The sequence below is a fragment of the Gopherus flavomarginatus genome, chromosome 1 (assembly GCF_025201925.1).
Source record: "Gopherus flavomarginatus isolate rGopFla2 chromosome 1, rGopFla2.mat.asm, whole genome shotgun sequence".
NCBI classification, from domain to species: domain Eukaryota; kingdom Metazoa; phylum Chordata; order Testudines; family Testudinidae; genus Gopherus; species Gopherus flavomarginatus.
The window spans coordinates 327,611,767-327,755,945 of record NC_066617.1 but is presented as its reverse complement, the minus strand read 5'-3'; the positions used below and the strand labels follow the sequence as shown (position 1 = coordinate 327,755,945).

The 144,179-nt window shown below is 42.9% G+C and overlaps 1 protein-coding gene across 1 annotated transcript; it reads right to left on the bottom strand.

The window, feature by feature from the left end:
- Positions 1–56,663: 56,663 nt before the first annotated feature.
- On the bottom strand, positions 56,664–136,214 carry USP12 (ubiquitin specific peptidase 12). Its single transcript, XM_050937296.1, has 9 exons — positions 135,976–136,214; positions 108,534–108,614; positions 105,327–105,540; positions 100,124–100,353; positions 75,391–75,467; positions 75,016–75,099; positions 62,974–63,171; positions 61,286–61,364; positions 56,664–59,420 (listed from the first exon to the last, which is right to left on the bottom strand). The coding sequence occupies exons 1-9, from the start codon at positions 136,021–136,023 to the stop codon at positions 59,319–59,321; spliced, it is 1,113 nt and encodes a 370-aa protein (XP_050793253.1). The 5' UTR covers positions 136,024–136,214; the 3' UTR covers positions 56,664–59,318.
- Between the last annotated feature and the right edge of the window lie 7,965 nt (positions 136,215–144,179).

Sequence of the window (144,179 nt, the reverse complement as noted above, 5' to 3'; positions counted from 1 at the left end):
CAAGTCAATTTAAGCATATCCATACAGCAGTTTTCTACTGCAATAAAATCAATTTTAAAATCAATTTTTAGGCAGACATGCAATTTTGCATATAAATAAGGGCTAAGATTTGGTTTTAAAATTGTGTTAGTAACTGACTTCATAATCCACTAGATGGCAATGTGAGACCATCAGAACACCATTTTCTGCACTGAGAATGCCAAGATGTTGGTAATGAGGAAGCAAAGATATTGCATGTTTAGATAAATCTATGAGCAAAACTCTAAGATTAAGTACGTGTGAGTATTAAAATGGCTGAAAAAAATTCTGCAATTTACAAAAACAGCAATCTAATTGTCCTGTCAATGCTGTAAGTATAGTGAATTGGGGCAAAATTCACTACAGGGCAAAAGATGCAGGCAAGGATCTGCAGAAAAGGACCTAGGCATTACAGTGGACGAGAAGCTGGATATGGGTCAACAGTGTGCCCTTCTTGCCAGAAGGCTAATGGCATTTTGGGCTGTATAAGAAGGGGCATTGCCAGAAGATTGAGGAACATGATCATTCCGCTCTATTCGACATTGGTGAGGCCTCATCTGGAGTACTATGTCCAGTTTTGGGCCCCACACTACAAGAAGGATGTGGAAAAATTGGAAAAAGTCTGGCGGAGGGCAACAAAAATGATTAGGAGAGGCTGAGGGACCTGGATTGTTTAGTCTGCAGAAGAGAAGAATGAGGGGGAATTTGGTAGCGGCCTTCAAGTACTTGAAAGGGGGTTCCAAAGAGGATGGATCTAGACTGTTCTCAGTGGGAGCAGATGACAGACCAAGGAGTAATGGTCTCAAGTTGCAGTGGGGAAGGTTTAGGTTGCATATTAGGAAAAACTTTTTCACAAGGAGGGTGGTGAAGCACTGGAATGGGAGGTGGTGGAATCTCCTTCCTTAGAGGTTTTTAGAGGTCAGGCTTGACAAAGCCCTGGCTGGGGTGATTTAGTTGGGGATTGGTCCTGCTTTGAGCAGGGGGTTGGACTAGATGACCTCCTGAGGTCCCTTCCAACCCTGATATTCTATGAATGATTATTTGAGACTTTAATTATTTTAATTGATCCATAGGAACTTGCCTTCTTGGGCCCTTCACATTGCAGGATAGCAGGAGGGAAATTTCTCCCTCTTTGGGGAGTTCTTATTGCTTTCTGCTATATTTGTCAGACCACTTACTAAATAGACTCATAATCTTAACTGTTATATTCATTAGTGGACATATTTGATGATGAATAGAAATAACTTGTCCTAGCTTTAGTCATTTGTTTGTTTTTTTGTGCTGGGGGTAAGAGGATAGAGAGACAAGTGAAAACATAACTGCGCTCTCATTTCATATTCCTGTCAACGTAAAGCAGCAAAGACTTCTTGTAATTTAATAAACGAAATCAAAAGATGTGCTAGGGAAAAATTGTTCTCTCAGTTCCACAGATATAACCTGTTAATTACAATAGCATTTGCACCTATGTAACTAAGTACTGGTCCCTACACAGATTTTGTAGTAGCATTGCTCTTTTGCTTAGGGGTGTAGGTTTTTTGTTGTTGTTGTTGTTGTTGTTGTTTTTAACCAAAATAGTTATACCACTACATGCACTCTACTGTAAATGCAGTTTTATACTGAAATAAGGGTGCTTTATATTAGGATAGCTTATTCTAGTATGACCAGACAGCAAATGTGAAAAATCAGGACGGGAGTAGGGGGTAATAGGAGCCTATATAAGAAGACTATCCAAAAATCAGGACTGTCCTTATAAAATCAGGACATCTGGTCACCCTAGTTTATTCCCTTTTCCAGTATAACTGTGTCCACACAGTAGGGGGTGGTACCACTTTAACTATGCGTATCATTAAAATCGTACAACTTTTGTGTATAGAAACAGAAAAGGTAAGACGAGCTGAATTTGGCTCCTTTAATTTAATATAGCGAGTAGATACAAAGTCACTTTCTGTGCTATTTTATTGTTGTGAAATCTAAACACAAATGTTCTGATGAGGAGTAGATTAGCTATAAAAGGCTCATGGCCTGATTCTCCTCTTGTCTACACTGGTTTTAAAATTGATTTGTTTGAGAGAACAGTGTTATTAGCCCTTTTAGTTTACACTGTCATCCAGATGTCTTACAATTTCAGCCTATTTCTCAACGCACTCACTGGATCAGATTTCATTTTCACAGGGCAAATAGTATACATCAAGAAACAAATGTGGAGCTTTGAAGAGAGGTTAAAGGAAATTTTTATAAGGGAAGATCTTTTAAATATTGACTTGTAAAAAGTTCCAGTATTTAACCATCATCTCTGGATACTGTATGGGGAACATGACATGACCCAGACACAACTCCTGGACAATGGACCTTGCCTGCACTCTAGCTCATAAAATAAGGGACCAGTTTTTAAAGAAATTCTGATGAGAAGCACTTTTATTCAAAATCACGGTGATTCAGATGATTTGATGTTGGCTATTTTACCATGAAAGGTGGGGAAAAGCCCAAGTAAGCGTGATTGAAGATTCTTGTATAAAGCAAGAATAATCAGTGTTACCAACTTTCATGATTTTAATATGAGACTCATGATGCTTAAGTGTTTTTTCCTTCCCAGCTGCTGGAATCAGCATGTTCCATGAGAATCTTGGTGTTCATTTAAAAAAGAAAGTGTCTAGACCTCAGGATTGCAAAGAGAATCATGAGAACATGAAGTAAGTTTGCCTTAAAGTCTTAAAAACCTGAAAGCAAAGTTCCACTCCCACACGCACAACCAGAAAGCAAAGACTCACCCTCACCCACATTTCTCCCTTTTCCCCCACTTCCCCAAAAAACCGCTTCACTATTTTTAAGTGTATGATATGGGGGACTGGGCTGGTGAGTTCTGAACAGTTGGGGCTGGCAATACTGAATTAGAAACAAATTAACAAATGATGAGACTCACTCCCACACAGATGACCAGTTTGAGGCCTTTGCGGCATGTAAATCCTCTGCACGGGGCTTAAGTGGGACTTAAGCAGTGCACAGACTTTGTGCTGAACCTTTGAAAGTGGGTGAATTTCACCCTCAAGGCTTGTCTGCATGGGGAAATTGACCAGCACAGCTATCAGATGAGTAATTAGATCTCTATAGCTATGCCAGTATCACTCCCCATGTGGACACTCTGTTGTGGAATACAGTCACTTTTATTCCAGGATATAAATACACTGACATAAATGCAGTTGCCCAGAAGTAAGTGGGTGCAGAATGTTGTCCTATATATTTTCTTTGAGATCTAAGAGAAGTTGTTCAAGGCTGGTTTTCCAATAACTGTCAGCTCAGCTGTATGGTAAGAACACTACTTACATGCTACTGACAGGCCAATTCTCTCTTTTAACAAGCAAAGCTGCGGGAGGAGAAAAAATCAGAGAAACTTGACTTTAAATCTCTGGAATTTTAAACAATTTTTTCTCTTGAGTTGGTGGGGTTTGAACCCCAGGGGAAGGGAAGAGGGGTAAGGATTCCAACTCTTATGGCTTCCAGCACCAACTTGTAGTGCATCAGCTCCATATATTACGCTACTTGGCTTCATTTCCTCATAGAGCCAGAGCGCCTTTAGGAGCCATTCAGCAACTGGCTCCTTTGCCCACATGCTATTCTCCACTTCCCAATGTGAAAGCATTGAGCAGAAATGAATGAGGTTCCTAGGCAGGCAAAACTCCCTTGAAGTTAATGGGAGCTTTGCCTGCCAAAGGACTGCAGATGGGGCCCATAACAGGCAAGTTTTGTGCAGCTACAAATCTGATGTCTTATGAAAATTATTTCATGAGCTACTTTGTGTGTTTTCCAATGATTTGCATCTGATCACAAAAAAAAAGTTTAGGGTCAATATTTTGTTGCCAATAGTAAAGGGAGGTGCACAGATCTTGGCAGTGAGGTGGCTGAGGAGGTGGGAAGCAGACTAGGGATGATGCGGTTCACGGAGGAGACTGCTCTGGCAGGTGTCTGGGATTGCTGAAGGTATGTGGTACTGGGGGCGTCTGTGGTAAGCTGAGAGGGACGGGTTGTCGCAGTGCTGCCTAGGTGGTAGCTGGTGCTGGGATGTCTGAGCTCTAGGGTAGCAGGGCAGGTACTGTCTGCCTAGGGCACCGGTAGCTGGTCACTGGCTTCTGGGGTCTCTGTGAAGGGCAAGGGTACAAAGAGAGTAAGGACGGGAGTGCAGCTCTCCCCCTTGGCCATAGATAGCAGAGGCAGCAGCTAGAAGTGGTGGCCCCTTGGCATTTACAAGCCCAGCTGCGTGCAGGGAGGGGAACTGGTAGCCAAGGTACATACCAGGGGGTCCCCCTGGGGCTCTGAATTTGGGTATAGTCACTGCAGGTCCCTCCAGCCCTCACCCAGGCAGCCAGGGCCTGAGCCACCCCATTCCAGGAATCAGGGTCCTGGGGCTCCCATGCCCCAGGAGCACCCAAGCTATTCAGGGCAGGGGGAACCAGTATGACCCCCCCCCACTTCACATCCTCCGGGGGAGGGGAAGCCCCAAAGCTATCATTCCTAGAGTTGAGCAGCTTTGGCCTTGGTGGGACGGGCTTGCTGCAGCCAGACTTGGGGCTATGCAAGCCATTTGTCTGGTTTTAAGCTGGCCAGTCCTGCTTCTCTAAGGTTTGTCCCCATTCAGAACTGAAACAAAACTGGGCATGGTTTTGACTAGTATCAGATGGGCCCACCATTCTGAAGAGTGTGCCACCCCACCCCTGCTGGAGTGCATGAGGTCACACTGGTGAGCGCAGGGCAGTGCCATTAGCACAAACACTGGACTGTCCAGTATTTTGGGGATATGTAAGTGGCCACCCCATTTAGACCTCCTGCCTGTATCTTGGTGGCCAGCCCCGGCTCAGACATGCCATTTCCAGCTGCTCCATCTGCTGTCTGTGCCATCTGTGGATCCAGGGCCTGGCAGCTGAAGCCCTGGCTGCCTGGGTGGGACCCATGGCAGCTGCAACTGGTCTTGAGGCCACAGGGGAGACCTCTTGCCCCACACTCTAGCAGCTAGACCTGCTGTCTGTGCTATGCCAAGCTCAGACATGCCTGGGACTGCCAGATCTGAGGTGGTGGTAGTGGCTAGTGCCCCCACAATGGAAATATGGGTGTGATTTATGTTTCTGCCTCTGCATGTCATTTCCTGTAAACTTGCACATGCATGGCAGGGGGCGGGGGGGGGGGGAGTGGGGAAAGACCAAGGGCAGGAACCAGAGTCTGGAGGCCATGGTGCCCAGGAACCCTTGACAGAACACTTGACATGAGTCCTCTCCTTAATAAAATTCTGGTTGTACCCTGGTGGAGGGCAGGGAACAGGGACATTACTGAGTCTGGAGGACAGGGATCTGGCTGGGAGGCAGGGACGCTGCCTGGGGTGTTGCTGGGAGGCCTTGTAGGGTGGATCTGCATCCTTTCTGGGGCTATCGAACTGGGGTTGGGCCTGGAGGACTCACTGGTTCCCAGGGGTAAGCTGGGTGGTCTCATTGAATGGGGCTGGGTTCCATTCTGGGATCAGGCAGTATGAGCCTGGCCTGGGGCTAGTACTGAGTCCCCTTAGCCTCCATCCTGACCAGCATCCACATTGCCATGTCAGTGCCACCTCTTGCTGTTGCTGGCAACTGCTCCTTCCCCGCTCAGACCCAGCAGAGGGAGCAGCTAAGGAGAGGCAGGCCGGCTGCCTTAACCCAGTCTCCATGGCGGCCTCTAGGCACACGTAGGGAGAACTACAGTTTCTGCCCAGACCTGAGCCAAATGCATGGAATTTAGGCTTCATTGTGGACAGACATGATGGGGCCTGTCAAGTGCATGACTGTCACATGAGATGCGTAGCACTTAGCAGCCCAGAGTGGGACTGCTGTATAAATGTTTGGGGAGAGCTGTTGCCAAATGCTCACAACCATGATATTTGTCTAACCCACTGGTTAGCCTGTGTTACGTCTACCTCTCTGTGCCCAATCTAGAGAGGACATGGCTCTGTGAGAGGCCCTGGCTACAGAGCCTGGCTCTTTAGTTCAAGACTCATGCATTCAGTTCCTGGTTCAATCTGTAGTATCATTACATTTGATTGTAATTTAAACTCCCTTGATAGATGAATAGATGTCGCTTGCTGAATGAGGTCAATAGCAATGACAACCTGCAACTGTAGTTGAGGAAGGAAGTCCACATGGTTAGCTCTCTCTTCAGCCTGCAGTTGCAGCGGAACAGCTGTCATCAGCTGTAACTTATGTACCCGTGCTAGCGAGTCTTACTGTCCCCTGCACAGGCTGCTCCCACACAAGATATTTGGAAACTCCACAGGTGGCCATTTCCAAGGCATTCTACTCTATGGGCATGTGGTCTGACAGCCTTCCCCCCAGCCTCCCTCAGAAACAGCAGGAATGTTATACCCAAACCCAGAGAATTTCAGATAACCTTCGGAGGCACAGTCTCCATCCTGTGCCTTCACATTGGCTTTGGGCTCTCCACAGCCTCCCTGGCACCTCATTCCAACTGGAACCCCACTTGGGAATTCAGCATGCAGAGATGGAAATTACCAGAGTCAGCATGAACGTGCTCATAAAGGCACATATAGGTGAAGACAATGATATGAGGGGAAGTAGCTGAACCAGCTAGGGAGACCAGTCCCCGCTGAGTTCCTGTGGAGCTACTCCGATACTGCTATATGATGGTGATGTGGATAGCTGTTACCATGGCAGGTGGTCAGCCATTTTCTGTATGAAATCTAACCGCCTGGGGTAACTGCTCTGGTACTTGGGCAGTAGTAGCTCGTTCTTTTGTAACTATTTCATGGGGAAAATATAATGAGACTGGAAAGGTTGGAGCCAGAGAGAATAGACTATAGCAGTCTTTGCACTGGTCTACCGAAGGTAGGGGGATCGATCTAAGATATGCAACTTCAGCTGTGCTACTCGCATAGCTGAATTTGAAGTATCTTAATTCAACTTACCTGGACGTCCTCATGGCAGCGAGTCGACTGCCACGGCTCCCCTGTCAATGCTGATTACTCCTCCAGCCGAGGTGGAGTATGGGCATCAATTTGCAGATCGATTTATTGTGTTTAGACGAGACACGATAAATCGATCCCTGATAGATCGATTACTACCTGCTGATCTGGTGGGTAGTTCAGACGTACCCTTTGAAGGGAGGTAGGAGAGACTGGGGACAGAGGGAGGTTGTGGGGAAAAAAGGAGAGACTGCAGGAAAGGATGGAAAACAAAGGCATTTGGTGGATAGAACGGAGTGAAAGGGATTTGGATAACATAGGCAGAGTAACAGAAGGGAAGAAAGGTAAAGGCAAGAGAATAGATGAGATTTTAGAATAGTGAGAAGAGACTGGGAGGGAGGAGGCTTCAGAGAGAGGTAGGAGAGTCTAGTAAATTTGATGGGAAAGGATGAGAGAAGAGAATGACAAGGTTTGGGGAGGGAGGGGAAAGAGGGCATTGAGTGTTTTGGGGAGTGGACAAAGTGAGAGAGGGTTTTGGCCGGGGAGTAGGAGAAAATTGGAGAAAGATGGAAAGGGAGGAGACTTGTGACCAAAGGCATCAGCTAAAGACAACTGCTGACAATGCCTGGAAGTGTACAGAACTGGGATGGGGGCAGAGGTGGGAGCCTCATGGAGGGCAGAGATTCATATCCTGGCCCCCTCCCAACTTTGTAAACAAACGTATTTAATGCTCTAAACTATTCTATCAACTTTGTGCCCAGTTTCCTTGGTAAAGCCTTTGTTTTCCAGACCAGTGGCTGTAGAGTAGGCAATGATGAGACACCAATTTTTATTATCAGGACTCTAGCCAGAGATGATTTCTCTCCAAGAATCATAGATGCTGGAGTAGGAAAAGGCCCATTAGATTTAATAGTCTATCTCCCTGCCAATGCAGAATTGTTCCTACAGCACATTTTCTAGTGCTTTGTTGAGTTAGGTTTTAAATGTCCCAAGTGGTTTCACTTACACCACCTCCCTCGCAAAACTAATCCACAGTCTAATCCATCTTTCTGCCAGGACACTTTTGCTGATATTCAGCTTAAATTTTCACTTTCATAGTTCTTACTAGTGTTGCTTGCCCACTTTGGAAACCTTTCGTCTTAAATGCAAGCAAGAAAAACTGACACATTAGTGGGCTCTCAGTCAGAGGAGGCTTTAAATAATGGTGACTTCTTGCTTTTTAAACTTATGTATGAATGGTTTCTGTATTACCATGGACCAGGGTCTGTATGCAGCTCTGGGGGAGGGTTATCACTGCTCTGTCAGGAACTAAGAACAGCAGGGGGTGCTTAAGGTAGATCACTCAGGTTGTAAATAGCTCCACAGAGCCACTCCCTGTGGACATTCACATGTCCTGGTTCAAACTGGGATTCCAGAGACCAATAGAAAAAGAAAGGGCTTTGGGCATAAAAAGGATGTGTTTAAACTGACTTAGGGCTTTCTTTCTGATCCAGTGACTGGAGAGGCCCTTCTGACCAGAAAGGATTGGAAAGACTTTGGCTTACTAAGTCCCCATAAGATTGATGGGTGACCTTGGTAAACTTTCAACATGTGTATAGGAGCTTTGGCATGTTTTCTCTGTAATGCTTTTTATCTTACAAATGTGCTTACTCAGACAGAACTGTGTGGTAACGTGTTACTGCTGGCAGTACATTGGTCATAGCCCTCAGAGAGCACAAAAAACACAGGTGCTGGCCCCTTTGGGCAGACTGGCTTGCTGGGGATATCATAGAATAAGGCAGGGAATTGTGAAGCCTTACTTCCCCACTCCCCTGGCCCTCCCATCCAAGGGTGGCTCCAGGCACCAGTGCAGCGTGTGCCTGGGGCGGCAAGCCAACACCATTCATATTTGGCCCAGCCTTCATGATAATGGGAGTCCGGGTAGACCAAATTTGCGTGGCACTGCAACCCCATGAGCCAGGTCACAACTCCACTCTCACAAATTTGGTCCTTTCGGGGGGGCCAGGACCAAACCTGAGTGGCACTGCAACCTCAGAGCTTGCAATGCCTGATACGGAGAGCCAAGCCCAGACAGCCCCACAGTACAGGAGCTATAGGAGTCACCACTGTGGGATGAGTGCCAGTCAGGACCCAACTCTCCTGGGGTGGGGGACAAGATCCTCCCCCAGACTATTTACTGGGTCATGATAGGCCATAAACATTTACAAATTGGTCCTGAGCCCAAAAAAGTTGGGAGCCACTGATTTAAAGGGACAGGATATCACATTCCTCCACCATACTTTAAAAAACTTTGCAAATATATATATAAAATACACACACACACACACACACTATCATTTACATTGCTAACATAAAACACTATATAGTCAAACTAAAAGTTGTGGGTGGACTACCACAGATTCCTAAATTGCAAGGGATTATTCTGCCCTGGAGTAGCAAATCACTAACTAAACTGTGTATAAATTCATGTGCACCACTGTGACTGGGAGTTGGTGGGGGAGGGGATTGGAAGATGGAGGAAGACTGACACTGTAAGATGGGGGAGACTTGGACTGGTTCGGTAAGGAGACTGGGACAGAGAGCAAGGAAAGTGGAGAGGAGGCTGGGACTATAAACCGGGGGTAGGTGGAGGCGAAGCTGTGACTGACTGGTCAAAGTGACTGGCATTGTTTGGGCAAGGAGATTGGGACTGGGAGCTGGTGAGGGAAACCAGGGGTGGGAACTGAGATCAGAAACTGGAACTGGGAAATAGTGGGATGAGGAACAGGGACAAGGGGAGACAGCTCTGCTTACAAGCTCGGATGCAGTGGGAGAACTTGGAATGGCTGGGCAAAGACACCAGAATTAGGAGCCGGGAGGCTACTAGCATATGTAGCCTTCATTCTGGCATTTCCGAACTTCTGAGTGCTTGACATTGAACCTTAATGTTTTTTTAACAAATTTTTTGTGTGTAATTTCTATATAAACATGTATAACAAATGTACCAAAATGTTATCTTGCAGTAGTTCCTGTAAGGCATTCTTGAGTGTACTGGTTTGAGTGCTCCTTAATGTTACCCAGGTTACACAGGGATAAGATGTACTCTTTACTAATGAAATGCATGCAGTAGTGCTTGGATTCCATATCTTCTCATTATAAATGCTTCAAGCTGTTACCAATGGGTAGGGAAGGAATACGAGTTGGAATTCTCAAAAAAGGCAGAGAATACTGTAAAGGTTATTAAAGTGTATTAAAATAACATTTGCGTGTACAAAAACTCCACTTTCTAGTTGATTTTATTTGTGTGAGCAGGTATTTTGTCTGTGCACATCAGCTTGTTGAAAAAACAGGATGTACTGAACTAATTTTTAAATCAGATCCTCAGTGCTAAGCTGTTCCCTGAATATTATGCAAATTGCTACATAGATTGTGGGATATTTGTAATTAGAAAATATGAGAGTGTTCTTCTAGCATCTGTGTGTGACTGAGAGTGTCCAGCAAAGGTTTTGCCCTTTTCCACACTATCAGATGTTTTGCTTCACATTTTCTTTCTCCAGGAAAAGAACATAAAGAGTCAATGCTCCAACTTTGTGAACATGTTGGGTTTTCTACTAGTCAAAACAAGTATATGGGAGTTAGGTGCCTATCTGCATCTTTAGGCAGCTAAACACCTTAAAAAATAATGCCCTTTTAGCACAAGTACAGTTTTATCTATATCAATTATTAGTATTATTGCTGTTCAAGAGGCCAGCATTTAATCTCTGTTGGCTGTTTTGCCATTGGATAAGAGTTCGTTTCAATACTTACTTGCTACCTGGCAGGTTTTTTTATTATTTTTATATTATTATTGTTTATTTATAGCATATTCTTATAATAGTGATTATAATACTTTGCAGAACTATAGCACCTTTCATCCAAAGAGTGCAGAGGACTTCATAAAATAATTAATCCTCACAACATAGATGAAGAGAGTGGAGAAAATTGGCAAATGACCTTAAGGTCACAAAGTAAGTCAGTAACATCACCTCCCCAACTGACAGTAGCTACGTCAATGGAAGCACACCACATTAATATGTATTATGCACACATTATTAATATGATATACATTATATATAATTGGGAAGTTATGTTAACTGAACATATTATGCTCTTCCCACAATTGTTCACCTTCATCAGGTATCCCACAACACTTAGCAAGCTGAAGTCAGCTTTGGCATTAGAAAATAGGAAGCCTGTCAAAAATAAGGTACGTGAAAGGAATGTCCTAGCACACATTGGGATATATCCATACTTCCAACTGGTTTGGAATGTAGTATCCAAAAAGAGAGCTAAGGAAAGAGACACTATGGCAGCAGAAAAACAAATTAAAAGGCTGATAGGTAAATTTTAGTCTTGGGTGATGTCCTGAGTGATTTCAGGTAGGTGTGAGAGTGTATTTCGATGCACACCTTCTGTGTAAAGTGAACATGCTGCAAGACTAATTGCTTCCTAAAAGGAGGGTATGTAGGGCTCCTTTTCATATTGTCCTGCTTTGTCTTTAGGCAATAAATTTTGCTAAGCTTGGTTATTTTTAATAACGAGCTACAAAGGTAGTCAATTGGCTATATATTGTTAGCAATGATTTAAAAATGTATTAAAGGGAGATGGAACACAGGATTCATTGAGACACAACAACAGTGACTCAAAAGTATGCAACTAATAAGGAAACCACCCATCTCACAGTATTATGAACAATTTCCCACCTTGCCTCAGTTTCTCACATGGCAGTGTGAAAGTCCAATAGCCAAACATCCCTTCAGTATGCCACTTCTCCTCAATCTTCTCTGCACCTCATTCAGTATTTGTTGTCTGAATCCACAAGTGCATTCAAGGGGGTTCACATCCAGCCCCTCAGGACAGTAATACATCCACCACCTCTGCTCTGCTGTATCCTTGGTCCAGTCCAGTCCTACAATGCCATGAACACTGAGCCCAGCTATTAGTAATCACAGCTCTAGGATTTCCTGGGTAGGAGGCACCTCTGCTACTGTCTCATTATGCTGCCTTTAGCCATGATGTCATGTTCTGAAGTATCACCCAGGTTAGTTCCTAGTGATTTCAGCTGGAGTGACATTAGGGCACTTCACTGCCACTGCTTTCTCCTTTACCTCTGCATTGTCTCCACTCTAAGTCTAGGCCAGTTTATCAGTGATTTCAGCTCTAGCGATTACTGAAAAGATATGACTTCTCTGCGTCTAATCAGCGCTATTTTTAGATATTGGAAGGGAAGGTTAAATACCATCTAAGACTCCTAAACAGCATTCTCGCCACCAGATGGATGTTTCTATCCTATCCTCTGTATTTCATAGCCTTGCATTTTTGTTTACTTAGTGATGTTGTATTTCACCACTGTGGGTTTGGTTGTAATGATTACAGTCTCAAGCTCAACAGAGTTGCCTCTGCCACTAGTTTCAGATCTAGAACACTTGAAGACCAAGGAAAATAACATGTACAATCATAAGGACAATGTCTAACACCTTTTATCAATTTTATTATAGTTACCAGCAAAGTTATGAGTATCCAAATGTATATAAATCCTAAATATATCCATGCACAAATTATAGCTACAGGCATACTCACATCCTCCTAGATAGTGTTAGGGTGGGTCTCTCATGGATTGCTTATCAGTAGAGGGATGATTCCTGTTGAAGTTTTCCTGTAGGAAGCTCAATTTTCCCAATCTGGACACCTTCTTTCATAATTTGAGTCTGACTAAACCTCATATCCTGCGCATGTGCTTGAAAGTGTCAATCCTTTTTTTCCTTATTTGTATTGTGTTCCCCAAGAATATTGGTGCACCCCAATATTAGGTTGTGTATAGTTCCTTTTATTCTTGTTGATGCACAGCCTGTATCTTGCCTCCAGAGCATTTTTGAAATCTAAAATTAATCTTACAGCTAATATTTCTCAATGCCATCTCTTGGCACATCTTTTCCCATAATCCCAGAGCATCAGGTTATTCTTTGGTCACTTAATTATGTCAAGCATTTCTTAACTCTGAAGCCTAAAATAGCTAAGCTAAAATCTAACAGGCCTTATCCTGTAGGCCTTGCGTTTCAGCCCTACTTACTCAGATACCGAAGACATATTTATCCCTTCTAAGTACTGATCAATCTTGTATGTCTATAATCCTAACCTTATACAATAAATGAATGACAAAATAAAATCATTGGCTACAGCTCTCTAACTTGCACTTGGGTTTCGATCACAACTCCAAGCTTAGTGGGTGAGGTTCATATTATGGTAACTCCTCAATTAGACGCAGTTCTGCTGCCCTCTCAGTACACAATAAGGATGATAGCAACATTTCATTACACCTGCATTAAGGATTTAAATGAATTTTAACCAAAAACATCCAAAATTAACCACTTTGACAAAGGAGGTAAATCTATGCAAATCAGATGGGCTCATGAGGTATTTTCCTCCAGTTGCTCAATAGATGGCAGCGGAGAGCCCACTCAGGCCACTGGTGTGTAAGTAAGGCTACATTTTAGTCACAGGTATTTTTAGTAAATCATGGACAGTTCAGAGGCCGAAAACAAAAATTCATGGCCCGTGACCTGACTAAATCTTGTGGGATGGGGAAGAAGAGTGCAACGGGTGCTCAGAGGGGTAGCTCGGGGGAGCACCACACTTGTGGCCTTGGGACCCCCTGCTGCTGCTGGGGGTAAGGGCTGGCAGCCTCCGTATCTGGCTCTATGCCTCCCCAGAAGCGGTGACATGCCCCTCCCTCAGCTCCTAGGCAGAGGCTAGGTGCAGCCTCCACCCCAAGCACAGCTCCCATCCACCAGGAACCACAGCCAATGGGAGCTGCAGGGGCGATACCTACAGGTGGAGACAGTGCACAGAGCTGCCTTGCCTCACCTCTGCCTAGGAGCTAAGGAAAGGGAATATCATGGCTTCCAGGGAGCCTTCTGAGGTAACTGAGGCTCAGAGTCCTCACCCCCAAAAGAAGGGGATTATGGCCACCACACCCAAGAGGAGGAGAGATAAGGTGGTCGTGATCAGAGACTCCCTCCTATGAGAGATAGAGGCATCAGTCTGCTGAGCTGACCTGACCTGATGTGCTAGGAGTTATGGTAACTGCCCAGAACTGAGACTTTATGGAAAGGTTGCCAAGTCTCATCCATCCCCTTGACCACTACCCCAAACTGTCCATCCACATGGGCACTAATGATACTGGGACTGAGGGTGAAGGAGTCAGCAGAGCAGGTTGTGTTCTTGTCCATCCTCCCAGTTGAGGATAAGGGCTCAGGGCAAGGACATATGAATCCTAGAGATGAACGCATGGCAGCACAAATGGTGTTGATGTGAGGCCTTTGGCTTCCTTAACCATGAGTTGCTCTTTCTGGGAAGGAGGAGTGCTGGGAAGAGATGTGGGTCCACCTGACCAAGGAAGGAAAGAGCATCTTTGGACACCTACTTGCCAATCTAAAGAGGAGGGCTTTAAACTGGATTCCAAGGGAACTGGTGACAAAAACCCACAGAGAGGTATAAAAAAGGTGACCTTAACAGAGGGCTAAATATTGGGGGTTGGGGGGAATTGAAAATTACAGTAGGGTCACAGAAGCAACAAGAGGGAAAACAGTGGGGGAATCTGATCAACAGCTTAGATGTCTGTGCAAAAATGCAAGGAGAATGGGGAATAAACAGGAAGAACTGGAAGTATTAGTATATGAGATAAATTGACTGACTTGGAATCACTGAGACTTGGTGGGATGAGGCATTGCATTTCATTCCTGGAATATTGGTCCAGAGGGGTCTAACTTGCTCAGAAAGGACAGGCAAGTGTGTGTGTGGGGGGGAGGTGTTGCATTAAACATCAAGAATATATACACTTGTTCTGAGGTGCAGAAGGTGAGGTCAGAGCGGTTGGAAGTCTCTGGGTGAAGATAAGAGGAAAAAGAGGAGTGATGTGACAGTAGGGATCGACTATAGATGACCAAATCAGGAGGAGGAGGGAGATGAGGCATTTCTAGAACAACTAACAAGACCTGGTACTAATGAAGGAGTTGAAGTATGCAGACATCTATTTGAAAAGTAATACATAAAATGCCCAATATGTTCTTGGAATGCACTGGGACAGCTTTCTGCATCAGAAGGTGAAGAAAATAACTAGAGGAACAGCCATTTTAGATTTAATTCTGACCACAGGGAGAAATTGGTAGCAACTGTGAAGGGTGAAGACAGTTTCGATAAAAGTGATCATGAAATTAGATTTCATGATTCTAAGGAAAGGAAGGAGAGAGAATGGCAGAATAAGGACAAAGAACTTCATAAAAGTAGAGTTTAAACAAACTCAGAGAACTAGTAGGGAAGGTCCCATGGGAAAAGAAAATTCAGGAAAACAGGGAATTTCTCAGGGAGATAATATTAAAGACACAACAGCAAACTATCCCAATGTGAAGGAAAGACAGGAAGAATAGTAACAGGCCAATATGGCTCAATCTGATGCTCTTTAATGACCTGAAGATCAAAAAGGAATCCTACAAAAAGTGGAAACATGGAAAAATTGCTAAGGAAGCATACAAAAGAATAGCACAAACATGTAAGGACAAAAGGCTAGGGACATAACAATAAGAAGAGGTTCTTTAAATACGTTAGGAGCAAGAGAAAGCTGAAGGAAAATGCAAGTCACCTACTTAGCAAGGAAGAAGAGCTGATAACAGATGACAGTAAAAAGACTGAGGTGTTTAATACATACTTTGCTACAGTCGTCTCTAAAAAAGTTAATTGTGACCAGACACATAACACAATTAACATTAACAATAAGGGGGAAGGAATATAAGCCTAGGTTATAGGTTGAAGGATATTTAGATTAGATGTATTCAAGTTGGCAGTGTCGGGTGAAATTCAATCTGCAGTACTTGAGGCTGTAACTGAAGCAATCTCAGAACTATCAACAATTATTTTCAGAACTCAGAGAGGACGTGTGAGGTCCTAGAGGACCGGAGAAGTGAAAACATAGTACGTATCTTTAAAAGGGAGAACAAAGAGGACCTGAGGAATTATAGCCTTGTCAGACTGACTTTGATACCCAGATAGATACTGCAACACATTATTAAATGATCAGTTTGTAAGCATCTGGAAGATAGATGGGGAGGTAATAAGTAATAGCCAGCACTGATATGTCAAGAACAAATCATGCCAAACCAACCCAATTTCCTTCTTTGACAGGTTTTACTACCCTAGTGGGTAGGAAGAGAAGCAATAGACATGAGATATCTTGATTTTGGAAAGACTTTTGACACAGTCCCACAGACATTCTCATAAGCAAACTAGGGAAATGTGGTCTAGATGGAATTACTACAAGGTGAATTCACAACTGGTTGAAAGGCTATACTCAAACAGTAGTTATCTGGTTTGCTGTCAAACTGGGAGGATATGTATCTAGTGGGGTTCCTCAGGGTCTGTAGTCAATTTCATTAATGACTTGGATAATGTAGTGGACAGTGTGTTTACAAAATTTGCAATGAAACCAAGCTGGAGGGGGAGAGGGCAAGCACTTTGGAAGACACAATTAAAATTCAAAACCACCTTGACAAATTGGAGAATTCAACAAGATGAAAATCAATAAAGATCAGTGCAAAGTACTGCACCTAGGAAGAAATGATCAAATGTGCTAATACAAAATGGGGAATAACTAGTTAGGTAGTAGTGGTGCTGAAAAAGGTCTGGGGGTTATAGTATAATTGAATACAAGTCAGCAATGTGATGACTGCAAAAAATGCTAATACCATTCTGGGGTGTATTAACAGACGTGTCATATGTAGGGTCCTACCAAATTCATGGTCTATTTTGGTCAATTTCATGGTCATGGAATTTTAAAAATAATAAATTTTAATGTTTTCAGATATGTGAATTTCAGATGTAAAATGTTGTAACTGTGGGGGTCCTGACCCCAAAGGCGGTTTTGGGGAGGGGGTCAAAAGGTTATTGTAGGGTGGTTGTGATATTGCCACTCTTACATCTGTGCTGTTGCTGGCGGTGGCACTGCCTTCAGAGTTGGGCAGCTCGAAAGCAATAGCTGCTGGCCAGGAGCCCAGCTCTGAAGGCAGCCCTACCACGAGCAGTGGCGCCACCATCTGCAACAGTGCCACCGCTGGCAGCAGCACAGAAGTAAGGTATTGCCACTCCTTACTTCTGTGCTGCTGCCTTCTGAGCTGGGCTCTTGGCCAGCAGCTGCCACTCTCTAGCTGCCCAGCTCTGAAAGTAGCAACGCAGAAGGGTGGCATTCTATGGTATTGCCAACCTTACTTCTGCAGTGCTGCTGGGTCTCTGCCTTCAGAGCTGGATGTTCGGCCACCAGCCACCATTCTTTAGCCACCCAAATATGAAGGCAGTGCAGAAATAAGGGTGACAACTCCCCTTCAATAACCTTGCAACCCTCCTACAACTCTTTTGGGATCCCAGTTTGAGAAATGCTGGTCTCCCCTGTGAAATCTGTATAGTGTAGGATAAAAGTACACAAAAGACCAGACTTCACGGTCTGTCAGTTTGGTAGGGCCCTAGTCATATGTAAGACAAGGGAGGTAATTACCTGCTCTACTTGGCACTTGTGAGTCCGCAACTGCAGTACTGTGTCCAATTCTGGATACCACACTTTAGGAAAGAGGTGGTCAGGTGGACAAATTGTAGATTCCAGAGGAGAGCAACAAAAATGATAAAAGGTTTAGAAAACCTGATCTATGAGGAAAGGTAAACAAAAACTTTGTATGTTTAGTCTTGATAAAAGAAGACTGAGGGTGGAACCTAATAATAGTCTTCAAATATGATCACAGAATCATTGAATATCAGGGTTGGAAGAGACCTCAAGACGTCGTCTAGTCCAACCCCCTGCTCAAAGCAGGACCAATCCAACTAAATCATCCCAGCTTTGTCAAACTGGGCCTTAAAAACCTCTAAGGATGGAGATTTCACCACCCTCCTAGTGAAACAGGTTCTTCCTAAAATCCAACCTAGACCTTCCCCACTGCAACTTGAAACCATTGCTCCTTGTTCTGTCATCTTCCACTGCTGAAAACAGCCAAGCTCCATCCTCTTTGGAACCTGCCTTTTAGGTAATTGAAGGCTGCTATCAAATCACCCTTCACTCTTCTTTTCTGCAGACTAAATAAGCTGAGTTCCCTCAGCCTCTCCTCATAATTCATGTGCCCCAGCCCCCTAATCATTTTTGTTGCCCTCCACTGGACTCTTTCCAATTTGTCCACATCTTTTCTGTAGTGGGGGGCCCAAAACTGGATGCAACACACCATATATGGCCTCACCAGTGCTGAATAGAGGGGAATAATCACTTCCCTCAATCTGCTGGCAACGCTCCTAATAATGCAGCCCAATATGCCATTAGCCTTGTTGGCAACAAGGGCACACTGTTGATTCATATCCAGCTTCTCATCCACTGTAATCCCCAGGTCCTTTTCTGCAGAACTGCCGCTTAGCCAGTCGGTCCCCCACCTGTAGCAGTGCATGGGATTCTTCCGTCCGAACTGCAGGACTCTGCACTTGTCCTTGTTGAACCACATAAGATTTATTTTGGCCCAATCTTCCAATTTGTCTAGGTCACTCTGGACCCTATCCCTACTCTCCAGCATATCTACCTCTCCCCCCAGCTTAGCATCATCCGCAAACTTGCTGAGGGTACAATACATCCCATCATCCAGATTGTTAATGAAGATGTTGAACAAAACTGGCCCTAGGATTGACCCCTGGGGTACTCTTCTTGATGCTGGCTGTCAACTAGATATTGAACCATTGATCACTACCCATTGAACCCAACGATCTAGCCAGCTTTCTATCCACATTTATAGTTCATTTATCCAATCCATACTTGTTTCATTTGCTGGCAAGAATACTGTGGGAGCTTTGCTAAAGTCAAGATGTATCACATCCAGCACTTTCCCAACATCCACAGACCCTTTTATCTTGTCATAGAAGGTAATCAAGTTGGTCAGGCATGACTTGCTCTCGGTGAATCCATGTTGACTGTTCCTGATCACTTTCTTCTCCTCCAAGTGTTTCAAAATAGTTTCCTTGAGGACCTTTTCCATGATTTTTCCACGGACTGAGCTGAGGCTGACTGGTCTGTAGTCCCCCAGATTCTCCTTCTTCTCTTTTTTAAAGATGGGCACTATATTTGCCTTTTTCCAGTTGTCCGGGAGCTCCCCCGATCACCATGAGTGTGTGTGACGGTGTACCCCAATGGCTCCACAGTCACATCAGCCAACTCCCTCAACACCCTCGGATGCATTGCATCCAGCCCCATCGATTTGTGCATGTCCAGCTTTTCTAAATAGTCCTTAACCTGTTCTTTCATCACTGAGAGCTGCTCACCTCTTCCCCATGCTGTGCTGTCCAGTGCAGCAGTCTGGAAGTTGACCTAGTCTGTGAAGACCAAGGCAAAAAAAAGCATTGAGTACTTCAGCATTTTCCACATTATCTGTCACTAGGTTGCCTCCCCCATTCAGTAAAGGCCCCACACTTTCCCTGACCTTCTTGTTGCTAATATACCTGTAGAAACCCTTCTTGTTACCCTTCACATCCCTCAGTAGTTGCAACTCCAATTGTGCTTTGGCCTTCCTGATTACACCCCTGCATTCTTGAGAATATTTTTATACTCCTCCCTAGTCATCTGTCCAAGTTTCCACTTCTTGTAAACTTCCTTTTTGTGTTTAAGTTCACCACAGATTTCTCTGTTAAGCCACGCTGGTCACCTGCCATAATTGCTATTCTTTCTGCACATTGGGATAGTTTGTTCCTGTGCTCTCAATGAGGCTTCTTTAAAATAAAACCAGCTTTCCTGGACTCCTTTCCCCCTCATATTAGCCTCCCAGGGGATCATGCCCATCAGTTCCCTGAGGGAGTCAAAGTCTGCTTTTCTGAAGTCCAGGGTCCGTATTCTGCGGCTCTCCTTTCTTCCTTTTGTCAGGATCCTGAACTTGACCATCTCATGGATCACTGCTGTCCAGGTTATCACCCACTTCTACTTCTCCTACCAATTCTTCCCTGTTTGTGAGCAGCAGGTCAAGAGGAACACAGCCCCTGGTTGATTCCTCCAGCACTTGTACCAGGAAATTGTTTCCAACACTCTCCAAAAATGTCCTGGATTGTCTGTGCAGTGCTATATTGCTCTCGCAGGAGATGTCAGGGTAATTGAAGTCTCCCATGAGAACCAGGGCTTGTGATCTGGAATCTTCTGTTAGTTGTCTGAAGAAAGCTTTGTCTACCTCATCCTCCTGGTCTGGTGGTCTGTAACAAATGCCCACCACAACATCACCCTTGTTGCTCTCACTTCTAAACTTAACCCAAAGACGCTCAACAGGCTTTTCTCCAGTTTCATACTGGAGCTCTGAGAAATCATACTGCTCTCTTACATAAAGTCCAGCTCCTCCACCCTTTCTCCCCATCCTGTCCTTCCTGAACAGTTTATATCCATCCATGAGAGTGCTCCAGTTATGTGAGTTACCCCACCAAGTCTCTGTTATTCCAATCACACCATTGTTCCTTGACTGTGCCAGGACTTCTAATTCTTCCTGCTTGTTTCCCAGGCTTCTTGAATTGTGTATTATATGTTATATTCCAAGAAGAGAGGAAAATATAACTTCACTGACACACAATCATCAGACACTTCGATGATAATGAAGGATCACTAATTGCTTCTAACGCTTATAGTTTAGATTTAGCCTCTTCCCTCCCCCACTCAGAGCCTATGAATTGTTTGCCTCTTGTATTAGTCAGACGTTCACATGAAGAATGACGTAAACCCAGGGTTACCAAACCTGCTGCTGTAGATCATGTCAAGAGGCATCCTCAAAAAATGGCAAGAAGACATTTACAATGGGAAATGCAGCAACTGCCTACATCAATGAAGCAGGCAGTTTGTGAAATGGTGGGTAATAAATACACAACACCAAATGGGAAGGCAGTCATGGAGTCAGTCATAGCGTCTTTCCATTTCTTCATCGTCTGCTCTTAAAATAAAGCGAAAGCATATTGAACTTTTATGCTGGACTGTAGCTGTAATACACCTCTACCCCGATATAATACGACCCGATACAACATGAATTCGGATATAAGGTGGTACAGCAGCGTTCTGGGTGGAAGGGGGCTGCACACTCCAGCAGATCAAAGCAAATAAACGCAGTAAGATTTTTTGGCTCCTGAGGACAGCATTATATCAGGGTAAGTGTGTATTTTCTGGGCATTGTGTATATATACATTTATCTTCAAAACAGGAAATGTGACCTTATCTGCTAGATGACTGTCTCGCAAAATCCCATCTAAAAATATTGCCAGATCCTCAACTGCAGTAGATGTCCGCTCAGCACAACTGAAGACTGGATTTAAGCCACCTGCACTCTTTTGTTTCCTAGGGCTGTGAGAGGTTGGTTCAGCCCCCAAATAATATTTTAAGGCAGCCTACAATGGCCCCTACAGAGCTGATGCAGCAGGTGGGGATAACCAGCCTGGCATGTGCTCCAGCCATGCCTTCTGCACCAGATGGCCAAGAGAGGTTGGCATAGAGCCCCCAACAGAAGTTTTAAATTACCCGAGGATTTTGCTGTGCCAAGGGTGTGACAGTGTACCCCATAAGGCTTCACGGGAATATGCTTATGAATGTATATATGACATAACTGGAATATGTTTTATGCTACATATGCCATGTAACAGATCTCTGTAAAGGTTATGATCTACTGAATCTATTAATCCTATTTGTATGCATGTGTCATTTTTGTATTCAAAGTTATGAATATTGGTTGGGCACTGGCTTGATTTTTAAGTAGCTTTTGTAAAGCATTTGGTCGGGTTTTTGAGAAAAGAATGTGCAAATTAAGTGCCCAGTCAAGAAACTCTTAAGGGACAATGGATCTTGGGAGGCTCCAGTCCATGTAAGAAGTTTACATGAGGACATTCAAGGGAGCAGGTAAGCAATGGCTTCTACCTGGAAAAGAAGCCCTTGAGGAATTCCACCATGATTTCAATAATTTCCATCCCACCATCAACCTCAGCCTGGATCAATCCACACAAGCGGTCCATTTCCTGGACACTACTGTGCTAATAAGCTATGGTCACATAAATACCACCCTATACCAGAAACCGACTGACCGCTATCCTTACCTACATGCCTCCAGCTTCCGTCCAGGACACACCACACAATCCATTGTCTACAGCCAAGATCTAAAATACAACCGCATTTGCTCCAATCCCTCAGACAGAGACAAGCACCTATAAGATCTCTATCAAGCATTCTTAAAACTACAATAACCATCTGCTGAAGTGAAAAAACAGATTGACAGAGCCAGACGAGTACCCAGAAGTCACCTCCTACAAGACAGGCCCAACAAAGAAAATAACAGAACACTACTAGCTGTCACTTTCGGCCCACAACTAAAACCTCTCCAGCACATCATCAAAGATCTACAACCTATCCTGAAAGATGATCCCTCACTCTCACAGATCTTGGGGGACAGACCTGTCCTCACTTACAGACAACCCCCCCAACCTGAAGCAAATACTCACCACCAACCAACACATCACTGAACAAAAACACTAACCCAGGAACCTATCCTTGCAACAAAGCCCAATGCCAACTCTGTCCACATATCTATTTAAGTGACATCATCATAGGACCTAATCACATCAGCCATACCATCAGGGGCTCATTCACCTGCTCATCTACCAATGTGATATATGCCATCATGTGCCAGCAATGCCCCTTTGCCATGTACATTGGCCAAACCGGACAGTCTCTATGCAAAAGAATTAACGGACACAAATGTGACATCAGGAATCATAACACTCAAAAACCAGTAGGAGAACACTTTAACCTGTCTGATCATTCAATGACAGACCTGCGGGTGGCAATTTTGCAACAGAAAAGCTTCAAAAACAGACTCCAGTGAGAAACTGCTGAGCTGGAATTGATATGCAAACTAGATACAATCAGCTTCGGTTTGAATAGGGACTGGGAATGGCTGAGTCATTACAAACATTGAATCTATCTCCCCTTGTAAGTATTCTCACACTTCTTATCAAACTGTCTGTACTGGGCTATCTTGATTATCACTTCAAAAGTTTTTTTCTTACTTTAATTGGCCTCTCAGAGTTGGTAAGGCAACTCCCACCTTTTCATGCTCTCTGTATGTGTATATATATCTCCTCAATATATGTTCCATTCTATGCAGCCGAAGAAGTGGGCTGTAGCCCACAAAAGCTTATGCTCAAGTAAATTTGTTAGTCTCTAAGGTGCCACAAGGACTCCTATTCTTTTTGCCTGTAAAAACTGAGTCATGTGACATGTGACTTGCCCAGGTGACTCCAAAACTCCATCTTGGAGCTGGTCTTTGCATAGCAAAGTGGAGGGGGTCTCCACCCATAAGAGAAGGTCTACTTAAACCCCTGGGAGACCCCCTCCATTTTGTCTTCAGCTGGCTAAAGAGAGAGCATCTTCACCCCCAAGGATACCTGAAAGAAACTGGAACAAAGGACAGTAACTACAGGGGGTGTGAGTGAGTACTGGACCCAGACTAGAAGGAGACTAGTCTGTAAAAGGAAGCTTACTGGAACTGGTGAGGTTTTATCCGTATTCAGTTTTCTTAGACATAGACTTGCCTGTTCTATTTTATTTTGCTTGGTAATTCACTTTGTTCTGTCTGCTATTACTTGGAGCCACTTAAATCCTACTTTCTGTATTTAATAAAATCACTTTTTACTTATTAATTAACCCAGAGTATGTATTAATACCTGGGGGGTGCAAATAGCTGTGCATCTCTGTCTATCAGTGTTATAGAGGGTGAACAATTTGAGTTTACCCTGTATAAGCTTTATACGGGGTCAAACGGATTTTTTTGGGGTTTAGACCCCATTGGGAGTTGGGCATTTGAGTGTTAAAGACAGGAACACTTCTGTAAGCTGCTTTCAGTTAAGTCTTCAGCTTTTGGGGCACGTGGTTCAGATCCTAGGTCTGTGTTGGAGCAGACTGGCAGGTCTGGCTCAACAAGACAGGGTGCTGGAGTCCCAGGCTGGCAGGGAAAGCAGGGGCAGAAGTAGTCTTGGTGTATCAGTTGGCAGTTCCCAAGGGCGTTTCTGTGATCCAACCCTTCACAGAGGGGATCCCCAGTGGCGTACTTAGGCAGTTTTAAGACTGTTTTGTGCTATCATGGCATTGCAGAGCAGCTTTATCAGACTGAGGATCTGGTCCATGGTTATCACCTTCACACATATAGAAAATATCTCACAAATATTATCGGTGCCTCCTTCTTTTATAACAGTGGTCCCCAAACTTTTTAGCTTGTGCCCCCCTTTACCTCTGTCTGTGCCCCGCACCCCCAGATATGGGGACAGGAGTGGAGCCACAGCTCTGGGAAGGGGGAATGCGGACAGGGGTAAGGACGATGAGGCTGGGACCATAGCTGGGGGTGGGAGTGGCTCCTTAACAGGGGGACTGAGGCTAGAAGCGGACCTGGGTGGCACTCCCTTCCTGCCCCCTGTGGGGGCTGGACCAGGCCCCAGCCATGCCCCCTCAAAACATTCCTCCACACCCCAAAAATTGAGGACCTCTGTTTTCTAACCATTTGTACAGGTCTGAGCAATGAGGACCACTGGCATAAAACTTTTGGAGTCTTTTAAAAATAGCCTTAAGGCCTCAAAAGCTGGCTGAAGGAAGGACTATAAATAAAGGGTAAAGATAAATGGCAATGTATGAAGTTGGCCTAATGAATTCAGTAGGAGGCTGCAATTACTGCTGTTACCAGTGGATCTGGTCCTATTTAATAGCATCATAAAATGATCTGGAAGATGGGGGTAAAGGTATGATAATGCTACCCACTGATAAAATCTATTCGGGAGGCACTGGGCACACCGCTGGCGACAGGAAAATAGTACAAGGGAGTTTAAATTTGGCCAGGAAATAAAAGAAGATTCAGCATTGACAAAATGAGCCCTTGTGTACAGGGGAAATAGATATTTAATAGAAGGGACAGCCCTGATGAGCAGTAATGTTAAGGGTGCGAATGGCGAATTTGGAAATGTTTTGTGATATGAAGCCAAAAACCAGTTAATATACTTTGGGGCAGTGTACAGCAGGCATCATTGTAGCTGGGCAGGGAGATAATAACTCATCTATATGACCCTGGTGAGATTAAGCTAAGATTATTGTTTTCACTTGTGTTCATATACCAGAAAGATGTAAACTAATTAGCAAAACTTGAGAAGAGCAATAAAAACAATTAAGAGAGTGGAAAGACTGATTGTATCTTGGTTAACAATTAACAAAAGAGCAACCATAATTGTCCACAAGGCTATGTAAAGTGTAAACACCCTGGAGGAAATTTAGAAGCAGAAAACTAGGAGAAACAGAATATGTTTAAGAAAAAGGAACATTTTCAAAGCTTTGTCAAGGCAATATCTAATAGATTGTGCGATTATTTTTGCAGCTAAGATACATCATTTGAACCTTTCAATATCACCCTGGCTAGAGCACTGCAAAATACATTACAGGGAACAATCTGTTATTGCTGGGATCAGGACAAATCAGTATTTATCAACCTGTGGGTCACAACCCCTAAGGGGTTCACGAAAGACAACTTGGGACTTGCAAGGAATTGAAAAATATATTACAATCTAAAGCAGGGGTGGGCAAACTACGGCCCACGGGCGACATCCGGCCCATGGGATTGTCCTGCCCAGCCCCCGAGCTCCTGGCCCGGGTGGCTCGCCCCCGGCCCCTCTCCCGCAGCTTCAGCTCGCTCACTCCGCCACCGGCACAATGCCCTGGGCAGCGGGGCTGTGAGTTCCTGGGGCAGAGCAGCTGCAGAGCCCGGCCAGACCCGGTGCTCTATGCTGTGCTGTGTGGTGGTGGTGGCAGCAGCGTGGCCCGGCTCCAGCTGGGTGACGCGGCTGTAGTGCCGCCAGCCACTAGTGCTCTGGGCAGCGCGGTAAGGGGGCAGGGACTGAGGAGGGGGTTGGATAGAGGGCAGGGAATTTCGGGGCGGTGGTCGGTAGCACAGGGGGGTTGAATGGGAGCAGGGGTCAGGGGTACAGTCAGGATGGAGGGCGGGTTGGATGGGGTTCCAGCAGTGATGAGCTGCCAAAATCTTAACAGTCGGTTCCCTACTGGGTCTTTGGCGACACTTTGGTGGTGGGTCCTTCAATTGCTCAGCGGTGGGTGCTTCAGTGCTGCCAAAGACCTGGAGTGAGTGAAGGAGCCACCGCCAAAGTGCTGCTGAAGTCTTGGAGTGCCACCCAGTAAGTACAAGCCTCATGTGGTTTTTTACGTTTTTTTTCAGTCATCCCTGCTGGGGCCCCGTCGAAAGCAGGCCCTGCACTTCCTAAAGCTGGCCCTGCACATTGGGGTTGCAAAATTGTATCGGGGGCTCGGTAAGGAAGGCTGTGCCTCCCAAAACAGCCTGTCCCCCTCATCTGACCCCCACCCAAGTCCTGCCCTCAACTGTGCCCCCCTCAGAACCCACAACCCATCAACCTCCCCTGCTCCTTTTCCCCTCACCATCCCCTCCTGAGACCCCCCACCCTAACTGCCCCCCACGACCCCACCCCCTACCCAACTCACCCTGCTCCCTGTCCCCTGACTGCCCTGACCCCATCCACCACCACCCCGACAGACCCCTGGAACTCCCATGCCTACCCAACTCCCCCGCCGTTCCCTGTCCCTGGACTGCCCCTCCAGAACCTCCACCCCCTTCAACCACTCCCTGCCCCTTATCCAGCCCCTCCTCCCAGCCCCAGCCCAGCTCCCTTGCCATTCTGCTCAGAGCAGCGTGTATGGATGCCACACAGCCTGCTGAAGCTTGCAGCCCCCTCCCCCTCTCTTACCTTGCCGCGCTAAGCGACAGGAGTTGCAGAGCTGACCAGAGCACTGGCGCTGGCAACTCGGCACACTGTGGCTCTGCGAGGGAGGGGAAGCGGGGGAGGAGATGGGGGAGCCTCCCCAGCTGGGAGCTCAGGCAGCCCAGAGACAGGATGGTCCCATGGGCCAGATGTGGCCCACAGACCGGAGTTGTTTGCCTGCCAGCCTGCCCCTTTAACAGCCGGTTCTACACCAGCTTCTAAATTTAACAACCGGTTCTTGCTCCAGCTCACCACTGGTTCTGGGGACAGTCAAGGGACAGGGAGAAAGGATGGTTGGATGGGGCAGGGGTCCTGGGGAGCCATCAGGAATGAGAGGAGGGGTTGGATGGGGAGACGGGAGTACACAGGCGGTCAGGGGACAGGGAGTGGGGTGTGTGTGGATGGGACAGGGGTCCCAAAGGGGCTGTCAGGGAACAGGGTGGGTTGGATAGGGCAGGAGTCCTGGGGTGGCACGACCCCCTCCCCTAACCAGCCCTCCATACAATTACGAAACCTGATACGGCCCTCAGGCCCCCTTCCCCCCGATCTAAAGCAAAGGAAATGTTGCTTGCACACACTTAAAGTCACGTGTTCTCTGTCACCGTCTCTCTCTTTGTTTATTCTTACTTTTATAGTAAACCTAGGAGAGTTGTGAAGGTGTTTGCCTTCAAATACTGGGTCCCCAACCTGAAAAGGTTCAGACATCCTGGACTAGATGATGCTGCAGGCCTTTTCCAAGAATACTTATGTCAATCATCAGTGTGTCCATAATTTATGGGAGCCAACCTTCTCTGGTCCTGGTTAGAGAGAAGACTTTTTAGAACCCAGAGGCCAAATCCTCAGCTGGTGTGTAATCCCCAGCATAGCTTCATTCAGTTATTTCAGTGGAGTTATAGCACTTTATCACAGCTCAGGAGCTGATCCAAAATCTCTTTGGTCTGTTCAATTCAGTAGTCTGTTTTGGTTTTTGTTTTGTTTTCTTTAATTAATAGATTGCAAAGAATATTGGGAAACTCTGCATGGAAGGCAATATGTAAATGGAGCTTATATTGCCTTATTTCTTTAAATTTATCCTTACTGTAAATCTGCTCAGTGGGTGATGATGCCTCATCTGACTTCAATTAAGAGTCATATAACCAGGACATGAGCATTACACACCCAGAAATGCAAAGAAGCTTTTTTTTTTCTGGACTCAAAAACCCAATAACATCCTCATTCTATCAACAAGTCAGAAAGCGTGCTGTGCTGGTCTCTGCTTGAATTAATACCAGGGAATTAGCACGTCCCTACAGTAGTGCTGTACAGGCACCAGCTGGAGTGATAAATTACAGCTCATGAGTTGATTTCCCAAACAGCCAAGCGGTGTGCAAACAGTGCAGGGTAGGACTGCAATACATCCAACAAGGAAACAATGCTCGTGTCATCTACTGTGGGGAAATAATGAGTGTCATTTTTCAGTAACTGTTTGCAAAAAAACAAAACAAACTACAAAAAAGCAAACAACAAAAGTTCAAAATCGCAGTGGAAGCAGTCTGTCCTGATTTCCCCAGAGACTGTGCTTAGCTTTACAACAGGTTAAAACAAATGGATTTTGCGGTAATTTTTAATTACAAACAACTATCATTTTATTTATTTATCAAGGGAAGAGTATCATATTTTGAATGATTCCTTAATTGGAAGGTGCCGGCAAATGCATTAGGATTTTTAGTGCTTGATTAGCAATGTGCTGTAATTGCTTCTCTTCTCATTACATGTTATTACTAAGTCATCTCATTTTGTAGAAAATTAAAACCATGTTTACAAAATCCCTTCTGGACCTTCTTGAGAGTTTGATGCTGAGGGTTTTGTGTTGGTTTCCTTCTCTTCATCACCCACCATTCACCTTCTTGGCTGTGAGCTGACATTTTGTTCCCTCAAGGAGATCATAGAATCATAGATTATTAGGGTTGGAAGGGACCTCAAGAGATCATCTAGTCCAACCCCTGCTCAAAGCAAGACCAATCCCCAAATGGCCCCCTCAAGGATTGAATTCACAACCCTGGGTTTAGCAGGCCAATGCTCAAACCACTGAGCTATCCCTCTCCCCCACGTTGGGGTGGAGGAAAAGAGACCTCTGCAGCTGCCTCCGCAGTTAGGATTCTCTAAGAAGCATTAGTAGCAGTGAGCAAGAGGCATCTGGCTTGTCAGCTGACAACTATATGTCCCTTACTTAAGGCTCAGGTAGACCTTTCCATCATGCAAACAATCTTCTAGACAGACTTACGTGTAGTGCTGGGGAGGAGCTGGTGGTCGTGGTACATGTAGGTACCAGTGACATAGGGAAGGGTAGGAGAGATGTCCTGGAAGCCAAATTTAGCTGCTAGGGAAGAGACTGAAATCCAGAACCTCTATGGTGGCATTCTCAGAAATGCTCCCAGTTCCATGCGCAGGGCCAGGTAGGCAGGCAGAGCTTCAGAGTCTCAATGCGTAGATGAGACGATGGTGTAGAGAGGAGGGGTTTACGTTCATTAGGAACTGGGGAAACTTTTGGGATGGGCTCTACCTAAACCAAAGTGGAACCAGACTGCTGGCACTAAACATTAAAAAGGTTGTAGAGCAGTTTTTAAACTAGGAGATGGGGGAAAGCTGACTGCTGCAGAGGAGCATGTGGATCGCACACAGACTTCTCTTAGGGGAGAGTCTGATGATAGAGAATCTCCAGGTTATAGTCAGGAGCAGAGGATGGAAGAGGATAATGTAAGGGCTAGATCAGATGATAAACAGTCACATAAAAAAGAATCTGACACATCAGAAAAGGGCAGACAAATAAACAGGGACAAGTTTTTAAAGTGCTTGTACACAAATGCTAGAAGTCTAAATAATAAGATGGGTGAACTAGAGTGCCTTGGAGGATATTGATATAATAGGCATCACAGACTGGTGGACTGAGAGCAATCAATGGGACACAATCATTCTGGAGTACAAAATATATCGACAGGACAGAACAGGTCGTGCGGGGGGGGGGGGCAGGAGAGTGGCACTATATGTGAAAGAAAATGTAGATTCAAATGAAGTAAAAATCTTAAGCGAATCCACATGGTCCATAGAATCTCTATGGATAGAAATTTCATGCTCTAATAAAAATATAATAGTAGGGATCTATTATCAACCACCTGACCAGGACAATAATAGTGATGATGAAATGCTAAGAGAAATTAGAAAGGCTATCAAAATTAAGCACCCAATAATAGTGGGGAATTTCAATTATTCCCATATTGACTGGGAACATTTCACTTCAGGACGAAATGCAGAGATAAAATTTCTCGATATTTTAAATGACTGCTTCATGGCGCAGCTGGTACAGAAACCCACAAGGGGAGAGGCAACTCTAGATTTAATCCTGAGTGGAGCGCAGGCGCTGATCCAAGAGGTAACTATAGCAGGACCACTTGGAAATAGTGACCATAATACAACAGCATTCAACATCCCTGTAGTGGGAAGAACATCTCAACAGCCCAACACTGTGGCATTTAATTTCAAAAGGGGGAACTATACAAAAATGAAGGGGTTAGTTAAACAGAAGTTGAAAGGTACAATGACTAATGTGAAATCCCTGCAAGTTGCATGGGCACTTTTTAAAGACACCATAAAAGAGGCCCAACTTCAATGTATACCCCAAATTAAGAAACACAGTAAAAAAACTAAAAGAGAGCCACCGTGGCTTTACAACCATTGAGTTGAGAGATAAAAAGAGTTCCTTTAAAAAGTGGAAGTCAAATCCTAGTGGGGCAAATAGAAAGGAGCATAAACACTGCCAAATTAAGTGCAAGAGTACAATAAGAAAAGCCAAAGAGGAGTTTGAAAAACGGCTAGCCAAACACTCCAAAGGTAATAACAAAATGTTTTTTAAGTACATCAGATGCAGGAAGCCTGCTAAACAACCAGTGGGGCCCCTTGATAATCAAGATACAAAAGCAGCAAAGAGTCTTGTGGCACCTTATAGACTAACAGACGTTTTTGAGCATGAGCTTTCGTGGGTGAATATTCATGCTCCAAAAAGTCTGTTAGTCTATAAGGTGCCACAAGACTCTTTGCTGCTTTTACAGATCCAGATTAACACGGCTATCCCTCTGATATAAGATACAAAAGGAGTGCTTAAAGACGATAAAGTCATTGAGGAGAAACTAAATGGATTCTTTGCTTCAGTTTTCATGGCTGAGGATGTCAGGGAGATTCCCAAACCTGACCTGGATTTTGTAGGTGACAAATCTGAGGAACTTTCACAGATTGAAGTGTCACTAGGGAGGTTTTGGAATTAATTGATTAAACTCAACATTAACAAGTCACTGGGACCCAATGGCATTCACCCAAGAGTTCTGAAAGAACTCAAATGTGAAGTTGCGGAACTATTAACTAAGATTTGTAACCTGTCCTTTAAATTGGCTTCGGTACCCAATGACTAGAAGTTAGCTAATGTAACGCCAATATTTAAAAAGGGTTCTAAAGGCGATCCCAGCAATTACAGACCGGTAAGTCTAATGTCAGTACCGGGCAAATTAGTCGAAACAATAGTTAAGAATAAAATTGTCAGACACATAGAAAAACAAACTGTTGAGCTACAGTCAACATGGTTTCTGTAAGGGGAAATCGTGTCTTACTAATCTATTTGAGTTCTTTGAAGAGGTCAACAAACATGTGGACAAGGGGAATCCAGTGGACATAGTATACTTAGATTTCCAGAAAGCCTTTGACAAGGTACCTCACCAAAGGCTTTTATGTAAATTAAGCTGTCATGAGATAAAAGGGAAAGTCCTTTCATGGATTGAGAACTGGTTAAAAGACAGGGAACAAAGGGTAGGAATTAATGGTTAAATTCTCAGAATGGAGAGGGGTAACTAGTGGTGTTCCCCAAGGGTCAGTCCTAGGACCAATCCTATTCAATTTATTCATAAATGATCTGGAGAAAGGGGTAAACAGTGAGGTGGCAAAGTTTGCAGATGATACTAAACTGCTCAAGATAGTTAGGACCAAAGCAGACTGTGAAGAACTTCAAAAAGATCTCACAAAACTAAGTGATTGGGCAACAAAATGGCAAATGATATTTAATATGGATAAATGTAAAGTAATGCACACTGGAAAAAATAACCCCAACTATACATACAATATGATAGGGGCTAATTTAGCTACAATGAGTCAGGAAAAAGATCTTGGCGTCATCGTGGACCGTTCTCTGAAGATGTCCATGCAGTGTGCAGAGGCGGTCAAAAAAGCAAACAAAATGTTAGGAATAATTAAAAAGGGGATAGAGAATAAGACTGAGAATATATTATTATATAAATCCATGGTACGCCCACATCTCGAGTACTGTGTACAGATGTGGTCTCCTCACCTCATAAAAGATATACTGGCACTAGAAAAGGTTCAGAAAATGGCAACTAAAATCATTAGGGGGTTGGAGAGGGTCCCATGTGAGGAAAGATTAAGGCGGCTAGGACTCTTCAGCTTGGAAAAGAGGAGACTAAGGGGGGATATGATAGAGGTATATAAAATCATGAGTGATGTGGATAAAGTGGATAAGGAAAAGTTATTTACTTATTCCCATAATACAAGAACTAGAAGTCATCAAATGAAATTAATAGGCAGCAGGTTTAAAATAAATAGAAGGAAGTTCTTCTTCATGCAGCGCACAGTCAACTTGTGGAACTCCTTTCCTGAGGAGGTTATGAAAGGTATGACTATAACAGTGTTTAAAAGAGAACTGGATAAATTCATGGTGGTTAAGTCCATAATTAACAGGATGGGTAAGGAATGGTGACCCTAGCCTCTGTTTGTCAGAGGATGGAGATGGATGGCAGGAGAGAGATCATTTGATCATTGCCTGTTAGGTTCACTCCCTCTGGGGCACCTGGCATTGGCCACTGTCGGTAGACAGATACTGGGCTAGATGGACATTTGGTCTGACCCAGTACGGCCGTTCTTATGTTCTTATGTTTCTCTCAGGCAGTGATTAGAAGAATTCCATTGCTCTTCATTAGCAAAAACAACATGTAAAACTGGGTCATTGTTTGGATCTTAACAATTCACTATCTGCAGTAAAACAAAAGTGTTGGCTTTCAGGGAGCCAGCCTTGAGCAATTTCATTATTTGCAATCAGACAAATAGAAATTCCTTGGGTTTGTCATATCCTTTCCGTTACGCAAGAGGCAGCACATTAATAAGCACTCTATATCATTGGGAAAGGGGAAAGAAGAACAGACAGGCCAGTTCGCTGTTAAACCCAGGAACAATACGACATTGATAAATGTCAAGGATATTGTAACTAACAACGTTTGTGTTCTCGCTCCTTTTTCACATTGACTTGCTTTGCATCTGGCATATTTTACCAGTGACGCTATGAAATAGAAGACGTGAATGTCTCTGCAAGCTGCTCGCACAAATCCTCCTGAATAAAGTAACAGGCTCCTGCTATGTGGAGCACCTGGAACTAGTCAGTTTTTAAAAGTCTGGAAAGGGAACCAGAGGGACTGGTTGAGTGAGCGTGGAGGGGTTTGTTTATGAATGCTTTGGGAGTCCCAAGGCTTCTACCAGCATTGCGTAAGGACATAAGGCAGGAAAACCAGCTTTCAGGTAACAAAGACAAAAAATAAAATTGCAATTGCTTACATAAAGTCAGGCAATGGGAACTCCAGAGATCAGATAAGAAAACCCAACAGCAGAAGGAGAGGACTAAGAGAATATAAAACTAACTAGAATTTAAAAAAAGGAAAAATTACTGTTCCCATCACTCTCAAAAGGAGGCACCTTGGAATCTGGCAACAATTATGAGACGCTGTCATGGTGGCCCCTATGCGTTGAGTGGGGCCACCCTTGTTGGCTCAGTGCGAGCTTGATACAGCCCATCGCACTATGGTCAGGACTCCCTGTGGGATCAGGCAATTGCAATAACGAGGGCTCTCAGTCTGTAGTCCCTGGGTGGGGCCGGGCACAGCAAACAGTCTGTGGTCCTTGAGCCTCCTGACTGGGGCAGGCAAAATTAATGGGGTGGCTCTGACCTCTGGTGAGGCAGAGCAAACACTCAGTCCACGGCACACTGGCAGGGTGGGGCAGGGCAAAGCACACTGGTTTGGCTTTAAACATAAAATGAGTTTATTAACTACAAAAGATAGATTTTAAGTAATTATAAGTGATAGCGATCAAAGCAGATTATCTAGTAAATAAACAAAACCACAAAGTGATCTTAACACACTAGATAGGTAGGATATAAATTAGCAAATTCTCACCCTGAGTGATGAACAGACTGGCAGATTCTTAAGGCACAAGCTGCCTTGGCTTTGCAGCTTGGGTTTCCCAGGTTTTCATACACAGGCTAGCAATCCCTTTAGCTTCAGACATTCAATTCCCCCTCTGTTCAGTCTTTATTCCTCAGATGTTTCCAGGTGTGTTATTGTAGGGAGAGTGAGATCCCCCTATGATGTCATTTTCTCGCTTTTATAGCTTCTTCCCACTTGCTGGAAAGCTTTTGCTGTGACCTGGGTCAAACAGTCCCCACTGTGTAGTGCTATCTCTGAGAGGTTTCTATTGTACACAGTTCCTGGGGTGATCCTGGTGCTTGTGTGCCTTTCCTCAATAAGCCATTAACATTGTTTGGCCTTTTTCCTGGTGTACCTGAAAGGCTGCTTGTGGGTGTTTTCACCATCACAACATGGTTCAGTAAAAACAAATGTCATATACAATAATAACACATATAACCCAATGATATATTAGTGTCTAGCAGATCAAGACTTTTAGAATGCTACCTCACAAGACAGACTGTGTGCAAAACATACCCTAATTACATGACAGTGGTGAAAACTGGGTGCCAGGGTGTCACAGGGGGCTCCAACTCTCTGGACAGGACAGGGCAGAGCAAACAGTTGGTCCACAGCCCCTGGGTGGGGCAGAGCCAAGCAAACTGTCTATGTGATAAGCATAATTACCAATGGGGAATACAACGAACCGATGAGAGTATACAAGAGAGCGAAAAGCAGTGTAATGGGCAGCAGTCACAGCACACCTGCTTCTAGACACAGTCAAATGTCTTGTGGGCATCACAGCAGAGGTGAGTTTTAAGAGGGGATTTGAAAAAGGACAATGAGATGGTTTTGCAGACTATTTGTTCATTCATTTGAAACAGGGAGCTCCTTCCATACATAAGGGGTGGCATGGAAGAAAGACCAATAGCTTTTTGGTTGGGAAAAAATAATATTGTCAGAGCAGGAGCAGGGGCTGAAGGTCTGACTGCCCATAAGAGATTAAAGGCAGAGTGCAACAAGGCCAAGACGCATCTTAAAAATGAAGAGGAGAAGGCTGCATTTGATGTGATGGTGCTATTGTATAGTAGATGGGGGTTTCCAGGGATGAAAATAGAGACCAAACTTTAAAATAAGAAATTAGCGCAAGAGCCAAGGCCTGATGGAAAGTCTCCTGTGATTTCATTGGACTTTAAATTAGGCCTTTGATTCAGAACAACTCCCCAGCAAGGGCTATGCTACATTGCATAAGTAAGAGAAAAAATAGAGAATGAAGCCTGAGAAACTACCACACTATAGCAATGGATGCTAGGAATTTGGGTACTGGACAATTTGACACCAGATTAGGCACAGTAGTTTTACTCTTCCAAAAGATCTCTCGGTAAATCTTAACACCCCACTGCAATCCTCCCATAGCAAAACTGTAGATTCTGTTACAGTTAGGGTTGGCATCACTGCCTATTATTATTGGCTGATGCTTCCCATTATAAGACCCAGTTGTCAGTTGCTTATAGCTTTTTCAAACTTTAGAGGGGGAGCATGGTTGCTGTGTTAGGCATGTAACTTTTGCCATCCCTGTGAAAATCTGCCTAAATTATGAGCCTTTAAAAAAAAATCTCAGTTTGCACATGTTCAGAAGAGATGCAGATTTTTAGCAGTTAAATTTCCCAAAGATTCTGTCCTGACTGGCTGTGCTTCTGCCCAGAGCGGGGAGTCTTTCCCAGCAACTGCAGCTCTGGGTTTCAGTGGGCCACACCAGCCCAGGCACTGATATGAGAGCTGGGAAACTGTCTTTCCTCAATGACTCCCCCCGCTGGGCCCATGCAATATGGAGGAGAAAGATGCCTTATGTGAAAGCAGAGAGGACAAGAGCTGGACAAGTGTATGTCAGGGAGTGTAGGCTGGGACAAGGGCTTGGGTCAGGGAGAGCTGGAGAGCATAGGCACTGACTTCCCCTCTTTCACGTGGGTGCTCAACTCCGCCACCCCGTCCCCGGCTCCACCCTCACTCCACCCCTTCCATGCCTCCTCGCCCCACCTCTTCCCACCCCCTTGCCCGCCTCCATTCCAACTCTTTCTCCAAAGTCCCTGCCCCAACTCCGCCCCCCTGCCAATATTGCAACTCCACACCCCAGCCCCACCTCTTCTCCACGTGCACCACGTTCTTGCTCCCCACCCTCCCTCCCAGAGCATGCTAACGCAGCTGTTTGGCAGTGGCTGGGTGGGAAACTCTGGGAGATAGGTGGAGGAGCGGGGATGTGGCATGCTCAGGGGAGGTGGAGGTGTTGTGGTGGGGGATGAGGGGAGGTTGGCTGCCAGTTGGTGCAGAGCACCCACTAATTTTTCCCCGTGGGTGCTCCAGCCCTGGAGCACCCACAGAGTCGGCGCCTATGATGGAGAGGGCAGAAACTGGGACTAGAGATTGGGGCGGAAGAGAAATTGGGACTAGGAGTTGCAGTGGGGATAGAGACTGGGAGGTGAGGGTGGGTGACTGGGACTGACAACCAATTGAGTGGTTGGGGGGGAGAGAAGGAAAGAAGACATGGGGGAGAGATCTGATAAGATGCCAGGGGAGAAATGGAACTGGCTGGGCAAAGAGGTCTAGGTGGGTGGGCGACACTCAAAATGGAGGAGGAGCCTGGGGAAGGAGATTGGGTCCAAAGGCCAAGGTGGGGGAGAGAGACAAGTTGGATGAGGAGATGGGAGTGAAGAGCTGTGACTGGCTGGGAGTGGGGGATAAACTAGAACTAGTAGTTCAGAAAGGTCAGACCAGTGGGCAAAGAGATTGGGACTGTGAGATGTGCAGAAACAGGGAGGGGGAGAGACTGGGGCAAAGAGTTGGGGGTGGCGACAGACTGAGATTGGATGGGGAACCTGATAAAGGAGACTGGGAGCCGGTGGATGGGCGGGGAGAGACAGATTGCATGAGGAGCTGGGTGGGGGGCACTAGCCTGACTGGATGTGGGAATGAGGGGAGACTGGGAAGGGGTGGGAGATTGGGACTCAGACAGTGAGTCTGGAGGGGAAGATTAGGACTAGTTGTTCAAGGAGACTGGGACTGGGATGAAGAGACAGGAGTGGAATGAGGCAAGGCAGAAGAGCCTGCCCATCAGAGCACTCTTCCCTCCAGCACTGGGAAGAGAATTTAAGATTCCTGAGTCTCACTATTCCTCTTCTGTCAGCCAATAGCTATGAAATCCACTGGCAAAGTGTGTCTCATCCTCCTCTAATGCTGTTCAATAAAGAGGATGACAACCTACTACTGCTATCTGTTACTCCACTAGGTCCATTGTGAGAGGGCTATGTGGTGAAGCCAAAGATTCCAGCTCTGCTGATGGCCCATGCAGGCATAGAGGCTGGCTCTGTGGGTGGTCTGGGGCTGGAGCACCCACAGGAAAAAAATGGTTGGTGCTCAACACCCACCAACAGCCCCGCCAATCAGCTCCTGCCCCATCCCCCAGTGCCTCCCACCTGCTGGAAGAAATGTCAATCAGTGCCTCTCCTCCCTCCCAGCACCTCTCACCTGCTGTAGATCAGTTGTTTAGCAGTGTGCAGGAGATGCTGGGGGGAGGGGGAGAAGCGAGGGCGGGGCACAATGGGGTGAGAAGAGAGGGAAGAGGCGGGGTGGGGTGGGGGCTTGGAGGAAGGGGTGAAGTGGGGTCAGGGCCTGGGACAGAGCAGGGGTCAAGCACTCCCTGGGAAAGGACAAATTTGGTGCCTCTGCCCATAGACCACATATGATGCCACATCACGAAATTTCTGCTTTTTAAAAGTTTGTTTTTCTTAAAACCTAGGTAACTCCATGCAAAAAACTACATTAAAAGAATATCAAGGTTGCAACGTCAAGCATGCAGAAGTCAGGAAATGCCAGAATGTGCAACCTTAATTCAGTCCCTTTGTCCATGTGCATTATGATACAGACTTATGACTCGATAAAGTAATGCTACACGTCAACCTTCCAGACAGAAGCTGTTGTTTTTTTCTAACTTCTCCATGTGTGTTGTGTGTTTTGACTCCATGTGAAAGCAGGACTGACAAACGTGTTCTGGTCTGCAGTGCTCCACATGTTTGTGGTGCCTGTGGGGTTGAACAAGCTTGTTCAACATTTTCACCAGTGATTTGGACGTAAATGTAAAAGCTGATAAAATTTGCAGCTGACATTAGACATTAGAATGAGTGGAGTAGTAAATCATAGTGAGAATAGGGCAGTCATACAGAGTGAGCTAGAGCACTTGGTAAGCTGGGCCCGTGCTAACAAATTAGGTTTTGCTACAGTTAAATGCAAAATTATGCATTTAGGAAAAAGGCATGCAGGCTCTATCTATAGCGAATGGGACTATGTCCTAGAAAGCAGTGACTCCAAATGAGATTTTGGGAGGTCATAGTGGACAAGTAATTCAACATGAGCTCCCAGGGTGATGCCATGGAAAAAAGGTCTAATGAGATCCTTGGGTGAAATGTAATGGCCTGTGTTATATGGGAGGTCAGATTAGATGAGCTAATGGTCCCTTCTGGCCTTGCAATCTATCACTCTATGAAAATGTGGCATGGAGAGCAGCTTCTGTAACCTGCTTGATCTCCAGAGTCAACAGTGAGTGAATAGGGTGCTCAAACCTCCAAAGGTGCGGGGCAGGGCCAGGACATCAGTCCTCCAGGGAAGAGGCAGATGTGGCCGTGACTTCACAAAGGCCTTTGGCAAAGACCTCAGCCTATTGGGCAAAGGTGGTGTGGAGGCAGTGACCTCACAGAGCTCCTGACATCAGTCATGCGGGGCAGGGGATCCCTGTGGCAAGTCTTTATCTCAAGGTATCTCTTAGGAGGACTTAAGACAGGATGTGGTTCACTTACCTGAGCGCTAGGATGGAGCCTCGTTGGAGTTTTTCTCCTTTTCTGCTATTGATTTTAGTAGAAAACAGACCTTCCCTGCTTACAGGGCAATAGCATCACTGAGGTTTGGAACCTGTTCAGTCTGAGCCATCTGTCACTGGCTGTATGCTAGGCACAGAAAACACAAGGTTAAAATGTCAGAAATATTTCTGTCCCTTAGACTCAGTGGGGCTGTTCGAGGTTTGTCCTCCTGTGCTTCCCTTTTCTTCCCTTGCTCTTTTCTCTCTTTTATCCCTTCTCCTTCCCGCCACCAATGAGGAGGAAGAAGCTGCTCTTCAGACCTCCTTGTGAAGGCCCTCACACTGAGGCGGGGCAGGCGTAGTGCTCTGACACTGAGTCCCTCCAGTAAGGGGCCCAATTCTTTGAGCCATCTGGTGAGAATGCTCAGCTGCCTGCTCCTGAGAGTCTCCATGCTGCTTTGCAGAGCATGGAGCTATTAATGGAGAGGAAGGCAGGATCTCTTTTAAGACCAAGTAAATAACTCATAACAAAACATTTTCTTGATGAATTTAGCTGCCTTGTCACAACTGTCTGCGAGCAGTTTATGAGTCTCTTTAATGTACTGGGTTTTCCAAAATAGCTGTTGAACGATTGCCACGAACAATTCTTGGCCTGTAGCTCATTTGAGGGCATTTTATTTACTGTATGAAATGCAAGCTGAGCTGGTAGTTTGAAAGTCAGGCCTCCCACAGCAGCAAATCTCAGAGCCCAGGGCTACAGACCCGGGCTCTCAAAGTTCACACGACAGTGTGAAAATTAGCAGTGTGGCCTTTCTCACTTGGGCTGGAGCTCAGACTCTGAAACCCAATCTTCTCTTGCCAGGTTTCTGAGCTGCTTTGTTTCCCTTGGAGTGGGATTAACTGTTGAAAGCCCACAATAGAAAACTATCCACAATGACTCCAAGATCTCTTTCTTAAGTGGTAACAGCGAGGAGTGGCGCCAGTGTTTTTGGCGCCCTAGGCGGAGGTCCTTCCGCGCTCCCGGTCGTTGGCGGCAATTCTGTGGCAGGGGCTTCCTTCCGCACTCTCAGTCTTCGGGGCACTTCGGCGGTGGGTCCCGGAGCGAGTGAAGGACCCGCTGCAGAATTGCCGTCGAAGACCCGGAGCACGGAAGGACCCTCCGCTGTTGAATTGCCGCCGAGGGCAGCAAAATGCCACCCCCTCCCGCAAATCCTGGTGCCCTAGGCGACCGCCTAGGTTGCCTAAATGGAAGTGCCGGCCCTGGTAACAGCTAATTTAGATCCCATCATTTTATATGTATAGCTGAGATTATGCTTTCCAATGTGCATTACTTTGCATTTATTAACATTGAATTTCATCTGTTTTCATTTTGTTGCCCAGTCATCAGTTTTGTGAGATCCTTTTGTAGCTCTGCGCAGTGTGCCTGGAACTTAACTAGCTTGAGTAGTTTTGTATCATATGCAAATTTTGCCAGCTTACTGTTTACCCCTTTTTCCAGATCACTTATGAATACATTAAATAGGACTGGTCCCAATACAGCCCCCTGGATGAAATCACTATTTTCCTCTCTCCATTCTGAAAACTGACCATTTATTCCTACCCTGTTTCCTACCTTTTAACCAGATACCAATCCACGAGCGAACCTTTCCTCTTATCCCATGACTGCTTACTTTGCTTAAGAGCCTTTGGTGAGCGACCTTGTCAAAGTCTTTTCGAAAATCTAAATATACTATATCCACTGCATCCCCCTTAGCCACATGCTTGTTGGACCCCCTCAAAAAATTCTAGTAGATTGGTGGGGCATGATTTTCCATTACAAAAACCATGTTGACTCTTCACCAAAAAATTATGTTCATCTATGTGTCTGACAATTTTGTTCTTTACTATACTTTCAACCAGTTTGCCTGATACTGAAGTCAGGCTTACCAGCCTGTAATTGCTGGGATCACCTCTGGAGCCCTTTTTAAAAATTGGCATCACATTAGCTATCCTTCAGTCATTTGGTACAGAAGCAGATTTAAATGATAGGTTACAGACTGTAATTAGTAGTCTTGCAATTTCATATTTGAGTTCCTTCAGAACTCTTGGGTGAATACCATCTGGTCCTGCTGACTATATATGTGCCCTTTACCAGAAGCAATGTGTGTGGGGCGGGAGGTGGGGGGTGGCCATGCATAATCAAGTGGCCCCCTGATTTTTTGGCTGGATGTCCCACTCAGATGAGTCGGTGGGGGGAGGTCATGCTCCCTCCCTGAGCCTCACTGCCCTGCCACCCCATCACGCAGGGCTGACCCAACTGAGCCCTGCCACATGGGGCTGACCTGAGCTGTTTGGTGTCGCCAGCCTGAGCTGCCTCCGCGGCTTTGTGCCCTGGGCAGCTGCCCTGCTTGCCCTGCCCTGGCTACAGCCCTACCCTGAGGTGGTTTCGGTTGGATCCTGCCCAGTATTCACCCCACAGTGGCAGCTCCTGCAGCTGTCTGGGCTTGTCTCTGCTCCAGGTGTTGCAACCTCCAGGGTTGCAGTGCCATTCAGGTTCACCTCGTCTCCCTGACTGGACCAAGTTTGTGTCAGTGGAGTTGTGACCTGGCTCATGGGGTTGCAGTGCCAGTCACTCAAATTTGGCCTACCTGGGCTCCCTTCATCATGACAGATAGACCAAATCTGAGTGGCCCTGGGACACTAGAGGTTGCAGTGCCTCGACCAGGCAAGTAAGCCCAACCTGCTCAGTGGGATAAAAGCTCCAGGATCTGCCATGCAACTCTTTGAAACATTCTGGCACCCCAAATTTGGGTCCCAACCCATGGATTGAGAAACCCTTATCTAGCAAATAGGGACCTATCATGAGAGTCAGGAGATCTTGCTTCTATTCCTAGCAATATCACTGCCCTGCTGTTTGACCTTGGGCAAGTCCTTTCATTTCTCTTTTCCTATTTTCCATCCTTGTAGCTGTTTACAGTGGAAGCTCTTCAGTTCAGGTCCTGTCTCGCACAATGAGGCCCTGATCGCAGCTGGGATACTCGTGTTATACAAATAAGAGGTGTGGGCCTGTTATGGTTCCCCACTCTGAACCTTAGCGTCCAAAAGATGGGGTACCAGCATGAATTCCTCTAAGCTCAATTACCAGCTTAGAACCTGTAGCGCTGCCACCAACCAGGAATTCCAGTGCCTGGTACACTCTGGTCCCCACAAAACCTTGCCTGGGACCCCCAAGACCCTGACCCTCTGGATCTTAACACAAGGAAAGTAAACCCTTTCCTTCACCATTGCCTCTCCCAGGCTTCCCCTCCCTGGGTTACCCTGGAAGATCACTGTGTGATTCAAACTCCTTGAATCACAAAACAGAGAGGACAATTCACCTTCCTCCCTCCTTCTCTTTCCCCCTCCCAGACTCTTCCTGAGAGAAAGTAATCCTGGCACAGAGAGAAATCAGCCTCTCTCTCCCCCTTCCCTCCTTTCTTCCCACCAATTCCCTGGTGAATCCAGACCCAGTCCCCTGAGGTCTCACCAGAATAAAAAAAACAATTAGGTTCTTAAACAAGAAAAGCTTTTAATTAAAGAAAGAAAAAACAGTAAAAATTATCTTTATAAATTTAAGATGGAATAGGTACAGGGTCTTTCAGCTATAGACACTGGGAACACACTCCCAGACCAACTATTCAAGTACAAATTAAAATCTTTTCAGCAAAATACCAATTTGAACTCCTTTCAGCCAAATACACATTTGCAAATAAAGAAAACAACCATACGCCTAACTTGCTTTATCTACCTAGTATTCACTAGTCTGAATTTATAAGAGCCTGGATTGGAGAGATTGGAGAGAAACCTGGTTGCACATCTGCTCCCTCTGAGCCCCCAGAGTGAACAACAACCAAAACTAACAGCACAGCACAAAAACTTCCCTCCCTCAAGATTTGAAAGTATCCTGTCCTCTGATTGGTCCTCGGGTCAGGTGACAGTCAGGCTCACTGAACTTGTTAACCCTTTACAGTCAAAGAGATATAAAGTACTTCTGTGCTATTAACTTTTCTTATCTGTTTATGACAGGGCCCTCTTAGCAAAACAGTGTCCCCTGTTCCAGGCACAAAGGGACACACCTTGAGTGCATTCTGTTATGGGCTTTGAAGTTCAAGATCAGTACCTTGGCCTCATTCCAGCATTCTACAGGAAGCCAGTGTAGAAAGCAGTGGGGTAATATGTTTGCAATGACCAGTGTTGTTCAGCATGGGGCAGGCCACCTACTAAGCCAGCTGGAACTTCTTCAAAGCTGCTTCTTGCAATGTTAATGTTTGCCCATGCAAATTGATGGATTTAATTTTTGACACAGAAAGACGATGTTTCAAGCAGAATTAGATTTCCTCCTCCCCCAGAGCTGCTTGTATCATCCTATTTTCAAAGCTTAGATCTCTTGTATGAACTTAATTACTTTTCCCCTTTATTGCACTTGCTTCCTCAAACAAAAACAAAATGTCCCTGAAGTTGAAATAGCCATTAGTGAGATTTTGGCTACTGATCAAATATCTAGTAAGAGATTATATGCAACTCTAAATCACCTCATCTTTCACACCTTGGTCTTCAGAGGACTGGTTTAAATCCTATTTGAATATTGTGTAATGTAACATATCCAGCCATATATACTTATGCAAAAGTCACAGAGATCCTAAAACTGCAGTTTAGATTGTTTAGTGTTCATTACTTGAAAGTTTTATAAACTGCTCACAGTTTACCTCCTACAGTAAATTGTGCAGAGCCTTTTCATGTAATCATCATTTTGGATTCATCTGTTTTGTCTCATGAGGTCTTGATTTGCCTCACAGTTGTGTAATATGGAATGACAACATTCATCACTGTTTCACAGTTTATATAACAATGAGTACATACACTGTGGCCAGTGGCAAATATTTGTCTTCAATTAACCACTAGGGCTGGTTTTTATTTTTGCAGCTGTCTGCAAATGAGCAGAGGATCTACAGATTGGAAAAGGAAAATATTTACATACTATACCCAAAGTGTGTTTTTACTATAGCAGTTACTTAACCATTTTATGGTTCAAAACTATACTTTACCAGTCAACACAGTAAATGATTAATACGTTTGATTTTCCCTCACACACACACACACACACACACACACACACACACACAGTTTCTGAAGATATTTTTTTTTATTTAGGCAAAGTGTTGTCATTTACATATACTGGAAAGTGGGACCTTTGTATCTCAGCTACCATATATTTACCAAGGAAAACATAACAACAATAAATAGAATAAAATAATATCAAAACAGGCACATTTCTCCTAACATTCTTAATTCACTCCTAAAAATATATTCCCAGGAATTTCTCTCTCTCTCTCTCTCTCTCTCACACACACACACACTTGTATAGCATGAGTGTGTTTATAATCATAGATTTTAAGGTCAGAAGGGACCATTATGATCATCTAGTCTGACCTCCTGCACAAGGCAGGCTACAGGAGTGGGTGGGTGAGATTCTGTGTCAAACCCCTAACCTATATCTGAGTTACTGAAGTCCTCAAATTGTGGTTTAAAGACTTCAAGGTACAGAGAATCCTCCAGCAAGTGACCTGTGCCCCATGCTGCAGAGGAAGGCAAAACCCCCTCAAGGCCTCTGCCAATCTGCCCTGGAGGAAAATTATTTCCTGATTCCAAATATGGCGATCAGCTAAACCCTGAACATGTGGGAAAGACTCACCAGCCAGATACCCAAGAAAGAATTCTCTGTAACAACTCAGATAATGGATGCACTGGTCACTACTCCAGTTAAGACTGACTTGACAAAAGCAACCAAAATTGAAACTTGTTCCCTTGACTTTATAAGGAAAATTAACTTTCCTCAAGCCTCCAGAACTCCCACTCCAATGTGAGTTTTCATGGAAGTTTTATGTGATTCCATTGAATGTTAAAAGTTATCATCATTTTAAACACTTACTAAGAGAGACATTGAATTTCTCTCCCACCTTTTTTACAGTGCTGCGCTTGATCTTCATGTTAGGGTTTTGGATTAATGGAATTAATCATTTTTAGTGCCGCACTAACCCAGGTTTGTGTTTGAATAGATGTTATCCTGTACTGTCAGCTTTTGAATTTTTCTGAATTATGGACATTTCTGGGCTTAGACTGCAAATGACCTGGGTGGTTAGGAGAGACCATCAAAAGTTAGAAGAACTCAGAAATTAATTCTCCAAAGCAGCTATTCACAATAATATAGAAACAATTTACTCTGCTTAAAGATCCACATAAAGGTTACTGGACTGGAAATCACGAGTATCACATGGAACTAAATCCTTCCATCCACCATTTCAGTCAAGTTATGTCTACACTGCAGCTGGGAGTGAGCCGTCCATCCCAGAGAGCGAGATGCATGAGCAGGACTCAAGCTAGCTTGCTTAAAATAAAAATAGTAATATAGATACTGCGGGGGATGAGGGACAGCGGGGGAGGGGCCAGGGGCTAGCCTCCCCAGCTGGGAGCTCAGGGGCCAGGCAGGACAGTCCCGCGGGCCGGATGTGGCCCGCAGGCTGTAGTTTGCCCAACTCTGCTCTAAGTGTTAGTTTCAGTCAGCTCCTGAACATTATCATCTGTTCTATGCAGGTCAGCTGGAATGCCATTGGTTTACTAAAAGCAACACATTGTGCAGGGCAAAGCCAGATTTACCCATTTTTTCCTACATCCAGGCTGCCAAAGGAACTTTGTAAAGTGGTGCATACCAAAGCTACATTATTGTGCACTGAGACTACAGAGTTTTCCATAGCTTTCTGTTTAAAACCAAAAGTTTTTCTATCTGTGAAACAAAAAATGCAGCAATGGATATCCATGATGATATCATGTAGGGAGGGAATTTCTTAGACTTCCAAGTGACCAGTTTGGGTGAGCGTGTGGGTTTTTTTTTTAATTAGTCAAATATTGTTTTTATTGCTAATTATGTATTGACCAAGCTGTGGAACTAAGGCTGTCTCTCTGTTATGCAGCTGGAGTTGGTACTGTGATAAGAGCCCTAAGAGACATTTCTTATCCACCCTATTGCTTCCACAGCATAGTGCAGCCATTGACTTTAACAGCCTGTGAGCAGAAATCCCTTCAATTTCCATTACAGTGTTGTTGCTGTAGCAGGCTAGTGTAGAAGCGCTATACAAGAATTACTATATTTTTGCAATGTCCTCATTTTTAGGCAGTATATTTGGATCCAGCAGTGGAGGGAGAGACAGCTATGTTTACATCAGCTCCCCCTATCATCTGTGATGCCTTTGTTCCTGTTTGTTGCCAGAATAACAAACAGAGGTGAGGCTGTGCACTGAGCACAGTGCGCCCAACAACTTAAAGGGATAGGACATTACATTGGGGCTCTAATATTGATCCTGGGAACCTTGCCCAAACCCTGAGAGAACTCATTGGACAAAGCAGAGGTGTTGTCAGTATTAATATTTATATAAATACTGACTGCATAGCAGAAGGTGCTCACCACCTGTGCCTTGGCATAATATTAGCTCAGCCTCTGGGCATCCTGTCTGTGAGCTGGAACGTATGTCTGATGTTGATGCCACTTGTCTCCTTAAAGAAATTATTCCTACATGGCAATTCAAAATATCAATATCTATTAGATAGGACAAGTTGGGGGGGGAGGGGCCTGGCCCTTGCTAGTAACATTAGGGATATGCTTAATGCATTCTTTAAGACATAGACAAGCTACATCTAAAAAAAAATTGAAACTGGTGTTAATGACAGATAATTCTTAGTTGTGCCATGAATGCAGGGGACTGGACTAGATGACCTTTCGAGATCCCTTCCAGTTCTAAGATTCTGTGGTACGGGCACTAATCTCTAACTGCGGATATTTCAGTTGATGGTTGCTCTTTGTACCCATAAATTATTGCTTAATATCACTCAACTCTCACTGTGCTTCCCCCATCAGAGTACTAGGACCCCAATGCACTGGTAAAATGTATTCCAGAAGAGGAGGGATCTGAGGTAACAAGTCTTGCATGGACCCAGCAGGCTCTAAGTAACGACAGCTAAAGCCCAGCACTTAGATTTCAGAGAGGCCTTTAGCAAATGTTCCATTTGTTATCCTGTTGATCAATGCATAAGAGAACATTATAAAAAAGAAGTCCTCGTTAATGCACAAATACTGTTAGCTAAACATTTCTGGGGTCAGGGGTGATGATCCATCTGAAAAGGAGAAAAGGCTCTTGGACTTTTGCATAGAAGTGTTTGGCTCTTAAGAGGAACAGCAGTAATGTATTAAAGTGTTGCAGTACAAGGGATATTTCAACTTCTATTAGCAAAGCATACTGCACAAATATAGTTTCTTAATTATAGTAAGTATAATTAGCAACTATGACAGCCCCATAAGACCCAAGGAAGGGGTCTGTGTAGCTCAAAAGCTTGTCTCTTTCACCAACAGAAGTTGGTCCAATAAAATATTACCTCACCTATCTTGCCTCTCAAAAACCCCAGAAAGTCAGATAGTTGTTGGATGAGCTGTTCATAACATTAACCAACCTTCCCCCATGCAAAATTGCTAAATGCACAAATACTATGTCACAACAAGAAACCTTAAGGATCAAAGCAGAGCAATGAATGAGTGCAATATAAAGAATGGCATATTCACTGATGGAGAATATGTATTAAATGGTGAAAGCAGCAAAGAATCCTGTGGCACCTTATTGACTAACAGACGTATTGGAGCATGAGCTTTCATAGGTGAATATCCAATTCGTCGGATGCATCTTTGCTGCTTTTACAGATCCAAACTAACATGGCTACCCCTCTGATATTAAATGATGGTATCAGTGGCACCTGCTGCACACCAATGGAATAGCAGAAAAACAGGCATAAGCTTTTATCCCATTTCTACAAAAACAATTTACAGCATAAATAATGGAATCAAAACAACTAGACAGAAATGCAACAACTTTTTGTATGTATTTGTATATATTTAGGCCAAATTCAAACAGGAGTGCAACTCATCTGACCAGTGGAGCTATTGGCATGCATACTTCAATTAGGGATGACAGACAACTATCTAAATTCATGGCAGCTTTTCTTCTGAACTGATTTAACATCTGAGATTTATAATAATCCTAGCACCATGGGATTGGGTTATTCAGAACTCTGTTCTGGAAATCATTCCCCACCTTGCTGTAGTAAAGCCCAAATTTGTCATCCTTCAGAGGGGGTCTTTGTAAGCCAATTGTTTTCTCAGAGACTTTCCCTTTGCTGGAAAGAATTTCCAAAATTGAGATTGGATAGTTCAGTGAGAGTGACTTGATATCTATATCCTATCAATGATAGTTATCAAGAACATGTTTTCTCCCAAAGTCTTCAGTGAGGAAAAAAATTCCATTTCTTTTGATGCATTTTGATGTGATTTTTTAAAAAATAAAGTGGCATTAATATTAGGATAATCCGTTGCTGGGGCATCTTGGCACATGAACACAAGTTAACAGTACAGATTGCCCACACCAGAGAGCACAAAAGTCTCCTCAATTTGATAGGCTTCCCATTATTTCTGGAAGATTTGAGCAGTCCTCTCTCTCTCTAAATATAAAATTAGCTAGGATATTGAAAGCTTAGAAATGAGGATTATAAACGTTTACCACATATGGCTAAAACCAGTGTTTTGGTAGATCACATTCTCAATTTTGGAAATTCATCAGCCCTTATGGGAGACAGCACATTATTCATTGAAGTATAAAATTATCAAGTCACTGAATTTATATTTAGATTCTTCTAGATGGTTCCTATTGTATTCCACTAAGGATTATATGCATGTGTCAGGCATCCAGAGCCAGAGCTTTTGAAGGTAGTAGCATCCGTTGGTCCGTGCATGCTCCTTTGTCATGCCTCATAGTTTCGTCCAAGGTGATAAAGGGTGGGTCGGACCAACTGTGTCCTCAGTTCCTTCTCATCACCTCACAGTCTGAGTTGGAGCCTCTTCATTTCTCTCATCTCTTGTGATGCACGTCTACAGACTGAGAAAGAGAGACTTTTATTCCTGTACATAGTTCATTTTTTGTAGTCATTTTAGTGTAAGCAGTGGTTTTTAGGATTTTGAGGACTTTGGGGTTTTGTTTTCACTGGTCAACCACCCTCCCACTACCCAGGCCTGGATATTGGATTATGCCGAAGATGCCAGGGTCCAAGATCTGTGTTTTCTGCCCTTACAATTTCTTGGTTAGTGACAACCACTAACACTGTCTTTACCGCTTGGAGGACACACGTCACATCTAGGTGCAGTATCTGTCTCTCCTTTGCTGCCTGTACAAGGGAAGACTGGGCTCTCTGCCTCAAGAAGCACATCGTGGAGATTGCCACGGGGCTACAGTCGGATTCAGGCTGGGGAACCAATCTCCCACCCCCCATATATCGGCTTCAGCAATCTACGAACATGTGTCCTACCACAGAGCTCCAGTCTAGTTCTGCTAGTACCAGCTCTATGGACCACGTATTGGGGCCTAGCTCTGAGGCAAGGAAGCATGCATGTAAGCATGGCACTAAGTCTTCCTCCAAGAAGGACACTGCACTATTCACGAGTTCCAGCCATGGAGAGGCGGTGAGGTCCAAGGCTCACAAGCATGACAAGAAACTGCACAGACCGTTGGTCTCATCCACCAAACCTCGTACTTCTTCCAGATTGGCATCATCGAGATCCAAGGAACCTTCGGTTCCATGGCAGTCTCCCACTCTGACTCTGGTTCCAGATGAAACGTGTGCGCCACTGATGCTGGGGAGACTTGGATCAGCCCCTGAATGGCATGAACTGTTTGCTTTAGCTGAAGAGAGGCCTTCTTGCCTTCCGGTGCCATCACCTCCTCAGAGTGTGCATGCTCACGATGGACTTGCCTCCTTTGGGCCACATTCCACCCGCTCCTGAGCGCCTTCTATAGTTCCATCAGTTCCAATAGCACTGCCATTTGAATCAGCTTCTGATTTCTCGGATTCAAAGATTTGGACAGGGATCAAGGCCCATCCCTCCCATACCTCTAGTGTGAGTACCCCAGTTCCCCATTGGCTCCATGGCAGTATCTGCCATTTACCCAGCTTCGGGGCCCTTGGTAGCCGGCTCCGTGAGGCCCTCCTAAACATCTGATGGAACCACTGGGATAGCTGTACTGGGGTTCATGGCTGCAGTACCCACCGTCAGAACCTTCTCACTCTACCCATGAGGGATCTCTTTTCTCTCCTTCTCCAACTGTCATCCAGCAGGCGTTCAGATATGCCATTAGATGTCACACCACTGAACCCAACTCCAGTGGTACCGCTGGATCTGGAGTGATTTTCCTCTTCTTCCCTGGATGCCCCAGTGTCTTCGACTCCTCCCTCACCCCCAGATGACTTCTGACAATTTCAGGAACTGCTTCATAGGGTGGCCAGGGCCCTCAACATCCCACTAGAGGAAGTGCAAGATAAACAGCAGCAACTGCTCGACATCTTACACATTTTGGTACAAACCAGGGTGGCCTTACCAATAGATGAGGTCATCATTCAACCAGCACACTCTGGCCACCTGCAAACCTACCCCCAAAGTGGTGGGAAAGTGGTACTATGTGCCTCTGAAGGGATCTGAGTTTCTTTTCTCCAACCCTCCACCCAACTCTCTTGTTATTCAAGCAGCAATTGAAAGGGCCTCACCAACAGCACCCACACTCCACCCTGGCAGATAAGGAGGGCAAAGCACCTGGATATTTTGGACTGCAAGGTCTTTTCCTCTGCTAGCCTGCAATATTGTATTTCGAACTACATGGCTCTATTCATGAAATATAATTTCTTTACTTACACTAACAAACTCCCCCCCAGCAGGATCAGGCCCAATTCCAGGCTATCCTAGAGAAAAGGAAATTGGTGTCAAGGACAAAGCTTCAGGCTGTGGGTGACACAGAGGACACCTCTTCGCATACAATGGGTACAGGGTCATCATGTGCAGAGAGTCCTGTTTACATTCCTCTGGCTTCCTGAAGGAAGTCCAGACCACCATAGAAGATCTTTCCTTCGACGGGTAAATCAGAAGACTAATGACTCCCTTCACCTCCTCTGGTGGCTGGGCATCTACACACTGGGGCCCAAGCACAAACTCTACTGTCCACCTTAGACCCAGCGGATGAAAACTCCTCAATTATTCCAACCACGGTCCTATGAGCTCCCTCGCAAACAGCAAAGGACCCAGTGACCTTGTCCCTCCAGTTCATTGTCAACACAATCTTCTGCATCTCACACTCAATCATCTCAGAAGTGCTATTTCTGAATACACTCAGAGCTTCCAATCACCATTACTCATGTTGTGCTCCTGGCCCACCCCCTTCAGCGGTTACCTAGCAGTCTTCTTGCCAGCTTGGAGTGCAATAATGTACATGTGTGTCCTTGATGTCATTGGACATGGCTATGTGATTGAGTTCAAAATGCTACCTGGTCCACATCCCCCGCTGACCCCCCTTCAGGGATCACTCTCATAACAGTATCCTCATGCTAGAAGTGGACTCCCTACTGCTCAGGGCAGAGAGAGAACCTGTTCCCAGGAAGCAGGGTTCTATTCCACTTATTTCCTAGTCCCCAAGAAGAAACACGGGTGGCAACTGATCTAGACCTCTGTCGTCTCGACCGTTTCTTCTGCATGGTCACTTTGGCAGTCGTCATTCCTTCCCTAGAAAGAGGCATGTAGTTTATGGCTCTCAGTATGCAGGACACTTACTTTCATGTGAACATCTATCCTGCTCCTCATGTATTCACCAAAGTTTTTTCGGTTGTGGCAGCCCACCTCTGCCATTGAGGGATCCTTATATTCCCTTATCTCAACAATTGACTGCTGGTGACACAATCAAGAAGGGAAGCTCAAGCCTTAAACTTCCATGCTGCTCATTCTCCTCTCAGCCCTGGGAGTGAGTGTAAACATCAAAAAATTGACTTTGGACCCCATGAAATCCGTAGAGTTCATTGGGGCACATATAAATGTGGTCTCGGCTTGTGCATACCTGCCGGGGAACAGGTTCCAGACCCTTGAGGACCTAATTTCCAGGGTGGCGTCCAATCCTTCTATCCTGGCCAGAACCTATCTTTGTCTTCTTGGGCACATGGCAGCTTGCACTTACGTGACTGTATTTGCTTATCTAAAGTTTCACAGCCTACAGCTATGGCTCCAGAGGGTCTATTCCCTTATGTACCATACTATGGCCCTTCTCCTCACTCTTCCCCATGAGGTTCTCTCCTCCCTTGAGTGATGCACAGATCCAGCTTGGGTGTGCACCAGGATACCGTGCCTCCTGTCTTCACCTTCCATGACAATTATCACGGACGCATTGCTTATCGGATGGAGGGTCCATATGGGTGAGCACACAATTCACACGTTCCTGCCACAAGTCCTGCACAAGTTCAGGCAGGGTTGAGCGATGGTTATTCTGATTGCCCCCTTCTGACATTGACAGTTTTGGTTTCCCATGCTCTCCTGGAACTGTTCACACAACACGGCAGACAGATCCGGCATCCCAATCCGACTCTTCACCTCAGAGCTTGGTTTTTGGATGGGCATCTTTGTTAAAGTTCTTCAACAGTGCAGGATGTTCTCTTGAGCAGCCAGGAGTCCATGAGATGCTCCTATGGTTCCAAGTGGAAGCGTTTCACTTCTTGGTCCCAGCACAGGAATCTTGCCCCTGAGGATGTGAACATCCCTCTTATTCTGGACTATCTCCTCTCTCTGAAGATGCCTGGCTTCACTCTCAGCTCCATCCAAGTGCACATGGCTGCTATCGGTGCCTTCCACCCTCCAGAGGAGGGGTACTTTGTCTTTAACCATCCACTGACTTCTGGGTTTTTGTATAACTCTCAGTGTAATACAGATAGGGACCACACATTTCAAGGAACTTCCAGTTACAGGTAAGTAACCTCCCCTTCCCAGGCTCTGCTTAATTTTCCTATAACTATTTTTCAGTCAAATGTATATTACTTTCCACATAGGACCCTACAATGAAGAAAGGGAGGAGGATAGAAGTTTGGAAGCTACCATTTTTCATCTAATTTCTCTTCTGTTTGGTGAATTTATGGGAAGCTTAAGTGATGTGTACATATACACCAGTGGTCCCCAACTTTTTTCGTCTGGTGGGCGCCAATGAGCCACCGTGGCTGGCAGAAGAACATCCGCCAAAATGCCGCCAAGAAGTGGCAACATCAATAGGCGTCGCTGCCAAAATGCCACCGAGAAGCAGTGTTAGCCAGAAGCATCACTGCCGAAATGCCGCTAGTAGTCATGTTGTCCGACATTACATGGACATTTTGGGATTGTATTAATGTGGGAGGAATGCATTGCAAGTCAGTTGGAGTGCCCATAATTTTGAGATTAATGTGCATCCTGGCCTCCCAAAGAGATTGCATGCTTTGTGCCATATGACTGCCCAGTAGGCTCCACAGTCTAAGAAAGATGTGTCTGGGATTATGGTTGCATCAAGTGTCAGTGAAATGAAAGGGATTCCATCACACACCTGTTCCAGGTTTGTCTCCCCTGCAAGGGAAGCCATGAAATTGGTAGGAATGGTCACCTTATCACATAGCTGAACATAATTTGTTGGGGAAGGGTCAACATGGTTTTTATAAAGGGAAATCATGCCTCACCAATCTACTAGAATTCTTTGAGGGAGTCAACATGCAAATGGACAAGGGGGATCCAGTGGATATAGTGTACTTAGATTTTCAGAAAGCCTTTGACAATGTCCCTCACCAAAGACTCTTAAGCAAAGTAATCTGTCATGGGATAAAAGGGAAGGTCCTCTCATGGATTGGTAAAATCAGAAACAAAGGGTACATCCACACTACCCACCGGATCGGCGGGTAGCGATCGATCAGGATAGATTTATCGCGTCTCATCTAGACATGATAAATTGATCCCTGAACGTGCTCCCATCGACTCCGGAACAATACCAGGGCGAGAGGCGGAAGCAGAGTCGACAGGGGAGCTGCGGCCGCTGATCCCACGCCATGTGGACAGGAGGCAAGTCAAAATAAAATACGCCGACTTCAGCTACACATTTCCCGTAGCTGAAGTTGTGTATCTTATATCAACTCCCATCTCCCCCCAGTGTAGACCAGCCTAAAGGGTAGGAATAAATGGTCAGTTTTCAGAATGGAGAGCAGTAGTGGTGTCCCCCAGGGTTCCGTACTAGAGTTGCCAACTGTCTGGTCACACAAACCCAAACACCCTTGTCCCTCCCTTCCCTGCCCCTTCTCAGAGGCCCCGCTCCACTCACTACATTCCTCCATCGCTCACTCTCCCCCACCCCCACTCACTTTCACCAGGCAGGGGGTTGGGACACGGGAAGGGGTGTAGGCTCTGGGATAGGGCCAAGGGGTTCGGTGTGGGAAGGGGCTCCAGGCTGAGCCTGGAGCAGAGGGTTGGTGTGCAGGGTGGGATGCAAGCTCTGGGAGGGGGTTTGGGTGCTGGAAGGGGCTCAGGTTAGAGGGAAGAGCTTTTACCCAAGATGGCATCAGGGGAGGAGATCTAGGTCTATGATGTCAGCGGAGGCACTAGAAAGCTAGAAGCTGATTGGCTGAGAGGAGCTGACCTTGAGAGAGCAACCAGTACATAAGGCTTGACAGCTGGCAGGCTGAGACTGTAGTGGGTTTTGGGAGTTTCTAAAAGAACAGGAGTAGCAAGACACCTCAGCTATCTGGGCAGCAGCAACGGACACTACATCTACAGCTTGAAGAGACTGCAGCTGTGGAAGTAACACTCCAGAGATTAGACAGATCAGAAGGACCAGATTAGATGGTACAGAGGGAATTTGAACAGAAGTGTAAGTCTGATTGTTTCTACCTATTATTTAAAAGTGTATGGGTCTGTATGTAAATAAAGCTGGATGCCTGCATCTTGAGTGAGATCTCCCCTACCTGTTTTGCAACTGCTTGGCCAGTCCTTACAGGATGTTAAATGTTTAGTTTTAAGTGTTAATGTTAGTGTTAAAGTAAATGTTTTATTTTAGTCCGTGAAAGTGATGGTTTCTCATATGTGTATATAGCGTATGTATGCCACATTGTATTAAGTAAGGGGTTAGATTGTAACATAGACTAAAAGGCTTTGTGTATAGGGATTCTTTATCTGCATGTTACATTGAAATTACTGCATTTTCTGTATGTATTAGCTAACTTATGCAGTCTGTCTCTTACTCTGTTGCACTACTTTAACTATACAATTCTTTAATGTAATTCTATTGCATTTTATTGTGTTCTGTATTCTTTCTTGCTTTATTAAATACGTAACCACCTATTAAAAAATTATTATTTTGTTTTTGAAGAATTACTGCTTGTGCGTCTAACCCTCGAGTCAAAGGCTGAATCTGTGTCCTTTCAGGAGTTAGCAAGGCTAACATGCTCTGGGGAGCCCTGTGTGGGTCAGAGACAAGTTCCCTGGTAACATCCTGGCAATTCCTTTAGGGTGGACCACAACCTTGTTACCCCTTTGGTTAAACTAGACAAATTTGTAGGTAACATAATTGGCATCTAAGGTAACATATTTGGCATCCCTGTATTTGTGGGCTTGAGGTGCTATTTTAAACCCTGAAGCTTGAAAGCTTTATTTCAAGGTCAAATAGGGTATAGTACCCCTTGTGGGAGAAGAGGATGACGACACCAAGCAGTAAGATTTTTTCTCTCTCTTCTTCCCCCCCTTTTTCTCTTTTCTGACAAATACACACATACACTCTCAATACACACAACTTCATTAAATACACATACCCGCTCGCATATCTGGCAGCTGTGTGCAGGTTCAAAAGGCAAGCAGGACCTGTCACTCAAGTGTGACTGGTGTTGTAATTCTACCCAGAATATTTTCATTACCTTGGTGGATTTGACATACACGCATGTGCATCTGGCAGCCTTTAGGTATGGCTGGATTCAATGTTTGTACACATACACACACCACATGTACACACATCTAGAAACTACTTTTGTTTAAAGAGCTCTGAAGGTAAGTAACATCAAAGATAATTGTAATACGTGCCTTGTTAAAGGAATTACTGCTTAAACTGATAGTCTGAGTCTTGATCTTAAAAGAATTAGGAAGCCTGGACAAAACATTTAAGGGCTGATTGAAGGGTCAGTATAATCAGTAAATAATTCTGCAATGATAAGGTAAAGGGAGAGTGTTCAAGTGATCACAGCTATGGAAGGAGAGGATGATCATTAGAACAGTTTTGTTTTTTATTTATTTATTTTCTGCTGCTGGAGCAATCATTGGCAGATCCCAAGGGGAGGGGAACCTGACTGAAAGGGAGGCAGGTTTTGAGGTTGGGCCCCAAGGAGGAAGCTGAAGGCCTCGGAAGTCAAGCTTTATCTCATAAACTAAGTATAGGACCTCCTTGCTAAGACCACTACAGTGTAAATACCTTGCACTCTCCTCTATGACCATGTCTATACTACTCGCCGGATCGGCGGGTAGTAATCAATCCCTAAATAGACGCCTGTACTCCACCTCGGCAGGAGGAGTAAGCGGAGTCAACAGGGGAGCCGCAGCGGTTGACTTGCCACCGTGAGGATGGCCAGGTAAGTCGAACTAAAATACTTTACCTTCAGTTGAGTATCTTAGATCGATCCCCCCCAACTAGTGTAGACCAGCCGTATGACGCATGGCTGCTTCCTTAAAGCAGGAAATTCTAGACATTTTTACAAGTTTCGAGAACGTTACAAAAGCACCAGAGACCATGTGACTCAACAGTAGGGATATACAAAGAATACAGTACTTACGTTCAGAGAACATATTTTATTATTTAATAGAAGTTTTTGCTCCAATATACAAAATAGGGGAGTTGTTATCCCAATTAACATTTACATAGTTACACAGAAATCATTTCCACCATTTACAAGTGAAGAGTCTTCTCACAGTCCCCACTGAAATTACAATCAAGAGATAATCCTACAATGCTTTTTATATTGTTCAGTTACATTTTGTATTTCCTCTGCCTATAGTTTCTGGTATTAATTTTATCAAGAATTTACTTACATTTTTCAGCTGCACTAGAAGTGAAATTAAATGCATCATTTGGAACCACTATCTCAAAAAACCTTATCCAAAATAAATAACCATTTTATAAAAATATGTCGCAGGAGTGAAGCAAAATATCCTGTGGCTACCAGTAAAACAAAAATGCTTTAAATTTTGTTACTGTATTAAAATGTGTTTAGCAACTAAGCTTGGCTTTTAACTACAAACATTTTTAAAAACTGTAAAATGACTGAGCAAACATTTATCAGTTAACAAAAACTAATGTGACAATGGTTTTACAAAGCTGTACATTTAATGCAAGGGACTTCATCTTTCTGATATGTACTATGGTCCAACTGATTCACCCCTCACTCTTTTCCCACTGAAACCTGGAAAAACAGATTTAGGTTCTATATTAATTTGGTATAAGCCCTTAAAAATATCCAATCCATTATATTTTTATGCCTCTCCCAAAATATGTTATGCTTTTCTTTGAAATGCTAGTAGTTTAGCCAAGCTACATAATTTATACAAAAGAATTTCAGCCAAGCCAAGGCTTCAGAAAATTTGCATTTATAAAAGCAACCTGTTATAATATGACAAGAATTTTCTTTCATATTTGTTAAATAGCCCAATTTACTTAGTGACCCTGTTCAAAATTTATTCAACTGAATGAATAGGTGAAGTCTTTTCCTGAGCTAAAAATACAGGTAAGTAAATATATTAGTTATAGCAGCAGACAGGAGACATTCTTTTTAAAGGTTTCAACAGTATCAATAAAATCACAATAAAGTAAAAATCACAATCTGAAATGGGATGACAAGGACATCCAAGACTTGACAGCCATAATCTGAAATATGTATTCCATCATTTTCCAGAAATTACATTCAGCCACTGTCAGACAACAAACTGATGCATGGAAAAGTATCAGATCACAACATTTCACATATTTCTTATTACATCTATTACTTGGTGGTGCTATTATTTAAATCTTAATGCTGTTTCATAAACCCAAAGCAAGGTAAACTTTAATTTCAGAAAATTTCACCTCATAGGACTTGAAAAAAATCTCAATACACTGAATTCCCTTTACATTCCTAGATTATTTCATTTATTATCAACTTCATTTCATAGCTGGAGAGTTTTTTGAAAGTCACCCAGGCTGTTGGGAGTCTGAATGGAACAATTTTCTGAGGAGGGAATATTTTGAAAACTGTTTATTTTGATCCAGGTTTTTCTAACAAATTATTTAGTGTATGGACCCTTAATGAATTAAAAACAGTAAGAACTGGGGTACACCACCACCATTTCATTATGATAAGCATTCTTATAATCATCATTCAGATAGCTACAGGAAACATTTTACAGCTTGGCTTTTTCAGCAGAGCAAAAACATTCATATTTTAATTTAATAATTAAACAATGTAAAACATTGAGCCAGATACCAGTTCCTCCTGAAAGAGGAAATTCCCCTTCTGTTTTACCAATTTTTTAAAAAGACATTTTATGCATTTTATTTAGAATTTGTCTTTCCTAAAAAAAAGCCACTTAATGGAATAAGTAAATTAATTCAAATATATAAAATTATGTTCAAGATTTGTTATACTCAAAGACAATACATAGGACCCTAGTACTTAGAGTAATTCATAAATAAAAATAAACTATTATTAATAACCCCATCTTTCTCCATAGGGAGATTAAAAGCCATAATTTTTACTGATTGTTCCCGACAGGATAGGTATATATTACTATAATGTAAGCTTCTTCAGAGAAGCAAAACATTCTTGGCCTCCCTGACACTAGTTTATCTTTTCAGTTAATCTGTTACTGTCAAGAAGGCAACTGTGTTGTCCCAAGTATATTTCTTGTTTATATATGAAAGAACTCAGGAAAAAAAACAAACAAAAACAAACAAACCCTGCCCACCATATTCTTTCAGAATTGAATACAGGCAAATTACTGCACAAAGAATTCTCTGTCTTTTCAAATAAGAAATCAGTATAAAATACCAGATTTATATTACTTCTATTGCACTGCCAGATCGTTACAATTAGCCCTGAACCAAACCCCAATGAAATCAATGGAAGTCTTCCATTGATTTTAAGGGGCTCTCATTCAGGACTTTAAAAAGAGAAAATGTGTTAACTGTTGGAAAGTTGCTCCTGCAAGAGTGGTTGGTATCTCTCCTTTCTCCTAGCAGTTGTAATAGAATTGTGTAGTCAGCATGATACCTGAGCAAATAAAATGAACTTGATATGAAGGGTTTTAAAAAAAATCCAAACTTTGCTTTGTTGTGTGCAAACTGCGCTACTGTCCCTGGAGCTCCCTGCATTCTTTTTTTTAAATCAGTGCTTGCTCCATTCCAACATAGCCAGAGAAGAAACGAGGCATAAAATCTCTCTTCACCACAGTTCCCATTCAATCCCGAGACTGATAGAAGAGAATGTAACCAGACTCAGAGTTCTTTGAAATGTCTGATGTCAACCCATAGAATTCTTCAATAGCTTGTGCATCTATTTTCTACAGAAAACAAAATACAAACACTAATTTTTAAAGGAAAAAATCTACTGTGATAAACGTATATTCTATTAAATTACACTTCGTGAAACAGTGACAAAATATTTTGGTCTCATCTGTTAATTACCTTTCTCCAGACAACCTAGGTTATAGAAGGGTTATAAGGCTTTTAGGGTTTTGTTGGTTTTTTTTTTTAAAATTCCAAATCTTCTTTCCTCCACAGCAGCCCATCTTGTGTTTAATTTAAGTAACCTGAACATCTAATACTAATAAATGGACTAACCATGAATACAAACATCTGATAAGTTTCCCACACAGAAAGGTGATTTACAATGGTAATACCAAGATTTTTTCAGATAAGGGACCAAAACTCAGCATAGGCTATGCACATATAAGAACTCAGAATCAGCACTGAACTTATAAGTAGGACTAATCAGAATGTAATAAAGTAGACCAACTTAGACAGTGATGGGGGATGAGCATTAAGAGGAGAATAGGTCAACTCTCCTCTTTAAAAAATTATGAGCTACCAGGACCATAAAGGCTGTTTAAAAAATTATAAGCTACCAGGACCATAAACACTTAAATTGGACGAGGAGCCTCTAGTTTGTGATACAGAACAGGATGCCAAGAGCTGGCAGATGCTACCACCATCATGATGATTTTTGGGAAAACAACAGAAAATGCAGCCAAATTAAAGGCAATATGCCAAAAAGAATTCTTGATCCAGAACAAGCCACAGATATATTTCATACAGCAGGAATGTGGAAATAGGCACTCTTTTCCTCAGATCAATTAGATATAATCTAATCTTTTGTCTCCACTACTGTGATGACTAATTGGATCATTTCCATCTTGAAGCACCAAATAGAGTTACTTAAGATCAAGTACCAGCCAGACTTCTTTGGGAATGCAAAGTCCAGTAAATTCCTGAAAAGCACTCTCGCTCAGGTTCTAGTGAGATAGATGCCTTGATGTTTGAGAGGCTGCAAGACCGTCCAACCACCATTCACTTTACTATTGGGGGAGTGAACCTTTAACTCTGTGGCGATATCTTAAAGTCCACTGAGTATCCTGTCAGGACAACTGAGACCACCCATCAATCATCATTGACACCCACAACCCCAAACAAAGAAGTCTTCAGTACCTGATTGGTTCCGGAAACTGAAAGGGAAGACCTGGCCTAGTCAAAGGTTTAGTTAAGCAGACTCACTATAGAGATATATATGACCATAATTTCCAATGTTTTGTGACCTCCACTTTGGCCCTGGCATCTCTCATATGAGAAGAGTGGTTTTGTTTTAGAGAGAGTTTTCCCTCCCTGCCAGGAAAAGGTGATGGTCATAGGTGGCAAAAGCAGAAAAAGATCTGCCATTAATCATCATGCTTGATTCAGAGTTGCAGAGTCTCAGGTACTTCTCTGAAAGACTCTAATCTACCCGTGAGGTTGAGAGATATTATATTGAGAAGACTGTCATGGAGGATAGGCACAAAAACTTGGCTACTCTTTCAGGCAGAGTTACCTCTATCTAAGCTATCACTATTAGCTGTCTCCCCAGCACAGATTTTTCTTCTTTTGGTAAAAAAGCAATTCCTCTGGAAATAGATCCAAAAATATATGCATTTTGAACAAACAGCTCTACATTCTCCTCCTCCAATAAATATCTAAACATGACTGTACTCAGAGAACAAGGATTGCATCTCTCTAGTTTAGGAGAGAAAAGAAATATCTTCAGCTACATTTCCTATCTTCACAGTACAGCACATCATTCCTTTTAATCTTTAAGTGATCACAAATGGGGTGTGTTGGGATGGGAGGAGACTTTTGTTTAGAAGAAGTAAAAACACAGGGTTACAGCAACACTTACCTCTACAATATCATCATCAAAGAGCAACCAAAAATCATGACTCTTCACTATTGCAATATAATGTCCTCGATTAGGGCCACTGTATTTAAAAACAAAAACAAAAAAACATTATGCATGTCTATTTTATTAAAAAGCTGCTTTTTTCCACAAAAAACAAAAACAAAACCAACAACATTTAGTAAAAATTAAGTTGATTATTTGTATTCCTATTTGTATATTCATTCCCCTTTGTGTTACCAAGGACATTCACATGAAACAAGACATTAGTCATCGTGATGCCAAATACTATACTAAACAGAGGATTAAATGAGGAATAAGTAGGACAAGCAGTAACAACATACATGAGAGGTTGTTTCATGCTAAAGCTATTTACGGAACTAGGGACAAAAAAATATATAGAACATTTTTTATTTAAAAAAAAGGGGGAGGGGGATTGAATAGAAAAAAAAATCAAACTTTCCACACCAAATTGGATTCTGGGTGAGACCAATACCAAGAAATTTCATGCCAAAAATGTAACTTTGAAGAATATTCTAAACCCATAACAATAGGGGAACTTGGAAGAGTCATTCCATCAGAATTATTGATCTGTCTCATGTATAATGTTGCCCCAAATTTTATGTGAGGCAACAGAAGGTCATGGATTTGACCAGCCAGGATCGATAGAGGTTCAACTCAAAATCTGTAACCTGAAGCACCCTAGCACAGCCAGGACTCAATTGTGTGCCTGTTCTCATAAGAAATTGCTTTCAAAGCAGATAGAGTTGGTTAAGATGAGTAATTTTATCCACAATGCAATATGAAAACACTTCATAGCAACAACTTGACTATACAATAAAATGCAGGCCACTTACAACAGTTCCACTGTGCAATACTTTGTAGATTAAGGCAGAGACCAAAAAAATCTTTTACCTCCTGAACACACACAGCAGAAGATTTTAAAAAAGGTCTTGCATCTCAGTCGGTCAGGCTTCGAACTGAATTTGAAATATGAATACTCTAACAGTCTCCTTTCTCATTTGTCTATTGCAAATCATCTGTAAGTCACACTGACTCATGAGATGAAAGCTCTGGGAAAGGGGACATCTAGAGGTCAATGAGTTGATGTTTGTAGACAAAAAGGTCCACCCAGGATTTTGTTACATTATTCTATCAGCAAAACAGCACACTCCCTCAGAGTCAGCTGGAAACTGGCAGGTCCCATTAACCACTTAAGCAGATTAATAAAGCAGGTGCAGCATTGCCTTGATTGAATAATGGCACCCCAACTTCCAACCACAGGAGGCAATATTATGGTAGATGTGTGATCAGTGTTCCATTTGGGGTTTCGATGCTTGAAAAGTAAAATTAGAACACAAGTGCACAAATTTTAAGAATATACTTCTTAAACGTCCATTAACTCACATAATACTATGATCTTGAAAGCTTTAGAAGCAGAGAGAAGAGACAAAATCAGCCTATTTGAAAAAACGTACAAAACTGTTCCAGGAAAAATTCTGTTAAAATCTGAACGTACCTTTTGTTGAAGAACTTACTTAACAAAGGTAAATACATTCTGCAATGTTACTTTCTGTGCTACATAATTTCTTAAAACACTTTAGAGATTACTTAAATTAAGTGATATTGGATTTGTGTCACAACGTTAATAATTTCATACGAGAACCCCAATGTGACAAACTTCATATTACCTCCCACAATGAACTACTACAGCAACAAGGTCGTACATTCTGTCAGGATTGGTGGCATCTCCCGAAGTATTAAAAAGTCTAAGCTCTAAAGGAAACACTACTCTATAAGAGAGTTTTGTATATCGATGTAGCTGATCCATGTATTTAAATCTCTTCAGATGGAGAGCTAGAATCATAGGCAGTTTTTTTACTTTCATCCTGAAACAACAAAATGAAATATATCATCTCAGATTCCAAGATTTCAAAATTGTCAGAAATGAAAAACACAGTATTTTGAATACTATTAAAATATATTCAAGTATTAAAGATGCTCAGCTTGTCAGTTTCCTGACTTTTCTCTATTAAAACCATATGATCAGTGTGGTCTTTTCTTCAGCATGTCTTAATGCTGCAATACCTAAACAATAAAACAAGTTATGGACAACTGCAGTAAATTAAACCTGGAGATTAACCCTAAAAGAGAACCGCAAATGTGTGTCTGAAAAACAAGTTAAATAAAAGGTTATGCGTCCTATGCCCCAAATAACGTAAGTAAAAGGGACATGCAGCACAGAAGTGAATCTAAATACACTTCCCCATATCCTTCCTATTTAGGTCCCTAAAAGCAAAACCCAACTCTCACCTTTTTGTGATACTTCTAGGCACAGACCAATTTGTTTTAGAACTACTGTGGAATCCAACTGGAACACAGAGTTAACCTTAAGGTAGAGGGAGTCAAGTCAAATGTTTTCATTTTAAAATATGTGGCTTAAACTTAGTTTTATATCTGCAAAGGACACAAATATCAATATACCACTATTTAACTGATGTAACCCCACTCAAACAAGCCAACACTGTACTCCAGAGAGTGCCATGATAGCATGATCTGGCTGTTTGGAGGACAAAAAACAAGGAAGCAGTAGATGGAAAATACAATCCTAGATTCACCGTGTTCAATACCCCCTTACGCTATTTGAGCCATTCAGGCCAGAATCTTACAAATAATCTGCAGTGACTACAAAACTTTATCAGTTGACCACAGAAAGAGCAAATACTTCTGCTTAATGTACAGTAAATGTATTCACTTAAATTACCTCATCCTCTCCCTCCCCACAAACATGCACTTGTGTGTATCATCCACCAACTGCATCTTGTCATAATCCAGGGGTCGGCAACCTTTCAGCAGTGGAGTGCTGAGTCTTCATGTACACTCTCATTTAAGGCTTTGCATGCCGGTAATACATTTGAATGTTTTTTAGAAGGTCTCTCTATAAATCTATATAATATATAACCAAACTACTGTTATATGTAAAGTAAATAAGGTTTTCAAAATGTTTCAGAAGCTTTATTTAAAATTAAATTAAAAAATGCAGATCTTATTGGTTTAGTGTGATCTTTTGCTTGCTGAGTTTTCCAATGACTAGTGGCACACACTGATACTTTAAGCTGCACACAGGCTTCTGAGTGATCAGTTGTTAACTGGCTGGAACCCCAGATCGGCAGCTGAGGTGAGTGGAGTTGGCGGCTGGTAGGGCTGAGCAGGGCCGGAAGCCTGGACCCTGTCTGGCAGGTGGCCTAAGCTGGAACTCCAATCAGAAGCAAGGTGAGCGGGGCTGAGGCGGGGACCCCGGCTGGTAAGGGGCCAGCAGCCGGAACCCCAGAGCCCGCCCAGGGTCAGCCTGCCCCACTCTGGGATTTCAGCTGCCGGCTCCTGCAAGCCAGGGTCTCAGCCCACTGCCAGCCTAGGGTTCCTTCACCCAGGCCAGCAGTGGGCGCTGAGTGGGACCAGCAGCAGGACCCCAGCGTACCAAGGGGCCAGAAGCAGGAACCCCAGCGTGCCGAGCGGCTCAGCCTGCTCTGCGTGCCATCAAAAATCGGCACACATGCCATAGGTTGCCAACTCCTGTCATAACCTATGCTATAAACTTGTTAAGGCAGAAATTGTCTTTTTATTGCTTATTAGTAGGGCTCCATGTCTGTCATGGAGGTCGCAGAAGTCACCGATTTCATAACTTTCTGCGACCTCCGTAACTCCTGCAGCGGCCAGTATGGCTGACCCCAAGGCCCCCCAAGCAGCTTGCCCCAAGGCCAGCTGCTCAGGAGACCCCAGGGACAGCCAGACCCGCCACTGCTGGAGCAGCTCGGCAGCCAGCCACAATGGCTGCTACTGGAGTGGCCCTAGAGCCAGCCACATTGCCCGCTGTTCAGGCAGCTGGCCCCGGGGCCCGCCTGAACAATGGCTGGTGCAGCTGGCCCCAGGGACTACCTGAGCAGAAGCAGCTGGGCAGCCCTGGGGGCGGCCAGAGCAGCCACTGATCGGCGGCCCCCGAGCAGTGGCTCCCTGCCCTGCAGCCCCCCACCCCACCCCCGAGCACTAGCTCCCTGCCTCATGGGCCCCAGCTAAGATTTAGTCAGGGGTACTTACAGTACATGTCATGGACAGGTCATAGGCCATTAATTTTTGTTTATTGCCAGTGAACTGGCCACAACTTTTACTAAAAATACCTATGATTAAATCATAGCCTTACTTATTAGTACAGCACCAGCCCAATGAGTCACGACTCTCGATTGGTGCCTCTTGACATTACTGCAGTACAGATAAATCAATGCTGTGAACAGAAATAAAAAACAAAAGCCACCCAGGACTACAAAAAGAAAATTTTAGGAAGACAGCCCTTGTGTACCACAACAGTGGCTTTCAGCCTTTCCAGACTACTGTACCCCTTTCAGCAGTCTGATTTGTCTTGTGTACCCCCAGGTTTCACCTCAATTAAAAACTACTTGCTTACAAACTCAGACATAAAAATACAGAAGTGACACAGCACACTATTACTGAATAATTGCTTACTTTCTCCTTTTTACCATCACATTATAAAATAAATGAATTGGAATATAAATATTGTACTTAAATATAAGTGTATAGTCTGTAGAGCAGTATAAACAAGTCATTGCCTGTATGAACTTTAAGTTTGTACTGACTTTGCTTGCGCTTTTTATGTAGTCTGTTGTAAAACTAGGCATGTGTACCCCTGATTGAGAACCACTTCACCACAATACTAAATTCCTGTTGTGCTAGAACTTAAAAAAAAAAAAAAAAAAAAAATTAAAAGTACCAGAGAAACACCTAATGCTTTCTGCAAACCTATTCAGTGAACATTTTGAATCTGGCAAAAATAAAAGGAAAAGATCTGAATCACCTCTAAATCTCTGATGGTAAATCAGAACATTAACAGAACAAAGCTAAATTAAAAAAAAAATGCATGAATAGTTTAGGAAAACACTCCAAAAGATGTAAATCAGAGTAAGTAGCGTCTTCAAACTTCCATCATCAATGGTATCATCCCCGAAGTAGAACGTTCTACAGCAGCACCACGGCAACTAACATACCACTATGTAAAAGTGCAATTAATACACCACTACATAAAAGTACAACACAAGCTCAGTACAACAAAAATATCCTGCCTCCTCCTCTTGTGAAAAGACATGAGGGGTCTCAACTCTCCCTAAAATTCAGCCGATCACAGAATTCAAAAGCAGCACATGGATCAAAAATGAACTGTGTAATTTCAAACAGCCTCAAAAATTAATCTCGGGCAAAGATATGGAGAGTGTTGACTGTTGATGCTGACTTGATCTTGGAGGGTTCATAGTCTTTGGGCTTTGATTCTTTTGGTAAGCATGTTTAATAGAAGTTATGAAAGCTGTAACAGCAACTAGGAGAGCACACATAATTGGGTTATTAGGCTGAAATCTAGTAGGCCCAAGAAATAATCCCAGGTGATAATTCTGCACACTCATTCTGAAAAGACACACAAATATCCACAAGTGGACAGCACACAGCAGTTGTGCAAGAATGGAGTTTGTGGGGAGGCTTTAGTGATCTAGCTGCTATGCAATAATTAGGTGGTTAAAATGTACATCTCTACCCCAATATAATGCGGTCGTGGGGAGCCAAAAATTCCTACCGTGTTATAGGTGAAAAGCCGTTATATCAGGGTAGCGGTGGAAGGGCTGCAGTCATGATTTAAAATGCCCGGGGCTCCCTGCAGCAGCCCCGGGCCCTTTATATCGCTGGCCAAGCCCCACTCCACAGCCCCAGGGTAGCAGCAGCAGGGCTCTGGTGGTGATTTAAAGGGCCCAGTGCTCCCCACAGCAGCCGGAGCTCCACTGCTACCCCGCTATATGCGAACTTGTGTTCTATTAGGTCACGTTATAGTGGGGTAGAGGTGTATTTATGTATAGGAATGATTAGGTCTGATGCAGTTAAGTAGTAGTAATAACTAGGGGCTTGGCTAGGGACACCCAAAAGGCCACATATGGATAATAGACTGGTATCAATCTTCTTATGGTCACAGAAGGTGGCCAATGTGGTTAGAATACCCAACAGGTTACAAAAAGTGAGGTATAAAGGGCTCTGGTTCTGTGCTCCCTGTGCGCTTGCGTGGCTGTCCAGGAGCTGTTATACTTAAACAAAGCACGAGATTTTTTACAGGGGAGAAGGCAACACGCCACATTTATTGAGAATACAGCAGTTAGCATATGCTTTTTAGTTACACACACATACCATGCACATAGTTTTGTCAGTTGATGTTTATAGTTACCAGTTTAGAGAGTTTGGATCAATCTAGTGGCCAGCCAGATTGGTCACAGAGGGGAGCCGGGCTTTGTTGGTTGTGACTTGATGCTTTTGGAATAGTGGCAATATGAACCCAAAGTTCCACGGCAAAGCACTTTGCTTATATAGGTTTTGTTGTTGAAGTTTATGGATTTTGCCGTGTTAGTTTATGACCAGTTATTTTTAAATTGTGCTATTTTTTGATGTAAACATTTTAAAACATCTTTGAGAGGGTTATTTTGTTTTGGATTTGATTTAATTAATTGTTTTTAGGGGTGATAGCTTTTACCTTAGGGTTGTTAATTTGCCCTTTCTAGATTCTGGATCGCGTTGATGGTTTTTTGGAATTAATAAGTTTTGGTAAGTGGTTTTATTTTGTTTTGTTTTGTTTGGACCATTTGGTTACTAACGGCCTCTACATTTTATTTTTTGATGCATGCCTTTTTTATTTATACAAACAGTTTTTTATAGTGACCTTTGAGAATATAAACAGCAGTATTTTATATTGAGCGAAAGGACATTGTAAATTAAACCTTGCAAAGTTTTATAACCAAAACAATTTACATTGAGGTCCAGACCTTTAATGTTTTTTTTATTTACTGAACATAGACACAATACAGGATTCTGTCTTTTACTAACTAAACCTTAAAACAAAGAACTAAAAGGGCCCAATTTGTAATGCATATGGGAGACAGAATCCCATAGTCCCAGAGGATTTTTTTTTTTGGCTATTTAAAAAGGGTAGCTGGCAGGATGAAATCAAATAATACATTAATTTTATAGTACAATTATAAAATTGTGCTCCTACAGAGCGACTCAAGTGCTGTGCATGTGATTAGCAGAGCTGCAATGGTGGCATGTGTTCAGGTGCCCCTCCCTCTGCTGCTCCGCAGTCATGTTGCTCCTGCCCTCTACCTTGGAGCCTCTGGCTAGCTGCTCAAGGGATCTTCCTGTGCAAAGCGGTGGGGGAGGGGAGCACTGATGTCATGGTGTCTCCCTATTCACGCTTCCCCTCTGCCATGTACCCCATGTCTGCAAAGCAGGGGAGAGGGGACAGGGCTCAGGAGCAGGAGAGCTCAGCTGCTACGGTCTGAGCTTTCTGGTGTGCATGTATTAAAGAGACAGCACATGATCTCTCAGACTGCCCCAGCAGCCAGCACATTCTGTGTGTGTGTGTGTCTCTCTTTCTCTCTCTCTCTCTCACTCACACACAGTCTCTGTGTCTCTCTCATACACACACAGTCTATTTCACACTCTCCTCCCAACACATACTCATGTTGTTGTTACTTCTTGGTAGTGCAATGCACATATATTATCTTTAATTTTATTCTTTCAAAGTTGTTTGGCTGGTCTATGCATTTCATAATTTTATTTCTCTCTTATGTTTAAATTTAATTCTTTGAGTAGTGAGTTCTAAAATGCCTGACCTGTCCTGGCTGGTGTAATTATCCGTATGGTAACTTAAAAAATATATATCTAGGTTTTTTGTAGCGACTGATGAAGCACATCTGCACATTACCTTGATATTGGTCCACATAACAAAATTCATTCTACACAGATGGAAAAAAATTAGAGGAAACATTGCTTTGGTTCCCTATTTTTAGTTTCACTGGGTTCTCAAGATGCCTAAATCAGAATCTCTTCTGATGGGCTCCAGTTACTATTCCTTCTATCTTTGTTTCCAATGGTCTCTATAAAGCTGTAAGTATGCACAATGCACATTGTACTGGCCTTATACTTACGTATAATGGTTTTTCTATTATTTCAATTATAGCTGTCTGTATTAACTAAAGCTAAAGTTTCTTTTTAGTAGCTGCCTGAAAAAGAATCTGAGACACATGCATATTGCACCCAAGAAATAATCTTATAATTGTTAAGGCTCAAAAAGTTTTTAGAAGTACCGATCAGGGTGGATGTTTAGCACTTTTACCAAGTACATATCAAATTCAGGAAATAAAATTAAAAATTCAGTCTTAACTTTGTTAGCTTTGTCTTCTTCAAATTTAGAACCATTCAGCATCCTCTCATACTTCTGCCTTCCTAATCTACATAAAATTATCAAATGTCCTGCATCGAAAGACAAGAAACCAACTAGTTATTTGGCCTCCATAATCTCCTCTTAACTTGGCCAGATATTGGACCACTTCAGGAATATCCAAACTCTCATTTGTCTTAACTTAAACAAGCGCCCTTTTCTTATCTTAACCTTGTTCAGACACAGTTAAGATAGATCGCCACACATAGTATCTTGAACACAAACTTCTCCAAAGATCTTGCTGTCTTAAGTATTCTATTCCTTACTGAAACATGCACAAGTAATTAGGGTAGTTCTTGAGACTGCATCCACAGAAACTATCCTTAAAAGCAATCTTCTGACAAACATAATATATACAGGACACACAAAACCAGATAGACAAGGTATCCACAAACTTTCTTTGCAAGGAAAAATATCAGTTCACCCAAATCAAGCTTCTTTGAGAAAATAAATACTATGAACGCTCATAATTTTAGCTTTCATTTTTTACTGTGTCCATCTCTTCAAGTAGTATACAGGGCTAACTCAATAAACCACACTTTAAAACAAACAAAATGTAATTTTTGTGATAAACTGATGTGCTCACTTTTCAGAACCCCTTCACCAATTTTGACAGCAGTCTCAATAGCACTCTCTCATATCTTTATCAGTAGTTATGCTTGATGGTGAAACTCATCCCAGATAAATGGGAAGTGATACTGGTTGGTTGGGGGTGGGAGATATGGAAGATATGGCAAGAATATCACCGGTCCCCACAACTGAGGTATGTATCTGCATTTGTTGACTGGGTTCATTAGGACTCCCAGCTACTAGAGAAACAGATACCGGTTATACCTAGGTCAACTCTTTTATTCATCTAAACAGCCAGGAGGTTGCAAGAGTTACTTTCAGATGTGGGCTTTGCAGTGGACTGTCACTTTGAGATTAGATTATGGGGCTACCTCTTAAATTGCAGCAGGTATGGAATTTGGTGGGCTTTTTATTAAGCAGTATTTCTTTTAGGACGTGCATTAAACTAGTACTTGATTATCTGCACTAGCCATTAGTTTTCATGCTGATTTTAAGGTGTTGGCTTTGACCTATAAAGCCCCAAGTGACCTGGGTGCTTACCTATCTAAGGGACCACCTCTGTATATGTGACATAATGCTATATGTGTCATCATGGAAGGTCATAAGAGATGGTGGCGGGGGCTGCCGTCAGCATCACAGGTCTTTGAAATTGTCTCCACCTTTGGTCCATGACAGTCGGAGCTTATTAACCTTTCAGGCATTGTGCAAGGCTGACATTTTCACCTTGACCTGTAAGGAGATGGAAAACGGGCCAAGCTGGGAAAACAGAGAGGACTCTGGTGATGATTTTTTCAGTGGGACTTACTAGATTTTTGTTATATTTACATTATTGCTTGATGATGGTGTGATTACTGGAGTCCATTTTAAAATTCATAATAAACTGTAAAAGGTACTCAGAGCTTGGAATCAGTGCTCTTTTATTCAGTGTACCTATTGTGAACATTATAGTGAAACCCCTTTTCACAAGTGTTTTATTTTTTGGATGACTAAACTTATGTAAAGTTTTGAAAAATAATCAATTTTATCATAATTGTTTATACTGTATCCACTTCTGCATCTCTCCACTTTTCCTAACCCCCACTACTACTAGAAAGAATATTGAGCGTCTTTGTGCATTATTCTCATTCTACTTATTCTTCATTTGAAGTCGCTGTGAAATTAATTGATTTCTGTGATAATTTTAATATCACAAAGATGATATCTTTTTAAAAACCTTTCACCCGAGAATCTCGGCACCCTCTAAACAAACATAAATAAGTATTAGTGGACTTCAGGAATGAGTTGAAGAGACTTGCCCAAAATGACATGTTAGACCTATGGTATAACCAGAAACAGCACCTGAGGCCATGTCTGCACTACAAACTTCTGTCGATTTAAGTTATGTTGGCATAAAGCTGCTGTAGTTAGTATATCGCTTGTGCGCAAGCATACTTGTCCTCTGTGTAGGCAGTGTGCATACTCATCAGGAGAACTTGTATCAATGCACAGTGCAGTGCACTATGGGCAGATACCCCAGCGCACAACCCATCACCATCTGGCACGCTGCCTTTTGGAAAGTTTTGCTAATGCACGGTGGGGCAGAAACAAGTTGTGCAGGGTTGACTGGGAGCAAGGGGTCAACACTCCCAGTGCAACTATTTCTATCCCATAAGGTCATCAGTCTGTCATCATTTTTGCACCTTTTTTTTCCAATATCCCACATAAATACGTTGCCTTCCCTGCTGTCCACCATCTCTGACAGAAGTATGGAGTTTGCACAGTTCTGCACTATTTTCATAAGCATTGCAAGCACAGGGCACAGAATCCTTCAGTAATTGCAGAGAAGCAAGAAGAACCAAAACAGTGGGAAACATGATTTCTTGGAGGACAGACTGCTTTGGGACGAAACGAGAACCAGTTCAAGGTTGTTGGTGGCATTCACGGAGCAGCTGCTGGTGGGGGAACACTGCTTCCTGTACCTAAGAAATGGGCGCTGACTGAAGGAATCGCATCCTTACGTAGGTTTGGGATGATGAGCAGTGGCTGCAGAACTTTCAGATGCACAAAGCCACATTCCTGGATCTGTGTGTTAAGCTCACCCAAGCCCTCCAGCACACAGACACCAAAATGAGAGCTGCACTGACAGTGGCAAAGCAAGTGTTGATTGCATTGTGAAAACTTGCGGTGCCAAATTGCTACCAGTCAGTTGGAAATCAATATGGCGTTGAAAAAATCCACTGCAGATGCCATCATCATGCAAGTATACCGGGCCATTAATGGCCTCCTGCTATGCAGGATGGTTACTCTTGGCAATGTGGATGGACACAGTGGATGGATTTGCAGCAATGGAGTTCCCCAATGTGGAACCAACTGCAGTAGAGTGATAGACAGCATATATATCCCTATTTTGGCACCAGACCATCTTGCTACAGAGTACATCAACAGAAAGGGCTCTTTTTCTGTAGTTATTCAAGCACTGATGAATCTCCAGGGACACTTCACTGACATCAGTGTTGTGGTGCATGACATCTATGTATTTAAGTAGGAACGTCTTTCCCAATAGGAAGATTATCACTGGGAATCTTAAAATGTCAATATCGATCCCACATGCAGCTTAGTTGTAGCCGTGATGGTCCCAGGATATTAGAGAGACAAGATGAGTGAGGTAATATCTTTATTGGGCCAACTTCTATTGGTGAGAGAGACAAGCTTTCGATAGTGATCTGGACAACCCCGCATACCTGTTGCTCTCCTGGCTCATGAAGCTGTACACTGGCCACATCGACAGCACCAATTCAACTACTGGCTCAGCAGGTGCAGACTGACAGTTGAATGTGCTTTTAGTAGACTGAAGGGACGTTGCCATTGTTTACTCACAAAATTAGACTTCAGTGAGAAAAATATCCCAATGGTTATAGTTTCCTGCTGCATCCTGCATAATATCTGTGAGGCAAAGGGAGAAAAGTTTCCACTAGGGTGGAGGGAAGAGGTGGGCAGCTGTCTCCTGAGTTTGAACAGCCAGACAGAAAGGCTATTAAAATAACTGAACGTGGAGCTAGATGTGAGGGATCACGGGCTTCAAACCCAGGCCAACATGTCCCTAGGTAGTGCCAAGGTGACGACCAACATCCAGAAGCTCACCTGGTTAATCAGGAGAGGGTCCAGAAAAGGGTTAGCTTGCAGAGGGCCCTGCCCCCGAAGCTCTCAAGGGGAAACACCCAGCCCCGACTGGTTTAAGGGTTCTGTATAAACCAGGAAGTAAAAAACAGGAAGTTGTCCGAGCAACTACCTGCTACTATGGACTCCTCTTCCCTATCTAATTCCTGAGTCCTGCATTCCTGCTTGCTCCTGGTTTCTGTCCTCCTATCCCAGACTCCTGTCTACTTCTTGTTCCTGCTGTCCTGACCTACACACCAAGTCCCTGCTCCTCAAACTTACCTCTGACTCTGTCTCCAGCTCTGACCTCTGGCTCGCCACCTGACAACGTCTCTGACTCTGACCTTTGGTTTGGCACCTGACATTATCTTTGGTTTTGACCCTTGGCTTCAGCCAATAGGGGGTCAGTCTAGGTCTGATCACTAGGCATGACTGCCAATGCCCTGTTCATTGCACTATACAGCTTAGGGAAGCTTTGAAAAAAAATCACTGGAATAGTGAGCCACAGTAATGCATTTTTTTGTTCTGTGCTCTACCTGGATCTGCTGTTTTGTGGCCTATTAAGAATTACGTGGTGTTTGATGTACATGTATGAATATAACACTGTCAATGCATCTATTGATTTTGCTTGAGAGTGATCCTGTGAGTTGTGTCTCACTGTGCAGTAACACAATTGGTTGCTTTCATAAGCAATAAGCACTCGCTAGCATATGTGACCTAATACAGATGAGTTATGTTTCACATGATGGAATTTTATTTTGAAAAAAAAATTCAGTAGGGGAAAAAAACCAAAAAACAAAAACAACCCACACCTATGCAAGAGAAATTAATAAAAAGCATTCTGAACATCTTTCCCAGACCTGATGAAGAGCTCTGTGTTGCTCAAAAACTTGTCTCTTTCACCAACGTAAGTTGGTCCAATACACATTACCTCACCTGCAGGGGGCTGGTTGTCTCCCTAATAAAAAACAAATCATTTTCAGTAAAAAATGTTCTTAAAGGTGAAAGAAAAATATTATAATGTTTGGCAAAAGGCAAGACATTTTTCTAAAACAGAAAAAATTTCAGTCTTCCAAGAAATTTTGTGCTACTTTTTGGAAGGACTATGTCAGGTAGTAGTTTAATATAATAACTTTTAAATTTTTAAGAAAAGAGAAAAAAGTAAAAATGGCGATATTGTTACAAGATTAATTCTGACTGGATGAAAGAAAAATACAGGTTTCTCAACTATTGCTATTAATCTCTCTTATGATAGAAGTTAAAAGCTATACAGTTAATCTGAATTATTCTATGTATGCTACCTCTACTAAGTAATGCCATTAATGTTTTTCATCTTACCATCTTATCTCAATTTAATATTATATCTAAGAAAAATATATACAAGTTTAAAAAGTCATGCAAAAATGTATGATTGTCAGTGTTTTACAGCTTGATTTTCACCCATCGCTTCTAGCTTGTTTTGTTCCTAAAAAACAAGCTATATTCTTTCCTTGAAATAAATCAAGATGATCAAGAGCCCAAACCAACCACTTATACGCATAAGAAACATTACTCATCTGAATATTTCCATTGAACTCAAAGTAAGTGGAGTACAACTCAGTTAAGTTATTCATAACAAGCATCCACAGAACCAGACAGGGAAAAATTAATTTTTTCAAAAAAAATAAGTTCCAAAAATGGAAATACATATTTTCTAAGTACACTATACCTTTTATGTGCTTCCTGTTTACTGCGACATTCTTCACAGTAATATTTATATTCACTGCATAAAGTTTCTGTATTGCTGAAACCCCTGAATATAACAGAAAGAAAAATGCAAGATGTAGAAACTACCTCTTGATTTTGAAATATATACTGATTTTTAAACAAAATAAAAATCACACCATTTTACATCACAAGTTTACATGGCTCATTTTAAACAAACAGGGACAATAAGCATGTAACAAACATTTGGACTAGCAAATTTTCCTGAGCTATTTTGCTTTACTTCTACCATTTTCATCTTCATCAATTTATTATTAGTTAACATGGTGAGAGATGAAAGACTCAAATAAAATATATAAGCATTTGTTTGTGCATGTACCTTAAGCAGTGAGTAATTGATGTATTTTGCTCTACATCAACAGAAAGGTCTAAAAAATCTTCATCTTTGCTGCTTATCTGCACGAAAAAAAAGACGGATTATTAAAACAAATCTGCAATAAACTATAACCAAAATTGATTGCACTGATTAACCTCACCATTACTGATATTTTCCACTGCTAGATACTAGATCTTATCCCTGAACGAGAAGAAAAGAGGATGCGTTCACCTCAATCTTTCTGATTTAAGTACATACTTAAGTCCTTTTGAACTCTAAGGTGTGGTAGACTTTTCCCTTTCTGACTTAGGATCAGGATAGAAGCTTGGAAAGTGGTACCCTGGTTAGGGGAAAGGAAGACAGGGATTTTGGCAAAAACTAAGATAAGTGCTGAAGGTCACCTTGTCACTAGGGAATAGCAAATATGGAGGACTAAGATGAACTACAAGAATTCTCATTTTCTTGGCCAACCTGATTGCTACCCAGAACTAATGTCAGAAGGCAGAACCAGAAATCCACCAAATGGAAAATCTTGAAGGGCAGTTTGCACAACCCTAAGGGGACTAAGTACAGTTGCCCTAGAACCAATGAGGGGCTATCTGAAACGCAGAGGAAAAGATTCCACTGGTACATCACCTATGCAAGACTGAAGATTCTGAAGTGCAGAGCCTTTAATGTAAAAGGGTCTTCAATGGAAAATCTTCTGTAGAAAATCTAATATGGGGGGGGATTCTGATTCTTCTTTCTAAAAAAAATGCTTATCCTGCATCATGTGAAAGTGCTACCTTTGCCTCATCGTACTACTTTCGTTTTCTCTTTTTTGTGGGTGCAGCGTGGTAAATAAGTTATTTACGCCTTCTCATAACATATGAACTAGGAGAAATTAATTGGCAGCAGGTTTAAAACAAAACAAAAGGAAGTATTTCTTCACACAGCGCATAGTCAACCTATGTAACTCTTTGCCAAAGGATATTGCGAAGGCCAAGATTATAACAGGGTTCAAAAAAGAACTAGATAAATTCATGGAGGATAGGTCCATCAATGGTTATTAGCCAGAATGGGCAGGGATGGTGTCTTTAGCTTCTGTTTGCCAGAAGCTGGGAATGAGTGACAGGGAAGGGATCACTTGATGATTACCTGTTCTGTTCATTCTCTCTGGTGCACCTGGCATTGGCCACTGTCGTAAGACAGGATACTGGGCTAGATGGACCTTTTGGTCTGACCCAGTATGGCCGTTCTTATGGTCAGGGCACCCAGAGATGATTTACCACTTCAGGAGTGCCCTGTTGTGGACCAATTCAAGAGATTTAATACACTTGGGTTCTAGGCATTACTGGGCCCAAGATGGTTGTCAGCATGAGAGCAGAGGGATTTACACCCCTTGGGAAAGAATCAGCAGGTCTAGACAACACCTATGAGGGTGTATTTTCCTTGAATTAACCTTCTGAACACCAAGAAATGCTAACCCAACTGCACTGGGTGTTTTTGTGCTGTGCTGAGAAGGTATCCTTGTGTGCTAAGATGCTCATGTCCAATGCTATGTGTATTCTGGCTGGGACAAGAGGAGAAAAGGAGGGATAGTATCAGGCTGCCTCATCTCCTGCAGAATCAAGAAACCTTGAAGTATGCGGAGATGTAGATGAGAACCCTAACCCACATTGAAGTACATGTGAATAATAGTGAAGTGACAAAGGAGTGTGAATGGAATTGTCGAACAGATATATCCCTCCTTCAAATCCATAGGATCAGCCAAGGCATACTAGCCCAGATGTCCACAACTGTGAGGTGGTACACCTTCCATAAGGATAGGTTACTCACCACGTAGTAACTTCGGTTCAAGATGTGCTGTCTCTTTGTGTAGTGCATTTCTGGGTTGCACAGGTGCTCCATACACCCAGGACTGGAGATTTTTCCTTAGCACTGTCTGCCTGATCCATATGCATGTGTCACCACTCTCCTTGCAATCTGCATTTAGGGAATAAAGGAGGCTGCCAAACCACCAGCAACTTAGTTCCTTCACTACCGTCAGTCGCCAGTAGGGGAAACCAGGTAATGGGGAATTAGGGCAGGCAGTGCACTAGCCACAGGGACAACATCTTAAAGAACTGAAGTTATTACAAGGTAAGTAACCCCTCCTTCTCCAATTAATTTGTCTTATGTAAAGTGCACTTCAGTTCATTCACAAGCAGTGTCTCTTTAAAGCAGGTGGGTGTCTGGTGTCCTATGATAACAGATTGCAGAACTGCTCTGCCTAAAGCACCATCAGAAGCAGCTACTTGCACCAAGGAATAGTGTCTCGCAAAGATGTCTACAAAACTCCAATTTGCTGCTGTGCAGATGTCAGTAAGGGAGACAACTCTAAGGGACACTTCAGATGCTGCCTGAGCTCTAGTCAAGTGTGCTCTCACAATGCCCTCAAGGGAGATGTTAATCTTGTAGCAGAGTAGAATGCACACTGAGATCTATTTCAACTATTTCTGGTATTAAATGGCCTCTCCTTTCATTTGTTCCACAAATGATACAGTCTATGACATTTGAAGCAATTTCATCCTTTGCAGGTAAAGGTAAGAGCCTACACACATCCAGTTAAGTGCCATGCGACCTCTTCCCTGCTAGAAAGAGGTTTACTGTTAAAAACAGTAGCTAGATACTTCAGTTCATGTGAAACTCTGATACCACCTTAAGAATGAATTTCAGATGTAGTCTCATGGATACCTTGGCCTAGCGGAGAACTGTATGGGGGGGAGGAGAAGGAAGGGGGAATAAACCATGAGCACTGCCTAGCTCTTAGACTCTGATTGAGATGATAGTGACCAAAAATGCTATCTTCATGGAGATATGTAGTAGACAGCACAATGCCAGGGGCTTGAACAAAGACTTAGTAAGGGTTGATAAAACAAGGTTCAAGCCCCAGGCTAGTACATGTTTTGCCACTGGAGGGAAGTCTAGACTTACATCTTTCAGGAAGTGGGCAGTGACTGGGTGGGAAAAGAGAGAATAAATGTACATTTACGCTGCACACTCTTCACAGTGGCATGTAGAATACATACACTATGCCTCCCTAGCATGGGTATAAATAGCAAGGTAGATGGTGCTGCACTGCTTTGGAATGTAAAGATAGTCCCGAACCCTGAAGGTATGCACCCTATACAGCTTTCTACACGCTGAAGCAGTGGCTCCCATGTCTACACTGCTATTTTTTGCAGTATAGTTTCCTGCTGCCTCCTCATTGATAGAGCTTTTCCCCATCACAGGAGAGTTGCCAAAGCTTGTCCCCATGGCAGGGAAACACTCGGGAAGCAAGGAGGCAGTGGGGAAAGGCTCCGCCAGCTCCTCACTCCTGGAGCTTTTCCCTGCTACCTCTCCTTTGCCAGAGTCTTTCACTGACGCAAGTAGCTATACAATACAGCGTGGATGCAGCCTGCTTTCTACTTGGGCATGTAGCTACACATATACAGCACGCTGTCACCAGTGGTGTGCAGCGTAGACATAGCCTACCCTGAGAGACCCAAACGACAGCCCTAAAGATTTTAAGTAGAAGAGGTAGTTCACTATACGTGGATTCTTTGCTCAAAAGAAGGAAATTCCTTGTCTATTAAAACAACAAAATGCAAATCATCTCCATTTTTATTTGTAAAATTTCCCAGTAGAGTCCCTTTCTATTGCTGCTCAAAATGCCATGTACATCAGCTCAACAGGCCTTTTCTAACACTGACATCAAATCAAGTACCATCCCCTGAGGTGAAGCATAGCTGATTTGGATTGGCAAGTCCACCCTTTCCCCTAGGTTAATATCCCGGGGAAGGCACTGAGGAGGTCAGGACTGTTGCAAAAGAATAGGGTACCAGAAATGATGGTCCCAATCTGATGCTATGAGGGCAACTTGCACCTTGTACATTCTGATTTTCTTCAACACTTAGGGTATGGCTACACTACGGGATTATTTCGATTTTACAGAAACCGGTATTTGGAAACAGATTGTATAAAGTTGAGTGCACGCAGCCACACTAAGCACATTAATTCGGTGGTGTGCATTCATATACCAAGGCTAGCGTCGATTTCCAGAGCGTTACACTGTGGGTAGCTATCCCATAGCTCCCGCAGTCTCCCCCTCCCATTGGAATTCTGGGTTGAGATCCCAATGCATGATGGGGTAAAAAGTGTCGCGGGTGATTCTGGGTAAATGTCGTCAGTCAATCCTCCTTCTGTGAAAGCAATGGCAGACAATCATTTCGCGCCCTTTTCCCCGGATTGCCCTGGCAGACGCCATAGCATGGCAACCATGGAGCCGTTCAGCCTTTTTTCACTGTCACCATATGTCTACTGGATGCTGCTGACAAACGTGGTACTGCAGTGCTACACAGCAGTATCCCCTTGCCTTTGCAAGTTAGCAGAGACAGTTACCAGTCATATTGTACTGTCTGCTGCTTTGCAAGTTGGCAATGAAGGTTACCAGTCATATTGTACCGTCTGCTGCTGTCATGGGTGCTCCTGGCTGGCTTCGGTGAGGTCGGCTAGGGGCGCATGGACAAAAATGGGAATGACTCCCCAGGTCATTCCCTTCTTTAAGTTTTGTCTAATGGAGAGTTAATCCTGCCTAGAATATCAGGCAAGTCTACTAAAAAACCAGAGAGGCAAACAGCCGCTCATGGTCAAAGCCCCAGACATCCTGCAGAAATGATGAGCTGCATGCCATTCTAGGGGATGCCCCTGCAACAACCCCATCTGTTGCTTCCCTCCTCCCACACCCTTTTTGGGCTACTATGGCAGTTATCCCCACATTTGTGTGTTGAAGTAATAAAGAATGCATGAATAAGAAACAACACTGACTTTATTGAGATAAAACGGGGGAGAGTGCAGCCCCCAGCTGCTATGATATTTCAGGCAGGACTGAATCTTCAGGAGACAAAACTTAAAGAAGGGAATGACCGGGAGTCATTCCCATTTTTGCCCAGGCGGCCCCGGCTGACCTCACCGAGGCCAGCCAGGAGCACTCACGGGATGATGACGATGGATACCAGTCCTATTGTACTGTCTGCCATCCGCAAGGCAAGGCAAGGGGATGCTGCTGTGTAGCGCTGCAGCACCATGTCTGCCAGCAGCATCCAGTAGACATACGGTGACATTGAAAAAGGTGAGAAACAATTTTTTTCTTTTCTTTCATGGGGTGGAGGGGGAGGAATTGACGACATATACCCTGAACCACCCGCAACGATGTTTTGGGCATTGGGAGCTCAGCCAAGAATGCAAATGGTTTTCGGAGACTGCAGGAACTGTGGGATAGCTGGAGTCCTCAGTTCCCCCTCCCTCCATGAGCGTCCATTTGATTCTTTGGCTTCCCATTACGCTTGTCACGCAGCACTGTGCTGAGTCCCTGCTGTGGCCACTGTCTATTATAGCCTTGGAGATTTTTTCAAATGCTTTGGCATTTTGTCTTTTGGAACGGAGTTCTGATAAAACAGATTCATCTCCCCATACAGATATCAGCTTCAGTATCGCCCATACAGTCCATGCTGGAGCTCTTTTTTGATTCTGGGACTGCATGGTCACCTGTGCTGATCGGCGCTCCACGCTGAGCAAACAGGAAATGAAATTCAAAAGTTCCCGGGGCTTTTCCTGTCTACCTGGCCAGTGCATCCAAATTCAGATTGCTGTCCAGAGCAGTCACAATAGTGCACTGCGGGATAGCTCCCGGAGGCCAATACCGTTGAATTGCGGCCACACTAATCCTAATCCAAAATGGCAATACCGATTTCAGCGCTACTCCCCTCGTCGGGGAGGAGTACAGATATCGGTATTAAGAGCCCTTTATATCGATATAAAGGACTTCGTTGTGTGGACGGGTGCAGGGTTAATTTGGTTTAACGCTGCTACATTCACTATAAACTCGTAGTGTCGACCAGGCCTTAAAGTAATAAGGAGGGGAATTGAGTGTTTCAGGACTCCTGACCATTACATGAGAAAATCATCACCCAAATCATCTGGCACTTGTTCACATGGGACATGAAGAGATCTGTGGATGCAAGATCCCACACCCATAACATCTCCCAGAAAGTTGGGTCATGCTGGTCCCATTCAAATTCTGTGGAGAAATGTCTACTTATAGAATCTACCAGAATGTTCTGGATTCCTGGCAGGTGGACAGCAGTCAGGGTAATATACACGGGAATGCTATAGTTCCAAGGGCAACGGATCCACCCAAAGCTGAAGAGTGTGCTCTTCCTTGCTTGGTGATGTTATAGGCTGCCATCACATCCAATAACACATCCACTGCCCTAGCCCTTTAAATAGTTGCAGGAGCCCTGGGGAAGCGGCGTGGCAGTAGAAGCAACTGGAGCCCCGGACTTTTTACCCCACGGCTCCAGCAGTGGGACTCTGGTGGTAATTTAAAGGGCCTGGGGCTCCAGTCCCTGCTGGGAGCCCCAGGCCCTTTAAATTGCCCCCTGGGGAAGCCCGGCCAGTCCAGTACAGCACACTGGCTCTTGCTGGCATGCCATACTGGGGCTTGGGTGCGGGCCCTCTCAGGAGTGGGGCCCAATTCAGGGGAATTGGTTGAATTGACCTAAAGCCGGCTCTGCCAACAAGTTGGGAGGTGGGAGAAAAAAATAGGTACTCTGACCCTTTAACAGGTACAAAATGTCTGTTTTCAGCCCACAGGTACACTGGTGGGATCATGGCAAGCATCTGCCAAAGAGTTCTGGTAGGTTAGAGGATGGTCTTAATAGGGGTACAACTCATACTCATGCTATTCAAGAAGTCCAGCAGTTTGTGTGGTGCTTTCTGGACCTTTTCCATGGGGATTTGTAGCGACTCTGTTACCCTCTTAAGTAAGTCCTGGAAGGCCTTTGTGTAATCAGGATGTGGTGGTGAAGCTGGAATCACTCCCTTGTCTCGGGAACAGGACGATAAGGTCACTAGCACAGAATCCTCCTGGTCATGTTGCTCTTTTCTTATTTATGCTGCTATAATTGCATGTCTTCAGGAGGCTGACAAAGCTCTTCCTCTTCTCTCAGAATCCTGGATCTCCTTTATCCTCTTGTTAGACAAAAGACCTTACTGGGCAGTAGTTTCACAGATCTTCCAGGCCCCAATACTACCATTGTGGGGTCTCATATCTCCTTGGTGCAGGGCCTTGGTACAGTACGAGGTACCAGAAGGCATAGTGGGGTACTCTTTCACATAAGAGTAGTGAGATACCTTGGAGACACCCGATGTTCTGTCTGGGCTCAATCCTCTCAAAGAACCCTTCAGAGCACAGTCCAAGAGTGGGTGTCTGTCATAGTTCTCTTATGACTCTGAAGTTGTGAAGCTCAGATCCAGTGTGAGCACCCTGTTGTTGATAGTACTGTGTTTCAACACCTACTTTTACATGAGGATGGAGAGGAATACTATAAGGATAATGATATCAGATCCCAACCTGTGATGCCAAAATGGCATCTAGAAGGGAATGGAACATATATTCCGACAACACTGGAGTCGAGAAGCGAGCCAAAGTCAATGGAGTAATTTCCATAACTCAAGCTATTGAACTAGAGGGCATCAGATCTATGGATACCAAAGTGGGTTTTGGTGTCAAAGAACCACTCCCACTGCTGGAGGTACTGCTGTTTTTTCATTTGAGGAAGTCCCAGACTGGTCCTTCCTGGTACTGGATGGTCCCACTTCAGAGTACAAAGCTCCCAATGACTTGGTATGGGATGGAGACTTCTACCTCTTTTTAGAAGTCTTGGTCAGAGGATCTTCCCTTTTGTCCTTATGGTAGCATTTGTGTCTCTTTTCCCTCATCTGTCTTAGCTCTGTTCTCTAATGTCTCTTGGAGTCAGAAGGGAGACAGATGTCTTGGAACTGTCCAGAACCGAATAAGAGGGGCCATTCCTACCCTTTTTTTTTGGGGGGGGGGGGGGAAGAGGGTGTCTCTCCAGTCAGAGATTGTTTCTGTCTTCATGGGCTCCTCCATGAGGAACATATGGGGTCAGAACTCCCTATACTGCTAAGTCCTACTTGGGAACAACCTGCATAAACTGCAGCCAGAAGGGATGTGGGTTACCCCCAGGCAGTACAGACAAGTGTCATGAAATCTGTGACCCAGAAAGGGTTTTATGTCATTTAATGAAATTTTTGAAGCCAGGAATGATCCTTGACATACTCTCCTGCAACAGTTGGAAGACAGAAGTTTTTGTTTGTTTGTTGTTTGTTGGGTTTTTTTTGGGGGGGGGGGGCGGAGGGAGAGCGCGCAGAGAGGAGCTCAGCAACAACTCCCTGCCCTGGAGTGTGTGTGTGGGGGCGTGTTCTGAAAGTTAGGAGAGAGTTTCTCAGGTGCAGTTCCTTAACTATCTATTTAAAAGTTTACAGAAAGAAGCTGAAGTCAGTACAGATACTGAAGCTCCAACCAAGGAAAGAACTAAGATGGTGACAGTCTGACAGCTCTCCTTATCTCCTTGGTGAGGAGCATGAGGAGAGCAGGGGCACACGTGCAGACCAGATGTAAAAAGTGCTAGGGAAAAAAATCTCCAGCCCTGGGTACATGCGTTACCCTGAAGTGCACTACACATAGGAACAGTCACTCAAAAAAAGAATCAGCCCTTCAGAGGACTCAGATACTGTCTGGTGATAAAGTCACATGGGTGCACAAAGCCACAAAGACTAACATTTGTAGAATCACTCCATATTTCTCAAAGGTTCGGCGGTCACAAAGTATATGGCTTATCTCTGTGCCAAGAAAGATTTTGCAGTTGTGGAGTCCACATAGGCTATAATCCTACCTTCTGTACTGGCACGAAAATGGACTTTTGTTTAGATGAAACCCAACGATCTACGAACAGAATGCACACCTTGAGAATCTATGACACTTTATGAGTAGCATGTTAGGTACAGGCATGCTTGGGAGTCTGAGAAAAGCAGTTATATTTTCAGTTCAGTAAAAACGTCTAGTTCCATACAAAGACCAGATCTTGGTGTAATATTATTAGAAGTCTTCTCCTACTCCAGATTAGAAGTGTATCTGATGATCCATCTGCATCACTGAATATACCTGCAATCTATTGTTGACCTCCAAAGGATTCTGGATTTTTTTTTTAAACCTTTCTGGGAAAAGAGGAACAGGAAATGCCACATTGTTATAACTTCACAGTCCCAGAGACTACCTCAGCTAATGATCTCCTTGAAGCATCCCCACAGAAGCTTTGGTCCCTGTTGGTGAGTTTCCCCCACCTTTTAAGGAAGCTGATTGACTGGTTTTGTCTGTTACAACTGCAGAAATTGCTTCAGTCAGTGCCTTGCTCCACTGAGGTAGGCAAGGTTTTCCTCAGTGGAAGTAGGAAAAAAAAACAAACCCTTAAAAGGCCCTCCAGGAAAGCACCATTGAAATTTCTGTTTTCAAAGCCTTCTCTCAAAGACAAACAACAAACAGACCTGGTCAGAAAGCTCACGTTCTATATGCTGCTTTTAAAGCAGGAATTCTAGAGAGGCAGAGGGGGAAAAACTAGAGAGAGCAGGAATATCCTGGATGTAACTGTTTTTCATCCGACCTGTCAGAGCAAGTGAGAAGGAGGAACCCAGTGTGTGTAGCATCACAAATTGAGCCACAGAATAGGGAGAAGCAACAGAGAGCCCTGTGGCACCTTTAAGACTAACAAATGTATTGGGGCATAAGCTTTCGTGGGTGAACACCCACTTCGTCAGATGCATAGGGAGAATAGGGAGATTTAGCATTTCTGTTATTTCAGATATCACAATAAAACTTGGTATACAAATCATCAGATAAGTTGAAAACATGTTTCCCATCAGGCAGGGTAAATTAGCTGTTTCTTTGGTGTCAAGAGAAAAAAGCTCCCATGCTTTCTGATCTTAAGTGCCAAATTAAACTGTCCAAAACAAGATCAACAACTCTTTTGACTAAATAGTAGATCAAACTAGACGCAACAACCTGAATAATTAATTGAGTTAATGAACAAACTTTTGTCTTAATTTTGAATTTCTTAAATAGTTATCACTTAAAAGTACTAAGTATTTTTGTTACAAATGCCAACCAAGATTGTGGCCCCCACTGTGCTAGGTGCTGTACACACACACGAGACTGCCCCTCCCTAAAGAACTAACAATTCAAATAAACACCACAGTGCTGGAGAAAAGAAGTATTTTGCAGATGGGGAAGTGAGGCACAGAGAAATCAAATGACTTGCCCAGTCACACACCAATTCAGTGGCAGAGCCAAGAACTGAAGCCAAGTATCTGAAGACTCAGTCCACTACCTTAACCACAAGACCATCCTTTCTCTCAAAACAATATTTTATTGTTTGACTGAAAAATCTGCTTTTAGAAACAGGTGGTTATTTATAGCAGTCTTGAACTCAGACAACAAAAAACTAGCAAAAATGTAAAATCTATCAAACAAAGAAGGAAGACAAAAGCTTTATCTTAAAAAAAAATTTACCAAGTGCTTCATGTAGCACAAAAGCTTGTGCCTTCCACCAATGGAAATTGGTCCAATAAAAGACATTACCTCACCTTTCGTCATGCCAATGAGAAATTAATAGCTCAGCAAGTCTAAAAATATTTTCAGTTTTGTTCCCAAAATGCTGCCCTAAACAGATAAATTTAAAACAGATCTGCCCATCCCAATAACCAAAACACAAAACTCTTGAATACTACATTAAAATCAACAAATTTTGCTTTTGACAAAAGCTACCTTTTTACCAGAAAGAAGTCACGAGGGAAAAAATTAGTTCCAATACCCAGAAGTGAATTCAATATATCTTATTACCTACTGTATATAATATATAACTGCTGAAAATCACGTGGTACATCCAAGTCAATTGAGCTGGAAGATATACTTGTGGATCAATTTTCAGAGTGCTAGCTGTGTTAGTCTGTATCAGCAAAAACAAAGAGGAATCCTTGTGGCACCTTAGAGACTAACAAATTTATTTGGGCATAAGCTTTCAAGGACTACAACCCACTTCATCAGATGAATGAAGTGAAAAATACAGGAGCAGGTATAAATACAGGAAAGCATGGGGGCTGCTTTACCAAGTATGAGATCAGTCTGATGAGAAATCAATTAACAGCAGGATACCAAGGGAGGAAAAAAAATTTTTGAAGTGATAAGAGTGGCCCATGATACCACATTCTACAGGCCATTACCCTCTGACCCCACTGGGGATTACCAAAAGAAACTATATTATCTGCTAAGAAACTCCCAAGGAAGCACAGGAACAAATCTACACTGACACACCTCTAGAGCCCCGACCAAGGGTATTCTACCTGCTACCCAAAATCCATAAACCTGGGAATCTTGGACGCCCCATCATCTCAGGCATTGGCACCCTGGCAGCAGGATTATCTGGGGCTATGTAGACTCTCTCCTCAGGCTCTATGCTACCAGCACTCCCAGCTATCTTCGAGACACCACTGATTTCCTGAGGAAACTACAAACACTATCCTAGCCACTATGGACGTAGAAGCCCTCTACACAAACATTCCACACAAAGATGGACTACAAGCCATCACGAATAGCATCCCCGATACCATCACGGTAAAGCTGATGGCTGAACTTTGTCTTCACCCACAACTATTTCAGATTTGGGGACAATGTATACCTACAAGTCAGCGGGACTGCTATGGGTACCCGCATGGCCCCTCAGTATGCCAACATTTTTATGGTTGATTTAGAACACCTCCTCAGCTCTCATCCCCTTACACCCTTACTCTACTTGCACTACATTGATGTCATCTTCATCATCTGTACCCATGGGAAGGAGGACCTTGAGGAATTCCACCAAAATTTCAACAGTTTCCACCCCCACCATCAACCTCAGCCTGGATCAGTCCACACAAGAGGTCCACTTCCTAGACACTACAGTGCTAATAAGCGATGGTCACGTAATTACCACCCTATACTGGAAACCTACTGACCACTATACTTACCTACATGCTTCCAGCTTTCATCCAGACCACACCACACGATCCATTGTCTATAGCCAAGCTCTAAGATACAATCACACTTGCTCTGATCCCTCAAACAGAGACAAACACCTACAGAATCTCTATCAAGCATTCTTAAAACTGCAATACCCACCTGGTGAAGTGAAGAAACAGACTGACAGAGCCAGAAGGGTACCCAGAAGTCACCTACTACAAGATAGGCCCAACGAAGAAAGAACGCCACTAGATGTCACCTACAGCCCCCAACTAAAACTGCTCCAGTGCATCATCAAGGATCTACATCCTATCCTGAAGGACGATCCCTCACTCTCACAGACCTTGGGAGACAGGCCAGTCCTTGCCTACAGACAGCCTCCCAACCTAAAGCACATAATCACTAGCAACATCACACCACACAACAAAAACACCAACCCAGGAACCAAACCCTGCTACAAACCCCACTGCAAAGACTGTCCACATATCTATTCAAGGGACACCATCATAGGACCTAACCACATCAACCACACAATCTGGGGCTCATTCAGCTGCACATCTACCAATGTGATATATGCCACCATGTGCCAGCAATGTCCCTCTGCCATGTACATTGGCCAAACCAGATAGTCTCTACGCAAAAGAATAAATCGACACAAATCTGCCATCAGATATCATAACGTTCAAAAACCAGTAGGAGAACACTTCAATCTCTCTGGTCACTCAATAGCAGACCTAAAAGTGGCAATTCTTCAACAAAAAAAAACTTCAAAAACAAACTCTAAAATGAAGCTGCAGAATTGGAATGAATTTGCAAACTGGATACCATCAGAATAGGCCTGAATGAAGACTGGGAATGGTTGCATCATTACAAAACCTAAACTTAATTTCCCCAATACTAATTTCTCCCTACTGTTACTCACACCTTCTTGTCAACTGTCTGTAATGGGCAACTCTCTTACCACTTCAAAAGTTATTTTTCCTCCCTTAGTAGCCTGCTGTTAATTGATTTATCTCGTTAGACCAACCTCACACTTGGTAAAGCAATCCCCATCTCCTTTCATGTATTTATACCTGCTCCTGTATTTTTCACATCATGCATCTGATGAAGTGGGTTCTAGCCCACGAAAGCTTATGCCCAAATAAACACATCATGCATCTGATGAAGTGGGTTCTGGCCCACGAAAGCTTATGCCCAAATAAACACATCATGCATCTGATGAAGTGGGTTCTAGCCCACGAAAGCTTATGCCCAAATAATTTGTTAGTCTCTAAGGTACCATAAGGACTTCTTGTTGTTTTTGTGGATCAATGACTTCCTTTAAAAGAAATAAGGCAAAACACCCTAAAGTCAGGGATATGACTAGGATTGCTTCTACAACCCAGGAATCCCCCTCTGCTGCCCAAAAAGGCATTGTATGTTAAAACTTCGTTATAGCTGTAGAGTAATGTTATCCAGAGCCCTAAAAAAGGTGACATTCTTCCACCACACATTTTCTACCTCTGTGCATTCCCTTCTACTTGCATAGTCTCCTATATATCTATGCATGGTACTTATTTGAGTGCCTAACACTCTAAGAAGAAATTACTTACCTTGTGCAAGTAACCATGGTTCTTTGAGATGTGTATCCCCATGAGTGCTCCACTACAGGTGTTCTTGCATCCTTGCGCTGCTGATTGGAGAACTTCGACAGTAGTGTCCATTAAGCCTGCACATGCACTGTCTGTCCTTGTGCCCTTCCACGAGGCTAGCTACTGTAGGCAGGCTAACCCCCCTTAGTTCCTTCTCTACCAAAGTCATTGACAAGAACTCTGAAGTAGAGGGGAGGAGGGTAAGTTGTGGAGCACCTATAAGGACACACATCTCAAAGAACTATTGTTACTGCACAAGGTGAGTAAATTCTTCAAGTAGTGTCACTATAAGTGCTCCACTGTAGGTGACTCCTGAGCAGTATCTCTGCAGAAGGGCTTGGACTTTGGTCACTTACAGATCACTACCGTGGAGCTGAAAATGACATTGGATGGCGAGTCCCCAGTAATCGCAAAATGTTCTGCAAAGGAATGGACTGATGTCTATGTCACCTGTCTACCGATCACTGAGATAGGGACGTTTTTGAAGAAGGCAATGGATGAGATTGATCTTGTGGAATGTGTACCAATAATATTTGGACGCGTCATATTATGTACTTGGCAACATTGTTTAATGCAGTTTGAGACCCACTTGGAGAGTCTCTGGGCTGATATTGCTGAGCCTTTGGAACTTTCCACAATGAGGAGGAAAAACACAGGGACTTCTTAAAAACTAGAACAGGGGTCAGCAACCTTTCAGAAGCAGTGTGCCGAGTCTTCATTTATTCACTTTAATTTAAGGTTTCAAGTGCCGGTAATACATTTTAATGTTTTTCAGGTCTCTCTGAGTCTATATATTATATAACCAAACTATTGTATTGTAAAATAAACAAGGTTTTCAAAATGTTTAAGCAGCTCCATTTAAAATTAAATTAAAATCTTGATTTTATGCCACCGGCTGCTCAGTCCGCTACTGGTCTGAGGTTCTGCTCACCTGGACCAGCAGTGGGCTGAGCGGGGCCTGCGGCCGGGACCCCGGCTGGCAAGGGTCCAGCAGCCAGAACTCCAGATCGGCAGCAAGCTGTGCAGCGCCAGTGGCCGGGACCCTAGATCAGCAGTGGCTGCCGCTCAGAGGTTCCATCCACCGGCTCCTGCAAGCCAAGATCCCAGTTGCTGGACCTGCTCAGCCTGCTGCCAGTCTAGGGTCCTGGTCCTGCCCACATACAGTGGATAACTACCTTCTCCCTGGTTCTGGCCCATTCTCTTCCTCTCTCTCTGCACTAAGCTGAGGGTGGAAGTGCACTGAGCACAGGGCTGGGGGTGAAGAAGCAGGCTGGGGGTTGGGGTGTAGGGTCTGGCCAGGAGCTAGAATGAGGGAGGGGGCTCAGGGTTGGGGCAGGAGGTTTGGATGTAGAGCGCTTACCTGGGCAGCTCCCATTTTGTGCAAGGGGTGCAGGTGGGAATGTGCGGTGGGTGGGTTCAGGAGCTCCCGTTTGGTGCTCAGGGGAGTGGGGAGGGTTCAAGAGTCAGGAGAGAGTGCTGGGGGCATGTGAGGGGGTGCAGGTGTCAGGGTGGGGGTAGGGATGTGGAGGGTGCAAGAGACAGGATGTGGGGGCTGCATGGGGTGTGGGGGGCCTGGGTATGTGTGGGGGTGCCAGAGTCAGGGCTGGGGTTGGGGGGGGGGTGAAGGAGTCAAGCAGAGGGCTGGGTGTGTGTGAGGAGGGTACAGGCCTCAGGGCAGGACCCTAGGGTGTGTGCGGGGCTGCAGGGCTCAGGGTACGGGCCTGCAGGGCCCAGGGCAGAGGACTGAGTGTGTGTGTAGGGGGGCAGAGCTGAGGGCTGGGGTGTATGGGCAGGAGTCGTGGGGTGCTCATGGCAGGGGGCAGGAAGCGATATGCCCCTATTCCATCACCCCCTTTCCCTAAGTCCCTGCCCCGTTTCTTCTCTGCCTCCTCTGGGAGCAGTGAGCACGCTGACTCCACTCCTCCCCGACCCACTCCCTCGCAAGGGCCATCAGCTGATGTGCCGGCAAGGAGGGAGGGACGGAGGGGAGAAGGAGGGGAAGGAACCCAGCTCACTGCGGGAAGAGGCTGAGGAGGCTAGCAGGACCAAGCTTCTCCCCGCTGTCCCTGTGGGAGGAGACAGGGGGGGCGGAGGGCAAAGAAGAGTGGGCCAGGCTGGGCTGGATTTTTAATGGCACGCTGCGGCCTGCCGGGACTCCAGCAGACAGCAGCATGCCATTAAAAAAAAATCTGCTCACATGCCATCTTTGGCACACGTCATAGGTTGCCAATCCCTGAACTAGAAGGCTAGGCTCTCCTGACATCTGGAGTGTGTAATATACCTTCCCTATTGTCTTGTTGAGGCTTGGGGTAGAAGATTGGAAGGTAAATCAATCAGTTCATGTGAAACAGGGAGGTTACTTTAGGCATGAATTTTTTATGTAGTCTGAGGTAACCTTGTCTCGAAAGAACATCGTGTAGGAAGGACATGTCATTAGGGCCACTTTTTCTCCTATTCTCCTTTCCCTGTCAGGAAGGCTGTTTTCACTGACAGGTAAGTGAACAGGTGGCCATGGGTTTGAGGGGAGATCTGGTCAGTCCTTTCAGTACCAGGTTTAGGTCCCATGATGGGGAAGGAAGTCAGGGTTCTGAGAAGGTAATCATCCAGATAGGGGTAAATCATGATCCCTTGGGAGAGTTATGTGCACAGCCACTGAGAGAACCTTGGAGAACACTCCTGGGGTGGATGATAGCCTGAAGTGGAGTAATCTGTACTGGTCTTGTCCCATAGGTGCCAACTCCGTGGGCAACCCCCTATCAGCTCTCCTCTTTCCCTCCTCGCCCCAGCGCCTCCTATCCACCGTGATCAGGAAGAGGTTGGTGGGGGCAGGGGCTTGGGACAAGGGGTCAAGTGGGGGCATGGTCTGGGGCAGAGCCAGGAATCAAGCACCCCTCAGCACACTGGAACATCAGTGCCTGTGTCCTGTCTTAGGATGAATCTGATAAATCATCTATGAGATGGTAGGATTAAGATATGAAAGTAGGAATCCTGAAGGTCAAGAGTTGAAAACAAGTCTCCCTGCTTCAATGCTGGAATGATCCTTGCTAGAGAGTGACCATCTTGAATTTGAGCTTTGACAAACTTGTTGAGAGCTCTGAGGTCCTGAACAGTATTAGGAAATAGTGAGAGCAGAACCTTTTGCCTTGTAGATGGTGAAGTACTGGTTCTATGGCTCCCAACTGGAGGAGATGATTGACCTCTTGTTGTAGTAAACTCTTGTGAGAAGGATCCCTAAAGAGGGATAGGGAAAGCTGTTGTGGAGGGGCCAGGGAGGTAAAAGGGATCTCTAAGACCATTGATTCAAATGTTATGCATTCCCAGGTGCCGCAGAACATTGCTAGATGGTGGCCAAATGTGTGGATAGCAGTGGTCACCTGTAGCAGTTGGGAGATGGTCTTTCGATGCCTCGACCAACACATCAAAATTGGTGCTTGAAATTGACAGCTGGAATGAGGAAGACTGTAGGCCAGATGGTTTACACCTTGAGAATTTATTTTTCTCCCTCTCTGTAGCTTGTAGTAACACTGAGCTGGGTATTGCGAGGAGTGTAGTTTGAGCTGGGGCTGTGAACTAAATTTCCTCTCTTGTCCTGACGTGTAGATGCCCAATGAACAGAGAGTACCCCTAGAATCCTTCAGTGTGTGAAGAGAGGCATCCATCCAAAGGGAAGATCTTCAACGGTCGACTGTACTTCTTTGGGAAGACCGACAGATGTAGCCATGATGCACATCACATAACCTCTGCCATGGAGACAGACCTTGCTGCTGTGTCAAGGGCAGATTGTAGTCTTGTCCTGGCCTCTGTCTCTCTTGGATAATGGCTTTAAATTGGTTGCAGTGAGACTCAGGTACTGTTAAATAAAATTGTTGTTTTGAATAGTTTATATAGTCGTATTTTACCATCAGGACTTGGTAACTGGTGATTTGAAACTGAAGCATGGCCGAGGAGTACGCTTTCCTCCCAAAAAGGGACTGGAAGCGTTTGGACCTATCATAAGAAATAGAATTCATCTGCTGTTGGTGGCCATGGGAATTAACAGCATCCACCATGATGGAGATGGGTGGAGGGTGGGAGGAAAGGAATTCAGTCTCTCTTGCTAGGACATAATATTTTTTGTCTGCCCACTTGAAGGTAGGTGCCACCGATGCTGGGGTCTGCCAAATGGTTTTTCTGGGGTCCAGAATAGTCTCTAATTAATTTTTGAGGATGAATGGAGTAGGTCAGAATCGATGACTGGTGTCCTAGACTTCTGGTGGTATTTGGAGAGTATCTGTCACTCTCTTTGCTGGGTCCTGGAAGAGGTGAAAATCATCAGCCAGAGATGGTGGGGGAGGCATGACGACCTCATCCGGGAAGAAGGATATAGTCCTCGAGGTCACCTCTTCCTCGACAAAACCTCCTTATGGTTCTTTCCCAAATTACTTCTGGAGGTTACGAAGCTCTGGATGCCACACTGGAAGGGGTGCATCTCAAGGGTTCTTGGGTGGGGCTAAAAGCCTGAGAGGCATGGCAGCGATATGCAGTCCAACGGTCCCAGTATGGCCGCAGTGGTTGTGGTGGTGTCCATGGTTGGCTATATCATGATGGCAGTGGTGGGGTCATCTGAGGGTATACTCGGTGGCCCTGTTGGTATCGGGCACCATAGGGAGCTCGGGAGGAGTATTGATATCCTGCCTCCTCTGGTTCACTATCCAAGCCTGCACTAGAGAGCAGGGGAGCGTGACAGGGCAGCGGGGAAAAAACTCTCATGACAAATGAAGACTCGGTATGGAAATCCCAGTACCGAGGAGACTCTGGAACATCAGATACACAGGAGGTCCCTTGAGTGCCAGAATGCTAGCAGTACTGACCAACTCAGTGCCACTGTTGGTACTAGGGAGGATGGAGATCTTGCCTGCACCGATCATTCTGGTGTGGGATGGTACCGATGGAGAACAGCATACCAGCAGTGCCTTCTTACTGCAGTGCTTACTTCTGTCCTTGTCCCTCAGTGCCATTGACTTGGTGCCTGAGCTCACTGCATCCATAGGCTTGTCAACAGTACCGATCAATATAGATATCTGTGAGCAGGGGTACTGGGCTGGGATTGTCTTGGTGCTGACAGTACTGAGGATACCAAGCATGCTAGAGATTGTTTGCAGTTATCTCGTGGCTCACTGTGGGAACTTCTTGATCTCTTTTTCGATGATTTATGAGAGGGGTCAGCACCTGGTTTCTTTGATCCACAGTTTTTAGATGTTTAAGACTGTGGGGAAGACTCATGTCTGCCTGATAACTCATGGCACTAGTCCAGAGAGGGTTGGAGGGCCGCCTCCATTAAGATGATCTTCTGTCTCAGCTCCCTATCGTTGCGAGACCTGGGCCTCAGATGCCAGTAGAGACCACACTTTTGTTGAATGTGGCCTTCCCCAAGGCAGCATAGACTCAGAGTGATCAGAAAGAGGCTATCCCTGTTACATACAAGAAAGGCACTTCTTGAAGTCCAGTGAACTGGGCATACCCTGTTGGGGGAAGGTCCCTAACGAAAAAAGGTGGGAATTTTTTTTTTTCCAGGGAGAAAAGATAAGATAAAAAGCGAAGAACTAAACTACAACTAAGTACTAGGAGATTAACTACAGAAATGCAAAACAAAAGCTGTGGTCATAATGCACTGCTAACAGCTCAGTCTCCAGCCAGGGAGAGTTGAGAAGGAACTGAAGGCAGTTAGCCTGTGTGCTGGCTAGCCTCTTGGCGGGGCAAGAGTACAGACAGCACATGTGTGGGCTTAACGGACACTGCTACCAAAGTTCTCAAGCAGGGACGCACGATACTTACAATGGAGCACCCTTATAACACCCTCGTGACATAGGAAAATACTTTTATCCCTATTCCAGAGATGGGAAATTGAGGAATGGAAACACTAAGTGACTTGCCCAATGTCATGCAGAAAGTCTGTGATGCAGCAGGGAACTGAATTTCATTCTTCCTACTCCCAGCCTAGCATACTAATAACTGGACCATACTTCTCATTTTGCCCTCATCACCATAGTATCCAAGTACTTTAAAAACATTAATGAATTTAACCTTATAGTACTCCTTCTGAGAACGGGAAGTATTATCCCCATTTTACAGAAGTGGAACCAAGGCATAGAATAGATAAAGTTTTTGCCAAAGGTCTCACAGGGACTTTGTGGAAGGTCCAGCAATTGAAACCTAAACTCTGGAACATTAGCCTAATGTCTTAATCACAAGTTCATTCTTTTTCCTAAAATTTTTGCCATATCTTTTAACTATTTCAAGTATTAATCAGAAAACTTCAAACTATTTTCACTCAACCATATTCACTGAACTGAGACAATCTGGTAGATTGGCCATCACCCTTCCCTTATATCTTGAGAGAAATTCTGTATGATCCAAGAGTCAGTCAAATATTACTTTTATTTTCCAACAGCAGCACATTCATAACATGAACACATATTACCAACATCCCCACCTTCTGAGCCAAAATCCTGATGAAATCTCTACTGATAGAAATATACAGATAACAGTTCTGTTACTGCATAGCTGGTCCCAGAAAACTTACCTTTGCTTAAGAGCAGCCATGCCACTTCCTCGCAATCACCTTCCATTTGTACAACACAAAAGCCAATAAACAACTCAACATCTTCCTGAATGGACACAAACCGGCCTACGACCAAAGCATGTGTGTCTAGGACAGCAGTTTTCAAACTGTGGATCAGGACTAATAGATACTCAGCTGAATGAAGCCATGCATAACACAACATGTACCAAGTAGGGCTGTCGATTAATCATAGATAACTCATGCGATTAACTCAAAAAAATTAATCATGATTAATCACAGTTTTAATCGCCCCTGTTAAATAGAATACCAATTGAAATTTATTAAATATCTTGGATATTTTTCTACATTTTCATATATATTGTATTCTGTGTTGTAATTGAAATCAAAGTATATATTATTTTTATTATAAATATTTGCGCTGTAAAAATGATAAATCTCATACAAGTACCGTAGTGCAATCTCTTTGTCATGAAAGTGCAACTTACAAATGTAGTTTTTGTGTGTTACATAACTACACTCAAAAACAAAACAATGTAAAACTTCAGAGCCTACAAGTGCTAAGGGAAACGAGTTTGTTTACATTTACAGGAGATAGTGTTGACCTCTTATTTACAATGTCACCAGAAAGTGAGAACAGGCAATTTGCACAGCACTTTTGTTGCTGGCATTGCAAGGTCTTTATGTGCCAGATATGCTAAATAATCATATGCCCCTTCATGCTTCGGCCACCATTCCAGAGGATATGCTTCCATGCTGATGCCGCTTGTTAAAAAAATAATGCAATAATTAAATTTGTGACTGAACTCCTCAGGGGAGAACTGTATGACCCTTTCTCTGTTTTACCCGTGTTCTACCATATATTTCATGTTATAGAAGTCTCGCATGATGACCCAGCACGTTATTCATTTTAAGAACACTTTCACTGCAGATTTGACAAAATGCAAAGAAGATACCAGTGTGAGGCCTGGTCCACACTACAGCGTTAAATCGATTTAATGCTGTACCCGTCCACACTACGAGGCACTTTAAATCGATTTTAAGGGCTCTTAAAATCGGTTTCTGTACTCCTCCCCAACGAGAGGCGTAACCCTAAAATCGATATTACTATATCGAGTTAGGGTTAGTGTGGACGGAATCGAAGTTATTGGTCTCATTCTTTTACTGAGCTACCCAGAGTGCACCGCTCCGGAAATCGATGGTAGCCTAGGACCATGGACGCACACCACCGAATTAATGTACCCTAGTGTGGACGCGTAAAATCGATTTTATAAAACCAGTTTTATAAAACCGGTTTTAATAATTTCGATTTTATGCTGTAGTGTAGACGTGGCCTGAGACTTCTACAGAGAGCTACAGCACTCGACCCAAGGTTTAAGAATCTGAAGTGCCTTCCAAAATCTCAGAGGGATGAAGTGTGGAGCATGCTTTCAGAAGTCTTAAAAAAAAAACAAAAAAAAAAACACTCTGATGTGAAAACTACACAACCTGAACCACCAAAAAAGAAAATCAACCTTTTGCTGGTGGTATCTGACTCAGATTATGAAAATGAACATGCGTTGGTCTGCACTGCTTTGGACTGTTATAGAGCAGAACCTGTTATCGGCATGGAAGCATGTCCCCTGGAAAGGTGATTGAAGCATGAAAGGACATATGAATCTTTTGTACATCTGGCACATACATACCTTGCTATGCTGGCTACAACAGTGCCATGAGAATGCTTGTTCTCACTTTCAGGCGACACTGTAAACAAAAAGTGGGCAGCATTATCTCCTGCAAAAGTAAACAAACTTGTCTGAGCAACTGGCTGAACAAGAAGTAGGACTGAGTGGACTTGCATGCTCTAAAATTTTACATTGTTTTATTTTTGAATGCATTATTTTGCACATAATTCTACATTTGTACATAATTCAACTTTCATGACAAAGAGATTATACTACAGTACTTGTATTAGGTGAATAAAAAAACGATTTCTTTTGGTTTTTTACAGGGAAAATACTTGAAATGAAAAATAATTATAAAGTGAGCACTGTACACTTTGTATTCTGTGTTGTAACTGAAATCAATATATTTGAAAATGTAGAAAGCATCCAAAAATATTTAAATAAATGGTATTCTATTATTGCTTAATTGTGCAATTACTCTTTTGAATCACTTGACAGCCCGAGTACCAAGAGAATGATCAACCTGGCCTAGCAGCCAGTCCGGTCCAACATCATCATCTTGCAGAATCTGCTCCTTAAGGAGCAAAACAGGCCACATCTACCCCTGCTTACAGATTAGCTTAATCCACTGACCCATCATCTCAGCTCAGTTCCCCTAAGGAACCTTGATATCACCTCCAGGTGGCACTGTAGCTGGCAACAGCAAGCTTCAAACATTGACAGTGCCTATCTCATGACAGATCCAACAGTTCAGTCCCTAGTTTTGACATTCCATGCCATTTTTGGGTAAAGCTCAATCACTTGTAGAATGATCAGATATGCTGACCATGACCATGGTCTGACCTTAAGAGCCCCTCCATGCCAACTGGCAGAGACCCATTATTTTGTAATTCCTATCAGACCTGACACACTCACTTCACCTATCACATTGCTATAATTTATCTGAAAAGAGTACTGTGCGAAGTATCAAATGAAAGCTGGTGACACATCAGTCATTAATATCATTACATGATGTATGTATACATGGAGTGTAAAGAGCTGTATGTGTACTGGAAATATGTTCCTAACATTTGTTTTGGGAGCAGAGTTGATAAACAAATTTGTCCTAGACAAAGAAATGTTGATTTGTCTGTTTACATGTGTCTCTAATGTAAATAAAGCATGGTGATGCCAGAGACATTGGACAGCTCCTTAACATCGGAGGTTAACTTCCGTTATCAGGAGGATAAGTTGTCAGCACACAAGACGACACACCGCAGGTCATCCTGACTCGAGACAAAGACAATGAACTTTGGGGAATATAAGGAGAAGCAAAAGAGCATTTTGTTATTCATCAATGGGGGGGAGGGAAAGAGGGAGAAAGAGGTCAGCGTTCTTTACAGTCCATGAATGGTGGCTCCCCAACCACATAAGGTTCGTGATATTAAAAAGTAGCTGTAGGTGAGAAAACTGTCTCAGACAAGGATTGTAATCTGTTAAATTAAGTTTTAGTCACTAGAAAGCATGATTATATTTTTGTTTTATTTGTAACAATTTACTGTTTCTATTATCTCTGCTTAGAACCAAATTAATTAGTAAAACTTATTCTTGTTTTATTATAAATTCATCTCAGTGCTGTTAAGTGAGGTGTGGATCCTCAGCTAAGCCAAAAGGCTGGTGTGTATTCCGTCTCTTTGGCGACACGGGCATCCAGTGGCTGGATGCTGCACAGAAACGCTTCTAGACAGTTAGGGAACTGAAGTACATCAAGGGTTAAGGTTAACCTGCAGAGCAAAGTTAGGACTGGCAGAGTGAGAAGGAGTTTATTTGGCGGGCTAACAGACTGGGGCAGCAGAGAGCACCAAAAATGTGTACACAGAGTATAGTACCAAAAATATATCTTTTGCTAAAGCAGAAGGGTGACAGTGGCTTACAGTTCCGGTTGCCCTAAAAAAAAAGTGTCAAAATGGGGTCTTTGTAACTCCTCCATTTTGTTGCTGTGGCCAATTAAAAGATGTAAGCCACATGCATCAGCAAGGGCTGCCTGGTTCCCTCAGAGACTGGCATAATGCCCTCCCATCAGCTACTGAATGGTTAAGACATTTAAACTAACACATCTGACTTGATCATCTATGCAGATGCAATGTTTAAGTTATATATTTTACAGTCATCATCCTAATATCTTATTTTAAATAGGGAACCTATTTTAAACTTGAGCTGATCCTCTAGACCAGAGCTGGAATAGTAAGCACTTGATAGTATCCTGGGGAGAAACCTCTCTCTATATTCAGGACTTGACTATCTAAATAAATGAGGAAAAATAGACCAATTTTGACAATCAGCGACACAATGGAATTCTGTCATATTGATTTTAGCGCTGCTAAGCAAATTTAGCAAATTAAAAACTGACCAAGTTCACCTGGGAAGATGTATTTAATTATAGAACATAAATGTGTATGTTGAATGACAGGAATGTTTTAAATCTAAATCTGAAATAGGTTAGATTTAAGTTTACTATTAGAAGAAAAAGGATTAACAGTGAAAACAAAAAAAGGTGGATTTACATATAACTATCTATATTCAGGCCCTTCCAAACTTTTAATCCTTATTTTTAAAACATTGTCTAAATTCTGAAGCTGATTATGAGGGCACAGTTCAAAAATCTAAATGCAGATTTTTCATGCAACAGTTTCCTCAGTACTCTTTCACTGACCAATAAGGGTTCCTTCCCACAACTCATTCAGTGATCACTCATTTAAAAAAAATTTAATCACTCACTAATATTTAGTGGATCATACAGAGAGTTACATTTAAAGCTTGCAAAAATAAACCAGTTAGTCTAGTACACTTACCATCTGCATGAATCTTGAAACTAAAGGAGTAAAAAAATCGTAATTTAAATATGCAGTTCAAATTATTTTAAAGGAACATGGATTCCCGAAAGTATGAAATAAGAACTTCTTCTATAAAACAGATACAGACTTACAGTTTCACAAGTAAGACATCTGGTTTCATTAGTTAATGTTCCCTGAAAGATCTCATGAACCCAGGTTGGGTCTGGTGTGCTGTTATTGTTTTCATTGTCGATACTGCCATTAGGTAGACGGCCATTTTGTTTGTCCTGCTTTCTCTCTTCTTGTAAAATATCAGCAATTGTGTTTAAAAGATAGTTTAAGAACTCATGCGCATCCTGCTGCATGTAGTTGTCAAAGAGCTCTAAAACATGAAGATAAAATAAAATAACCAACTAGTTAAAATGTAGAATAAAAAGTCCAATATAAAACTTTTAAAATGTAAGTTAAAATATGGCATTAGCAGAACTTATTTCATAGACATATGCAATCAATTTTAATCTTAAAAAACAGTGAAAACAATAAAATTAAAAAAACTTTGGCAGAACAAGGTACTGTATAGATATTTGGATAAATAATACAGATAAGGGATTCTAAGCAGAAGTTTATGATGTAAACACATATATTGGAAGAGAAAAGTGTACTTATGGAAAAGGTATTAAGTCTAATACAATGCCTTGAAATAGAGGTAAATATTGATTAGGATGCTTTCTCAAAATCTAGCCCTCCCCGTGCCCCCCCCATATGTACTTGTTACAAACCAAATAAGGTAAAATTGCATTAAAATGATTGCAGAGTACAATCTATTAAAATCTAAAGAAGAAGACACCATATACTATAGTTCAATGCCACCATTTACATTCAAACAAATCCTAAGATATTAGGCAAAAGTCGACATTGGTCTATGTCAAGAATCATGCATGACTAAGTACTTCTATAACATTACTTATAAAACCTATATTCCACAAACTTGAAGTTTGGGGATGAGAAAGTGCAGTGGTGTATAAGAACAGTCTTTTTATCCCATGTGCTTAGAAACTACCTAGAGTGAACAGGCTCAAAAGAAAGCCTTAAAGAACAGGTTTATTCATAGGATGGTTCAGTCAAGCAGACACACAGCTTTCAACAGAGAAACCTTTCCTGACTCTGCCTTCATCAAAGGAAGAATATGACCACTATGGCCTCACAGGCCAAGTCTACGGAGGTGCGAGGTTTTTGTTTTTAATTACCATCACTGCACTATCACAAGTGCAGCTCCATAGGTGCTAGCAATGATGAAAACACTAGTCTAAAAAAGATGTCAGTATTTTTAATGAGTATCATCTAACTGTTGAAAGCCATTTTAAAAATGGTGGTAGCTGCAGGTCCCTTGCCTACATATGGCTAAAAGGACTTAGCCTAAGACTCAAAGTGGACAGGAGCAGTGACAGGCAATCACCAAACTTGTTCTCCCTTTTTGAGGAGTTGACTCAAAGGAATTGCACATTCTCCTTAATTACCAACTCAAAAAATATTGTATGCCTGCATAACTAATCATGCAATTCCTCCAGTGGGGCTCTATATATTGGTTACATAGCAGAAATTGTGTTTATATCTAACAAATTACAAGTTGCAACTTGTTCTTAGTCCAAGAACAGCAAATGTTAGCTCATAAGTGAAAGAATGGTACCATAAATAGAAAGACTAATAGAAAGAGGTCATCAGTTTAATATGGTGCTAGCAAAAGGATATTCACAGAAGCTTACATTTCTGGAGAGTATATTTAAAGTTACATGGAAACTTGGCGAGTCTATTTTAGGGAGTCTGAAAAGAAAACAAACACGTGTCTTAAGAGTTGCTAGAATAGGGAAAAATTGCTAGTTTGATTCTAGATCACTAAGAGGGTCTAAGTAAAAAGTGTCACAGATCATCTACAAACCAAGCAGCTTCCAGGCCAAGACACCACTATACTTTTGGGAGTTAAAAATAAACTAACTAGATCCCAGATCAAACCAGCTAAAATGTCTCTATTTAATTGAATATTTAAATTGAGGTGACATAACAAATAGTGCAAGTTTCCTGAAGGTAAACAGCTTGTGTCAGAGGTTCTAAGCAGTATTGCATCCAGATTCCAGTATGGTGCATGTCCGATCAACAGTCTGATATTAAGCACAGTGGATCTAATCCCACAGATGTCCTTGCCATTATTTATTTCAAGGATCAGGAGTGATTGGAACAAAAGGAAACAGAACACCTCCATTTGGTTAATGAGAAACTGCAGACTTGAAGCATGTCAGGTTTTAAACTCTTCTCATTACCATATACTGTTTAGCATGAATTTTAATGCAAGAATAGAGTCTAGAAATGATATAGAGGTAAAAGATTCTGAGCACAGAAAGAGTCTTGATCTGAGAGCTGTGAGGATATAAAAGCCTTTATGAGTGATTGGTCTTTCTTGATGAGAGAAGAATCCAGATTGGGTTTTCCTTTCTGTCTCTCCTCTTTCATGTATGTTTGGATTGATACATAATACATCTATTATTCTTAGGAAACTTATTTTTATAAAAAATTCTCCATTGTAGCTATCAAGAAAGTTATTCATGGACGTACTTTTTTATAAAGTTAATTCGTCAGAATGGTTAATACTTCAGTGTACATAACCACCACCAAGAATCGGCCATCTGGCAATTCAGCAGTTGTCTCCTATAAGTCTATACCGGTGTGGCCAAACTTACTGAACCTCTGAGTTGCATACAATAATCTTCAGAAGTTAGAGAGTTGGGGCACCCCTGCCAGGGCTCGGGGCTTCAGTGGGAGCTTGACTGAAGCCCCAAGCTCCAACAGACACCTCTCATGAAATACAGAATCTTTTTTACTTCCAAATCCTCATTTGAATAAATCCCAAAGTCAGCAGTGATTAGAAGTTGACATGTTTGATGAGTGATGTTATAGTATTTTAAGTGTACATATCACAAAACACCATTATTGTCATCACCTTTGCTGGCAGTCTCAGCAGAAGTGCCAAGAGCTAAATGGCATAGAGATTGAACTATTCTCTCACCTCTACAGACAGTCACTCACCATCAGATTTAAGACTCACTGGTGTGTAGCTTAAGAAAGCTTGCACAATACTACTACCCATGCTATAACTGCTCTATTGAAAAGAGATTATCTTCCAGATCTGAAAAATTTACCATTTTTCATGAGCAGTAAATTCACTTAAGGCTAGAAATAAATTGTTATGCTATCCTAGAGTAGTTTGAGTTTATTATGCAGTCTTCATAATATTTGAATATGTGAAAAACATCTGGAAATATGGCCCAGGATGGATTATACGGGTATGAAAATTTCTGCGATATGAAAGTGTTGTCATATTTAACTTGCATAAACCAAGCAGGGAAGTTTTTACTGAAAAAGATTACCTGCAATTAATTTAAATAAAATATACAATTTACAAGCATTATGTTATATTTCTTCTAAATCAAGTAGCAGATCTATTAAAGGCTTTAATTATATTTTAACACAGTACATAGAATTATTTCATAAACCATACTAATCAACAAGCATTACAAATACCAAATAGGAAGTGTTAAATATCTGAAATTATGCATTTCCACAACACTAGGATAAAGTATTACTGATTTTTAAAGAAGAGTATATTAATCCTAAATAGAAATCTTAAGTCCTAAGTATTATATAAACATGAACTAAACCCAATTTAAGCTATAATCTTCCAGTCAAAGCCTGAACATGGAAAGACAGACCTTCAGGGCTCATTTCGCACTTTGATTATTTCATTTAATTATTAACACTCTTACTAATAAGTGCTAACATTCTGGAACAACTAAAGGTTTCAAATTATTTGATTTTAACATGTGAAATAAGACATGAGAACGGTCATTCTGGGTCAGATCAAAGGCCCATCTAGCCTAGTATCCTGTCTTCTGACAGTGACCAATGCCATATGCTTCAGAGGGAATGAACAGAACAGGTAATCAAGTGATTAATCCTGTCACCCATCCCCAGCTTCTGGTAAAAGAAACTATGCCTCTGCCCAGTTTCAAACCAGGGCCCTTTTGCATGTTAGCCCTACATGATAACCACTACACATAAATGCAGATGAGAGATAAACATAGCACAAAAGTTTTAAAAACAGTAATTTTTGACAAAAATCTACAAATTCCACACTGGCAAAACTGCCTCCAATATTTGCTAAGCACTGACTGAGCTCAGTTCTATATGAGATGGGGGAGAAGAAAAAAAGGGAAAAAAAAGAAAGAAGACATGGACCTTGCTTCAGAAAGGACAAAGCATTTCTCAAATGCGGCCACAAGGGGCTTTTCTTTTGCCCACAGGCTTCTGGGCAGCGATGGGGGGAGGGACAAAGCAGCGGCCCCTCCCCTGGGGCTGCCAGGAGCAGTTGGGCTCTGACCCCCTCAGGATCCACAAACACTGGAAAAGCAGACAGCCGTTGTGAGTTCTCCACCTTCCTGGGGGTGGTAGGGTAAGCCTGAGCCCCGGGTTGGTGGGAGCAGGCTCCATCCCCTGATTACAGGGCTCTGGGCTCACGACTCTCCGCCTGCCACCACACCTTCAGGCTTGAAGTGGTTTCCATTATATACAGGATTTCAGTGGTTCTCAGCACCCTCACTATAAAAGTTGTTCCAGTGCCCCTGCCCACTGCCTCCCTCCCACCTCCCCATCCACGGTCTAATTTGTCCCTTGGCTTGACAGGGCTGAGTAAGTCTGCTGTGAAAAGTGATATTTGTATGTTTGTTAATATCACTTTTCACTGCCTCCCAGCTAGCTACTAAATCTGCTGCTTGAAAAGTGATATTAACAAGCATACAAATATCACTTTTCACAGAAGCAGATTTATTAGCTAGCAAATCGAAAAAAGACAAACACAACCAAAAAGGCAAAAGAAACAAAACAACAACAAGAAAAACACCTTATTTGTGTTTCTGTTCTGTTTAAGTCCAGTAAAGAATAGAGACAACTGTACATTATTTTTATTATTATTATTGAGTCTGGAAAAAAAAAAAGCCCCCACATAAATAAATTAGTATGATTTGGTCATGTATATGTGCATACTTATTTGTTTTTCCTAAAGTTAATTAAGTATTTTAGGGAAAAAAATGTCATAGCTGCCACTGCAGTCTGAGGCTACCAAAAAAAAGTGTTGTGAGAACCCCAGCGTATGCGTCATCTTTTCTGTCTTTTACAGCATCAAGCACGCTTGTTGTACTTAGCAAAAATATTTTACATTAAAAAAATATTTCAACCTTTCAATTTCAGTATTAGGTCACAATTGATGTAATTAGTATACACAGAACAAAAGAAAAATTAAGAAGGTACCATTTTCTTTTCGTAATCTTGTTATAAACTTTTTCGGAGGTATTACTCCGACTTTTTTCTTCTGTGTAGCTATGCTGTGGAAGAGATCAGCTAAGCATGTAAGGAGGTTCTCTTTTTTTCTCGGTTGACTCTTGTATGCTAGGACTTTTTCTCGAAATGGTCGACAAAAATAAAGTGCCTGAAGAACTGAATTGCAGTAGCACGTGTTCCCAAACTATAAAATAAGAAAAAAAATTATCGTGTATTGTATTTCTACAGTGATGCAAGATTAAAAAAACTAAATATAAACATACAAGCAAGGGCAAATTTTCTGGAAGGCATTTCTTGTTGATTTTCAGATAGTAAAAAATCTCAGGCAGCAAGATAAATAATGGAGAGCACTCCAGATAATTTTAACTGATACATACCTCAATTATTACAAACATGAAGACACAATTTAGTATGTGTTATTAATGCTTTACAGTGCTGTGGAACTGTAAAGTATTCAATAAGTGCTCAGTATTTACCTAGTGCCAAAAATGTACACAGCACAGTATAAAGAGTAAACTGAAAAAATGAGATTCTCTGCCACACTCACTAAAAACACCACTCAGTACAAGAAAGAAAGAACAGAGTGTAATGTAGTGTTTATGGCTGGAATTCTTCATGGTACAGGTAGGTGGGTCTTCAAGAAAAATGCATGGTCCTCGGCAAGTCTCCCCATCTGTAAAACGGAAACATCATATATCTGCCGCACATGGATTCTGTGAAATGTAGTTAACATTTGTATAGCATTTTAAAAATGCAAAATACTATTTTCATCATATAAATTGTAAAATCATAGAAATGTAAGGCTGGAAGGGTCCTCAAGAGGCCATCAAGGTCATCTTCCTGAGCTGAAACAGGACCATGAATACCTAAGAATACCCGATAGGTGTTGTCTAACATGCTCTTAAAAACCTCCAGTGAGAAGGATTCCACAAGCTGTCTCGGCAACCTATTCCAGTACTTAACTATCCTTATCATTAGAAAGGCTTTTCTAATATCTAACCTAAACCACCTTTGCTGCACATTAAGCCAGATACTTCTTGTCCTACCTTCTGTGGACATAGAGAACAACCAATCATCATCATTATAGAAGCCCTTACCCTAACTGAAGATTTATCAGCAACCCTCACCTACCTCCTTTTTCTAAAGACTAAATATACTCTATTTTTTTAAATCTTTTCTCATAGGTCATGCTTTCGAAACCTTTTATCATTTTTGTTGCTCTCCTCTGGACTCTTTTCAGTTAGTTCATCTCTTTCCTAAAGTGTAGTACCCAACACTGGATGCACTATTCCAGTTGAGGTCTTACCAGTGCCAAGTACAGCATAACAATCACCTCCTATGTCTTATATACAATACTACCGCTAATACATCACAGAATATTAGCCTTTTTTTCCCCCAACGGCATCATATTAATTATTCATATTCTATTTGTGATCCACAGTAACCCCTAGACCCTTTTCTGCAGCGCTACTGTCTAGCCAGCTATTCCCCATTTTGTATTTGTGCATTTGAATACTTTGCATGTTTTTATTGAATGTCATCTTGTTTATTTCAGACAAATTCTCCGAATTATCAGATTCTTTGGAATTCTAATCCTGTCCTCTGTAATGCTTGTGACCTCTCTCAGCTTCATGTCATCTACAAATTTTATAAACATATTTTCCACTCCATTATCAAAGTAATTAATGAAAATGTTATGTATTGGTGCATGTTGGTAGTTTCAAACTATAGGGATGTACTATGATAAAGCCACTAATACAAACAGTTATCTGGGGACAAGTTGAGCATGTTCTCAACCTAGAATGGTCTAACAGTTCCTTTCATTGCTTTGGGAGTATGGGAAAAGCGATTCCTTTGGCAGCTCTCATTTGGGACTGCATAACCAACAAAACCACCATATACAATGCAGTCAGAAAATTGGAGACCAAAGACAGACATCTGGTTTCCATATTTTCAGTTGATTTCAAGTACATTAATAGAATACATATCTATTGCTAAATGCTTTAAAGAGTCACGGCTCCTACAATTTAGAATATAGGTAATCAGGATGAACAGAGGATGAGAACAAAAACAAAACCAACCCAATTCCCTATCCCGCAAAAAAGTCGTGTCCCCATCCCAAAAATTATTCTCCAGGAAAGGCTGCTTTCAGTAGCTCAAAGTTTTTAATATTACATGAAAGATACTGATCACTTTATAAACAAGAATATCCAAAACAATTGAATTTTTGTTTAAATATGAAATGAACATTTTTAATTAATCAGTGAATTTCAAATATACCTTTCAAAATTTCCTACAGAAATCAGAGCAACAAAGATGTAGACAAAAGGTTTCACAATTTCCAGATTGAAAAAGTACACAGACTGGTGACATATTAATTGGGAGAGTAAAACACGCAGAAGGAAGAGAACCAAAATGCATAGTGAGCAGGAGACATTAAAGCTATGGGCCAAACTGAAAGAGATGGAATTCAATATAAATCAATGTAAAATTATGTAGCTCATGCAGAACCAAGCAGCATTTGGTGCTCTGGTCCATCCAAGGTGAAGCGCTATATTATATTACTGGTTGTCTTTACAATACTCTCATCACCAAGAAACAAAATTTAAAAACTGTTACATCACTTCAGGCAGTGCTACATAAGTTCTTCTAATGGGATGCAATTTTCACAATTTGCCAACTGTCAGTTATGTAATTAAATTTTATTATTGAATAGAATATCCAGAAATTTTCCAATCTTCCTCTCTTTTTTGGGCTGAATATATTTTGAAAGTTTCAAGAAAAACTGCAATTTTTATTTAGGCATTTCCACACTTCTGAGTGCTTTAACACAGCAACTATAGCAGTAAGACTTTTTGTATGTAATTATTTATATAGACTGTGATAACAACCACAGCATGCTATGTACTTTTCTGCTTTAGAGTACAGTAATCTGAAAAAGTAAAAGGTTAAAGATGAGTAAAACACAAGAAACATGAGAAATAGTTCTATATTTATTCTAACATATATACATATTGTACCTTTATGAGATGCTTAACTTTTAACATTAAGTTTACAGCAAGTCAGATTTCAATAATTTTTTTCCACTGACATTATATTAATGTCGTACGCAATTTGCTCCACTTTAGTTCTATCACTTAGTATTTCAAAGCAATCAAATTATCAACTGAAACTTACGTTAACTAAACCAAAATAGTGCTCATTGACTGGAAACTGCTCCGGACCAATCTCTTTCTCTAAAGTTGAGGCATTGGCGCCCTGGAAAATAAAACAATGAAATCTTAATATTCACAGGTTCTATGGTTCTATCTATTTATTTATAGTTCTATCTACGTCCACAGTGTAAACATGTAGTGTAACTAAAGAAGGAAAAAAATAATTAAATGGCAGTTTCTACCAGAATATAAGGCCAGTTCTGCAACGGTCAATGTGACTAACTGCACACACAGATGGACAGTTACGCATCTAACTGGTAGAGTATGCACAAATGAGGCATGCAAATACATACTCACAGTTCTGAAAATCTGCCTCAAAATGTCTAATATGAACAACAGTTACTTGTTTAAAAAGAAAAACAGGTGTTCAATTGCTTTTGAAGTAGGATGTATTTATGTAGAGGACAATTAACCTCTATGCTTGGAATTAACTGCCTATATTCCACAGTGCACATTTATTCTACCAAAATTAAGTAATTGTTTATGGCAATTTTAAACCAAACACATTGAACATACCGGAAAAGCATGTCTGACTGAGTTTGAACCTTCTGATCCATCAAAATAAATATAATTAATTAATTAATTAAAGTTTTGGTCAGAATTTGGTACTTATTCCTAGGCAATCCATAACCTGGGGCTAATCCAGCCAAAACAGGCATGCCACAGCTTTCAGGCCATAAATGCTCTGGATTTCCTAGACTCTGTAACAACAGTTACGCCTTAGTCAAGTGAAGAAAGGCAAAGAAATGCAAAAAATTAATCTGACTGTAAATCTGCAGAACAATGGATTAGGTGTCTGCTCTGCCTCCTTCCCAGGGGGTGGTTTTTAAGACCCAGCCCAGTTATTATATACAGCAATTAAAATCTTGGCAATGATTAGAGCGAGAACTAACAGAGCATGCTTAGCTAGTCCTAATTAGCCAGCAATACAGAAAAAAGTAGCCATTTTAATTGTTGGTGTTTTTTCTGGCTGACACCTCCAGAATGGAACTTAGTCAGGGAGAAGAATTAAATTGCCATCTCCCCTCCCTCCGCCCAGCTCTTAAAGGAGGCAGAACATCTAGCAAGTATTCCTCAGTCTACACCCCATTAATATTTTTAAAACTCTCAAAATATAACATCACCTAACCTCTCTTGAACCAAGACAGACAGGATTATGTTAAATCATTTTACAATCCCTTAAAAGATATCTTTATTTCTGTGTATGTTCTGGTTAATTCACCTTTATATAATATTTACTGACCTGCAAAAGTCACATGTATTTTTGCATAACTATAAATAAAGCACACCAAAACAATAAGACATCAGTTTTTTTCTGAGCAACATTTGCACGCATCAAAATGCCTGGAATGTACTATTATACCAGGATTACATTTTACAGAAGTTAGGGAATGCAGATTATCTGCAAGGAGCAAAGAGGATTGTTTGTTTTATTAATATTATAGTTCTGCAATCTTCAAACTGGTTTTCTATAAAGTTATATCATCTTGGCCTAATGATCACCATCTCAGCACTAACATGTGGGAGACATTATGGTACAATATGAAGCAGTAAAGGCTGGAAATGCTGCAAACTTTGTAAAATACGGACAGAATATAATAATGTTGCTTATTTTGATGTTTTGGTGATGTTTTCATCTGACACACTTTTCTACTGGACTGTCACCCTACTGCTTCCCTCACCTCCAATACACCAGTTCCTGTCAACAAAGGAAGTTAGGTTAGTTTAGCATGATTTGTTCTTAACAAAGCCATTTTGGTTATCACTTATCACTTTATCCTTTAGGTCAGTGGTTCTCAAACTTTTGTACTGGTGACCCCTTTCACATAGCAAGCCTCTGAGTGCGATCCCCTTATAAATTAAAAAAACTTTTTTATATATTTAACATTATAAATGCTGGATGGAAAGTGCAGTTTGGGGTGGAGGCTGACAGATCGTGACCCCCAAGAAGTCCTGACCACCAGTTTGAGAACCTCTGCTCTAGGTGCTTACAATTTAATAATTTGTTTCAAAATCTTTCTGGGTATTGAAGTTATGAAGATTGAGCTTTAATGACCCGAGTCTTCCTTTTTCCCTTCTTTAAAGATTATAAGCAGAACTCTGCTATACTTAAGGTTAAGACCAACTTCCTGTTTAAAGCTTGACGGTTCCAAGTGTTCTAAAATCCTTACGGTTATTCAGATTGCCTTGAAATCTGTGTGCCTCAGTGGGTTCAGTGTAGGCTCAGTAACACAAATTTGGGGCCATTTGGATAAACTCTCTTTTTGGGAGAGTTGTTTCTTAAAATTGACCTATTCTGACACACAGAGAACAAACCAGTACTCAGATCATCACATCAGGATCTCTGAAGCTCAAAGGTTACCCTAACAGAGTGCATGGCACTCCCCTCCCCCCACCCTTCTGGGGAAATCAAATTGGAATGTTATTTAAAAAAAGGGTTTGCTTCTCCAGATAGGCCCACTCCAAGCAGTGGATTACACTGTGCACAGGTAGAGAGAGCAGCTAACAATCTGAAAAACTCTCTCTACATCACAGAACCTGTGTGGCTCTGATGGTATGTTACAGTCATCAAATCTGAACACAGGCACTGAGAGTATGACTCCAAAGTAGAGCAGAAATCTGAAATTGAAAGAAGGGATAACGCTGATGTAATCTGGCTCTGTAAAAGGGTTATTTTCATTCTGAGGAAATGTAATCAGAGTACAACAAAAATTTCAGAAGGCACTGAAACTACTTTTTGAAAAGAAAAACTATGAAAGCAAATGCTTGCTAGGAGGGCAGGATGACCGGGATGAAAGTAGATGGGAATAAGGGGAGAGGACCTGGAGGAGGGGGGTTAGAGGATGGAGGGTGGTGGGGGGGCACTGGGAAGGAGATATGGGGGTGAGCGACGGGGGACTGGAGAAGAATAGGGATAGGAGTGCCTTTCACTCTACATTCCCCTCCTGAGTATGCTACAATATGGTAGCCCCCAGCCCATCTACAGGGACCTAATCCCCCGCTTCTCTTTCTGGGGAGGGTATGAGTAACTTGAGACCATTACTCCTTGTTCTGTCATCTGCCACCACTGAGAACAGTCTAGATCCATCCTCTTTGGAACCCACTCTCAGGTAGTTAAAAGCAGCTATCAAATCTCCCCTCATTCTTCTCTTCTGCAGACTAAATAATCCCAGTTCCCTCAGCCTCTCCTCATAAGTCATGCACTCCAGATCCCTAATCATTTTTGTTGCCCTCTGCTGGATTCTTTCCAATTTTTCCACATCCCTAAATCATTTTTGTTGCCCTTTTCTGAACTTTTTCCAATTCCAATATATCTTTTTTGAGATGAGGCGCAAGATGTGGGTGTTCCATTTATTTATATAGAAGCAATATGATATTTTATGTCTTACTATCTATCTCTTTCTTAGTGATGTCCAACATTCTGTTCATTTTTCTGACTGCTGCTGCACATTGAGTGGATTTTTTTAGGGAACTATCTGCAATGACTCCAAGATCTCTTTCTTGAGTGGTAACAGCTAATTTAGAGCCTATCATTTTATACTGAATTTCATCTACCATTTTGTTGCCCCGTTACCTAGTTTTGAGAGATACTTTTGTAGCTCCACGCAGTCTGCCTGAGACTTAATTATTTGAGTAGTTTTGCATCATCTGCAAATTTTGCCACCTCACTGTTTACCCCTTTTTCCATATTATTTATGGATATGTTGAATTAAGAACCCAGGGGACACCACTATTTACCTTTCTCCATTCTGAAAACTGACTATTTATTCCTATCCTTTGTTTCCGATCTTTTAACCAGTTACCAATCCCTGAAAGGACCTTCCCTCTTATCCCATGACAGCTTACTTTGCTTAAGAGCCTTTGGTGAGGGACCTTGTCAAAGTCTTTTTGAAAATCTAAGTACACTATAGCCACTGGATCCCCCTTGTCCACATGCTTGTTGACCCCCCTCAAAGAATTCTAGTAGATTGGTGAGGCATGATTTCCCTTTACAAAAACCATGTTGACTCTTCCCTAACAAATTGTGTTCATCTATGTGTCTGACAATTTTGTTCTTTACTACAGTTTCAACCAGTTTGCCCAATACTGAAGTCATGCTTACTGGCCTGTAATTGCCGGGATCATCTCTGGAGCCCTTTTTAAAAATCGGTGTCACATTAGCTATCCTCCCATCATTCGGTACAGAAGCTGATTTAAATAATAGGTTATAGTTAGTAGTTTTGCAATTTCACATTTGAGTTCTTTCAGAACTCTTGGGTGACTACCATCTGGTCCTGGTGACTTATTACTTTTAAAACCTCCTCTAATGATACCTCAATCAGGGACAGTTCCTCAGATTTGTCACCTAAAAAGAATAGCTCAAGTTTGGGAATTTCCCTCACATCCTCAGCTGTGAAGACCGAGGCAAAGAATTGATTTAGTTTCTCTGCAATAGCCTTATCGTCCTTGAGTGTTCCTTTAGCATCTCCTTTAGCATTTCCACTGGTTTAGCAAGCTTTCTGCTTCTGATGTACTTTAAAAAAAATTGCTATTACTTTTTTGGCCTAATTATATTTTTACACTTCATTTGCCAGAGTTTATACTCCTATTTTCCTCACTAGGATTTAACTTCTTTTTAAAGGATGCCTTTTTGCCTCTCACTGCTTCTTTTACTTTGTTGTTTAGCCACGGTGGCACTTTTTTGGTTCTCTATGCTTTTTTAATTCGGGGTATACATTTAAGTTGAGCCTCTATTATGGTGTCTTTAAAAAGTTTCCATGCAGCTTTTGCAGGGATTTCACTTTTTGCACTGCACCTTTTAATTTCTGTTTCACTATCTTCCTCATTTTTCATAGAATCATAGAATATCAGAGGTGGAATGGACCTCAGGAGGTCATCTAGTCCAACCCCCTGCTCAAATCAGGACCAATTCCCAGACAGATTTTTACCCCAGATCCCTAAATGGCCACCTGCAAAGACTGAACTCACAACCATGGGTTTAGCAGGCCAACGCTCAAACCACTGAGCTATCCCTTCCCCCGATTTTTGTGTAGTCCCCCTTTCTGAAATTAAATGCTACAGTGTTGGGATGCTGTGGTGTTTTCTCCACCGCAGGAATGTTAAATTTAATTATATTATGGTCACTATTACCAAGTGGTCCAGCTATATGCACCTCTTGGACCAGATCCTGTGTTCCACTTAGGACTAAATCAAGAATTGCCTCTCCTCTTGTGGGTGCCAGGACTAGCTGCTCCAAGAAGCAGCCATTTAAGGCGTTAAGAATCTTTATCTTTGCATCCCATCCTGAGGTGACATATACCCAGTCAATATGGGGATAACTGAAATCCCCCACTATTACTGAGTTTATTTTAATAGTCTCTCTAATCTCCTTGAGCATTTCATAGACACTGTCACCATCCTGGTCAGGTGGTCGGTAATATATCCCTACTGCTATATTCTTATTATTAGAGCATCGAATTACTATCAATAGAAATTCTATAGTACAGTTTGGTTGATAAAAGATTTTTACTTCATTTGATTCTATGCTTTCTTTCACACACACAGTGCCATTCCCTCACCAGCAAGACCTGTTCTGTCCTTCTGATATATTTTGTACCTTGGTATTACTGTGTCCCACTGATTATCCTCATTCCACCAAAATTCTGTGATGCCTATTATATCAATATCCTCATTTAATAGGAGGCACTCTAGCTCACTCATCTTATTATTTAGACTTGTAGCACTGGTATATAAGCACTTAAAAAAATTGTCACTTTTTAGCAGTCTGCCATTACATGATGTAATTGAATGGGACTTTTCATTTGACTGTTTCTCATCAGATCTCACCTGTATTTTATCATCTACCGTCCTCTCCTCACTAGGACATAAAGAATCTCCATTAATAGAGCCTCCGCTAAGGGATGCCTCTATCCAAATGATGTGCTCTTTCGCATATGTCGGCTTTCCCCCAGCTCTTAGTTTAAAAACTGCTCTATGACCTTTTTAATTTTAAGTGCCAGTAATCCATTTTGGTTTAGGTGGAGCCCTTCCTTCCTGTACAGGCTCCCTCTTTTCCAAAGGTTTCACCAGTTCCCAATAAATCTAAACCCCTCCTCCCTACACCATCATCTCATCCATGCATTAAGACCCTGCAGTTCTGCCTGTCTAACTGGTCCTGCGCATAGAACATGAAGCATTTCAGAGAAAGCTGCCATGGAGGTCCTGGACCTTTATCTCTTACTTAGCAGCCTAAATTTGGCCTCCAGCCTAAGTTAAGTTCTTTGAGATCTACTGATGAAAGCATTATATAAAAGCTAGAATTACCTAGTCACAATAACTTTTCAACTATAAATCTAGATGAGAACTGCAACTACCTAAATGGCCAATAACTCCTACCAACATTTATCTTCCTGTTAAAAAAAATAGGAAATTCAATTTTATTAATGCAGAGATAAGTAAAGGACAGCTGCTACCTGCACCTGCCTTATACTCAAACACTTAACCTACTTCCCAGAGTACTCCACCAGTAAATTTAACAACTATTTCATACCCTTTTACAACCCCTTAAATACTTACACACAGGATACTGCCTAAACCTATACTTTCCCTCTATCCATAATTAAATCCACAGGGTGCCCTCATATTGCACCTCACTACTGACAACACTCATGGCAAGAAGATCCCAGTGCCCTGCTTCTGACACAATCTATACCAGTCTGGATCATTTTGATCCAGACTGGAACTTCAAGGTATATATGCACCACTTTCCTTTGATCACTCACAGGAATTCAGACCAAGATGTCCTCGTATCACAAAATACACCCTCTACCAACCTGCCCCCACCTACTGACTCCATGATTCAGTAAATCTACCTAAAACCCTGAAAGCAGCTAGCGCACATGCAGATAATTCCTAGTGGCTACTGTCAGCCCCAGGAAGCAGAATTAAGGTTGTGTGTGTATACATCTTAACTCTGTACTCCTGGTTTTCAGAAATTTGAGTTTTGCTGAACACACTGTTCTGGAAGGGCATGAGCTACCACCGGACAACTTTAACTCCGTGTTAAAGAATTTTTTGCCATTTATAGGTACTATGTTTGCCCTTCTTCAGTTGTCATAAACAGATAACTAAGGGTTAATGTCTCTTTCACCTATAAAAGGGTTAACAAACAGTGACCTAAAACACCTGACCAGAGGATCAATCAGAAAACAGGATTTTTCAAATTTGCGTGGAGGGAAGTTTTGGGTGTGAGTTTTTTGTCTTTGTCTTGTGTCTGTGCCCTCCTGGCTCTGAGAGTGATTTTTCTATCTCCTGCCTTTCTAATCTTCTGTTTCCAAGTTGTAAGTACAAGGATAGTAAGGACAATAGGTTTATATTGTTTTTCTTTTGTATTTACATGTGTGTAGTTGCTGGAATGGTTAAATTGTATTCTTTCTGGATAAGGCTGTTTATTCATTTTTTTCCTTTAAGCAATTGACCCTGTATATTGTCATCTTATTATAGAGACTATTTTTAATGTCCTTTTTCTTTCTTTTTATATAAAGCTTTCTTTTTAAGACCTGTTGGAGTTCTTCTTTAGTGGGGACTCCGGGGAATTGAGTCTGCAGCTCACCAGGGAATTGGTGGGAGGAAGAAGACAGGGGGAAAATCTCTTTGTGTTAGATTTACTAGCCTGACTTTGCATACCCTCTGGGTGGAGGGGGGGGGAGGGAAGAGATTAGACCTCTCGGTACTTGTGTTTTCCAGGACTGGAAACAGGGAGGGTGGAGTCCCTCTGTTTAGATTCACAGAGCTTGCTTCTGTATATCTCTCCAGGAACCCAGGGAGGGAACACCTGGAGGGGAGGAGGAGGAAGGGAAATGGTTTATTCCCCTTTGTTGTGAGACTCAAGGAATCCGAGTCTTGGGGTCCCCTAGGGAAGGTTTTGGGGAGACCACAGTGAGCTAGGCACTGTATAAATCCCTGGCTGGTGGCAGCGTTATCAGGTCCAAGCTGGTAACTAAGCTTGGAGGTTTTCATGCTAACACCCATATTTTGGATGCTAAGGTCCAGATCTGGGAAAAATGTTATGACATCAGTCCTCTGAGACGTCACTCAGCTTCTATGAGTTCTCAAAGATAATCGCCAATATTTCAGGATACTAGGCTACCTTTATGGCTGTTCCTATGTTCGGTGTTGTGTGTTTGGAGCGAGGGGTTTATTTTACAGCATGAGTCTTGTGGTATTTGGTGTCTTCCCTAGATCCCCACCTTCTAGAGCCATGTGAAAATGTAAGTCTCCTTTTTTCCACTGGAGATGGGACACTGGATGGGGAAGGTTTAGGATTACTACAGTGAATTCTTTCCCAGGTGTGGTGTCTGCATGGTGGAGCTCGCCAACCAGCTTAGGGTTTAACTGAAGGAATTTCCCCCCAGGTCAGATTTACAGAGACCTGGGGGGTGGGGAGGGTTCGCCTTCCTATGCAGCATGGGGCACGAGTCACTTGCTGGTTTAAAGTAGAGTAAAGGGTGGATTCTCTGAAACTAAGTCTTTAAACCATGATTTGAAGGCTTCAGTAGCTCAGCCAGATGTTAGGAATCTATTACAAGAGTGGGTGGTTGAGGTTCTGTGGCCTGCAGTGTGCAGGAGGTCAGACATGGCGATCACAATGGTCCCTTCTGGGCTTAAAGTCTGAATCTATAAGCCTGAATCTATGAGCCTTCAGAGGTTGCTTTGGCTAGTTCCTCAAGTCCTCTGGTCTGATTTCATCAAGCCATGTTGATTTGAATACACCTAAAGGTATGTCCACACTGCAATGCCCAGGTTCAGACTCAGTTTAAGCCCAAATCCCCCTTCTGTCCGCACAAAAAGTCTGCCTGATTCAAATCAGTAAGCCCTTACCACCCAGCCTCTAGAATCCAAACAGGTTGGGTCCAAGCCTGAGAGCCACTCTGACTCAGGTAAAAACTCTATCATTTTGCAGTGGGCACGCAGCTTGTGTTAGGATCCCTAAACTCGTGTCCTGAAAGTTCACAGATGTTATTCCACAAACCTATGGGCCCGTGTTTCTTAGCCTTTCTATCCCAAGACTAGCCAATCAACTCCCAGGTAATGGAATCAATCCCCCTGGTTCAAGTACAGCTATTTAGTACTTAACCTTTCCATTTTATTCTGACTGCTAAACTGGAAACAGAGTGAACCGTCTCCTGCATTAGTTATGGACAGTGAGTAGTCGTCCTTTGCCAAGAGCGCTGCTACCTGGTCACAAGACAGAGTCAGATACTGGTAAGTCTCTGGTGAGAGATGAGCAAGGTCTTTGACTTCAGCAAGAGTGCCAGAAATGACAATGTGCACCAAGAAACAATCCAAGAAGCTGTCAGTGTTGGGGATTCAACAGACTAGTGACCAATGCAGAAAGTGGATCAAGTAGCTCAAGATGGAGTATCAGAAAGCCAGAGATGAGAACCACACCTCTGGGAACTCCTCATTATCCTGTCTCTTTTAAGAGGACTTTGATCCAAATAAATAAAGTTTATGCCTAAATAAATCTGTAATGTGGGACAGAGTCCCAGTCTGTTAATCTTGAAGAGAGAAGTAGCACTGGAGCCTGACAAGTTTCCACTTTCATTTCTGTTACTGATACAGGAAAAAAAGAGATTTCCAGCTGATGATCCAACGCAATTATTATTACAAGCCATGGGCAACAGTGTTTATCCATTCATGGCAGAATGCATGCCAGCACCTCAGCATCTCCCATCCCCACCACATGGAATTCAAAACGGATACTGGGAAGTGCTAACAACAGTTAAATGAACAAACTCTCACACAGTTACAAAGATGTGGTGTTGTGCTAAAAGAACGACTTTACATTGCATTCCCTGACAATATGCCGCACAATACAAAATCAGCCACACCAGATGGTACTGAATTGCCAGTGAATAGATATGGGGGAGGAGGGGGGAGAGAAGAGAGGAGTGAATAATCCATGGGTGATGAATTAACTGTTCAAATACACCAGGGGATTGTATGAAGTTCAGAAATGTGGTGGGGATGGGGAAGTGCTTTTCATTTCTTTGTTACAGAAATATGCCTTAGAGGGAGCAGGGAGGAAATTAGGTGATATATGCCAAATTATGAGTCCTAGCAGTCCCTGTGTTGCGTATACAGTCCATGTATTGCTAGATTAGTAGTCCATATCGTCAGGCGCTATTTGCATGTCATCCATAAACAGATGTAGTCCATGCAGTTTATGTTGTAAACCACAGCTGCCCAAAGGTAACACATGAATGCAGAGAGCTTTCAGCAGCTTATAGGGAGACAATAATCCCCGTGCGTCATAAACAGATAGTTAAGAGTTAATAGACAGGAGTACTTCATATCTCTTTTGCCTGTAAAGGGTTAAAAAGTTCAGTAAGCCTGGCTGTCACCTGACCAGAGGACTACTCAGGGGACAGGACACTTTCAAATCTTGAGGGAGGGAAGTTTTGTGTGTGCTGTTAGTTTTTGGTGGTTGTTCACTCTGGGGGCTCAGAGGGACCAGATGTGCAACCAGGTTTCTCTTCAATCTCTTTGATACAGTCTCTTATATGTCCAGAATAGTGAGTACTAGGTAGATAAGGCGACTTAGGCTTACGGTTGTTTTCTTTATTTGCAAATGTGTATTTGGCTGGAAGGAGTTCAAATCTGTATTTGGCTGGAAAGATTTTAATTTGTACTTGTATACTTAGGCTAGGAGGGTATTCCCAGTGTCTGTAGCTGAAAGACACTGTAACATATTCCATCTTAAATTACAAAGATAATTTTTACTGTTTTTTTCTTTCTTTCTTTAATTAAAAGCTTTTCTTGTTTAAGAACCTGATTGTTTTTTTATTCTGGTGAGACCCCAGGGGACTGGGTCTGGATCCACCAGGGAATTGGTGGGGAGAAAGGAGGAAAGGGGGAGAGAAAGGTTAAATTTCTCTCTGTGTGAGGATTATTTTCTCTCTCAGGGAGAGTCTGGGAGAAGAGAGAAGGAGGGGGGAAGGTGAATTTTCCTCTCTGTTTTAAGATTCAAGGAGTTTGAATCACAGTGATCTTCCAGGGTAACCCAGGGAGGGGAAGTCTGGGAGAGGCAACGGTGAGGGAAAGGGTTTACTTTCCTTGTGTTAAGATCCAGAGCGATTGGGTCTTGGGGGTCCCTGGGCAAGGTTTTTTTTTTTTTTTTTTTTTTGGGGGGGGGGGGGGGAGGGATCGGAGTGTACCAGGCACTGGAATTCCTGGTTGGTGGCAGCGCTACAAGTACTAAGCTAGTAATTGAGCTTAGAGGAATTCATGCTGGTACCCCATCTTTGGGATGCTAAGGTTCAGAGTGGGAAATTATACCATGACACCGTGGAAGCTAGAGCTGCATCCTGTTGATTTCCCCAGGTGACAATAGCTGCAAATTTTTCCTGTAGTGGGAACTCAAACACACATCTGGCTTGCCACCAGTAGCTTGGAACAGAATATCCCTTTGCCATTCAGGAATCTCCAGAATTGTTATGTCCTCCCAAATGCCTAAAAGGATAATAAAACCATAGGTAGTAAACTTTGGAAAGTGGCACTCAACCCCCCAAAGCTGAAGTGGACTGCAATGTTTAACAATATATCACTAAATGAATTTTGTAAATTTCACTTTATCATTATGTGTGAAAACTTTACACTCTGCTTAACTCTAAGTGGTGTTCAAGCAGCCTTTGGGAACTAAAAAACTGTTGGTCTCAGATATACTGAAGCATAATTATTCAAAATATCATGTTCTGGCCTTGAGATGCTAAAGAAATTTCTGCAGCTGATATAATAAAACTTTTCTGAAATACTGAGACAGTGTACTGTTTCATATCTATTTTCAGGCCCTTCTACCTCTGCACGCCAACTACAATTAAGCAGGAGCCTGGTGGGGCGGAATCATGCTGTCATGATGCAGTAAAACATTGTGAAGAGCACAGCAAGCCACAATAATGCAGACAGCATTGATAACACTTGAATCCAAACGGTTCTGTAAATAGCACTAGCAAGATTTTAATTGGCCAAAAGCACATTCAGACACCATTCTGTACCTATTGAGAGTGTAATTAAACCTTCCTTTGCCAGGGCCTCTGAAATCAGGGTACAATTTCATAACACAAGGGTGGGGGTCTCCTAGAATAAAAGTGGGGACAGTTACTCCATTTATGATGATGTCATTTGATGAGACCAGAGTCCCAGTCTGTTCACGAAGGAAAACTCCCAATTAGCGGAAAAATCTATCGTCATGCACTTTTCTAGTAGTCCATGCTGGCATCCACGAAGCAGCCTCTGTGGTTAACAAGGGCCAGCACAACAACGGAGTAGTAGCCTTTGTGGTTTATGCACTCGTGTGCTCCCTGAAGGAGGACAAGCTTTGGGCACAAGTGCAGTTGGGAAACCCTGTTCTCTCAAAACCAGAAAGTATGGCAAGGACATTTTTTACGTTCACCATGTTTGAGCAAATCACATGCCTGATTGTGGTGGTGGAGGTTTCACTCGAATTGCCAACAATGAACTGGTTAGCAATGGACATGTAGAAGTCAGAAGCTTCCAGATAGTTATACAACCTGTTTCTGGACCAGCATGGCCATCCTCTCTCACATTGGAAGTTCATGGGAAGCTGCTCACAAAGCTCCAGAAACATCACTTTCTTCATGCAAAACTTCTGGAGCCACTGCTGATCATCCCAGGTCCACCTGACGATATGATCCCATCAGCAGCTATACTGAGAGTTGTCAGCAGCATTAGCCAGTTGGCATCTGCCATCTCCTCCTCTGCTGAGAGGTGCATTCAGTAGGTCAGAAAATGCCACCAAAACATTCACCAGCATCTGATGGATGCTCTGCCTGTTTCTGGAAATGGGAGTGAAAGAACATGCAGAACAAGTTCTTCAAATAGTGCCTCATCCATGTTGTTGGCTCCGGTTGCCAAGAGCATGCAGACCCAAAAGATGTCTTGGCTGGATATGTTGGTGGGCTAAAACAACTTCCAATATGGTTCTGAAGGATGGACAGTCAAGCTTTCCCACAATGCACCAGGAACCAAGGACTAGAGTAGCTACAGCTAAGGAGTGAGCTAGGAAGCCTGGGATATGCTGGTTTCACTCAGGTCTGCATAGTGCAGTGTGGATGCACAAAAGCAGGTGTGAGACCCATGTCCGAGACCCAGGTCCAGAAATTGTAAACCCAGGGTCATAAATCAGGGTGGATATTCAAGTGCAGACTTACAAACATCAAGTCTCCGGACTCAAATCCAAGACACTCTTGGCTTACATTGCCGTGTAGACATACCCTAACTGCTAAATATTCTTTAAAAACTGTTCTTTCCTTAGTCAAGCCTATATTCCTTCCCCCTTGTTGCTAATATTATACGTGTTAAGCATCTGGTCACAGACAACCTTTTTAGTTAAAACAAAAAAAGGTATTAACAACTTCAGCTCCTAACCTCAAAGTAAAAGCACAAGGCATTCCTGACCATCTAGCCTTAACCATTTGCTGTAGTGTTATTACCTTTGGAGTTTTTGGCTAGCTGTTCTTCAAACTCCTCTTTGGCTTTTCTTATTATACACTTGCACTTAATATGGCTGTGTTTATGCTCCTTTCTATTTGCCTTACTAGGAATTGACTTCCAGTAAATTTCACACAATGTGCAGCAAGGAAGATAATCCCAGAATACACAGAGAATTTCACACAGTTTCCAGTTGCTTACAAAACTGTTTGCTACAGAGCAGAAATATACTGGAGATCAGAACTTCTTGATTCTATCACTAGCTCTAAGAATGTAGCTTCATTGCAGAATTAGCCTATGTTACTCTTACCCCGGTTTTGCCTGAGGCCCCCTTCCATGCACACACAAAAACCTCTCACATGAGTTAAGTAATCCATTCAGTCCAGGTTAGCTGGCACTGCTTGGGGGTGTGGGTTACAGGCCAGGTTATGCATTCACTTGGGCTAGTAATCTGCCTACTTGGCAGCGAGGATGCCAGTTAAATCATTTAAGTTAAATGCCTTCTCACAATTACCCACAGACACCCAAAAGGACTGACAAGTTCTCCCACAATTCACTGGGAAAGACTCACAGAGCAGCTCAGCTTTCTACAACACAAACGAATCCCAGGATATGCCCCCCAGAAGTCCAAACAACACACACAGAAGAGTGCAACACCAGTGAGGACACAGTAATTAGGGCAGAGCTTTACAGTGTGGCCACTGACACCTGGGCTAGGCTAACATAGGTGCCAATAACCTGGGAACTCTGAAGTTAATACATATCCTTAGACATAGGATGACCAAAGCATATTCAATTGGAAAGGCAGTGTGGTTGGGTTTTATAACTGACACTGCTTGTAGAGACCTTATGAAATCTTTTTTAACGTACTTGTAAAACAGGGTGGTAGTTCACACAGGATGACAGCTTTCTAGGGTCCACAGACTTTGTCAGTAAGAGGGATAACAAAGTGAATGGCAATATAAGACAGTTAATAGAGGTCAGATTTGAATTTATGGTCTCTCCTACCCCAGCTCTTTCCCAACTTCCTCCTAAGCTACAGGATCTTTTAGGGGAGTGAAGAGTTAGTGAGAGACACACACACAGCTTACCTAAACAGCTATCTTATATCATCACTATTAAATACAACATTTTCATCTTGGTACATTTCTTTTCCATTATGGGGAAAGAGTGACAAACCATTACACAGACCAACACTACCTATAAATACATGATCAGTTATAAATAACTAATCTTGTGGCAAATAGAGGAGTAGCCGTGTTAGTCTGGATCTGTAAAAGCGGCAAAGAGTTCTGCGGCACCTTATAGACTAACAAACGTATTGGAGCATGAGCTTTCGTGGGCAAATACCCACTTTGTCGGATGCAATCTTGTGGCAATCAGCACACAAGCAGCAAAGCACAGATCCAGAATGCTCGCTACAGGGGTCTGAAAAAAGGGGAGAAGATTGTGGAGGGAAAAGAAAAAAAACATCAAAAAAGGGGAGATTTTAGAAGTCTTATTATAGAATTATAAAAATGTATGGCTGGAAGGTACCACAAGAGGCCAAGACTAACAGGGTTCAAGAACTAGAAAAATTCATGGAAGACAGGTCCATCAATGGCTATTAGCCAGGATGGGTAGGGATGGTGTCCCTATCCTCTGTTTGCCAGAAGCTGGGAATGAGCGACAGGGGATGGATCACTTGATCATTACCTGTTCTGTTCATTCCCTCTGGGGCACCTGGCATTGGCCACTCTTGGAAGACACGATACCAGGCTAGATGGACCTTTTGTCTGACCCAATACTGCCACTCTTATGGTCTCATATGTCATCAAATCCAGTTCCTTGCACTGAAGCAGGACACTTAAACCTAGACCAGTGGTTCCCAAACTGAGGTTTGCGAACCCCTGGGGATTCACAGAACGTTACAGGGGGTTTGCCAGAAAAATTTCTCTAACAGTGGCCAGAGAACCCTGGGCATTGGAGGCAGCAGGTGGGACCTGGTTGCAGGGCAGATAGCCTGAGCCCCAGGGAGAGCGGGAAGGGCAGTTTGGGCAGGCAGCCCGAGCCCTGCCCCATCAGCCGAGGAGCCAGCAGCCCGAACCGCAGCGCTCTGTGTGGGGCTGGCAGCCCGAGCCCCAGGGAGAACGGGGCTGTGCAGTTGGGGCTGGCAGCCCAAGCCTCGGTGGTCAGCGGGACCTGCAGCACAAGCTCAGTGGAGCTCAGTTGACTGGGGCGGTCAACAGGGTCCAGCAGCAGGAGCCGACAGCCCAAACCCAAGTGCAGGGCCAGTAGCCTGAGCCCTCTGATGGGCAGGGCTGCAGCTGAGACTCCCAGGCCTGCAGGTGGCAGCCCGGACCCATGTCCTGGTCAGACAGGGGAAGTTGTTATGGCGGGCAGAGTGAGCAGGGGCCACGTTGTACGTGGAAGGTGGTCCAAGCTAATTTGTCCCTCGCAGGACACCCTCGTAGGGACAGACCTCAAGGTGGAAGAAAATCTGTTTGTGAGCCAAACCTGCCAGAAGCACGTTGTAGCCCGTGTAGCAGTGTTAAGGTGCCTCAGAATTGTCACTCTCTCTGGGTTGCTGTTTTGCTTCAGTGATACTAGAGTGAATCTTCTCATTTTCTAGTTTGTTTGGTTGTTAGTCTCTCTTTGTTGTTTTTATTAGAACTTTTGCACACAAGTTCAATGGATAAGTGGCTGAAAAAGGAAAGTGTAAAGACGCAAGAATCAGCTAGTGTTTCCTCAAGTCCACATTGTGGAAAAACTAAGTCTAATTATCATGATGGTCCTGGAAAGTCACTTACAAAGAAAAGAAAATATGACTATGATTATATAAAATATGGCTTTACATGCATTGGTGATTAAGAACATCCAAAACCACTGTGCGTGATTTGTGATGATGTTATAGCAAACAGCAGCCTCAAATCTTCTCTTCTTCGGCGGCATTTAGAAACCAGGCATCCTGCACACCTCAACAAACATGCTGATTTTTTCAAGCAAAAATTAGCTGAGAGGAAAAGTGACATTACCAGTTTTATATCCAAAGCAAGTACTGATAATGAAAATGCACTTGAAGCATCATACCGCGTGAACTACCGCGTAGCAAAAGCATCCAAAGCCCATACCATAGCAGAGAGCTTGGTTGGTCCATATATAAAATAAGTAGTTTATTGCATGCTTGGAGAAAAGGCTGCAAAAAGGACTGACATGGTACCTTCGTCCAATAATACATTGTCATGAAGAATTAATCACGTTAAATAACACAGAGACCACAATTGTACAGAGAGTGAAAAATAGTTCATATTATGCTATACAGTTGGATGAATCAACTGATGTAGCTAATCTAGCTATTTTGCTACTGTTTGTATGTTATCTGAATGAAGGTCTGGATGAAGACAACTTGTTGTTTTGCCGACCATTGGAAGAACATACAACTGGAGAAGATATCTTCAATCTGACTAATGCATATTTTCAAGAAAAGGAAATAGATTGGTCTCGTTGCCTAGGCATTTGCACTGATGGAGCCACATCAATGACGGGGAAGTATACTGGATTTGCAGCTCAAACAAAAAAGGCTGCATCAAAAGTCTCTTGGACTCATTGCAGCATCCATAGACAAGCCCTTGCAACAAAACGCATGCCTGAGGGACTGAAGGAAGTGCTGGACAATGCAGTGAAAATGGTGAATTTCATAAAATCACAGACAACAAATTCCAGAATATTTCACGTACTTTGTGAAGAAATGGGTAGTATACACAATTGTCTGTTGACCCATACTGAAGTTGGATGGCTCTCACGGGGCAAAATCCTTGTGCACTTGTTTGAGCTTAGAACGGAAATCCTAGTTTTTTTCAACAGCCACCCTTTCCACCTTGCCAGCTGTATGGAAAATAATGTCTGGCTCCAGAACCTAGCTTATTTAGCAGATATTTTCTCAAGAATTAATGACCTAAATTTATCTCTTCAAGGTCTCAATGTAACAGTTTTCCATGCACAAGAGCGAGCTGAATCCATGATAAAGAAGTTGCAGTTCTGGGAAAGTTGTTTGGAAACCAATCAAACTGAGTGTTTCTGTAATCTTCATGACTTCCTGGCAGAACATAAACTTCAGTTCGATCCGTGCACTAAAACCAATATAATTGCACAACTAAAAGGACTTTGCACAACTTTCAGGGAATACCTTCCAGCTATGTCAGGCAACAATGACTGAATTTACAACCCTTTTGATGATACCACTTTCTCAACACAGATATTGAACACTGAGAAAAAAGAAATTGATTGAGATCTCCTGTGATTACAAACTGAAAAGGAGTTTCAGAAATCTGTCATTGATCAACTTTTGGCTGAGTTTAAGAAATGAGTACCCCCTTCTGGCAGAAAAAGCTGCTGCAGTTTTGTTACAATTTTCAACAACATACTTATGCAAGAAAGCGTTTTCCTCATATGCACATCTGAAAACCAAATACAGAAACAGACTTGATGCCGAACCAGACCTGAGACTTTATCTTTCTCCAGTGGTTCCAGACTTCCAAGAGCTATGCATAGCAAAGCAAGTGCATCCATCACACTGAGGAAATTTAAACTTAAATCCCTGGAAATATTCACTTTCAGGAGGGGGTTCATGAGATTTCATAATTCAGTGAAAGGGGTTTGCGGTCTGTTAAAGTTTGGGAACCACTGACCTAGACTATCCATGACTGGTGTTTTATCTAACCCAGGGGTCGGCAACCTTTCAGAAATGGTGTGCCGAGTCTTCATTTATTCACTCTAATTTAAGGTTCTGCGTGCCGGTAATACATTTTAATGCTTTTAGAAAGTCTCTTTCTATAAGTCTACAATATATAATTAAACTATTGTTGTATGTAAAGTAAATAAGGTTTTTAAAATGTTTAAGAAGCTTCATTTAAAATTAAATTAAAATGCAGAGCCCCCCAGACCAGTGGCCAGGACCTGGGCAGTGTGAGTGCCACTGAAAATCAGCTCGCGTGCCGCAGGTTGCCTACCCTTGATCTAACCTGTAATTAAAATCCTCCATTCATAGGGATTCCATCACCTCCCTTGGAAGCCTATGCCAGTGGTTAACTTTAAAGTTACAATGCTTTTCCTAATATCTAACCTAAATCTTCCTTGCTGCAGTTTATGTCCATTACTTCTTATCCTATCCTCAATGGACATGGAGAACAACTAATCACTGTCCTCTTTCAAACAGCTGTTAACATATTTGAAGACTTCTCAGGTCCCCCTTTCAGTCTTCTTTTCTCAAGAATAAACATGTTTAGGTTTTTTTAAACCTTTCCTCATAGATTAGGTTTTCTAAACCTAATATTTTTGTTGCTTTCCTCTCAATTCTCTCAAAGAGCAATCAATGGGACACAATCATTCCGGGGTACAAAATATATCGGAAGGACAGAACAGGTTGTGCAGGGGGAGGAGTGGCACTATATATGAAAGAAAATGTAGATTCAAATGAAGCAAAAATCTTTAGCGAATCCACATATTCCATAGAATCGCTATGGATAGAAATTTCATGCTCTAATAAAAATATAACAGTAGGGATCTATTATTGACCACCTGACCAGGACAGTAATAGTGATGATGAAATGCTAAGGGAAATTAGAGAGGCTATCAAAATTAAGAACCCAATAATAGTGGGGAACTTCAATTACCCCATATTGACTGGGCACATTTCACTTCAGGACGAAATGCAGAGATAAAATTTCTCGATACTTTAAATGACTGCTTCATGGAGCAGCTGGTATGGGAACCCACAAGGGGAGAGGCAACTCTAGATTTAATCCTGAGTGGAGTGCAGGAGCTGGTCCAAGAGGTAACTATAGCAGAACCGCCTGGAAATAGTGACCATAATACAATAGCATTCAACATCCCTGTGGGCGGAAGAACACCTCAACAGTCCAACACTTTGGCATTTAATTACAAAAGAGGGAACTATACAAAAATGAGGAGGTTAGTTAAACAAAAGTTAAAAGGTACAGCGACTAAAGTGAAATCCTTGCAAGTTGCATAGGCCCTTTTTAAAGACACCATAATAGAGGCTCAACTTCAATGTATACCCCAAATTAAGAAACACAGTAAAAGAACTAAAAAAGAGCCACCGTGGCTTAACCACCATGTAAAAGAAGCAGTGAGAGATAAAAAGACTTCCTTTAAAAAGTGGAAGTTAAATCCTAGTGAGGCAAATAGAAAGGAGCACAAACACTGCCAGCTTAAGTGCAAGAGTGTAATAAGAAAAGTCAAAGAGGAGTTTGAAGAACAGCTAGCCAAAAACTCCAAAGGTAATAACAAAATGTTTTTTAAGTACTTCAGAAGCAGGAAGTCTGCTAAACAACCAGTGGGGCCCCTTGATGATCAAGATACAAAAGGAGCACTTAAGACGATAAAGTCATTGCGGAGAATCTAAATGGATTCTTTGCTTCAGTCTTCATGGCTGACGATGTTAGGGAGATTCCCAAACCTGAGCCAGCTTTTGTGGGTGACAAATCTGAGGAACTGTCACAGACTGAAGTATCACTAGAGGAGTTTTTGGAATTAATTGATAAACTCAACATTAACAAGTCACCGGGACCAGATGGCATTCACCCACGAGTTCTGAAAGAACTCAAACGTGAAGTTGCAAAACTATTAACTAAGATTTGTAACCTGTCCTTTAAATTGGCTTCGGTACCCAATGACTGGAAGTTAGCTAATGTAACGCCAATATTTAAAAAGGGCTCTAGAGGTGATCCCAGCAATTACAGACCGGTAAGTCTAAAGTCGGTACCGGGCAAATTAGTCGAAACAATAGTTAAGAATAAAAGTGTCAGACACATAGAAAAACAAACTGTTGAGCAATAGTCAACATGGTTTCTGTAAAGGGAAATCGTGTCTTACCAATCTATTAGAGTTCTTTGAAGGGGTCAACAAACATGTGGACAAGGGGGATCCAGTGGACATAGTGTACTTAGATTTCCAGAAAGCCTTTCACAAGGTCCCTCACCAAAGGCTCTTAAGTAAATTAAGCTGTCATGGGATAAAAGGAAAGGTCCTTCCATGGATTGAGAACTGGTTAAAAGACCGGGAACAAAGGGTAGGAATTAATGGTAAATTCTCAGAATGGAGAGGGGTAACTAGTGGTGTTCCCCAAGGGTCAGTCCTAGGACCAATCCTATTCAATTTATTCATAAATGATCTGGAGAAAGTGGTAAACAGTGAGGTGGCAAAGTTTGCAGATGATACTAAACTGCTCAAGATAGTTAAGACCAAAGCCGATTGTGAAGAACTTCAAAAAGATCTCACAAAACTAAGTGATTGGGCAACAAAATGGCAAATGAAATTTAATGTGGATAAATGTAAAGTAATGCACATTGGAAAAAATAACCCCAACAATACATACAATATGATGGGGGCTAATTTAGCTACAATGAGTCAGGAAAAAGATCTTGGCGTCACCATGGATAGTTCTCTGAAGATGTCCAAGCAGTGCGCAGAGGCGGTCAAAAAAGCAAACAGGATGTTAGGAATCATTAAAAAGGGGACAGAGAATAAAACTGAGAATATCTTACTGCCTTTATATAAATCAATGGTATGCCCACATCTCGAATACTGTGTACAGATGTGGTCTCCTCACCTCATAAAAGATATTCTAGCACTAGAAAAGGTTCAGAAAATGGCAACTAAAATGATTAGGGGTTTGGAGAGGGTCCCATATGAGGAAAGATTAAAGCGGCTAGGCCTCTTCAGCTTGGAAAAGAGGAGACTAAGGGGGGATATGATACAAGTATATAAAATCATGAGTGATGTGGAGAAAGTGGATAAGGAAAAGTTATTTACTTATTCCCATAATACAAGAACTAAGGGTCACCAAATGAAATTAATAGGGAGCAGGTTTAAAACAAATAAAAGGAAGTTCTTCTTCACACAGCGCACAGTCAACTTGTGGAACTCCTTACCTCAGGAGGTTGTGAAGGCTGGGACTATAACAATGTTTAAAAGGGAACTGGATAAATTCATGGTGGCTAAGTCATAGATGGCTATTAGCCAGGAAGGGTAAAGAATGGTGTCCCTAGCCAGATACTGGGCTAGATGGACCTTTGGTCTGACCCGGTACGGCTGTTCTTATATTCTTATGTAAATATATCCCCATCTTTCCTAAAGCATGGAGCCCAGAGCTGGACACAGTACTCCAACTGAGGCCTCACCAATGGCGAGCAGAGCAGTACAATTACCTCCCATGTCTTATATACAACATTCATGTTGATACACCCCAGAATATTAGCCTTTTTCACAGCTGCATCATGCTGTTGACTCTCAGTCAATTTGTGTTCCACTATAACCCCCATATCCTTCCCAGCAGTACTACCACCTAACCAGCATTCCCCATTTTGTTAGGAAGGAAGAAGCAAATGGACAGCTACGTGTTGTACTTGTCCTTACTAAATTTCATCTTGTTGATTTCAGACCAATTCGCCAATGTCATTCTGAATTCTAATCCTTTCTTCCAAAATCCATGCGACCTCACCCAGCATGGTATCATCCACAAATTTTATAGTCATACTCTCCACTCCATTATTCAAGTAATTAATGAAACTACTGAACAGTACCTATGAACTTCTTGCTGCCAACTGGTAGATGGCACAGAGATACATAGGAGAATTGGAATTCCTTGGGTTCACCAAAAGGCGTCATGTAAGATCTCTTATGATATGTAGATAGGGAAAATGTGCAAGAAGTATACATGCTGAAAATTATATTATGTAGACCTTATAAAGACAGGGCACACTACTTTTGGGTGCCTTGAGACAAACTTGTCCAGACAGGAGGTGGAAGACACGTATCTCCCTGGTGGACCATTGTGTATTGTGTTTCTTATTACAGAAACCTATTAGCATACTGAGTTAAATGCTAATGAAGAGCCTGCGGAGACTTCAAAAGGAAACTAACAGGAAGAGATAAACAGCGGGGTTGGGAGGAGAAGAATCTGCTTTCATGTGAAGATAAAAGATCTGGTCTGGTCTATCTGGGGTGCAGGATAGCCCTGGCATCCTTCAACCTTCAAAGACAAGTGCCAGCAGCTTTGATCTTATCAAATGGGGTTCTCTGCCATCCTGGTTGAAAATGCTGAGGAAAGGACATAAGGTAAGCTATCTTGTTGGAGACAGGAATGTCTTGCGAGTTAAACTGCAACTCTAGAAAGAGTGTTATGATTTTGGTTTATACATAATCATTTGTTTCCAATATTCTTACTTTCTATCATCTAAATCTCTGTTCTTTGGTAATAGATATATTTATATTGAAAACAAGAATAAGTTTAAATGTTTGTTAAGAAAAGTGTCAATCCTGAATTAAATGCTCTTGGGAAGCATCACAGTACCACACTCAGGGCTGACTCCTGTTGGACCCCATTAGATAAGCCCTCCCAATTAGACAACAAACCATTGATAACTACTCTTTGAGTACAATCTTTCAATCACTTATGCATCTACTTTACAGTAATTTTATCTAGACCAGATCTCTCTAGTCATCTTATAAGAATGTCATGTGGAACTGTGTCAAAAGCCTTACTAAAATCAAGATATATCATGTCTATTGCTTTCCCCCATCCACTAGGTTTGTGACCCTGTTCTTGACAAATCCATATTGACTATTCCTTATAATCCTATTATCCTCTAGCTGCTTCCAAACTGATAAATATTTATTCCAGTATCTTTCCAAGTATTGAAGTTAAGCTGACTGATTTTTGATTCCCCAGGTCCTCTTTCTCCCCCTTTTTAAGGATAGGTAGTAGGTTTGCCCTTTTCCAGTCCTCTGGGACCTCACCTGTCCTCTGAATTCTCAAAGATAATCATTAACAGTTCCAAAATTACTTTGGCTAGCTCCTTAAGTACTCTAGAGTAGTTGTTCTCAAACTAGGGCCACCGCTTATTCGGGGAAAGCCCCTGACGAGCCGGGCTGGTTTGTTTACTTGCCACATCTGCAAGTTTGTCCAATTGCAGCTCCCACTGGCCACAGTTCGCTGCTCTGCCTCCAGCTTTCATCCAGATCACATCACACAACCCATTGCCTATAGCCAAGCTCTAAGATACAACTGCGTTTGCTCCAATCTGTCAGACAGAGACAAACACCTACAGGATCTCTATCAATCGTTCTTAAAACTACAATACCCACCTGGTGAAGTGAAGAATCAGACTGACAGAGCCAGAAGGGTACCCAGAAGTCACCTACTACAAGACAGGCCCAACAAAGAAAGTAATAGAACACCGTCATCTACTGCCCCCAACTAAAACCTCTCCAGCGCATCATCAAGGATCTACAACCTATCCTGAAGGATGATCCCTCACTCACAGACCGTGGGAGACAGGCCAGTCCTCACTTACAGACAGTACCCCAACCTGAAGCGAATACACACCAAGACCTACACACCACACAACAAAAACACTAACCCAGGAACCAAATCCTGCAACATATCCAGGGGCCAACTCTGTCTGCATATCTTTTCAAGGGATAGCATCATAGAACCTAACCACACCAGCCACACCATCAGGGCCTCATTCACCTGCACATGTACAAATGTGATATATGCCATAATGTGCCAGTAATGCACTTCTGCCACCTATATTGTCCAAACCGAACAGTCTCTACACAAAAGAATAAATGGACACAAATCTGACATCAGGAATTATAACATTCAAAAACCAGTAGGAGAACACTTCAATCTCCCTGGTCACTAAATAACAGATTTAAAAGTGGCAATTCTTCAACAAAAAAACTTGTATGTTCCACTCCATATATTCGATGAAGTGGGGTTTAGCCCATGAAAGCTTATGCCCAAATAAAATCTGTTTGGGTATGTCTACATCTACAATTTTGCAGCGCTGGTTGTTACAGCTGTATTAGTACAGCTGTATAGGGCCAGCGCTGCAGAGTGGCCACACTTACAGCAACCAGCGCTGCAAGTGGTGTTAGATGTGGCCACACTGCAGCGCTGTTGGGCGGCTTCAAGGGGGGTTCGGGGAACGCGAGAGCAAACCGGGGAAGGAGACCAGCTTCGCCGCGGTTTGCTCTCGCGTTCCCCGAACCCCCCTGCAAACCGCAGGGAAGGAGACCTGCTTGCTCGGGGTTCGGGGAACGCGAGAGCAAACCGGGGAAGGAGACCAGCTTCGCCGCGGTTTGCTCTCGCGTTCCCCGAACCCCCCTGCAAACCGCAGGGAAGGAGACCTGCTTGCTCGGGGTTCGGGGAACGCGAGAGCAAACCGAGGAAGGAGACCAGCTTCGCCGCGGTTTGCTCTCGCGTTCCCCGAACCCCCCAGCAAACCGCAGGGAAGGAGACCTGCTTGCTCGGGGTTCGGGGAACGCGAGAGCAAACCGGGGAAGGAGACCAGCTTCTCCGCGGTTTGCTCTCGCGTTCCCCGAACCACCCTGCAAACCGCAGGGAAGGAGACCTGCTTGCTCGGGGTTCGGGGAACGCGAGAGCAAACCGGGGAAGGAGACCTGCTTGATTACCAGAGGCTTCCTCAGGTATGCTGGGATACCTGCTTATTCCACGGAGGTCAAGAAAAGCACTGGTAAGTGTCTACACTTGATTACCAGCGCTGGATCACCAGCGCTGGATCCTCTACACCCGAGACAAAAACGGGAGTACGGCCAGCGCTGCAAACAGGGAGTTGCAGCGCTGTTTGATGCCCTGCAGATGTGTACACCTCCTAAGTTGCAGCGCTGTAACCCCTCACCAGCGCTGCAACTTTGTGATGTAGACAAGCCCTTAGTCTCTAAGGTGCCACAAAGACTCCTCGTAGTTTTTCTTATTCTTCCTATTTTACCTCCACATTGGAATAGTTTGCAACTATGCCTTCACTACTGTCCCACTGAGAAACAGCCAGCTCTCCTTAATTTCTTTATCCCTTATTCTCTCTGTATCAACCCAATTTTCATCAAGCAACATGAAAGAGTCAAATTGTAAATGTAAATTTTGAATACTTTTAAATCTTTATTTTGTAAGAAAATTAAACCACCACTTAAACTAAGAACTTTTATCTCAGCATTATCACTATACTGTTGAGACTAGCTTCAGCACAATGTGTGCATTAATTTACACTATGATTGTAAATAAGATCCTAGATTACCAGTAAATTTAAACACAGCAGGTTTAAAACGTGTATCTTCATCTAGCTGTTCTATCCCAAGATCCTAATAAAGCACAGACATTTCGAAATTCATTTTAAATTTTATAACAGCTTTATCCCAAAGCACATGAGTTAATAACCATAAGACTGAACATAATATGTACCTGATGCAAAAATGTCTTAGTTATGTATAGACACATATTTTAGTTCATCACGAGATTTAACTGAAATAAAATGTGTTAAGTGACAACACAGAATGTAGAGTCCTCTCCTACATCACTTGTTGAGATCCAACCCATACCTGATAACTGTTCACTAGCTTACCTGAAAGAACATTGGGTGCTCTCTCATACCACAAACATCTGTTACTACAGTAAACTAGCAACCATTACTGGCAATTTCAGCTGACATAGCTATAGAAAGTAATTTATTTAGAAAAGTTTGGGCCTCCTTTGAAACTTTTGCTTGATATATTAAGACAATAATACAGAAATTCATAAAAACTGCAGAACAGTCTCCCATGGGAAGTGGAGGAAGCCCCACTGCTTGAAAAGTTTAGAACTAGACAGAGAAAAGAGCCTAGAGAAAGTACTGTAGGGAATGATCCAATAGGTCTCTCCTGACTTCTGCTGTCTCTAACTTCTAAATTCACATTTTCGTGCTCTCAGAAGGAGATGTGTACATAGCTCCTTCATTCATATTACAGTTTTACAGAAGAGTGGAGTGCAAGATTTCCTACAATGGTCTGCCAATGTGCCTCATCTCTGAGGAGATACTATTTCTACAGGTTAGAAGATAGCTTGGTCTCAAAGTTCAGCACTCTCAAAGAGCACTAAATTCATAATTTTTTTTTAGTCAGAGATAGAAAAGTTCTATTACACCAATCAGTGTGCTCATAACTCTTTCTTCACAAATAATTATGGATGAAGTCCAATTAAAAACAAACACTGAAAGATGTATTCCCATCAGGACTTGAACCAATGCAAACAGTTCAGACTACATACCAGAACGTGTGCCATATTGCACAAGATTAACTACACTGGATGCTAATGCTAATGCAGCTTTTAAGGGTAACCAAGGGTGCACCAGATTGCCTGTGTGACATGACAACCAAGCCCACACAACATTAGTGAGGCACTATGTACTAACTACTGCTGACAAAAAATTATGATGTGGAGTTAGGGGTAAAAAATCAAGATCTCTAGAAATCCTATACCCAATAAAAACCAGCTTGAGCAAATATTTTAAAGCATCTGCAAGATTTTCAGTACAATTTTGATAAAGATTTCTCTCTACTGGTTAACTAATGATTTCTAGTTTCCTGTGTGGTTATTAAATCAAGTTTCACCATATGTCCATATTATGCTTCCCCACCCCCATTGCCATTAGTGCTTGCCTCAATGCTGCATTCTCTAAAGCCGATTAACTACACCCAGTTTTTGATTCCCTCCCACACTCTTCTACATGAGCACACAAAACCCAGGCAGAGAGGAAGCACCGCTCCGAGGAGCCTGGTTTGCGAACCCCACGTAACCCGTGTCACCTGTTTGCAAGGGAAGGAAGCGCCCTCACGCCCTTTCCCAACACGCGCGCGCGCGATGCTGCAGGACCCCCGCAGCGCACGCGCTACCTTCCATCCCCATTCCAAACCCACCCCCCGATTCAGTGCCTGGCTCACACCCCACCCCCGAAGCATGCACAGGCGCCCCAGAACCCGCCCCCTCGAGCCCGCTTCGCCAGCAGGCTCCCCCCACACCCAGCCCCCTTATACCACCCCCCTCCCCCGCGGGTGCCGGCCGCCCCCTCACTCACCATGGTACAGATAGAGGCGATTTTGGAGACCGTCATTAGGATTTCCATCCGCCCAGCGCCATCTTCCGCCCACTCACAGCGCCGAGCCGGGGAGGGGGCAGCCCCCACCAGCCGCTGCAGCGGGACACGTACCCCGCGCGCCAGACCCTCCGCCCCAACCGCCGGGCGCGCGGCTCTAAGCGAGGCAGAGTCTAGAGCGCGAGACCCTCACACCCCCTCCCGCCCCGCGCGCGGGCACAGATCGCGAGCCCACCCCCGCCTTACGCCGGCTCCCTCTGGGCCCTAGCGCCGCCCAACGCCTGCCCTCTGCTTCCTCTCGGGCCTTTGCGCCGCCCACTCTAAGCGGCTCCCAGCAGCGGGCTGTAGCACCACCCCACATTGGCTCCTCCGGGGTGTAGCGGCGCCACGTGGGCTCTCCACGGGCCCTAGCTCTAGTGTGCCATTCAGCCCCCTCCCCAAAAGCCCAGCTGCCCCTGCCGGACTGGGCCCCTCCACCACCCACATCTGGAGGGGACAGGCCCACGTACAGGGTGGCAGCACAGCATGTGGCAGCAATGGCCTGCCACGCCTGGCCGAAGTCAAGCACCCAGAGTCCAGAAAGCATATGCCTGGCTTACAAAGCAGGAGCCCATGGAGCCTCACCAGTGGCAGGCTCTTGCTGTTTGCTGCCCTTTCCTTGCTTGGGGATGTGGGGGGCAGAAACTTAAATCTCCTCACAGGGGAGAGTGGTAGGCAAACCCTGGAGTCCAGGAGCCCCGGCATTGAGAACACCCTGAAGTGCATACAGTCAGGCGAGCTGGGGAGTCAGTGCCATGGCCCTGCCCTGCCACTATTAAACACTCACAAAGCTCCAGAACTGGTAAAACATTGTATTGCCATTCACAAACAGGAGCCTGATTTGCCACTGTGTTACTTCTGCTTTAAACAGCTGTAATGCCATTGATGTGGGTGGGATTACACCTGCATAGTGTAATCCACACACCTCCTGGGTGTGGGGTTCTGTCCCATCTAGTGGCTCTAAGGCCTGGTCTACACTGGGGGGAGGGAGGGATTGATTGAAGTTATGCAACTTCAGCTACGTGAATAACGTAGTTGAGGTCAGTGTACTTAGATCTCACCGCAGTAACAGCCAGTTGGCTTTTAGCTCATGCAGTAGAGCAAGGATGGCCAACCTGTGGCTCTTCAGAAGTTAAATATGCGGCTCCTTGTATAGGCACCGACTCTGAGGCTGACGCTACAGAGGCCAACTTTCCAATGCGCCGGGGAGGTGCTCACTGCTCAACCCCTGGCTGTGCCACAGGCCCTACCCCCAGTCCACCCCTTCCTGCCCCCTCCCCTGAGCCTGCAGTGCCCTCACTCCTCTCCCTCCCCCCTAGCTTCCTGCACACCACGAAACAGCTGATTGGGAGGTGTGGGGAGGCATTGACCAGTGGTGCTGATGGTGGATGGGAACACTGGGAGCAGGGTGGGGAGGGTTGAACTAGATGACCTCCTGAGGTGTCTCAACCCTGATATTATATGATGGGGGGCTGCTGACATATTACAGTGGCTCGTTGGCAATGTACATTGGTAAATTCTGGCTCCTTCGGCTCAGGTTGGCCACCCCTGCGGTAGAGGTTTATGCACTAAGCTCCAGAGGTCCCTGGTTTGATCCTTTTTCATTTGCAGACCTCTACAAAATTTCAAATGGAGGTGCAGACTCTTTTGGAAATCTCAGGCATAGTCTGCAGGCCCCCTGGGGTCCTTGGACCACTGGCTGAAAACTGCTACACTGGAGTAACACAGGGTAGATCAGCCCCTCTTGTGTTCATTCACAGACATGTATCTGTATGAATTTTCAAACCACCACCACCTCTTCTGGAGGTAGAGTTGCCAATTTCGATTGGCTGTATTCCTGGAAATTTCATCACATGACATAATCTTCAATTCCTGGAGACTTCAGGCCAATCCTGGAGGATTGGCACCCCTACTTGGAGGTGGAGTCTGCATCTCTGCAGAGCAAAAAGCCTGAGGCAGATGATGCTGCAACAAGCCTCAAGGCCTGATCCAGACACTGATATCAGCATTAAAAAAGTCATTTATCTGGACACAGGAGAACCACAGACTAATTGTACATTATGTGAAAAAGTATTTCTTTTGATCAGTTTTGAATTTGCCATTCATGCTGAGAGAATTGATTGATTGTTGCGATGATAAAAAAACAAGGGGAGAAGGGATTTTTAATGAGATTTTTTTTATTGTATTTTTTTAAGTGGGTAGGCATACCCCTGACTCAATGGCAGAACCTGTTCCAGGAAGATACAGGCTAAACCTGCAGCTGCTGAAGAGATAGGGATTATCAGAGGGGACAGTTTATACTATACACAGTAACTCCTCACTTAAAGTTGTCCTGGTTAACGTTGTTTCCTTGTTACATTGCTGATCAATTAGGGAATATGCTCCTTTAAAGTTGCCCAATGCTCCCTTATACCATTGTTTGGCAGCCGCCTGCTTTGTCCGCTGCTTGCAGGAAAAGCAGCCCATTGCAGCTAGCTGGTGAGGGCTTGGAACCAGGGTGGACCGGCAGTCCCCCTATCAGCTCCCTTATCAGCTTCCTGCTCCCCTAAATTCCCTCTGCAGCAGCCACCCAGCAGGCTATCAGTTTCAGCAGTTCAGCTGTCCCTCCCTCACTGTCATGTGCAGTTCCTGCCCTCTGCCTTGGAGTTGCTCCTGGGAGCCTCCTGCTTGCTGTGCAGGGGAGAGGGGAAGAGGAGGGCTAATATCCGGGTGTCCCTCTCCCCTCTACTCCTGCCCCCCGCTTACCCTTTCTCCATATAGAACAAGGTGGGGACAGGACAGGCCTCAGGATGGAGAGAGCTTGCTGGCTGCAGCTGCTATCTCAACTTCCTGATGTTTTTAAAGGCAATGTACTTAGAACGGTGTCAGCATACTTAAAGGGACAATGCGCATCTCTCTCCCACACACACAGGATGTGTCTCTTTGTCACGTTTTTCAGGAACATAACTACGACGTTAAGCGAGGAGTTACTGTATTTTTCAAACAACAAATCTAGAACTAGAACTAACAAGATCTGTGTCCATTCATCTTAATCACTTTATATGAGACTCCCTTTCCTCCATCCTTTGTCCTTTTAGATAACAATGTCTTTGAGGCAGTGACTGTCTCTTCCTACACATATGGAAAGTGCTGAGCACATTTTAATAAATAATAATAAATACATAAATAAACTGTGTTTAGAAACAGGTGGCCAAAACTCATAAGAGCTTTTTTTTCCACTGTGAAAACCGTAGATTTTTGAGTCTTTACTATATAAACAATTATGATTCTTCACTTCTGAAGGTCTTTAGAAAAATCCTACTAAACAAGAACATTAGACCCAAAAAATGCAGCTCAATAGCTCTTTCAACTAAAAATCGGAGGACAGAGGTGTATGTTCAAAATGAGCATTATAGTAGAACTATTTGTTGCAATCTTAATTTTGGAGTTGTGAGCACTCCATAATATTAACTACTTGATGGATCATTAGATGATTACCTGTTCTGTTCCTTACCTCTGAAGCACCTGGCATTAACTACTGTTGGAAGACAGGATACTGGGCTAGAATTTTCCCCCACCTGTTTCTGTCAAGAGCATATTTTTCCCACTGATATCACATTAAGACCTCTTAGGCTGTGCTCAGTATTATCCCTCCATCTTCTCCTTGGTCAACCACAAGATTAAGCATCATAAGGATGTCTATCCAAAAGACACTTAGCTCGTCTGTCTTTCATCATTCTAACAACATGCCCTGCCCACTGAAGACAAGTTTTGACTGCTAGGCAAGGTCAACACTATACCTTCTAACTGCAGTTGACCTCATCTACCCACATTGCAGTAAAATATATAGAGCCTAGTCTTCACTAGGATTTTACAGCAAGATAACTAACATGCATTAGCTATCTCACTGTAAAAACACACCTCTTTTGGCAGTGAAGACATAGGCACAGGTGGGGGTGCATTTGTGTTGTACGCTCATTGCGCTATTAGTCAGGTGTGTGTCCCTGAATGGAGGAACAGAGGGTATATACTGTTGGTTTCCTTAAATTTTAATTTCTTTGCTTTTTAGGTTCTGTGTTAAGTCTATTATTGGTAAATCTACTTTACCTGACACCAGGCACAGTGTTTTTGTGTTATCATTTTATATATAGTACATTGGGATTAGTCCAAAGGCAGCAACTCTGTACCTAGCTCCTAATTCATCAGGAGTCATTCAAGTACAATTCTAAGTCAGTTTTATCTCCATAATCTTAACACCTGAAGGAGAAGAAAATTAAAATAGTTTATAAATATTTACAGTAGTTATAGGAGCAGGGGGGAATAATCAGATCCTTTGCCAAATAAAGAAAAACTAGATGAGATTTTAGCAAAGATGGATGTTTTTTAGTGTGGTCTCTCTGTTTAGAGGATAAGAGCCTTTCTTCTTTCCTATACTTTGGAATCTATAAGAGTCTCATTGTTAAAAACTTGTTACTCCTTCTCGTTTAAGAGTTCTCAGTTGACATTTAAGAAATGTCATCTCACTATCCTCAATAACCCTCTCTGAATCCTGTAATTGTGCTACTTTATCTTATCCCATTGTGAACCAGCATATACATAGTTAGGTTATTTGATGATTGAAAGAAATATCAGTTAATGGATTTTACAGACTCTCTTCTACCACCTGAGGCATTTATTTAAGGTAATTCTCAAACGGTAAACAGTTAATAAGGAGATCCCTCGATTTGAGGAAGATCTCTACCATGGATTTACATATGGGTCCTGAGAGAAAAAGGTTACTGAATATTGAACTGCAAAGAGTATTTCAGCTAACAGTTTTTTGTCAAATATATCAGCAGTAGACAAAAGGCTGAAGAGAAAATGTGTCCAATAAAAAATGAAAATAGGAATTTGGAGTTAAGAATAACGGAACAATAGATTTTTAAATCATTACTGCTTTTTGTCTTTAGACAGCTAAAAGAAGATGGAGAACTGGCTACGAAGGAGATCATATTTCTTGAGGGAGTCAGTGTATGCGTATAAGAATGGATATCATTATGAAAAGAGGTGCTCATATACTACAGTGATAAGAACAATATAAAAACCCAGGCCCTGATCTTGCAATGATCTCTACATGAATGGACCTTGCCTCCCTGTGGAGCCCAGTTTTCTTTAACAGGGTTCTTGTCTGCATGGGTGCAGGGGCTTGTGCAGAGCTCATTGGAAAAAGAGGACCCTAGGTACATAGTAAATAATGTTGTCTACTTAAAGTATTAAAAGCACCAGTTTCAGTTACAGTACCCTCTTGTGTTTTATGAAGGGAATTTGGTCCTTATTACGGGTGTCAGATTAACAGCTCTGGAGACCAACATCCTCAGAACAAGCATAGCAGAAGCCAGTGACAGGACATCTTTTCTGCTCAAATCCTTCCAATGAACTTCAGCCCTAATTTAGAAGAACTGCTGCTGGGGAGGAGTGGATGGGAAGGGATGATGAAACCCAGGACTATTTGGCCCTTTTGCCCCCTTCCAGAACAGCAAACAAAGGTGTCAATTGTAATGGTTTTTGTGGTGTGGGTTCTGCTCTGTAAGAACTAGAGTAACAACTCATTTCAAATAGGCTACCAAACAACTATCATGTAATAACTTCCAGTCATTACGTTTGAACTGGCAACCTATATGTAAAATGTTTTTTTACACTATTCCAGTCCCTTGAGGCAACCAATTCCCTTCAACAGTTAGGTCTAAAGGAAGTGGAATAGAAATTAGCAAAGTACCATGCAAAATAGTAAGCATTTATACACTGGTAAATTGATCAATGGGAGCATAGAAAATATTGGAAAGAACTTCGCAAGTAAAGTAATTAAAAATGCTTACCATTGATTTCTGATATGTCTCACACGTGCTAATGTTTATTATTTTTGCTGTGATTGAAACATATGTCACTGTTAGCCATATTTTGTTCTTTGGCTGATTGTAAAGCAATCAGTTCTTAAACACTGCTGTCTTCATTGTCAACAAAAAAGTACAATCATTTTGATTCACTCTCAGAAGATTTCTACCCTGGAAAATTAGTAGCTTCCCTGATGTACTTGCAGATGGCCAGCTGGTTTAATAGCCCCATCTGGTTATACTTATAATGTTGTTTTTTTAAATAGCCACATACATGTCTGATAACTATGAACTCACCACAAAGGAGTAAATTAACTGAGAACAGTGTTGCTGAGACCCAGGGCTCATGTGTGAAAGAAGGGGCAAATCTTGAAATTCTTGCTTAGGTTTTATTGAGTCCTTATTTAGACCAAAGTCATTATGCCAGCTCTCATGATCTTCTTGCTAGTCTCAATATTTGTTGCTTTTCTTAAAGCCTCCAGTTTAATTCTTAGAATTATTTGAGAATCTCCACTTTAATTTAAAAAAACACAAAAATGCTTCTAGCCCTCCTGGTTGCTGAGAAAAGCTTGAAAATGTGAACTCTGAAGGCAATGACATTAGAAAACAAAACAAAAGAACCTACACATTATTTTTTTTTTAATTACATGATTTTTAAGCCAGTCTCATGGTTTCTAGTGACCGGATTCTAGATTTTTAAAGGCTTGGGATTGGCAATACTGTTAATGACAATGTGGTGTAAGGGCTTCAGGATTTGGGACAGAAATTTCATAATATTAACATTTACATTATAATGCCTTTCATTACACATAGAAAAACTGAGGCACACAGGGCTCAAGGGACAGATCACTGTCCTTTATTGATTTTCACTTTTGCTTCTTTTTAATCCACCATTATTACTTTTTCTCTCTCTCTCAGCCCTACATCTTTGTGTAGAGCAACTGTCGTAGCAAAAAGAAGTGGCATGTCAGAGTGCGGCCAATTCTCACTGTTTTACTGCAAGTCTTTTGATAACTGATGTTTTACTTAAGGCCCCAGTTACTAGATACAAGTGATTATTATTTGAGAATTTCATCTTTCATTCATTTTTTAAAATAAGTTTCTAGATCATATTGTTGCAGTCCAAAGCTTGAAAACATAGTCTGAGCACACCCTAAGGTTTCAAAAAACTAGAAGACAAATAAAAATAACTCAATGTATTTTAAGATATAAGTATTGTAAAGCCAATCTTATGATATTTTGAAATCTGGTTTATGATCTTTTAATAATTCAAGTTGTCAATACTGGGTATAGCTTCAGAGACCAAAAGTCACCCTTTGTTTTGGAAGGTGAGACTCTGGACTATGTCTGCATAGCACATTAAGCCCAGGCTCTTACTCAGATTTAAGTCCAAGCCCTCCCACCTGTCGATACAGAAGTAAATTTCTAAGGACTCAGGTGTGCAAACCCTGGTAGGAGTGTGGGTCAGAGCCGGAATCCCGCTGTGACTGCAGAGTAATGCACACTGGAAAACTTAATCTCAACTATACATACAAAATAATGGGGCCTAATTAGCTGTTACCACTCAAGAAAGAGATATTGTGGATAGTTCTCTGAAAACATCTGCTCAATGAGCAGTGGCAGTCAAAAAAGCTAACAATGTTAGGAACTATTAGGAAAGGGATAGATAAAACAGAAAATATCATAATGCCGCTATATAAATCCATGGTACACCCACACCTTGAACACTGTGCACAGTTCAGGTCACCCCATCTCAAAAAAGATACTTAGAATTGGAAAAGGTACAGAGAAAGGCAACAAAAATAATTAAGTGTATGGAACAGTGTCCACATGAGCAGAGTTTAAAAAGACTGGGACTTTTCAGCTTGGAAAAGATATGACTAAAAGAGGATATGATAGAGGTATATAAAATCGTGAACGGTGTGGAGAAAGTGAATAAGGGAGCGTTATTTACTCCGTCACATAACAGAAGAACCAGGAGTTACTCAATGAAATTAATAGGCAGCAGGTTTAAAACAAACAAAAGGAAGAACTTTTTCACACAATGCACAGTCAACCTGTGGAACTCATTGCCAGGGGATGTTGTGAAAGCCAAAAGTATAACGGGGTTCAAAAAAGAACTAGATCAATTCATGGAGGATAGGTCCATTAATGGTTTTTAGCCAAGATGGTCAAGGATGCAACCCCTTGTTCTGGGTATCCATAACCTCTAACTGCCAAGAAGCTGGGAGTGGATAATAGGGGATGGATCACTCAATGATTGCCTGTTCTGTTCATTCCCTCTGAAGCACCTGACAT

Excerpts from the sequence above, each read along its gene's own strand:
- USP12 (XM_050937296.1), bottom strand. The coding sequence starts at position 136,023 with ATGGAAATCCTAATGACGGTCTCCAAAATCGCCTCTATCTGTACCATG. Across the intron at positions 75,100-75,390 it reads TCAATTACTCACTGCTTAAG|GGGTTTCAGCAATACAGAAA; the intron begins GTACATGCACAA and ends TGTTATATTCAG. Across the intron at positions 63,172-75,015 it reads AAACAGGAAGCACATAAAAG|GATGAAAGTAAAAAAACTGC; the intron begins GTATAGTGTACT and ends TTGTTGTTTCAG.